The sequence below is a fragment of the Chiloscyllium plagiosum genome, unplaced genomic scaffold (assembly GCF_037043375.1).
Source record: "Chiloscyllium plagiosum isolate Xiang-an unplaced genomic scaffold, Cpla_swu_hap1 HiC_scaffold_40, whole genome shotgun sequence".
Classification (NCBI taxonomy): Eukaryota; Metazoa; Chordata; class Chondrichthyes; order Orectolobiformes; family Hemiscylliidae; genus Chiloscyllium; species Chiloscyllium plagiosum.
The window spans coordinates 20,323,515-20,467,693 of record NW_028270178.1 but is presented as its reverse complement, the minus strand read 5'-3'; the positions used below and the strand labels follow the sequence as shown (position 1 = coordinate 20,467,693).

The 144,179-nt window shown below is 46.9% G+C and overlaps 2 protein-coding genes and 2 pseudogenes across 5 annotated transcripts; 2 read left to right on the top strand and 2 right to left on the bottom strand.

Annotated features, from left to right (window-relative positions):
- Nucleotides 1-48,084: 48,084 nt before the first annotated feature.
- LOC148138385 (stefin-C-like) lies at nt 48,085-52,428 on the bottom strand. Its single transcript, XM_087981740.1, has 3 exons — nt 52,296-52,428; nt 50,358-50,459; nt 48,085-48,707 (listed from the first exon to the last, which is right to left on the bottom strand). Exons 1-3 carry the CDS (start codon nt 52,368-52,370, stop codon nt 48,576-48,578), a joined length of 309 nt encoding a protein of 102 aa, XP_087837866.1. The 5' UTR covers nt 52,371-52,428; the 3' UTR covers nt 48,085-48,575.
- An 8-nt stretch (nt 52,429-52,436) lies between these two features.
- LOC122548298 (up-regulator of cell proliferation-like) lies at nt 52,437-114,727 on the bottom strand. 4 transcript variants are annotated; one of them, XR_015753997.1, is made up of 3 exons: nt 106,510-106,647; nt 86,892-92,731; nt 52,437-52,549 (listed from the first exon to the last, which is right to left on the bottom strand). XR_015753997.1 is itself a non-coding variant. In XM_087981738.1 (3 exons), the coding sequence occupies exons 1-2, from the start codon at nt 106,515-106,517 to the stop codon at nt 87,805-87,807; spliced, it is 4,935 nt and encodes a 1,644-aa protein (XP_087837864.1). In that variant the 5' UTR covers nt 106,518-106,647; the 3' UTR covers nt 84,782-86,350; nt 87,791-87,804. The 4 variants fall into 4 exon arrangements, 3 of the variants coding, with proteins under 3 accessions (XP_087837864.1, XP_087837865.1, XP_087837863.1); XM_087981738.1 differs by lacking the exon at nt 52,437-52,549 and adding an exon at nt 84,782-86,350 and having other exon boundaries at nt 87,791-92,731; XM_087981739.1 differs by lacking the exons at nt 52,437-52,549; nt 106,510-106,647 and adding an exon at nt 114,644-114,727 and having other exon boundaries at nt 86,649-92,731.
- Nucleotides 114,728-136,986: 22,259 nt separating this feature from the next.
- On the top strand, nt 136,987-140,136 carry LOC148138384 (uncharacterized; annotated as a pseudogene).
- A 712-nt stretch (nt 140,137-140,848) lies between these two features.
- LOC148138383 (uncharacterized) overlaps nt 140,849-144,179 on the top strand; it is a 5,636-nt pseudogene continuing 2,305 nt past the window's right edge.

Here is a 144,179-nt window from a genome sequence, read left to right as displayed (position 1 = left end):
CACGAAGGTTGGTGGAGTTGTGGATAGTGACGAAGGATGTTGTAGGTTACAGAGAGACATAGATAAGCTGCAGAGCTGGGCTGAGAGGTGGCAAATGGAGTTTAATGCGAACAAGTGTGAGGTGATTCACTTTGCTTGGAGTAACCGGAATGCAAAGTACTGGGCTAATGGTAAGATTCTTGGTAGCGCAGATGAGCAGAGAGATCTCGGTTTCCTGGTACACGGATCCTTGAAAGTTGCCACCCAGGATGACAGGATGTTAAGATGGCATTCTGTGTTATAGCTTTTATTATTAGAGGGATTGAGTTCCGGAACCATGAGGTTATGCTACAGCTGTACAAAACTCTGGTGCGGCCGCACTTGGAGTATTGTGTACAGTTCTGGTCACCGCATTATAGATGATGTGGAAGGATGTGGAAGCTTTGGAAAGGGTGCAGAGGAGATTTACTAAGATGTTGACTGGTATGGAGGGAAAGTCTTATGAGGAAAGGCTGAGGGACTTGAGGCTGTTTTCGTTAGAAGAAGGTTGAGAGGTGACATAGTAGAGACATATAAGATAATCAGAAGGTTAGATAGGGTGGACAGGGAGAGACCTTTTCCAAGTATGGTGACGGCGAGCACGAGGTGCATAGCTTTAAATTGAGGGGTGATAGATATAGGAGAGATATCAGTGGTAGATTCTTTACTCAGAGAGTAGTAAGGGCATGGAATGCTTTGCCTGCAATGGTAGTAGATTCGCCAGCTTTAAGTACATCTAAGTCATAATTGGGCAAATACATGGACATACATGGAATAGTGTAGATTAGATTGGGTTAAAATTGGTATGACAGGTCGGCACAACATCGCGGGCCGAAGGGCCTGGATTGCGCTTTAATGTTCTATGTTCTATGTTCCATGTTTACCTTGAGAGAGAAAGGTAGAAAGACAGGTTGCGAGATGGATACAGGCATTTGCGGAGAGATATTGATCAGTAAAATGAGTGGGCAAATAGTAGCAAATGGAGTATAAAGTGGGAACATGTAAAGGCCATTTTGGAAGAGAAAATAAAAGAAAACTACTACTTAAATGGAGGAAAACGTCAGAAAGACAGCACAACTGGCCCTGGGAGAAACTGTGCACGAAGCACAGAAAGCCATCATATAGTGGTAGCAAATAATCGGGAAGGGGGTTAATGGAATGTTCGTCCTTATTTCAACGCGGGTTGGAGTATAAAAGGAGGGAAGTTTTACTGTTGCTGGGGAGACTACGTCTAGAGACTAGCTCTGTGATGTGTTTTGATCACTTATTCAATGAAAGATGTGACTTAATTGTAGGCAGTTCAGGGAAGGTTCATGAGAATGATCTCTGATATGGAGGAATTGTTTTACGAGCAATGGTTAAATAGGTTGGGACTCTACTTGCTGAAGTTTAGAAGAATGCAAGGTGTCTCCTTGGAATATATCGGATTCTGAAGGGGCTTGATGGTAAATGCTGAAAGGGTGTTTCCCCTTAGGGAGACAATAGACAATAGACAATAGGTGCAGGAGTAGGCCATTCAGCCCTTCGAGCCTGCACCGCCATTCAATATAATCATGGCTGATCATTTCTAATCAGTATCCTGTTCCTACCTTATCTCCATAACCCTTGATTCCACTATCTTTGAGAGCTCTATCCAACTCCTTCTTAAATGAATCCAGAGAGTGGGCCTCCACTGCCCCCTGTGGCAGAGCATTCCACACAGCCACCACTCTCTGGGTGAAGAAGTTTCTCCTGAGCTCTGTCCTAAATGGTCTACCCCGTATTTTTAAGCTGTGTCCTCTGGTTCGGCACTCACCCATCAGTGGAAATATGTTTCCTACTGCCAGAGTGTCAAATCCTTTCATAATCTTATACGTCTCAATCAGATCCACTCTCAATCTTCGAAACTCAAGGGTATACAAGCCCAGTTGCTTCAGCCTTTCAGTGTAAGGTAATCCTGCCATTCCAGGAATTGACCTCGTGAACCTACGCTGCACTCCCTCAATAGCCAGAATGTCTTTTCTCAAATTTGGAGACCAGAACTGCACACAGTACTCCAGGTGTGGTCTCACCAGGGCCCTGTACAGCTGCAGAAGCACCTTTTGCTTCTATACTCAATTCCTCTTGTTATGAAGGCCAGCATGCTGTTAGCCTTCTTCACTACCTGCTGTACCTGCATGCTGGCCTTCATTGACTGGTGTACAAGAACACCCAGATCTCTCTGTACTGCCCCTTTACATAAATTGATTCCATTTAGGTAGTAATCTACCTTCCTGTTCTTGCTACCAAAGTGGATAACCATACATTTATCCACATTAAACTGCATCTGCCATGCATCTGCCCACTCACCTAACTTGTCCAGTTCACCCTGTAATCTCTTAACATCCTCATCACTTTTCACCCTGCCACCCAGTTTTGTATCATCAGCAAATTTGCTAATGTTATTGCTGATACCATCTTCTATATCATTAACATATATTGTAAAAAGCTGTGTCCCAGCACGGATCCCTCCGGTACCCCACTGGTCACTGCCTGCCATTCCGAAATGGAGCCATTTATCACTACCCTTTGTTTCCTATTAGCCAACCAATTTTCAATCCAATCTAGTACTTTGCCCCCAATACCATGCACCCTAATTTTACTCACTAACCTCCTGTGTGGGACTTTATCAAAAGCTTTCTGAAAGTCCAGGTACACTACATCTACTGGATTTCCCTCGTCCAACTTCATAGTGACATCCTCAAAACATTCAAGAAGATTAGTCAAGCATGATTTCCCCTTCATAAATCCATGCTGATTCTGTCCTATCCTGTTACTACTATCCAGATGTGCAGTAATTTCATCCTTTATAATAGACTCCAGCATCTTTCCCACCAGAGTCTGGGAGCAGACGGCACACTCTGGTCATTAATGTAAGACTGAGATGGGGAGGGGTTTCTTCTCCCAGAGGGATGTGAGCCTTTGAAACTCCTACTCACAGAGCGATAGGGTGGGGTAGAGTCCTTGTGTATATTGAAGGCTGAGACAGATAGATTACTGATCAGTCGGGGAATCAAGGGTATCGAGGAAAGAATGTGGACATGAGGATTATCGGATCAGCTATGATCCTACTGAGTGATGGAGCAAGGTGGAGGGGACGAGTGGCCCATACCTGTTCCTATTTCTTATCGTTTGTTATGTGCTTCCATCCAAATGGAAAATTAGCTGAATATGATAAAAAATATACACATTCCAGTCGGAGCTGTGAGGATGTCTGCCCTCACTCGATAATGGCAGATCAAGTTGAGGCAGTGGGTTTTCCTGAATGGATGTTGCTCACTGCCCTGAGCTGTAGTGAGTCCATCAGCAAGTTTTCCTGGATCTTGGCACGTGTCAGTCTGTGACTCTCGCTCAAAGGATGACTCGTTCCCGTGGGAGACCAGTCGGTTTCTGTCAGTACTGCAGCATCTCTCACTGAATCGATGAAGTTCCCGTTCACACAATGGGGAACAGGCATGGAGTATAGAGTCTTGTGACACTGAGCTGTTACATTCGAACCTCGAGAAAAATCATCCCTTCTCTCTCCAAACCTTCATTTTGTAAAAAGCAAATACACCCCTATAAATACACTTACACCTATATACACACACACACAGACACTCCAGTATACAGACGCGCGCACACACTTGTACACGCACACGTGCACACACGCACAAACCTCTGTAAACACACATACTCTTGAACACGCACACCCTGTATGGACTAACACATCCCTATACACACACACACACACGCATGTGCTTGTACACGCATACATGCTCCAGTACATACAGACATACACTCGTGTACACACGCACATGCCCCTGTGCACACATTTGTACACCCCTGTACAGACACACACATACACATACACGCACACACACCATGAACACATACCGCATTGCTCTGTGCTCCAAGTCTGAGTGTCTCACTGCTTCATTACGGAGGGCAGTAAAAGGTTAACGCCCTTGACCTCCTTCCATCTATCGCATTTTCAACGCCCCTCCCCCAAGTCCCTCCTCCCTACCTTTTATCTTAGCCTGCTGGGCACACTTTCCTCATTCCTGAAGAAGGGCTTATGCCCGAAACGTCGATTCTCCTGTTCCTTGGATGCTGCCTGACCTGCTGCGCTTTTCCAGCAACACATTTTCAGCTCTGATCTCCAGCATCTGCAGTCCTCACTTTCTCCAGTAAAAGGTTAACTGCATGGTTTGGTCAGGATTAAAGACACATGAGGATGAAATATTAGTCAAAACATTAACTTCACCGCAGTCGCCATCCCTGTTCCGCTTGAAAGTGGGATCCATTGTGTGTACTGAAGAAGTCAGTTCAATCTGTCCCTGGTTCGCCATCATCAACAGAAACTGGGCGATATGGAAGATGACGCATTTGGATTCAGTCGGTCTCTTGCTCCATTCTTTCTATCTCGCCCCAGACTCACAACGATCCCTTCTGAGTCACTCACCATCCTGACTTGGAAATACATCACTGTTCCTTCACTGTCACTGGGTCAAAATCCTGGAACTTCCGGTCGAATAGCATTGTGGGTCTACCAACAGCACATGGTCAGCAGTGATTGAAGAAGACAGCTCACCCACACCTTCTCAAAGAGGAGCAATTCGGGACTGGCAGTAAATCCTAGGCCCAGCCAATGACGGCTGTGTGCTATGAGTGAATAAAAAGTGACAGCCTTCCAGAGTTGGTACTGTGGTCAACAATCCTGCTGCACTGTAAACACTGCGCCCACTACCACTGCAATCCTATGTTATTCCCATTTCTTCCTCTAATCTTGAGTCACAATGCAAGAAAATCCAGGAATATTTCAACCAATGTGGCAGAGAAGATCAGTGATATTTTGGCCCAACGTGCTTTAATCAAACAGGAAAGATTCTGGAATCTGGGTTTTTCAAGTGTTAAACAATTATTTGTTTATTTATTTTAATTTTCAAAGAGGAACAGCAATGAGGAACGCACAAAATGACGAGGTAATGTGTCTTAGGCAGCTGGGTAGTCCTGCTGTGTAATCAGTATTAAGGGATGTGCTCATTGTACTCAAAGAGGAAGCAGGAGCAAACGGTTTGCTGTTCCATGTTGTAAGGAAAGGGTGGCAACAGTGATAGATGACAGGTATTAAACAACTAGCACCAGGTTTTAATGCAGTTTGGATGCTGAACGATTGTAGTGGAGAACAATTCTACAGATTGGCTCAGGGTGCAACTCTACACCAGCTGACAGCTACAGTCTGTCTTCTGAACGTCACTGGCCCACAGGAGCCAGTTGACTTTTTCTTCGTACTACGGAGGGTAATGGATAGCGTTGCTATTTTTCATCCCAACATTCTTCAGCAGGCACGACCACATGTGGGAGAACGTGTCAAATCTGAACTTCCCGTCGTCAGCCCCGATCCCACTGCAACCTGCGAAGGTTCAAGAAGAGACGAATTCAGCTCGCCCTAACCTCACGTGACATTAACCTCTGCCGTCGCGATCGAGGCAGAACTGTCCTGTCGGAACTCTCGGTACGAAGGAAGTGCTGTGCTGTCGGAGGGTCAACACTGAGGGAGAGCCGCACTGTTGGAGGGTCCGTTGCTGCCCATTCTGCAAACTGTCCTGGGTTGATGATTCTTTCCCTATCCAGCCTCCTGATTTCAGCATCTGCCTTTATGCGGAAGGAAAATGGCGCTGACGGCCCTTGCAGATTCGGGTAATTTCCTCCCAGTCAACATGCGAGGTGACCTTGGCGCATTTGGTAATGCCTAGACCTTCCTGAAAAACATCCGGGTAATTAATTCAGACTTCATTCAGGCGACCATTTACTGATTGTAAAGTATTGAGCCAAACAAGCTGAATCTTTTTGACCCAGTATCACACCATTAAGCTTGGGCCCATTTGATGATGACTGAATCCGCCGGGTCTCATATGAGACCAGAATCGAAGTTGTCCCCTTAGTGTGTAGAGGGTTCCCTGGAATAGGTTCTCAGCCTGGCCTAGGTCTTCTGCCAACTTAAGGATTGGAGACATTAGCAAATGTTTCGATAGACTGGTTCCACAATCACCGATAGAGTAGCCCCCAGCATTGACCTCATTTGGTGTAAACTCGGTTGCAAACACAACTATTGCTCCCTCAATGTCAACGAAAGGAAGGAGCTAGTCATTGTCTTCAGGAAGCGGAGTGGAGAACACACTTCCGTCTGCGTCAATTGTGCACAGGTGGAGATAATCGAGAGCGTCAGCTTCCTCGGAATTAACATCACCAACCATCTGGCCTGGTCCACCGACACCAAAAATGCAGTCAAGAAAACACAATAACTCTTATAAGTATCTAAAGATGCACCATAGAAAGCATCGTAACTGCATGCATCACAGCGCAGTGTGGCAACTGCTCTGGCCACGAATGCAAGAAATTCCAAGGAGTTGTGAGTGCAGCCCAGTCCATCATGAAAACCAACCTTCCATCCATTGACTCCGTCTGTACTTCTCACTGTCTTTGAAAAGCGGCCAACATTATCAAAGACCCCTCCCACCCACTCCTCTTCCATTTTCTTCGCTTGGGAAAAAGATAGAAAACTTTGAAAACACGCACTAAAAGATTCAAGAACAGCGTATTCCCTGTTGTTGTCAAACTTGAGATGGGCAGCATGGAAACGGACCTTCCATTTCAATTTCAATTCAAACATGCCAACCAGATATTCCAAGTTAATCTTATCCCATTTGCCAGTACTTGGCCCGTATACCTCTAAATCCTTCCTATTCATTTACCCATCCAGATGACTTTTAAACATTGTCATTCTACCAGCTTCCACATCTTCCTCTGGCAGCTCATTTCATGCACACACCAACCTCTGTGTGAGAATGCTGTTGTTTCGGCACCTTTCAAACGTTTTCCCTCTCACCCTAAACCTATGCCCGCTACTTCTGGACTACATGACACTTGGGAAAAGGTCTTTGGCTATTCACACTATCCACGCCCCCTCGCAATTTTATAAACTTCTATAATGTCACGCAACAGTCTCTGGCTCCAGGGAAAGCAGCCCAAGCCTGTTCAACTTCTCTCAATGGGTCAAAACTCCAACCCGAGCAATGTTCTCGCAAATCTTTTCTGAACTCTTTCACGTTTAACAACTTCCTTCCTAAAGCAAATTGACGCAGTATTCCAAATTTTGCCACGCCTGCACAGCTGCAATATGACATTTCAACTCCGATATTCAATGCCTTGAATAATAAAGGCAAACATATCAAATGCCTTCTTCATTATCCTATCTGGCTGCGCCTCCATTTGTAAGGAACTATGAACCTGCAATCCAATGTCTCTTTATTCAGCAACACTCGCATGGAGCATAGCATTATGTGTATATGTCCTGCCCTGATATTGTATCGTGTGGCTGCACACTTACTGAGCTCCTGCACCAACATGGTCATTTATGCAGCAACCTAGAGAATGTTCTGGCAGCATCTGCTCCTTGTTTTGATCAAGTACCGTTTTAATCTGATCGAAAATTGTATTGAATGTGTAAAACAGCAGAACTGAAGGGCAGACTGTTCCCCTCAGTGCCACAATGCAGATGGAAACCAAACTTCGAGGGAACTTGTGACACATTGATAGTGTCCCTAACTCTAAACCAGGAGTCTCAGGTACATGCCACAGTGACTTCTGAGTTGTATGTTAGCATCTTTTAACAGTTATCAGAATGTCTCTCCAAATTAAAATAAGCAAAAACTTTCTGCAAATAACAATTTATATCGTTCCTTCCAATTCCTTCCAAATTAAACTTCGAAATCTCAGATTCCTTCAGCAGGATGTAATTCCCATTTCTGCCTGTGTAGGTGACCATACAGGCAGTGGAGAGGAGCACTCATTATAAACAGCCAATACAATAGATCACATTGAATGAAGTGCAGGTAAATCACTGCTTCACCTGGAAATAGTGTGCCTGGAGCCTTGGATAATGAGCAGTGAGTAAGTAAATGGGTGGGTGTTACAGCTTGTGCAGTTGCAAGGTAAGGTCACATGGGGTTGCAGGGAGCTGTTGGGAATGTGGGAGTGGTCCAGGGTATACCAGAGAGAATGGTCCCTGTGGAAAGGTGAATGTGGGAGGGAGGGGAAAACATGTATGGTGGTGGCAGGAAGTGATGGAAATAGCCGCTAATGATTCCACAGATGTGGAGGATAGTGGGACAGGAAGTGAGAACCGAGGGACCTATCCTTGTTGTGGGAGAGAATTAAAGGGGTGAGGAGGGGTGGTAGATTGAATAGTGAGATGTGCCTATCACTTTATCGAAAAACTATAACATAGAAAATATATACATGCATTTTTATTTTGTTCTGAATAGTCAACTGCACCGACATAACTCTCGCTTCATAAACTGTGTACTGAGACCACTTTGTACTTCAGCTCGCTGCGCAGCAATTAATACTCCCTGCTTGCACAATCTACGCCTGTTGATTAGCTTCCACACACAGTTCGTTTGATTTATTTGAGTGACTACTCTATGTTCATTGCAGGATCTCCTAATCTGAACCTGACTGATTTGGCTTTCTACATATTGAAGTTTTGAACTGGATTGTAATTTTTGATGTGAGAATAATTCTGTTGAGAGAACCTCCCCTACCACCATATTCCTGACTTGGCACACAGTAAAATAAAGCACCCTGTTCTCTAAGAACTGCCCATCTGAACTCCGTAGAATGGGAAATGCTGCTTTGAGACAAGATAAAAATACCCTGTCACACGGATGTTCGAGTTTGGAACTTTCTGCCTCAGCCGATGGTCAAGGCAAGTCAGTGAATGATGCTGATAGTGGTGGGAGGTAAATTCCAATTTTATAAGGCATCCCAGGGTAATCAGGTACAGACAGAACATAAACATATCAACCATGATTTTATTGAATAATAAAGCATGACATATTTCTCCTTCTAAATTGGATTCTCAACAACAGTCAGTTCCTTCCTTCCTTTCCAAAATATATTCCCCAAATGTATTCTCCTGAAAACTCTATATTGCCCATTTACTCTTTTGTTCAATAATGCCTGTAGATATAGAATATTGAACATATAAAAGTACAGCACAGAACAGGTCTTTTGGCCCACGATATTGTGCCGAGATTTAATCCAAATGTAAAATATAGTAACTCAACCTACGCACCCCTCTATTCACTGCTATCCATATGCATTTCCAGCAGTCGCTTAAATGTCCCAGGGACTCTGCTTCCACCACCACAGCTGGCAAAGCATTCCATGCATTCATAACTCTCTGTAAAAAGAACCTACCTCTGACGTCTCCTCTATACCTTCCTCCTAATATTTTCAAACTATGACTTACCATACTGGTCAAACCTGTCCTGGGAAATGTTTCTGGCTATTGACTCTATCTATTCCTCTCATTATTTTTACACCTCGGTCAGGTCTCCTCCCTTCCTCCTTCTCTCCAGCGAGACAAGTCCAAGCATATTCAATCTTTCTTCTTAAGGCAAGCCCTCCCATCCAGGCAGCATCCTGGTAAACCGTCTTTGCACCCTCTCCAAAGCCTCTGTATCTTTCCTATAATAGGGCGAACAGAACTGAACACTATATTCCAAATGTGGTCTTACCAGGGACTGGTAGAGCTGCAGCAAAACCTCACAGCTCTTAAACTCGATCCCCTTGTTAATGAAAGCCAAACCACCATATGCCTTCTTAACAACCCTACCCGCTTGGGTGACAACTTTGAGGGATCTATGTAATTGCAAAACTAGATACCTCTGTTCCTCCACATTGCCAAAAATTCTGTTTTTAATCTTATCTTCAGCATTCAAGTTCGACATTCCAAAATGCATCACTTTGCATTTATCCAGGTTGAACTCCATCTGCCATTGCTCAGCCCAGCTCTGCATCCTGTCTATGTCGAACTGCAACCTGCAGTAGCCCTCTATACTATCGACGACACCTCCAGCCTTTGTGTCATTGGCAAATGTACTAACCCACGCATCAACCTTCTCATCCAAGCCATTTCTATAAACTACAGAGAACAGAGGCCCTAGAACAGAACCCTGCGGGACTACACTCAACACTGTCCACCAAGCAGAATACATTCCATCTACAACCACTCGCTGCCTTCTGTCAGCCAGCCAATTCTGAATCCAGATAGCCAAATCTCACTGTACCCCATACTTCCTGACTTTATGAATGAACCTACCATGGGGAACCCTATCAAATGCCTTGCTGAAGTCCACAGACACCACATCTGCTGCCCGACCCCGTCGTCGACCTGTCTTGACACCTCCTCAAAGAACTCAATAAGATTTGTGAGTCATGACCTGCCCCTCACAAAGCCATGCTGACGGCCTTTAATCACACTATGCTTTCCCAAATAGTCATAAATCATATCCCTCATAATTCTTTCCAAAAATTAGCTGACCACAGACGTAAGATGACTGGTCTATAATTGCCAGAAATTTCCCTATTACCCTTCTTGCAAACTGTTGTTTTATTTCCAGTGGTATGTTTCTCTTGTACTCAAGTTGCCCTTCCTTATACATAATTTTGTCTTTGTAATTATTGCTATTCTTCCATTATTCCCACTCTTGTATTTTCATTTTTCCTATTTCTTTACTCAATGCTTCACTTCCTCAGGTCACTTAAGTGCATTATTACCTTATGGCCACTTATTTGCATTAAAATGCACTTCTGCTAAGCATGCCGAAATATCTTCTTCAATGTCAGACACTGCCTCTACTAACTTGACACATTATCTGATTTCCAAATTCTCTTTGATCTTATGTCCTCGCAATCGCCTCAATAAATCACCATCTTTAGACCTAACCAACTCTCCATCAGATCCGATGTGAGACCTAGTTATGATCACTTTTACCTAAAGCTGCCACCTGGATGGCAACTTTGAAAGTCGTCATCCAGGTAAATAGTGCGGTGAAGAAGGCGTATGGCGTATTGGCTTTTATTGGTAGAGGAATTGAGTTCCGGAGTCCTGAGATCATGTTGCAGTTGTATAAGACTCTGGTGCGGCCGCATCTGGAGTATTGTGTTCAGTTTTGGTCGCCATACTATAGGAAGGATGTGGAGGCACTGGAACGGGTGCAGAGGAGGTTCACCAGGATGTTGCCTGGCATGGTAGGAAGATCGTATGAGGAAAGGCTGAGGCACTTGGGGTTGTTTTCATTGGAGAAAAGACGGTTTAGGGGTGACTTGATAGAGGTGTACAAGATGATTATGGGTTTAGATAGGGTTGACCATGAGAACCATTTTCCACGTATGTAGTCAGCTATTACGAGGGGGCATAGATTTAAATTAAAGGGTGGTAGGTATAGGACAGATGTTAGGGGTAGGTTATTTACTCAGCGAGTCGTGAGTTCATGGAATGCCCTGCCAGTAGCAGTGGTGGACTCTCCCTCTTTATGGGCATTTAAGCGGGCATTGGATAGGCATATGGAGGATAGTGGGCTAGTGTAGGTTAGGTGGGCTTGGATCGGCGCAACATCGAGGGCCAAAGGGCCTGTACTGCGCTGTATTCTTCTATGTTCTATGTTCTATGTTCTGCCTTCAAGACGATGTCATGAACGATCTGTGTCTTTGTGTAATTCCAGGTCCGGTATTGCTTGCTCTCTTGTTGTACCTAGAATATGGAACTCCTTGAAAATGTCCCGAAAGCACGCCACAAACTATCATCTAAACTATATCAAAATACAATAATAAAATCTAATGAGGAAGGAAGAAATGTTGATGGTGGAGATACAAAGAACAAAGAAAGTTTAGAGCCGTGGAACAGGCCCTTCGCCACTCTCAGCCTGACCCAATCCAAACCTATTACTATGCACTTCCGAATAAAAGAAGGAAGTCTGGATGCTGGAGATCTGAAACAAATAAAATACAGGAATAATTAGAGAAATTAAGCAACGTCTGATGAGAGAAATTAGAAATAATGCTTTGAGTTCAGTGACGTTTGTTAAAACTGGGCAAAATATTTCTCACTTCTGACAGATGCTGCCAAACCTTCCAAATTCTAGAGAAAACAGACCTTAGTTTTAGTTAGAACAATACAGCACAGAAACAAGCCCTTCAGACGGTCAGATCTGTCCTAAATATGATGCTATTCTAAACTAATCCCAGCTGCCTGTTCGTTGTCCATATCCCTCTGTTCCGACCTGTTCATGTGTCTGTCTAAATGCCTCTTTAATGTTTCTATTGTGCCTGTTTCTGCCAATACCCCTGGCATCAAGCACCCTCTGTCGCAATAAACTTGCCTACCACATCCCCTTTAAGTTAGCCAATGAGTTATCTAATCCTCCATGCATGCTACACACTGCTGTAATGACACAGGCTCTTATCGGTCGAACGTGCAGTACCTGATCAAACACCATTTGGCAATCCAAATATTTTGGATTCACTGAATCCCTGTGTCTCCCTTCCTTGTTCTCTCCTCAATATATGCAAGTGCATTTGTCAGGGAGAATTTCTCCTTCATCCGTAATGCTGAGTCCATTTGATTTTCATATATTTCTACATGCTCTGGTGTCAAATCGTTTATAATAGGCTTGAATGATTTTACTTTTCCGAAAGAAGTGTTCCATTGATAGTTTTAGAATGCTCCAGGCTGTTTCTAGAATTCGAAGGAAACTGGAGAGAATACCGTGAGGGTTTCCATTATCTCTGTCCCAACTCATTTTAACATGTCAGGGGGAAATTCATCGGGTCCAGGAGATGTTCAGACTTTAATACCATTAATTCTTCCTGTACGCTTTCTTTCTTTAATGATATTTATTGGATTTATTTCTACTGGTCCTCCTTCTTAATTATTCTTTTAATGATCCTCAATGAAGACTGAAAAAAGTATATATTCAAAAATACCTCCCCATTCTCAAATCGCCAACACCATTCCCAAAGGAGTCAATCATCTCTTCGCTGAATGATTGTATTTTTATCCTTCACAAAACGCTCTTGCTGTCCGTCTTGATGTTACTAACTGGCACTCAGTTATCATGTGGAATGACAGAACAGACCCGTCGGGGTGAATGGCCCACTCCTGTTCCGATAGAGTCACAGCATATTAATATATCCTCCAGTCCAGACATTCCAATCTGACCGTGTCTCACTTGCCAGTGTTTGGCCTATATGCCTCTAACGCCTTAATGTTCATATACCCATCCAAATGCTGTCAAACACTGCAATGTGATGCGGTTCCTAACTTCCACAGTTCGTCTGAACCTTTGCAACAGTGTTTGTTCATCGCTGGGAGTTAATGTACCGTTATGTGCCTGCCATTGTTCCTCAACTTTGTTTTTTGCGCTAAAATCCTTTCCAGATCCACTCGTTTGTTCCTTTGTATTTATACTTGATGATTTTCAGCATATTTGTTTCTAAACCCCATTCCCCACTCTGAGACTGAACGCTAAGCTTGAACGATGTCACAAACACTGAATTATGGGCTATTTTTCACTCCATCATTTGTGAAATGTATCTTTTGCACAATATTAGATCATGTGTAGCCTGATCCCTCGATCCGAACCATGTAAGTAATTTTCTCTGTGCTGTCGTTTGTATTGGAAATTGAGGAGATGATTGAAATGTTGCCATTGACATTAATAATGTACTTCTGTTACACATAAGGAATGCTTTCATTTTGTGTTTTATTGAGTTGTATAAGATTTAGATGTTGTGCACAAATTAAGAGCTGAATTGTCTTTGAGTGATTCGAATACATACAGAGAAAATATTCTGAAAGGAAAGCGTACAAATATAAAGTACTGAATAACTTCTCAACTTCCAGAAAAATAAAACTCTTTTACTGACTACGGCATCTATTTAAAGAAACACAACATTCAGCAAAGAATATTTTTCTAAAATATAACAGGATGAGTATGCTCGAATCGTAAGGAAAAAGTAGTAGCTGGACTTACTGTTCACAAATGCTTCTGTAAAGGATTGAAACGAGAAAATTATAATAAATTGTAAAGTAGATTCATGGGTGCAGTAATTAATTTTTAATAAATATATATGCACAACATAAATAGTCTGCAATTCACTTACTTTAAGATGTTTCTTCACTTAACAATCAGAGAATGAATGCAGGAAAAGAAAAACATCTGAACGGCAGTCAATTTCGCATGTTTGCACTACATAAGCACTTTTTCAACATTCCATATATTACAAATAGAACGCGCAGTCTGATGGGGAAGAAATAAAATACAATCATGGGAGCCACAATGCAGACTGATGCTGCCTGACCCTATTGGCTGATGCCACATAGGTACAGCAAAGGTTGCCTTTTGTAGAGGGATATTCTCTTCCTTTTGAATGTGGGAATTCAGGGAGAGTTTCCATGTTACTGATGATTGTGTCTACAGGAAGTGTCTTTGTTGCAAATCCTAACAGATTGCATGGATTGGTTGGAGCAGCAGTTAGAGGCAATGAGGAAATTACAGGACCTAAAGGCGATGATGGATGGCAGTTATAGGAAGGGAGAAAAACCACAGATGCAGTTAAGTAAGTGGGTTACCTCCAGGAAGCATAGGAGAGGGAGGCAGGTAGTACAAGAGTCTCCTGCAGGTCCTGCGGCACGGTGGCACAGTGGTTAGCACTGCTGCCTCACAGCGCCTGAAACCCGGGTTCAATTCCCGCCTCAGGCGACTGACTGTGTGGAGTTTGCACGTTCTCCCCGTGTCTGCGTGGGTTTCCTCCGGGTGCTCCGGTTTCCTCCCACAGTCCAAAGATGTGCAGGTCAGGTGAATTGGCCATGCTAAATTTCCCGTAGTGTTAGGTAAGGGGTAAATGTAGGGGTATGGGTGGGCCGCGCTTCGGCGGGTCGGTGTGGACTTGTTGGGCCGAAGGGCCTGTTTCCACACTGTAATGTAATCTAATCTAATCTATCCCCATCTCAAACAAGTATGCTGTTTTGGAAACGTAGGGTATGATGGACTCTCAGGGGAATGTAGCACGAACAACCAACGTTTTGGTACTGAGACTGACTCTAGTGTAACAAGGGGTACACCAGGTTCCACGCGATTGCTTGTGATAAAGGAATCCCTGCTCAGAGGCACAGACAGGCGTCTCTGCAGCCAGCAGTGAGAAATCAGAATGCTGCATTGCCTCCGTGCTGCCAGGATCAAAGAGGGTGCAGAATGGTCTCAAAGGGGACAGGGACCAGCAAGAGGTCATTGTATACATTGGAACTAATGATGTAGGAAGGGAAAAGGATGCGTTTCTGAAGAGAGTAGAAAGAAAGTTAGGCAGGAATTTATATAGGAAGTCCCCAAGGGTGATAAGATCTTGATAACTCATGGTGGTGCAAGCTAGTGAGGATAGGAATGGGAGGATGGAACAGATGAATGCATGGCTGAGGAGCTGGGGCAGTAGAGAAGGGTTCACATTTTTGTATCAATTGATTCTCTTGTGTGGTATAATTGGCCTGTACAAGCCGGGTGAATTGTACCTGATTTGGAAGAGGACTAATAAACCAGCAGGGAGATTTGCTCGAGCTGCTAAGCTGGTTTTGAGCAATAAGATGGGGGAGGGGGGACCCAGAGAGATAGTGAAGAAACTGATCAGTCTGAGACTGGTACAGTTGAGAAAAGGAGACAGTCACGCAGTCAGGGCAGGCAGAAACAGAGCAGAGAACAAGGTAGGACTGATAAATTCAACTGCATTTTCTTCAATGCAAGAGATCGAACAGGGAAGGCAGAGGAACTCAGGGTGTGCTTAAGAACATGGGACTGGGATATCAAAGCAATCACAGAGATGTGGCTCAAAGATGGACATGACTGGTAGCATAATGTTCCAAGATATAAATGGTTGATGAATAATACAAACGGGGCCAAGAGAGGAGAGAGTTTGGCGTCTGTGATAAGGTATACCATTATGGCTGTACTGACGGAGGATATTACTGGCAACACATCCTGGGAAGTCATTTGGTGGAACTGAGAAATAAGAAAGGAATGATCACTTTATTGGGATTGTAATAAGAACCACTGCCACCGCTGCCCCTACTCAGCGGGAAATTGAGAAACAAATTTGTAAGGCGATCTCAGGTTTCTGTGCGAATAATAGGGGTGTTATGATAAGGGATGCTAACTTTCCAAACATAGACTGGGTTTGTCATAGTGTTAAACACTTAAATGGAGAGGAATTTGATTCGTGCATACAAGAAAATTTTCTGAGTAAGTATGTGGATGTACCTACTCTTGACAAATAAAAGGGGTGATGGAGGTGTCAGTGTGAGAGCACTTTGGGGCCAGCAACCAGAATTCTATTAATTTTAAAATAGTGATGGGAAACGATAGGCCGGATCAAAAAGTTGAAGTTCTAGATTGGAGTAAGACCATTTTTTATGGTTAAATGCAAGGACTTTCCAAAGCTGATTGGGGGCAGATTTTCGCAGGTAGTGGGACGTCTGGCAAATGGGAAGACTTCAAAAATGAGATAACGAGAGTCCAGAGACAGTATATTCCTGTTAGGGTGAAAGGAAAGGCTGGTAGGCATACGGAATGCTGGATGATTAGAGCAATTGAGATTTTTGGTTAAGAAAAAGAAGGAAACATACGTCAGGTATAAACAGCAGACAAGTGTATCCTGAGAATAGAAAAAAAGGCAGTAGGAGCGTACTTAAGGGGGAAATCAGGAAGTAAAATGGAGACATGAGATAACATTGAGACATAGTGCTAAGGCGAATCCAAAGGGTTTTTACAAACACATTAAGCGCAAAAGGGTAACTATGGAGAGAATAGTGTCCCTGAAAGAACAACAAGGCCACCGACGTGTGGAACCGCAGGAGATGAAGGAGATACTAAGTGAGCATTTTGCATCAATGTTGACTGTGGAACTAGACCCCCGACAATGAGGCACTCTGACCCCTTATACTGAGAGACTGCCTCAGAACGGACCCTCTGACAATGAGGCACTGCCTCAGTCCTGAACAACTGCTAATGAGGGCATTCTCACAAAACTGACCCTCTGACAGCGCAGCACTATCGCAGAACCGACCTTTTGAACGAGTGGCGCTCCCTCAGTTCTGACCCCGTCATAGAAATACGCTGCGTCAGTATTGACCCTCTACCAATGGCACATCCTCAAAGACCTGACCCTGTGACAGAGCTGCAATACCTCTTGACTCACCTTCTAATCATGTACTTCTCCCTCAGTTCTGACCGCATTACATCGAGGTACTGCCTTAGAACAAATCCTCTAACAAAGTGAAACACATGTAGGAGGGAACTTCTGACAATAAGGCACTGCCACAATGTTGGCCCTTTGATAATGATGCCCACCCTCAGAACTGACCATCAACAATGATAACTTGGAGGTGCGGGTTTTGGACTGGGGTGGACAAAGTTAAGAATCACACAACACCACGTTATCGCCCAACAGGTTGGTTTGGAAGCAGCCAGTTTCGAAGAGCTGCATCTTCATGGGCTGGTTGTGGACAACCACCTGATGAAGGAGCTGTGCTTTGGAAGCTTGTGCTTCTGCGCAAACCTGTTGACGATAAACAAGTGTGTGAGTTTTAACCTCTGCCAATGAGGCAGCCCTTCAGTAACGAACCTCTGATTGAGCCACAATACCCCAGTTCTGATCATCTAATTGGGAGGCACACCCTCAACTCTGATCCCCTGAAATGAGGCACTCTGTTACGCCTGACCCTGTAACAATGAGGCTCTCCATCAGGACTGACTCGCTGACAATAGGGCCTTGCCTCAGGACTTAGATTCTCTCTCTCTCAGCTGCTACTTTAATTGACTCTGCAATACCTCAGTAGCGATCCTTTAATCGTGCAGCATTCCCTCATTTCTGACCCCATTACAATCAGGCACTGCCTCAGAATAGATTCTCTGACAATGAGTCACACACTTAGGAATGAACCACTGAAATTACTCTACTCCCTCAATATTGACCGGGTGGACTCCCGCAGTAGTGGCTCTCTCACTGTGCTGCACTGTCTGTACTGAACCTTTGAAAGCCTGATCCATCCTCATTTCTGATCGCCATGCAATGAGGCACTGCCTCAGAATTGAACGTCTGACAATGAGCAATGCCCTCAGAACTGACGCTATGATAGAGTATCTCAGTACTGGCCCACTAACCATGTGGCACTCTCTCAACTCAGACTCCTGGATGATGAGACGCAGCCTCAGGACTGGTGCTTTGACAATAATGCATTCCCGTAATTCTGACCCTCTGACAAGGAAGTACACCTCAGTGTTCAAGCTCTCACAGTGCTTCAGTCCCTTAGTACTGGCCCTCTGATAGACCTACGATATCTCAGCACTGACCCTCTAATCGTGTGGCATTCTCTCAATTCTGACCCTGATGCAATGAGGCATTGCCTCAGTATTGACCCATTCAACAATTTTCCCATGAGCTGAGATACTGATGCACTGTCAGATGGTGAAAACTGTGGGAATAATTATTGTGAGATGGCCAATACTGAGGCAGTACTTTATTATAAGCGGTTTAGAACTGTGGGAGTGTCACATGATTTTGGTTTGGGTCCATAGTATTGCAGCACTAAATGGGAGAATTGGTGCAGTGCAGCACTAAGTAGGAGAATTGGGGCAGGACAGTACTGAATGGGAGAATTAGAGTATGGCACCCCTCAATGAGAGAATCAGTAAATGGGGCAATTGGTGTATGGCAACACTTAGTGCAGAATGTGCTCAGGACATCAGCAAATAGGGAAGTTGGTGTCGGGAAACACTGAATTGGAGAATTGGTGCAGGGCATAAGTAAATTAGAGGGTTTGTACAAGATACCAGTAACTCTCATATCAAAGTCTCATATCAAAGAAGCACTGTGAAGCCTCGTGTCCATGTTGCTGTACTACTCCTATCAAAATATCTATGTTCGATCTTGTGTCACTGTATAATCATTACCAGAGAATCGCAACTAGATATCTGTAGCTGGGCATGAGTACCAAACCAGCACATCTTTCTCCAGTGTATCCGTAGGGCACGAGCATTAATGAGCTAATATTGCTACATCTCATGTAAATGAGATCCTCCTCCTCATATCCAAGCAGTACAAACACATCTACTGGTAGGTTAGGATGTTATGAGTACTAGAGAATGGTCACCTTCATTATTTGTGTAGCACTAGTAGAATGGGATTAGCATGGTCAAATGTGATTTCTACCAGCAGCGGGACAAGAGCAGCACGGTTAAATATATCATGGGTTCAAGTGTCACTTGAGAGTGGAGAGATAAGCTGACGCCTGTTACAAATCTAAGTTACTGAGAGGTGGACATGGTCACTCAAGTTTAAGTGGAGCATATCATTAATCAGAGGATCTCAGTCATTATTTGTATTGTGGGATCGGGTTAGTTACACGCATGGTAGGATTTACATCACTGTCTGGTCTGAAACTGTGTCCTCACTTGGAATGTGGGGGTTCCCGGACTGTGAGGATGCGGAAGAGAACTGGAAAAGTCCCAGGTTTTAATTTTCCAGATCTGCTCTTTTCAAAGTCTCTGAAAAATTCTCAAGTCATTTCAAACACCGAATGATAACTTTTCTTTTTCTAAAATATCAACAGTGCGTCAAAATCGTAAGAGTCTTACTGTTTCCAGCACTTGGTATTACCACATAAGATGTGGCGGGATTAGCTTTTCAAGTTACCATTCAGCTCCTCAGTTGCAAAGAGGCGTGTTGGAGAAGTTGAGAAAGTTTCACATCCAAATCTCGTTGAATAGTGGTCTCGTCTTTCACTATTTATAAACTTTGTTCAATCTGCGAAATAGTCACTTCAACTCCACTTACAAAATTAATCTGAGCACCTTTCATCCTTGGGTTACTTTGTACTTTGGCCTAGAGATACTTGTAGAGAGTTTTACCCCTTCAGAGCTGTTAGGCCATAAGACCATAGGAACGGAAATTAGGCTATTCGGTCCATCAAGTCAACTCCACTATTCAACCGTCACTGATAGGTTTTTCAACTCAATTTTTTATGTTTTTTCCCCGTGACCCTCGATCTCTGTCTTAAATACATTCAAGGACCCGGCCTCCATAGCCCTCAGTGGCAATAATTTCTACATACTCACCACTCTCTAGTTAAAGATGTTTGTCCTTATATCCATTCTAATGGGTCTTCCATCTACTCTAAGGCACTTCCCAGTAGCATCTAATTCAGCCATACTTCCAACCGGCCAATGGAGACAATTACAAATATCAAGTTAATATACGAAAGCACCATCCATAACTTGGAAACCCTGAGACAAACATTTGGTTAATTATGATGTTGATTTATGTTTTAAAAAAAAAACATTTCATTGCTTTCATGATCTGCTGTCTAAATTTGGATTGTGTCGCCCCATAAATAAATGCATTTGTACAGCAACTTAAATTCACCAGCATAATTCCGACTTGTCCAAATGTGAATAAAGAATGGTCACCATCTGTGGAATCAGTTCCAGGAATAATGTTATAAATGAAATCAATCACATATACGGACCACAGAATTACAAAGCTGCCAGAAATGGTAAAGAGTAAAATTATAGACCTCCTTCGACTCTCCATCTCTGGGTCACTGCGATTCTCTCCCTTGCTCTGTCCCCTCAGTCTCTTGCGGACTCGACTGGCCACTATAATGTGTCTGACTGTCAGAGCGTTGAGCAGCAGAATTAGAACAAATGGCAGTAATGGATAAAAAACTGTGAGGAACCATTTAAAACCCACCCAAATCGAATCGCTGTAGTAGCTCGGCTTTGAAACACAGAGCCATGGGAGATTGTACAGTATTGTATAAGGTCTAAATCTAAAGTAGAAAGGAAGATGTATTAAACAGATCAGGGTGCAGGTTGTTGACAGAATTACAACTGCATTTCTCTTTGTGCAATATTTAAGTTTTAGTCTCTGGCAGCAGATAATGACAAATCGATCAAAGCTGAAAGTGACCGTGAACCAAACAGAGCAGGAGGTGGCTGCTGTTGATAAGACATAGATTATACTGCACAATGGAGTCAAATCTAAGAAGGATAATGGGAAGTAATAACCATTGATGTTCCTCAGTACAACCTCTGTAATAAGAACCATCAGATCCGATGCTGCCATGGCCACCAGGTAGCAAGTGGTGCAGGAGGACAGGCCACACCTTCCCTGAGACAAGATCAAGAGCGCCACTAAATTAACTGTAAGGGAGAGAAAAATATGTTTGAATCAAACATACTGTCTAGATTCACTTTAGAACCAAAAAATGGCTTTTAATTGTTTTAGCATCTCATTTATGATTTTCGTTCATTTCACACATGCCTATTCCCAGATCTAACAAGCCGAGAGTTTATTGGTTAAGCCTTATTTCACTTCCTGTTCATATCTTAGTAAGATTCTATGATAATCCCAACCTCGAATTTAATTAGTCACACGCCACATCTCATAGTCCAACAGGTTTCTTTGAAATCATGAGGTTTCTGAATACTGCCCCTTCGTCACTTCACCTGATGAACGAACAACCCTGGCCAATTTAAGACTGAGATGGGGAGGAAATTCTTCTCTCGGGGGGTGGGGGGGGGCGAATCTTTGGAACTCCTTGCTGCAGAGAGCTGTGGGGGCAGAGTCCTTGTGTATATTGAAGCCTGACATAGATAGCAACTTGCTGAAAAATGTGTTGCTGGAAAAGCGCAGCAGGTCAGGCAGCATCCAAGGAACAGGAGAATCGACGTTTCGGGCATAAGCCCTTCTTCAAGAACGTCGATTCTCCTGCTCCTTGGATGCTGCCTGACCTACTGTGCTTTTCCAACAACACATTTTTCAGCTCTGATCTCCAGCATCTGCAGTCCTCACTTTCTCCTAACAGATAGCAACTTGATCAGCGAGGTTATGGGACGGGAAAGTGAGGAATGTCAGATCATGCATGATCCCATTGAAAGACACAGCAGGCTTGAGGGGCCGAATGGCCTACTCCTGTTCTTATTTCCTTTGATATTAAGACATGGATCTTCCAGTCAGAAATTCCACCTCACCGATGCCTCAGAAAAACTTGCCACTGACAAATCGTTCTAGATTAAATTGGGATACCTGATCAGCATGGAGGAAATGGACTGAAGGGTCTGTTTCTCCGCTGCACATCTCTATGACTGTGACCTCGAGCAATTTAGTTGTAAATCTTCGACAATAAAAGAAAATGCTCAAAGAGTTAGGAATGCGATTTTACAAAAAAAAACTACATATAAATGAAAGGAAACTCACAACTGGTCAGTTCGCACCAGTAAGGAGAGAGCATGAAGCTGTCTCTTTGATAACATTTGTATCTTACCTGGTTCACATCAGCAATGCTGACAGAGTGAGAGAGGCTGTTTGAAAAGGAGACATTCACAATTCTGTGAATAATTCTACAGACAGATGAATGAGGTGGAAGAGTGAGAACACGGATTAGTGGAAATGTAAGTGCTTTCATGATGAACATAGAGTTTCTCGTTCGGTCAATGCTCTGAGTCGCTTTCGATTGGAGCAGGAAAGCCACAGGGACCCCAGGGCTATGGGGAGGCCATTAGCCAAATATCAAAGTGGGATCTGCAACTCCAAAGGAAAACTCCATCTCCTTCATTCCCTGTCAAAGCCAGACGGTAAAACATGCCGGTACTTTTCTGAACCTTGGTAAGGTAATCATTCCAACAGCATTCCAAGGCAAGAGCAGATGGGGACAGAGTCACGACAGCTCTTGTCAGAGAGCGAGAAAGGGAGAGGGAAAGAGAGAGAGATACAGAGAGAGAGTGAGAGGAAGAGAGAGAATGAGAGGCACAGGGAGAGTGTGTGTGTGTGAGAGTGAGAGAGAGAGAGGACATTTAAGGTCACCCGAATCGATTGGATGAAGCTTTCACCAAAGCTGTGACTAAATACAAAGTTGGAGGTTGCAAATAACCATATCCTGTGCAGGGAGTTCCGTCAGTGAAGGGTATAGACATCTGGATGTGCTATTTGGGTGTGGATAGAGAGGTGGCAGAATGAGAGGGGACGATGAAGAGAGTGAAAACAAATCCAGCGTCGCATCACCCCTCCATACCTGCCCCGACTGGCCCCCCAACCACACTAAATCCTTTGGGGGGTGCTGCGGGAGGAGGAATAACAAGCCAGAGCCAATAGGATTGGGAGGCAAACATTGGGTGTGAAGTCATAATGAGGATGTTAAATGAGCAGAGAGAGGAAGGCAGTCTCAAGGAGGGACACCAGAATTACATTCCAGTCTTTCACTAAAAGACAGGGTAGTAGGATTATGGAAATAACGAGAGAACATGAACTTGTGCAGGTGGGTTTCCTGATTGAAACTCATCTCAGCTTTAAAGAGTCATCCCTCCTCTCTGAGGCTGGACCCTCGGGTCCTAGTCTCTGCTACTGGTGAAAACATCTTCTCCACTTCCACTCTATCCAGGCCTCTCAGTATTCTGTAAATCTCAATCAGACATCCCATGCCCTCCCCCAATCCTTCTAAACTCCATTGGTGTCCTCATATCCCCAGAATGGGATACACTTCCCGCTCAGCCTTCTCTGCTCCAAACAAAACAACCCGAGCTTATCCAGCCCCTCTCCATTTCTGAATCGCTCCATCCCCAGGAGGGGTGGGGGGGGGGGGGAACATCCTGATGAATCGTCTCTGCGCCCACCCCCGTACAATCCCATGCTTCCTATATTGTGGGGGCCAGAACTGCAAACTGTATTCCAGCTGTGCCCTCATCAAGGTCCTGTACAGTTCCAGCATCGCCCACTTTTATAATCTCTTAAAATATCACCAAGATATGCGGATGCTGAAGACATGAACCAAAAACAGAAATTGCTGGAGAAACTCAGCAGGTATGGCAGTACTCGCGTAGAGAGAAAGCAGAGTTAATGTTGAATGGATTGAGTTCTGAACAAAGCATGAGAGACATTGGCTCTGCGTCTCTCTCCGCCTTTGCTGCCAGATCTACAGAGTTTCTTCAGCAATTTCTGTTTCCGTTAATAGGAGAGCTATCTGTGCTGTAAATACTTTGATTCAGGCTGATGAGGCATCAATGGTTCCAGACGAGACATTATTTGTACTAATCACAATCATGCAAACTACAATCAGAGTGGATAGAATGGGGAGGTGGACAGAAGCATTGCAGGTCAAGCAGCATTAGAGGAGCAGGAGGGTTGAAATCAGCGTCCAGCCTGAAACATCAACCCTCCTGCTCGTCTAATGCTGCCTGACCTGTTGTGCTTTATCCAACTACACAGTTTACCGAAACTGACTTTTCAATATCTGTAGCGCTTACTATCGCCAAACAACAATCCGAAACCTACTTGTATATGAGGCAATAAATCAAAACATTGAAATTAATTCAGTCAGATTGACGCTTTGAAAATTAAATGATAAAAATGATGCAGTCTCTGCATAACGGTTTGTACACACTATCAGTCCCACTGCAAAAACAGGGGCAGTATATTTGCAAAGTTTCTGTGTAAACTCACTTACCCGGAACACCAATGAGAGCCAGCATCACATAATATATTTTGTTGGCAATCAGAATTATTTCGTGCATTTTCCTAATGCACTACTCAGCCTCGATGAACAATCCACCTGAATTCAGCTTCAGAGTTAACGAAGTCCATTACCTATACTCTCTGGAAATCTCCACGGGGACATGCGTGGAAATGATTTGATGTTTTGTTTTATTGCCTCATGTGCAAGTGGGTTTCGGATTGTCGTTTGGAGATAGTAAGCGCTGCAGATGCTGAAAAAGTCAGTTTTGGTGAAGTGTGGAGCTGGACAGGTCACAATTGGTCAGACAGCATCGGAAGAGCAGGAGGGTCAATGTTTCAGGCAGGACCCGGACGTTAACCTTCCTGTTCCTCTGATGCCACATTTTCAATGTGATCTTTTTTACAATTTGGGAGAAAAATAAGTCTGTGTCAGAACATGATTGTGATAGATTATGTTTCAATGGTGGCACTGACTTTTTAAATAAAATTGCATAATTTACGAGAATCAGCAATTACTTTTGTTGGAAAATTAAACAGTATGTAATAAAATAAATGTGCAATAAAGAGCTTTAGAGTCATTTCAAATCAAACATAACAGATAAAGTAGAGTTACCATAGCCCTGTTCTCTCATTAGATAGAGTTTTCTGGTGCTGGTTTAACCTGAGGGACACCACACCTGAGGCAAGGGGAGAGAGTGAGGAGAGTGAGAGAGCCAGGTTGGGATTTAAACCTCTACAACTAGCAGTGTTCTGCACTACAAGCCAGCTCTCCAGACAACTGAGCTAAACCAATGGCTATGTTCGGCACCTAATGCAAAAAACATATCAAAATGTCGACTTGAGTATTTTCACTTTCATGATGGAAGCAAACACGCTGGAGCCAAATTTGCAGCTGACACAGAAATAAATCATGAGACATAGGAGCAGAAATTAAGCCACTCAGCCCATCGAGTCAGCTCGCCAATTATTCATGGCTGACGGGATTTTCAACCCCATTCTTCTTTCTCCCCAAAATGATCAATCCCCTTGATACTCAAGAACCCATCTATCGCGATTTTGAATACATTCAATCACGTGGCCTCCACAGCTTTCTCTGGCAATGAGTTCCATAGATTCCCCACCCTCTGGCTGGAGAGGTTCCTCCTTATCTCCGTCCTAAAAGGTCTTCTCTTTGCTCTAAGGCTGTGCCCTCGGGTCCTAGTCTCTCCTACCAATGGAAACATCTTCTCTAACTTTACTCTGTTCCGGCCAGTCAGTATTGTTAATGTTTCGATTAGATGCCCCCATATCCTTCTAAACTCATCCTGCTTATACCCAGAATCGTCAAACATTCCTCATATGTTAAGCCTTTTCATTCCTGGGACTATTCTCGTGAACCTCCGCTGAACGCGCTCTGGGGCCAGGACATCACTCCTTAAAAAGTGGGCCCAAAACTGCAAACGATAAACCCAATGTGGTCTGACGAAAGCCCTCTTGAGCCTCAGAAGTTTATCCATGTTTTTGTATCCAAGCCCTCTCAAAATAAATTTCATCGTTGCATTTGCCTTCCTAACTACTGACCCAACCTGCAGGCTTACCTTGAGAGAGAAAGGTAGCGAGGCAGATTGTGAGGGGTGTATAGGCATTTACGGAGCGATATCGATCAGTTAACTGAGTGGGCAGATAGTAGACAAATGGAATAAAAAGTGGGAAAATGTCACTTTGGAAGGGAAACCAAAAGAAAAGTATTACTTAAATGAAGAAAAACATCAGAAAGATAACACAAAGGGTCCAGGGCAAACCTGCGCGTGAAACACAGAAAGCCAACACACAGCGGTAGCAGGTAATCAGGAACCGGGCTAGTGGAATGTTGGTCCTTATTTCAACGTGGGTTGGGGTGAAAGAGTAGGGAAGTCTTACTGCTGCTGGGGAGACTGCATCTGGAGCTCTGCGAGCAGTTTTGGTCACTTACTTAAGAAAAGAAATAATTTATTTGTAGGCAGTTCAGGGAAGGTTCATGAGAATGATCCCTGATGTGGAGGGATTGTTTTACGAGCAAAGGTTACACAGGTTGGGACTCTACTTGCTGGAGTTTAGAAGAATGAGGGGTGTCGCGTTTGAAATATATCTGATTCTGAAGGAACTTGATGGTAAATGCTGAGACGGTGCTTCCCCTTAGGGAGAGTTGGAGCAGAAGGCACATTCTGGCCAGCAATATACGACTGAGACGGAGAGGGGGTTTCTTTTTTGTCCCAGAAAAGTGTGAGTCTTTGGACGATGTGGGGGCAGAGTCCTTGTGTACATTGAAGGCTGAGACAGATAGATTCTTGATCAGGAATCGAGGGTAACGGGGAAAGAATGTGGTCATGAGGATTGTCAGATCAGCCGCGGTCCTACTGAGTGATGGAGCAGGCTGGAGGGGCCGAGTGACTGACATCTGTTCCTATTTCTTATGGTCTGTTATGTTCTTCCATCCAAGTAGAGCATTAGCTGAGTACGCTAATAGGTATATACATTCTAGTTGGAGCTGTGAGGGTGCTCGAAGGCACCAGCACTCACTCCATAATAGCAGATCCAGTTGAGGCAGTGGGTTTTCCTGAATGGACATTGCTCACTTCCCCGAGCTTTAGTGAGTCGTTCGGCACGTTTTCTTGGATCTTAGACAACAGACAATAGACAATAGGTGCAGGAGTACGCCATTCAGCCCTTTGAGCCTGCGCCGCCATTCAATATAATCATGGCTGATCATTCCTAATCAGTATCCTGCTCCTGCCTTATCTCCATAACCCTTGATTCCAGGAACAGCAATGAGGAACAAAAGAAACGACAAGGTAATGTGTCTTAAGGCAGAGTGCAGCTGTATAGTCCTGCTGTGCAATCAGTATCAAGGGATGTGCTCATTGTACGCAAAGAGGAAGCAGGAGCAAACGGTTTGCTGTTCCATGTTGTAAGTGATAGGTGACAGGTATTAAACAAATAGCAGCGCGCTTTAATGCAGTAAGGAAGCTGACCGACTCCATCCCAACATTCTTCAGCAGGCACGCCTGCTGTGGGAGAACGTGTCAAAGCTGAACTTCCCGTAGACAGCACCGATCCCACTGCAACCAGCTAAACATTCAATAAGAGACCAATTCAACTCGCCCAAACATCACAGCGTAGTGTTCCAGACCAAGCCGTTGCAATCGAGGCAGCAATGTGCTGGCGGAGCTCTCAGTACTGAGGGAGTGCCGCACTGTCAGAGGGTCAGTACTGAGGGAGTGCCACACTGTCAGAGGGTCAGTACTGAGGGATTGCCGCACTGTCAGAGGGTCAGTACTGAGGGAGTGCTGCACTGTCAGAGGGTCAGTACTGAGGGAGTGCCGCACTGTCAGAGGGTCAGTACTGAGGGAGTGCCGCACTGTCAGAGGGTCAGTACTGTGGGAGTGCTGCACTGTCAGAGGGTCAGTACTGAGGGAGTGCTGCACTGTCAGAGGGTCAGTACTGAGGGAGTGCTGCACTGTCAGAGGGTCAGTACTGAGGGAGTGCCGCACTGTCAGAGGGTCAGTACTGAGGGAGTGCCGCACTGTCAGAGGGTCAGTACTGAGGGAGTGCCGCACTGTCAGAGGGTCAGTACTGAGGGAGTGCTGCACTGTCAGAGGGTCAGTACTGAGGGAGTGCCGCACTGTCAGAGGGTCAGTACTGAGGGAGTGCCGCACTGTCAGAGGGTCAGTACTGAGGGAGTGCTGCACTGTCAGAGGGTCAGTACTGAGGGAGTGCTGCACTGTCAGAGGGTCAGTACTGAGGGAGTGCCGCACTGTCAGAGGGTCAGTACTGAGGGAGTGCCGCACTGTCAGAGGGTCAGTACTGAGGGAGTGCCGCACTGTCAGAGGGTCAGTACTGAGGGAGTGCTGCACTGTCAGAGGGTCAGTACTGAGGGAGTGCTGCACTGTCAGAGGGTCAGTACTGAGGGAGTGCCGCACTGTCAGAGGGTCAGTACTGAGGGAGTGCTGCACTTTCAGAGGGTCAATACGGAGGGAGTGCCGCACTGTCAGAGGGTCAGTACTGAGGGAGTGCCGCACTGTCAGAGGGTCAGTACTGAGGAAGTGCCGCACTGTCAGAGGTTCATAACTGAGGAAGTGCCACACTGTCAAATGGTCAGTACGGAGGGGGTGCCGCATGGTCAGAGGGTCAGTACTGAGGGAGTGCCGCACTGTCAGAGGGTCAGTACTGAGGGAGTGCCACACTGTCAAATGGTCAGTACTGAGGGAGTGCCGCACTGTCAGAGCGTCAGTACTGAGGGAGTGCCGCACTGTCAGAGGGTCAGTACAGAGGGAGTGCCGCACTGTCAGAGCGTCAGTACTGAGGGAGTGCTGCACTGTCAGAGGGTCAGTATAGATGCAGTGCAGCACTGTCAGAGGGTCAGTACTGGGGGAGTGCAGCACTGTCAGAGGGTCAGTACAGAGGCAGTGCAGCACTGTGGGTGGGTCAGTACTGAGGGAGTGCCGCACTGTCAGAGGGTCATTACTGAGGGAGTGCAGCACTGTCAGAGGGTCAGTATAGAGGCAGTGCAGCACTGTCAGAGGGTCAGTACTGAGGGAGTGCAGCACTATCAGAGGGTCAGTACTGAAGGAGTGCCACACTGTCAGAGGGTCAGTACTGAGGGAGTGCCACACTGTCAGAGGGTCAGTACTGAGGGAGTGCCACACTGTCAGAGGGTCAGTACTGAGGGAGTGCTGCACTGTCAGAGGGTCAGTACTGAGGGAGTGCTGCACTGTCAGAGGGTCAGTATAGAGGTAGTGCAGCACTGTCAGAGGGTCAGTACAGAGGGAGTGCAGCACTGTCAGAGGGTCAGTACTGAGGGAGTGCCACACTGTCAGAGGGTCAGTACTGAGGGAGTGCCACACTGTCAGAGGGTAAGTACTGAGGGAGTGCCACACTGTCAGAGGGTCAGTACTGAGGGAGTGCCACACTGTCAGAGGGTCAGTACTGAGGGATTGCCACACTGTCAGAGGGTCAGTACTGAGGGAGTGCCACACTGTCAGAGGGTCAGTACTGAGGGAGTGCCACACTGTCAGAGGGTAAGTACTGAGGGAGTGCCACACTGTCAGAGGGTCAGTACTGAGGGAGTGCTGCACTGTCAGAGGGTCCGTGCTGAGGGAGTGCCACACTGTCAGAGGGTCAGTACTGAGGGATTGCCACACTGTCAGAGGGTCAGTACTGAGGGAGTGCCACACTGTCAGAGGGTCAGTACTGAGGGAGTGCTGCACTGTCAGAGGGTCAGTACTGTGGGATTGCCACACTGTCAGAGGGTCAGTAGTGTGGGAGTGCCTTTACATTGCATTTCTCGTGGTGGATGTTCCCAAGGTCCTGTAACCAACTAAAGTCTTTTTTGTTTTGATTATCAGATTGCTGTTTGGTACTTTTTTGGAGAAATAAACTGAAGGATAGATATCCCATACCCAAGACATCTATCCTGGGTGTGTCTGTAAACTCAGCTGTGCATGACTTCAAATAAACAGAGGTTTCGGATAAGTTGGGAATAACGCACATTGAGTCTGAGCTGAAGGCCACGTTATTGGGACAACTGGGAAAACAGCAAAACATATTTGCAGGGTAAGTCTGGCTTGCCAAAACGGCCTCCCAACCTTAGTGAAGAGCATATTATAGCGATCACACTATACATCGATAAGAGCGATTTGTCTACTGTCCTGAATGAAGAAATTCAATGTTTTGGAAACATTGACAAGCACAACACCGAATTTCGATTCAAGAGTTTACACTATCTGCTGACAGTGGGTCTGAAGGCACTGATTCCCCCTGACCAACCACCAACCCCTGTTTACCGAGGCTGTAACGAGGTCTTCTCTCGGTGTGACAACTGCTTGATGAGCTTTGAGAGACTTGCCTCATTGTCCACCGACAGAAAAGTGGCTGAGGGCTTTGGAAAGGTGATTTTCGAAGTTCACAACTCGAAGTGCATTGCCCAGATTTTAGTGACTATTCCTTCAGCAAAAGTCAAATGGAGATCATAATTCCACCATACGAGATGTTTCAGATCACAAAGTCTAATCTGAGTGATGGATACCATAACTTCACTCTTCAATCAGTCGGTCACTATGGGGTGACAGTGAAACTTGTCGAGAGTGAGACAGGTTTGAGAGTCGAGCTCCTGCAAATTAACTTTGCCTTGTGGGGCCCTTACCCGATGATCATTTTAACCATATCTTCTCAAGCGTTAATCTACTACTGTGTGTGCAAATATTGGCAGATTGGAGATTCTAGAACGAAAGGTCATCATCAGCACAGCAGAGATGATCGCAGGCGCTCTCTTCCACAAATCACAAAGGTTACTGGATCAGTCGCACTTTATAACGCTGACAACTATAGCATGGTTATTAAACAGTACAATCTAGCGATGCAGCACAACGGCAGGTATATGAAGATCCGCCACACGTCAGCCACGGTTTCATTAAATGGTGAAGTAGGTTTGAGGGACCGAAAGCTGAAAATGTGTTGCTGGAAAAGCGCAGCAGGTCAGGCAGCATCCAAGGAGCAGGAAGAAGGGCTCATGCCCGAAACGTCGATTCTCCTGCTCCTTGGATGCTGCCTGACCTGCTGCGCTTTTCCAGCAACACGTTTTTCAGCTCCGATCTGCAGCATACTGCAGTCCTCACTTTCTCCTTGAGGGACTGAAAGGTCCGCTCCTTTTCCCATAAAGCACACCTCCGAAACAAAAGCACCGACAATAGCTTCATCTCACCGTTATTCAACCCTCAGGTTTTCAAACTTTCATCAAACCATTCCCGTTCATCTTGTGTAACAGCCTCAAAGAAGTTGAAGGCCTCTCCCTGTTCCTGTGGGACAGGCTGGGGAAGGGGCTGAATGGCCTGCCCCTGTTCCTGTGGGACAGGTTGTGGAAGAGGCCATCACCTGACAAATCGGAGCTCATCCACTATTGGACCGCAGTTGTGCGATGGCACGTAGTGGCTCAGGAAATAAAACAAACTTTTTTTTACAGTTTAAACAAATAAGGTGAAGTTTTTTTTTTACAGACTCAGAGAGATAACACAATCTGCGCCATGTTCACACATATATGTGTGTGTGTGGGACAGGCTGGGTAAGGGGCTGAATAGCCTCCTCCTGTCCCTGTGGGACAGGTTGGAGAGGGAGTTGAATGGCCCTCCTCCTGTTTACATAGAACATAGAACATAGAACATAGAAGAATACAGCGCAGTACAGGCCCTTCGGCCCTCGATGTTGCGCCGATCCAAGCCCACCTAACCTACACTAGCCCACTATCCTCCATATGCCTATCCAATGCCCGCTTAAATGCCCATAATGAGGGAGAGTCCACCACTGCTACTGGCAGGGCATTCCATGAACTCACGACTCGCTGAGTAAAGAACCTACCCCTAACGTCTGTCCTATACCTACCCCCCCTTAATTTAAAGCTATGCCCCCTTGTAATAGCTGACTCCATACGTGGAAAAAGATTCTCACTGTCGACCCTATCTAAACCCCTAATCATCTTATACACCTCTATCAAGTCACCCCTAAACCTTCTTTTCTCCAATGAAAACAACCCCAAGTGCCTCAGCCTTTCCTCATACGATCTTTCTACCATACCAGGCAACATCCTGGTAAACCTCCTCTGCACCCGTTCCAGTTTCTCCCCCAGCTCACTTTGGGGAATAAGATTTTCCTCAAATCCCCTCTAAACCTCCTGACTTTCATTTTAAAACTTTGTTCTCTTGTTACTGACCCATCAACTAAGCAGGACGCTGTTTTCTATCCAAATGTCTGTGCCCCTCATAATCTGATACACCACCACCGGGTCCTCCTTCAGCATTCCCTGCTCCGAGAGCAACAACTGAAGCTTATCCAACCTGTCTGCATCACTGAAATGCTCCATCCCAGGCATTATCCTCTGCACCCTTCCTCCAGTGCACTTATATTAGGGGCCAGAACCATACACAGTCCTGAAAGAGAAAGGAAGAAGAAAGAGAGAAAGAAAGAATGAAAGAGAGAACGGGAGAAAGAGGGAAAAATAACAAAAAAGAGAGAAAGTGAAAGAAATAGAGACAAAGAAAGAGAGAAAGAAAGAGAGAGAAGACGAAGAGAGAAAGAGAGAGAAAGACAGTGCAAGAAAGACAGACAGAAACGTGGATGGAGAGAAACAGACAAACAGTTACAGGCAAAGACAGACAGGCTCAGGAAGCGAGGTACTGAAACAGAGGCAGACACAGAAGGAAAGAGAGGGAAGGGGAGAAGTGAGGTAGAGACAAAGGTGAGGCAATGAGAGACATGGAGAGGGTGACGAGACCATGCTCAATATGCCAGGTCCTCCCAGCTCCCTCTCCCCATGGTGTCTCTCTCTCTCTCACACGCACACACACACACACACTCGGTCTCTCTCTCTTGCTCTCTCTCTCTCTCTCTCTCTCGCTCTCTCTGTCCCATTAGAGACAGAGCATGCTCCAGGATCCCCACAGGGACACAACCTGCTTTGGGGTAATTTAAAGAATCAAACCTTGTATTGAGATTCAACCACACACCACTTATACACAGACAGACTGAGAGACAGTGACTCACCAATACTCACCCCTGGGCAATCCACATGGAAAGAGACTAATGGCTGCCTGAGAGAGATTTTAAAACCCCCAGGTCTGTCACTCAAACACCATCTCCTCCCAAATCCCAGTTCATTCAGTATTGGAGGTCAGACACGTAGTGGCTCAGGAAATACAGCAACTGGTTTTTTAAACTGTTTAAACAAATAAGGTTACGTTTCAAACAGACTCAGAGAGATAAAATAATCAATGCCATGCTCAAACATATATGTGTATACATATGTGTATATGCATTTCTATTTCTATTCGTTAATTTCTGGATTTTTGGGAGTGTCTACAATTTAGAAATGATGCAATGAACAGCAGAGAGGAGCAATTTATCCAAGAAATACATTGCTGCAGTGGCGTGGGAAGGCCACCAGAGGGTGCCAATGTATCATATTAAACAGCAGGGCAACATCTTTCCAGGCCACTCTGGCCCTAATTCCCAGACTATCCTCCCTCATTCTAGAATTGACACACTAAGAATTTGAGAGAAAAAAAGCTTTAATAATTTGCAGTAGTTTTGAGTTCAGGCACAAACATGTGTATTTATATAGCCACAATAATGCTAATTGGCTCACATTGTTGCCTTCCAGCTGATGTTCTGGGAGGTAGCGTCTGCAAATGTTCACACACATTGAGTCTCTCAGTGTTTTGATCCCGAACAGTCCTGATATTGTCACCACACACCAACCTAAACACTTTTCAAAACTTATAAATATCCATTGTGAACTGTTTTCCTTCTTTTACTCATATACCAACACTAAATTCCAAGATGGAGGATGGGAAAGATTTCTGGCTGTAAGAGCTGCTCCTTTTTTGAGGTATTTTAGGTGTTGGAGGTGATTTCCTCGAATTCCAGGAGCAGCAATTGTTGTTTTAAGTCTGTCCAAGAGAAAGCCTGTAGTAGTGAGTACAGTGGGTTCTTTCTTAATTATATGTTTTTGGAGATAAGTCTCTTGATTAAACTTAAAATATAAGCCATAGTTATCAATTTAACCTGTGGCAGTGTTTGTAGAGGAATAAGACGGTGTTATTTTCTGGGTCTGTAGATTGTGAAGGAGCAAAAATGGCTTTTGCAGTGACATGTACTTCTTGTCAAATGTGGGAGTTTAAAGGATTATATCTGCAATAAATGCTGTTGGCTGCAAATTTTATCAGATCAAGTGGATCGGTTGGAGAGACAGATAGCAGCGATGAGGAACTTGCAACAGCAACAGTATGTGATGGATGGTAGTTATAGGAAGGGGGGCAAGTCTCAGATACAGTCACATAGTTGGGTTAACTCCAGGAAGGGTGAGAGAGGTAGGCAGCTAGAGCAGGAGTCTTTTTTGGATATACCCATTTCAAACAGGTATGCTGTTTTGGAAAATGTAGGGGGTGATGGATTCTCAGGGGAACGTAGCACAAACAGCCAAGTTTCTGGTATTGAGACTGGCTCTAATGCAACGAGGGGTACCTCGGCTTCCAAGAGATCAATTGTGTGAGTGGATTCTGTAGTCAGAGGTACAGACAGACGTTTCTGTGGCCAGCAGAGAAAAATCAGAATGGTGTGTTGTTTCCCTGGTACCAGGATCAAGGATGTCTCAGAGAGGGTGCAGAATGTTCTCACGCGGGAGAGGGGCCAGTAGGAGGTCATTGTCCACATTGGAACCAACGATATAGGAAGGGAAAAGGTTGAGACTCTGAAGGGAGATTATAGAGAGTTAGGCAGAAATTTAAAAAGGAGGTCCTCAAGGGTAGTAATATCTGGATTATACACTGTGCTAAGAGTGAGTGAGGGCAGAAACAGGAGGATAGAGCAGATGAATGCAGGGCTGAGGAGCAGGTGTATGGGAGAAGGATTCACATTTTTGGATCATTGGAATCTCTTTTGGAGTAGAAGTGACCTGTACAAGAAGGACGGATTGCACCTAAATTGGAAGGGGACTAATATACTGGCAGGGAAATTTGTGAGAGCTACTAGGGAGGATTTAAACTAGTAAAGTGGGGGGGAGGGGGGTGGGACCCAGGGAGATAGTGAGGAAAGAGATTGGTATGGGTATATCAACAAACACATCGACCTGGACCCAATATACCAACTACTACAGCGGACAGCTGAAACTGACAACCGGAAGCGGCAAGGACAGACCACTATAACAACAGAGGAAACATCAAAGAAGCGCTTCGCAAGAGGCTCCCAAGCACTGATGATGTCGCCTAGCCAGGGGATGAAACGTTTGCAACAAAAACTTCCAGCTCGACGAACAGAACCACAACAACGATCCTCTGTATGTTTTCACAAGGAATTGACACAGCCAAACTTTGTGGCAGACTGTGTTTCTGATTATTTCCAATCCATTAAGGATTTGTTATGCTCTTCGCAATAGTGTCCAAGCTTTTCTTTAATGTATTCATGACCCTCTGCAAGGTTTTCAGAAAGTTTGTAAACATATATCACACTTAGTTTTTTTTTCTAACTTCTTGTGATCCTTTGCAATACCTGACAATGCTTGCAAGAATCTATAACATTATATAACTATTCATTATCTTTTAAAACTCTTTGTAGTACTTTTCCCACATAGTCCAAATGAAGGGAGGAGCAGGCTGGAGGGACAATCAGCCTACTCCTTTTCCTATTTCTTGTCGTCTTACGGAGCTTGGTTGATTTTGTCATGTTATGCACTCGATTAATAATCTCACAACCATTCAAAGACTATATGTTGTTATGTAATCCTTTTTAGTAATCTGTAAACCATTTAGTCCAATGTAAACCTTCATAACCATTAATACTTCACATCAACATCTAATCCATTATAACACTTCAAATTTGTCTATAACAATTTGCTGTACATTATAATCTTCCCATACTTGTAAAATCCCTGTGACATTGTTTCCAATCCCAGTCATCATCTATCATTATATATTTTTTTAATTCAGTCACATGATGAAGGCTAAGCCAGCATTTATTGCTCATCCCCAATTGCCCAGAGGGCAGATTAGAGTCAACCGTACAGTCATAGAGATGTACAAAACATCCATGCCGACCCAATATCCCAAACTAATCTTGTCCCATTTGCCAGCACTTAGGCCATGCTTTATTATAATATATAATCATTTATCACACATCATTGCATTGGAGCATAATTTACATGCATTTATAACACTTTAATCCACTGAATCATATATGATTCAAAACTCCTATTTTCTCCCACCTATGTTTTGTTTACAATCAGTAGTTTTAATTGCCTTTTCTTTCATGTTCCTAGTGACTTGGAACACATTAAGAGTCCTGATGATGCTTTCTGAGTTATCACCATTTGAAACCCTGTCAAACACCCTCGTGATCAATTCCCAGAGCTACGCCCTAAATCTTCATTAACATTTACTGTTGGGAAAATCCTGGAGAGTTCACTTGTCCTCCACTATCCGGGATCTTGTTGATTGCTTGGAAACTCTGTCCATATCCTGTGGGAACGTGTACTACAGCACAGGGAGATGACGTGGATTTGTTTAGTTGGAATGGAGATCCAGTTGGATTTACCAACTGTCAGACAGAACTAGCTCATTAAAACCAGTCCAGGGAAGGCTGTGCTGATTGGTCAATGAGTTCCCATGGGAATTGAGGCAGTAAATGTGAGTGCCCATGACAATTTCTCCGTGAAAAACGTACAAAACATGCACAGACCCCCACAACTGGCACAGCCCTGGGTCTGCCGGTACCTCTGGAGGAGTTGGTTAGCTCAGTTGGTTGGGTGGTTGCATTGCAATGCAGGGAAATGCCACCAGTGCCAGTTCAATCCCTGCACTGGCAGAGGTCGCCATGAAAGTCTTTGTTTCCACCTGAAACATGGTGCCCCTCAGGTTAAACCACCATCAGTTGTACCTCCCTCTCTTTCTAAAAAGTAGGATTACAGCAACGTCACTTTTATATGCAGCATTTTCCATATAGCCAAGTGACAAAGCAAGCACCTTTCTCATTCAGAGTAAATTGGTCTTTCCCTTCAAAGCCCACTTTCTTGCACCCCAGAACTGTGAACGATCAGTGAAAACTTTGGAAGTTCCTGCTCCTTTTCAGTAATTTATAACATCTGGTACTCCAAGCGCATTCCATAGACCAATAGACATGATACAGAAGAGAAAGGTCTTATTTGGCCCATCTTGCCCACGCTGACCCAAAGGCACCCAGATGCCCTTTCAAATCCCATCTTCCTGCCCCATCACCCTGCAGCTTACAACACTTAAGCTGCGGATCCAGGTACTATTTAAAAGAGTTTCGGGTCTCTGCCTCCACCATTAACTCAGGCAGTGAATTCCAGACACCGACCGCACTCTGTGGAAAAAAACTTTCCTCATGTGCTCTCTGTTCATTAGTTTAGATTACTTACAGTGTGGAAACAGGCCCTTCGGCACCTACCCACCGAAGAGCAACCCACCCAGACCCATTCCCCTACATTTACCCCTTCAACTAACACTACGGGCACTGAAGGACATCTGGAATGTTCATTCGGTTCTGGAAATTGGGAAGCGGACAGGGTGATCAATTCGAAAGTGACACAAGTTGAGGGAGAAATGCAAACAAAGAGGTTGCTGGAGAAACTGGGAACCTGTTCCGAAGAAAGGTCAGTTGGACTCGTGATGGTAACTCTGATTTCTCTCCACAGATGCTGCCAGACCTGCCGAGTTTCTCCAGCAGTTTCTGTTTCTTTGCATCAGGTTTCTAGCATCCACGGTTCCTTGTTTAATTGAAGATAAAATGCATCTTGTTTTAGGAGATCGACCCAGCATTCTAAATAACCAGAAACCTGGGTCAGGGCTGGAAATCGGCTGGAAGCTGATGAAAACGGGAAATGCATTGATCCCCATTGAGGCACGGGGATTGGTAAATGGGAAATGAAGCTAACATAATTGACATGTTTTGATGATTGTGTAACTGACAGAAAGCACCCTTGAGTAATAAAGAATCTTGACTTGCCTATCTCCAAAATATGTTAGCTCTGCCTGTTTGTTGGCATCATATGTAGACCTGACCAGCTAAAGACAGCAGACTTCCTTCCCTGAAGCACATTGGTGAATGAGATGTCCTTTTTGTCCCCACTAACAGCAAGGGAGCTATGGTCATTAATCAACAATGAGGAGATATCAAGTTGAGGTTTTCAAGATGATAAAAGGCGCGGACAAAATAGATATGGAGCAGGTGCTTCCTCCTGTGGGAATTTTGGGATGAGAGGTCACAGGGTCAGGAGAGGGGGCAGCAAATTTAAAACTGACTTGAGGCGAAACTGCGTCTCCAAAAGGGGGTGTAAATCGGTGGGTTTTGCAGTGGATGCTGGGATAGTGAGTGCATTTTAATTGGTAATGGGTTGGAGGGTTATGGGGAGAAGGCCGTAAAATGGGAGGGAGGAGCATATCAGCCTTGATCAAATGGCAAAGCAGGCTCAATGGGCCAAGTGGTCAAATCCCACACTTATATCTTATGAACTGATTCCAGGTATTTACTACTTTCTGACTTGACCATTTGCCATTGGCAGGATTTGACCCCGGGTCTCCAGGACATCAACTGGGTCTCTGAATTAGCAATAACACTCCGAGCCTATCATTTACTCACTCGTATCAACATGGTTCCTTACATCTTCCTCACCTTGTACACTGAAGGAGCAGTCCTCAACAATACCATACCGTGCTGTGCAATTGTAATTGTCATGCCATGTCTCGATTTGACATCCCCTTGAGCCCATTAGTGACTGCAGCTCACCATTCCCTGTTTGTGTCTGGATATGCAGCACATCCCTCACAACAATGTTCCATGGGAAAGATACCGCTCCAGCAAATTTGCACATTTTGCAACATCAGTTGGCCGACTGAGAAGGAGAAACCAGTAAAACATAGAACATAGAACATAGAGGAATACAGCGCAGTACAGGCCCTTCGGCCCTCGATGTTGCGCCGATCCAAGCCCACCTAACCTACACTAGCCCACTATCCTCCATATGCCTATCCAATGCCCGTTTAAATGCCCATAAAGAGGGAGAGTCCACCACTGCTACTGGCAGGGCATTCCATGAACCTGTGAATGTCACATGCTGCTGCGACTTTATTTACACACCTCAGAAACTGTGCTCCAGTACGACCTCTCTGTTCATTTCCAAGTTCAACAAACCTTTTATTAACTGGCATCATGGACAAGATGTGCCGGATGATCACATATTCTGGATAATCGAGAAATCCCTGAAAATTGGGAAAATATCAACACACTTCCTAAAGACATACAGTACGGAATAGAAATGAAACGCAGGGTTATATGCACATCGCTGTTATACTTTAGTTTCACCATGAATGCTCCGACATTGTCGTAGATCAAAGTATTAAGGTATAGATATTGGCTGGTTTATCAGGAGCTGGATTAGTGGTGCTGGAAGAGCACAGCAGTTCAGGCAGCACCCGAGGAGCAGCGTGCTGGTTGATGAAGGTGCTGGTAAAAAGTTAAATCATTGTGTTTTCACTTGATTTCCCCTATGGAACGGCAGCCGGGATTCAGATCGCTGCTTTCGTGACTTCCTCATCTTAAGAGGTAATCCTGGAGCTGCTGTGCTGTTGGGGAAGTGTTACAAAGAGGGCGTTGGTACCCCAGTCCCCGAGAATTCATACCTAATCACCAAAGGGGAGGGCCTCACGCTATTATCGCTTCAAAAGTGTGTGTGGACGGATATAAACCTTTTTTTTTTCAGAATCTTCTCTTGTTTAAGGAAAAGAAATCCCTGACACTCACTTTACAACCAAAGGTAACAATTTATTTGTCAACTTTAACGGTGAGCACATTAACTAAACTATTACCAGACTGAACAATTCCCCTCTAACTGCTAACTATTCCTGGATAACGCACGATTCTAATAGCATGCTGTTCCAATAAATACAAATCCCACTTCTTTCCCAAAACAATAGAATTTAGTCTCTCAATATTACAAGCAGCTTATGTCTTCCAGAACTTTCAGTGTCTTCTCCATTGATCCTTCTATCAGGAATGTTTTCTCTGTAGATTCTTCTGTCAGGAATTTAGATGGAGTGCTGGGATACTGTGGTAAACTGATGGTGCTCTCTCTAAAAACTGAGAGCTGTTATCTCTAAGCAGATGGCAGTTCGCTCTGGTGATTTTTCAACTGCCTCCTTGAGACCATTAGACCATAGGAGAAAACATTAGGCTATTCAGCCCATCGAGTCTGCTCCACCATTCAATCAAGGGGTTGTGATATGTTTCTCAACCCCATTCTCCTCCTTTCTCCCCTTGACAATCAGGAATGGATCTATCTCCATCTTAAATATACTCAATGACCTGGCCTCAACAGCCCTTGGGAGCAGTGAATTCCATACATTCACCACACTCTGTTAGAAGATATTTCTTCACTTATCTCTATTTGATAAGGTCATCCCTTCACTCTAAGGCTGTGCCCTCGGGTCTGAGTCTGTCCTACCAATAGATACATCTTCCCTGCGTCCCTTCTATCCAGGCCATTCAGTATACTGTACATTGCAATCAGATCCAATCTTACCCTTCTAACCTCTATCGAGGATAAACCCAGAGCCCTAAAACATTCCTCATGTGTTAAGCTTTTCATTCCTGGGTCCAATCTGGTGAAACTCCTCTCAACACGCTCCAGAGCCAACACACCCTCCCTGAGACAGTGGACCCAAAACTGCCAGGTCAGCATATATTGTCCAACCCTAATTATCCAGAGGGCAGTTAATTGTCATTCACATGCTGTGGCTCTGCATTCAAAGATGGGTTTTCCGAGAATTGGCAATGGATTCATGGTCATCGTCAGAGTTTTTATTCCAGATTTTTAAAAATTGAATTCCAATTCCATTCTGGGAGGATTTGAACCCGGAATCTAGGAACATTACCTGGGATTAACAATCCAGCCACATCTCATCATTTCAAAGTTTCAGTTCAGATATTATCGTTTCAAACGCTCGAATATTTCATTTCAAACGACTTGAATGAATCTCGGTGCAGCACATTGACAGGTGTTGTATTTCAGACACTAACCACTCAAAGCGGAAAATGAGATTGTCATCATTTCGTTGTTGTTTCTCTCTTCAACTACCTTCAAGCTGGGTCCTCTGGTGTTTGATCACTCCACCAATGGGAGCAGTATCTCCACTCCTCCAGTCTCATACCTCTTATCAATTTCAATATCTATATCAAATTTCCTCTCGAAACTCACTCCACCCAGAGAATTAAAAGTACCTTCTCCAGTCCATCTCTGTAAATAATGTCCTTCCTTCACGCCCACTTACCTGCCCGTTCCCTGTAGGTGTAGTTGACATCGAGATGACCATGAGGTCACACAGGTCCACCTGGTCAGCATCATGTGACAAGTGAGGCGGTCACTTCACAGCAGCTGGATGGTCAGCTTCCGGGTCAGCTCATGTCCCACATTCATTTCAATGCAAGCTAGAATGCCACTGGGACTTTCAATCAATTGGAGATTAACTTTGAAGTTTGGATTAAATTCAACACTAGGGTAAGAGTTTGAAATTTTGATCAAGTTTATGCCATAGTGTGAGTTGTGTTAGGATGAGGATCACGGCCTTTCGTCAGGCTTAGATTTCCATTTCAGTTTATTTTTAAAGTTAAGATTATAGTTGGCCTTTGGGTTATTTTAAGGCTGTGTTTAGGACTAGAATTCGCATTTGATTGCCATTTCAACTTGGACATTTAGCATCAGGGCTAGTGCCAGGTTTAGTTATACATTTTGGCTTAATGTTAGGGTACTGTTCCAAATTAAATGAACTTAATAAATACAGAGAGATTTAGAGTTTAGATTAGGATTAGGAACATATTCAGGTTTAGGGTTTGTGTAAATGCTTATTTTTCTCACTGTAGGGTGAAGGTTAATTATGTAATAGTGGGAGGAGTAAGGTTCAGTGGGATTGGTGAGATTTGAATTAGATTTAGCTGTCAGAATTTGCCCATAGCATTTAATGTTGAAGTTTTATTCATCGTTAGGAAGAGATATCAGATTTTGAACTCAGTTAAGAAAGAAACCCTGAGAAAGACACAAAGACAGTGTGATGGAAACTGCGGCAGAACTAGCAACAACAGTTTTAATTTTTATTTTCCACATCGAATCAACTGAAAGCAATTTGCAGGAGCATTGTGAAACAATATTGAACTCCAAACCATGAAACAGACAGAAGGGAACAGGGACACAGTTTGAGAAAATCGCAACACATTCAAAGGTTGTCCAGACCACAGAGAGAGAGACAGAGAGACAAACAGAGACAGAGAGAGCTCGGGAGACTGAAAGACAGAAAGAAAGAAAGAGACAAAGAGAGGGAGACAGTGAGAGAGAGACAGAGAGAGAGAGAGAGACTGAGAGGGAGAGTCAGAGATGAAGTGAGAGAGACAGAAAGAAACAGATAGAGAGAGTGAGACAGAGAGAAAGAGAGGCAAGGAAAGAGAGGGAAAGAGAGACAGATGAAGGGAAAGACAGACGGAGAGAAACAGAGAGGGACAGAGAATGTGAGACACCGTGAGAGGCAGAGAGAGAAAGAGACAGAGAAACAGACTTAAGAGAGACAAAGATGAAGGGAGGGAGAGACAGCAAGCAACAGAGTGTGACAGACAAAGAGGGATAGACAGAGAGACAGAGAGAGAAAAAGGACAGAGAGATAAAAAAGAAAAATGAAAGAGAAAGGGATACAGAGAGAGAGCGAGTGAGACAGAGGGGGACAGAGGGGAAACAGATTGAGAGACCACATCAGGAGGAGCAGGATGTAAATTTCAATAGCTCTAACCAAGCGAATGTTTAATCATAGTGTCCTCGTTGCTGTACCAGGCCACAGACCCTTGTCTGGGATACGTTTTGCCCAAATAAGAACCACATGGGCCTTGTCCAGAGAGGAACACACACCAGACGTGTTAAAGTATGCCTGGGACACAGAGAGTGAGGGTAGTTCAGGCAGCAGCCCAGAGGAATATTGTGTGCTGTTTTGATCTGAGGATGTTCCTGCCATCGAAGGTGTGCAGGAAAGGATTACCAAACTAATCCCTGCTATAGCAGGAGGTGAGGTCGAGTCAGTTAGGAGTGCATTCACTGGAGTTTAGGAGAGTAAGGAGAGTAAGGAGGTAATCACACAACACAAAATTCAAACAGAGCAAAATGGCTTTGATGCAGGAAAGATGTTACTGATGGTGGGGGAATCCAGAACCAGGGGTCATAGCTTAAGGATAAGGAGGAAATCCTTTAGGACTGAGATGAGGAGACACATCTTCACCCAGAGAGTAGTTGTCCGGTGGAGTTCATTCCCAGAGAAAATGATTAAGGCCAAACATTTCTTATGTCAGGAATGCAGTTAGATATAGCTCATGTGGCTAAGGGGATGGGGGTATGGGGGAATGACAGGATTATGGAATTGAGTTCAATGATCAGCCATCAGTATGCAGAATGGCAGAATAGGACTGAGGGGCCGAATGGCAAACTCCTACACTTCTATTTTACTCTGGTTCTTCAAAGGGAGAACTCACCACGAGCAGAGATGAGAAGGCGAGAATGGAACTGGGTGAATGGAAGATTGTGGCTGCTGTTTCCCCTCTGGTCCTCAGCTCTCTGTCTCTGCCCCATCACCATTAGCGCCATCCTTCGGCCATCTTGCCTATTCTGTGTAATCCAAGATGGAGGACGGGAAAATCCTGAGGGACAGGATGTACATGTATGTGGAAAGGCAAGGACTGATTAGGGTGAATCAACATGGCTGCTCCTTTATTTGAGGTATTTTAGGTGTTGGAGGTGATTTCCTCGAATTCCAGGAGCAGCAATTACTGTGTTATATGCTGTTGCATTGTTTAGGAACTTTGGGGGGAACAAAAGGCAAAACAACAGCAGTTTAAAAGGGAGAAGAGCAGACAAAGGGAGCACATGGTGAGGACAGTGCAGGAGAGAGAGAGGGGGAACCTGCACAGTTACTGCCTTTGCTGTTTGATTTCGTGTATCGCTGGACATCGGAGTGCATCTGGGAAAATTAACAAACAGTGAAATTCACAACTAATCTTGGGGGAACTGTTGGGCGAAGTTCACAGCACAGAATCAGAGAAGTTAATTGTTGTTTTAAGTCTGTCCAGGAGAAAGGCTGCAGTAGTGAGTGGACTGGGTTCTTTCTTGATGATGTGTTTTTTTTTGGAGATAAGTCTCTTGATTAAGCTTAAAATACAAACCATAACTGTTAATTTATCCTGGGGCAGTGTTTGTAGAGAAATAAGACGGTATTATTTTCTGGATCTGTCGATTGTGAAGGAGCAAAAATGGCCTTTGCAGTGATATGTACTTCTTGTCAGATGTGGGAATTTAAAGAGAGTTTAAGGGTTACTGCGGATTATATCTGCAATAAATGCTGTTGGCTGTGAATCTTATCAGATCGAGTGGATCGGTTGGAGAGACAGATAGCAGCGATGAGGAATTTGCAACAGTATGTGATGGGTGGCAGTTATAGGAAGGGGGGCAAGTATCCAATACAGGGATGGGCAGGACTGGCAGCTTAATGTTCCAGGATACAAATGCTAAAGGAAGGATAGAAAGGGAGGAAAGAGAGGAGGGGTGTGGCATTTTTGATAAGGGATAGCATTACAGCTGTGCTGAGGGAGGATATTCCCGTAAGTACATCCAGGGAAGTTATTTGCGTGGAACTGAGAAATACGAAAGGGATGATAAGCTTATTGTTTTGTATTGTAGACCCCCTAATCGTCAGAGGGAAATTGAGAAGTAAACTTGCCAGGGAACTATAGACCAGTGAGCCTGACGTTGGTGGTGGGCAAGCTGTTGGAGGAAATCCTGAGGGACAGGACGTACATGTATTTGGAAAGGCAAGGACTGATTAGGGTGAATCAACATGGCTTTGTGCGTGGGAAATCATGTCTCACAAACTTGATTGAGTGTTTTGAAGAAGTAACAAAGAGGATTGATGAGGGCTGATCCATATGGATTTCAGTAAGGCATTCGGTAAGGTTCCCCATGGGAGACTGGTGAGCAAGATTAGATCTCATGGAATACAGTGAGAACTAGCCATTTGGATACAGAACTGGCTCAAAGGTAGAAGAGAGAGGGTGGTGGTGGAGGTTAATTTTTTAGACTGGAGGCCTGTGACCAGTGGAGTGCCACAAGGATTGGTGCTGTGATGTCTACTTTTTGTCATTTACATAAATGATTTGGATGCGAACATAAGAGGTACAGTTAGTAAGTTTGCAGAAGACACCAAAATTGGAGGGGTAGTGGACAGCGAAGAGGGTTACCTCATATTACAACAGGATCTGGACCAGATGGGCCAATGGGCTGAGAAGTGGCAGATGGAGTTTAATTCAGATAAATGCGAGGTGCTGCATTTTTGGAAAGCAATTCTTAGCCGGACTTATACACTTAATGGTAAGGTCCTAGGGAGTGTTGCTGAACAAAGAGACTTTGGAGTGCAGTTTCATAGCTTCTTGAAAGTGGAGTCACAGGTAGAATGGATAGTGAAGAAGGCGTTTGGTATGCTTTCCTTTATTGGTCAGAGTACTGAGTACAGGAGTTGGGAGGTCATGTTGCAACTGTACAGGACATTGGTTAGGCCACTGTTGGAATATTACATGTAATTCTTGTCTCGGAAAGATGTTGTGAAACTTGAAAGGTTTCAGAAAAGATTTACACTGATTTGCAAGTGGAACAACCTCAGTACTGACCCTCTGACAGTACGGCACTCCCTCATTACTGACCGTCCAACACTGTGGCACTCCCTCAGTACTGACTCTTCGACAGTGTGGCACTCCCTTAGTATTGACCCTCTGACATGCGGCACTCCCTCAGTACTAACCCTCTGACAGTGCGGCAGTCCCTCAGTACTGACCCCCTGACAGTGCAGCACTCCGTCAGTACTGACTCTCTGCTGGTGTGGCACTCCCCAAGTACAGACCCTCTGTCAGTGTGGCACTCCCTCAGTCCTGTCCCTCTGACAGTGCAGCATTCCCTCAGTCCTGACCCTCTGACAGTGCAGCACTCCCTCAGTACTGACCCTCCAACAGTGCGGCACTCCCTCAGTACTGACCCTCTGACAGTGTGGCATTCCCTCAGTACTGACCCTCTGACAGTGCGACACTCCCTCAGTTCTGACCATCTTGACAGTGCACCACTCCCTCAGTACTGACCCTCCGACAGTGCGGCACTCCCTCAGTACTGACCCTCCGACAGTGCGGCACTCCCTCAGTACTGACCCTCTGACAGTGTGGCATTCCCTCAGTACTGACCCTCTGACAGTGCGACACTCCCTCAGTTCTGACCATCTTGACAGTGCACCACTCCCTCAGTACTGACCCTCCGACAGTGCGGCACTCCCTCAGTACTGACCCTCTGACAGTGCGACACTCCCTCAGTTCTGACCATCTTGACAGTGCAGCACTCCCTCAGTACTGACCCTCTGACATTGCGGCACTCCCTCAGTACTGACTCTTCGACAGTGTGGCACTCCCTTAGTATTGACCCTCTGACTGTGCAGTACTCCATTAGTACTGACCCTCTGACAGTCCAACACTCCTTCATTACTGACCCTCTGACAGTGCAGCACTCCCTCAGTACTGACCCTCTGACAGTGCAGCACTCCCTCAGTACTGACCCTCTGACAGTGCAGAACTCCCTCAGTACTGACCCTCTGACAGTGCAGCACTCCCTCAGTACTGACCCTCTGAGAGTGCGGCACTTCCTTAGTACTGACCATCTTGACAGTGCAGCACTCCCTCAGTACTGACCTCTGACAGTGCAGCACTCCCTCAGTACTGACCCTCTGACAGTCCAGCACTCCATCAGTATTGACCCTGCGATATTGCGGCACTCCCTCAGTACTGACCCTCTGACATTGCGGCACTCCCTCAGTACTGACCCTCTGATAGTGCAGCACTCCCTCAGTACTGACCCTCTGACATTGCGGCACTCCCTCAGTACTGACCCTCTGACAGTGCGGCACTCCCTCAGTACTCTTCCTCTGACAGTACAACACTAACATTTTATTCTACCAGTAATGTGCTGTTGATACACTTAGTGCTGTCCAGCTCTGTGTCATCTACACAAGGTTGTTTCAGGGTACTAACGCCCTTACACAACAGGTTAATCTGAACAGAAAGATGAAAATAAACTTTCACATTTTTCTCAGGAATATCTTTTACAGATATTTATTCTCAAGAAGTGCCAAGCTATCTGATTTTTTTTCCTCTGAAATTTTTATTTATTGCAAATGTATACTTTCTTCTTGAAAATATATCTTAATGTACATGTACATTTCATGAAGCCATTCAGATCTATGCTCTCTTTACTTACAGAGCACAAGTTAAGCCCTGACGTGCATCATTCTCTATATTTGCATACAACCACTTGGCATTTAGCTGAGACATCAGCAAGGCCCAACAGAGTTTTATTGAAAATTATACTCATCTGACATGAATAAATCGTCATGGATCTCTAAAGGTAATGAAGCCATTCAGATGTATACTCTCTATACTTACAGCATCACTCTCCCTTCGCATTAATTTCTAACTTAAATGATTGTTTCAGTTATAGCTTTGTGATACTTTTGTGAGACTGATCACCCAAACCTCTTTTCCGTTCTGACAGTTTGAGAAAAGTCGACACAAACTCTCATGGTGTAGAGACTTCCTGCATATGAGCAGACTTCTCTTCTGCTGGGCCTGACCCTGTCTTTCTGCCCTGAATACATGGTGGTTCAGAACTGTATTCAACCTGTTTGTGGGTCTTGGTCTTTTTCCCTGTATGTCATCAAACTGTAACCTTTACTACATCTGTTATCACCATAGATACCTGACATGACGAAAGTCATGGGACTAGTTGGAAATGATACCTTTAGTTCATCGTTCCAGATGACTTTCTGACCATTAAAAAACATCCTTTCCCAGAACTGCAATCCACACCTCTATTTCAGCTCTACTACAAAATCCAACTGACAAATGATCATCTGTCAGACACCACCTTCCTTGCGTTCAGACAGAAGCTGGTATCCCTCAGGGCACTCAGCAACTGATTCTCGAATCCATCTGATCTCACCTCCAAAATCGAAAGAATCAATGGCCACAAGTAAATGCTTGAGTTTGCTTTTATTGAATGCTTTGCGATGTGGTTACAGCTGGAGAGTCGAGTCACTCTGGGTTAGGGGATTCCAAGGGCAGCCTGCCCTATCATGGGTGCTGGTCAGATCTTCTGATGTCCTTTAGCGAGTCAGATTGCTCTGGGGATAAACAGCAAGATCCCATGAGCACGGCATTAAGGCTTTTCTTGCTGGAGGTGTTTTGTGTGAAGGGTGAACTGGGTTTTTGTGTTGGAATCATTAATCCCGTGGAGCATTAGTAATAAACACCGAGCTAACATTTGTTGCCCTGTTACTAATTGGTCTGGAGAAGATGATGGTAAGCTGCCTTCTTGAACCACTCCAGTGTATTTGGGGGAGGGACAGCTGTGAGGCAGGGAGAGTCCAGTGGTCAGGAGGGAAAGGGAGGCAAAAAGCAGGGAGTTTGCTTATAAATGGTATTTGAGCGTGAGGGGAGGGAGACGCAAACAATGCGCTGGGTCTCTCCTAGAAGTACTCAATCTCATCAAGCTGCCTCTTGTCTGTTTGGATGCTGACCAGTGACACAGTCTCGCCAGTATGGGGCAGTGGCTGGAACACCCTGATGTGTATGCAATCATCAAGATCCCCAACCGCAACCTTCAAAATAAAAAGACAGCAATAAGTTGATGAAGGAGATTTCTGACAGAAACTCTGAGAACACACCCCCTCAGTGACACCCTCGAGACAGTACAGCACTCACTCAGTACTGACTCTCTGACAGTGAAGGGCTTCCTCAGTACTGCAGCACCAGCTCTGACAAATCTATCTTTTTCACTTACTATGTCTATTCCTGACATCCCTCCGTATCTCTGTATCCTCTTCCAGCCCCAGGAATACTCCCTATCTCTGTAACCCCCTCCAGCCCCTACACCACTCCCTGTCTCCGTAACCCCCTCCAGCCCCCACACTCCCTCCCTATCTCGGTAGCCCCCTCCAGCCCCTACACCCCCTCCCTATCTCGGTAGCCCCCTCCAGCCCCCACACCCCCTCCCTATCTCGGTAACCCCCTCCAGCCCCCACACCCCCTCCCTATCTCTGTAACCCCCTCCAGCCCCCACACCCCCTCCCTATCTCGGTAGCCCCTTCCAGCCCCTACACCCCCTCCCTATCTCGGTAGCCCCCTCCAGCCCCCACACCCCCTCCCTATCTCGGTAACCCCCTCCAGCCCCCACACCCCCTCCCTATCTCTGTAACCCCCTCCAGCCCCCACACCCCCTCCCTATCTCTGTAACCCCCTCCAGCCCCCACACTCCCTCCCTATTTCTGTAACCCCCTCCAGCCCCCACACTCCCTCCCTATCTCTGTAATCCCCTCCAGCCCCTACACCCCCTCCCTATCTCTGTAACCCCCCTCCAGCCCCCACACCCCCTCCCTATCTCTGTAGTCCCGTCCAGCCCCTACACCCCCTCCCTATATCCGTAACCTCCTCCAGCCCCCACACTCCTTCCCTATCTCTGTAATCCCCTCCAGCCCCCACACCCCCTCCCTATCTCTGTAACCCCTCTCCAGCCCCCACACCCCCTCCCTATCTTTGTAACCCCCTCCAGTCCCTCCCGAGTTGCCCATGAGCTCATACATTTCCACCCATCTCTCTCATCATTTATGGCTGGGGGGGGGAGTATTACAGAAATCTGTGATCAAATATACCCCAACTAATGTATCCCAGTGAGTTGAGACATTGGTTTATTGAAGTAACAGAGAAACCGAATGAAACAGAGTGCAAACTTCAAACACTGAACAGAGTGAGTTTTCCCAATGAAGTGAACTCAATATTCATTGAAGGAGGGAACAATAAGACTATGAAATAGTGAACAGTGAAGTACGGTTGGATTTAGATGTGAAGGGGGAACACGAGGCAAGATTGTGGTCAGGATGTCAGTGGATTGGATAGTGGCAGAGAAGGCATCACGGAGAGCAGCAGGAAGTGGGGTTGTCTGATAGAGAGTTGGAAAATGCGAGTGCGAAGGTTGATGTGTAAGGATGAGGTGAGAGAGAAATGACTGTGACAGACTGTGACAGCAGATCACAAGGGCAGGAATAGCGATAAGCAGGAAGGACAGCATCCTGGTGGGTCAGTACATCGAGGCACTCTAGACACAATCAGATCCTGAGTGAATGACACAGCAGGCTCCAGGGGCTGAATACTCACAGCACTTTGTAATTTATCAAGTTTTTAGACAGAGCTTTTGGATGGATTCTGTGAGGATAAAACTGTCAGAGGAAAACAGGGTGTATGTATTTACAAACCTTAATGAAGTAATTTGTTCCAGCAACCACTTGTGAGCGATATGAGATTGCATGATAAACATTCAGAGATCGATTCAACTTTTGCTCAACTGCAGACTTCAACTGGGGACAGACACAATGGAGAAAAACAGAAAATGTCAGCATTAGTGAAGAACACACTCATGGTCAGAGGGTCAGTACTGAGATATTGCCGCAGTGTAAGAGGGACAGTACTGAGGGAGTGCTGCACTGTCAGAGGGTGAGTACTGGGGGAGTGCCACACTGTCAGAGGGTGAGTACTGGGGGACTGCCACATTGTCAGAGGGTCAGTACTTAAGGAGTGCCGCACTGTCAGAGGTTCAGTACTGAGTGAGTGCTGTGCTGTCAGAGGGTCAGTACTGAGGGAGTGCCACACTGTCAGAGGGTCAGTACTGAGGGAGTGCTGCACTGTCAGAGGGTCAGTACTGAGGGAGTGCTGCACTGTCAGAGGGTCAGTACTGAGGGAGTGCTGCACTGGCAGAGGGTCAGTAGTGAAGGAGTGCCGCACTGTCAGAGGTCAGTACTGAGGGAGTGCCGCACTGTGAGAGGGTCAGTACTGAGTGAGTGCTGTGCTGTCAGAGGGTCAGTACTGAGGGAGTGCCGCACTGTCAGAGGGTCAGTACTGAGGGAGTGCTGCACTGTCAGAGGTTCAGTACTGAGGGAGTGCTGCACTGTCAGAGGGTCAGTACTGAGGGAGTGCTGCACTGGCAGAGGGTCAGTAGTGAAGGAGTGCCGCACTGTCAGAGGGTCAGTACTGAGGGAGTGCCGCACTGTGAGAGGGTCAGTAGTGAGGGAGTGCTGTGCTGTCGGAGGGTCAGTACTGAGGGAGTGCTGCACTGTCAGAGGGTCAGTACTGAGAGAGTGCTGCACTGGCAGAGGGTCAGTAGTGAAGGAGTGCCGCACTGTCAGAGGGTCAGTACTGAGGGAGTGTCACACTGTCAGAGGGTCAGTACTGAGGGAGTGCTGCACTGTCAGAGAGTCAGTACTGAGGGAGTGTCACACTGTCAGAGGGTCAGTACTGAGGGAGTGCTGCACTGTCAGAGGGTCAGTAGTGAGGGAATGCTGCACTGTCAGAGGGTTAGTGCCAATGGAGCGCTGCACTGTCTCAGGGTCAGTACTGACTACCTGCTGCACTGTGTGATAATGATTTACAAGGATATTGTCAGGGTTGGAGGATTTGAGCTACAGGGAGAGGCTGAACAGACTGGGGCTGTTTTCCCAGGAGCATCGGAGGTTGAGGGGTGACCTTTCGAGGTTTTTAAAATTATGAGGGGCATGGATAGGATAAATAGGCAAAGTCTTTTCCCTGGGGTCGGGGAGTCCAGAACTAGAGGGCATAGGTTTAGGGTGAGAGGGGAAAGATATAAAAGAGACCTAAGGGGCAACATTTTCACACAGAGAGTGGTATGGGTATGGAATGAGCTGCCAGAGGATGTGGTGGAGGCTGGTACAATTGCAACATTTAAGAGGCATTTCGATGGGTATATGAATAAGAAGGATTTGGAGGGAGAAGGGCTGGGTGCTGGCAGGTGGGACTAGATTGGGTTAGGATATCTGGGACAGCATGGACGGGGTTGTACAGAAGGGTCTGTTTCCGCGCTGTAACATCTCTCTGACTGTATGACTAAACCAACCGACAGGCAGCGTTGTAAGTTGAGCTGTTGCCAATGTCTTGAAGGAGGAACATTTTTCTCTCAGTCACATTGTTCCAAGGTTTCACCAATTCATTCTAACGTTACTCCATTCCGGAAGCATGCCCTACATAAATGTCATGTGAAATCTGCAACTCACGGCATTATCTTGAAAACGAGCACCCCTGTTTTCTCAAAGACTCAGTGGTATCCCGGTCTGGTGAAATGTGGAGTGGATCGGTCTGGTTTGTTCCACAGGGTAAGGTGGATACGGAGAAAGGTTACTTACTGACTGGACAATAGCCTGAATCTCAGCAGTGACGGCTGCAACATCAGTTAAACCACCCGTTTTCATTGATGCCATTCTTGTTGTCTCTGTCCCACTCTCTCGCTGCCTCTCCCTCTGTTTCTCCAATTCTGTATTTATACAGTCTGCTCCCTCCTTCAGCACCTCCCCTCTGTGAGGAGGCCACTCGACAGGGAAATCACTCCCACTCTCTGAGCTCCACCCTCAGTCTTTCAGCGTTTGTTCAGTTCTCCAACCTGCAAAGGAAGGGACAGTGCTGATTCCTGTGTGTGAGAGATTGCCTCACCCCCTCCTTCCTTCCCTCTCAGACAGGGAAAATTCCCTCCTTACATTTCCTACCACCTTCTGCTTTTAATTTCCTGTAATTTTAATGATGAGGATTGGAGCGAGAAATGGACTAAACCGTTTTAGATTAGATTTGGTGCCCCATGAGGATCAGTGTCTGGTTCCTGGTTGGGAACAGACAAAGTGTTGTCAACTCTGACTAAGTGTACTCCACTCCCAAGGAGCCACGATGGGCTGAATGGCCATCTTGCACCTTCCATCAGGGAGAGAATGATCGGTTGTCCCTGATCAGTCATTGGTTCACAGTGTCCCTTATTTCCGAGATATGAATAAACTGGGCTTCAAAATGGATACAAGAGATTTAATGCATGGTGAGAGACAACATCGTAGAACAGCTCCACAATTGTGCTCTGCCCTCAATAATGGGCCTCTGACAGTGCGGCACTCCCTCAGTACTGACCCTCTGACAGTGCAGCACTCCCTCAGTACTGACCCTCCGACAGTGCAGCACTTCCTCAGTACTGACCCTCTGACAGTGCAGCACTTCCTCAGTACTGACCTTCTGACAGTGCAGCACTCCCTCAGTACTGACCCTCCGACAGTGCGGCACTCCCTCAGTACTGACCCTCCGACAGTGCGGCACTCCCTCAGTACTGACCCTCTGACAGTGCAGCAATCCCTCAGTACTGACCCTCTGACAGTGCGGCAATCCCTCAGTACTGACCCTCTGACGGTGCAGCAATCCCTCAGTACTGACCCTCCGACAGTGCGGCACTCCCTCAGTACTGACCCTCTGACAGTGCGGCAATCCCTCAGTACTGACCCTCCGACAGTGCGGCACTCCCTCAGTACTGACCCTCTGACAGTGCGGCAATCCCTCAGTACTGACCCTCTGACAGTGCGGCAATCCCTCAGTACTGACCCTCTGACAGTGCGGCAATCCCTCAGTACTGACCCTCTGACGGTGCAGCAATCCCTCAGTACTGACCCTCCGACAGTGCGGCACTCCCTCAGTACTGACCCTCTGACAGTGCGGCACTCCCTCAGTACTGACCCTCTGACAGTGCCGCACTCCCTCAGTACTGACCCTCTGACAGTGTGGCACTCCCTCAGTACTGACCCGCTGACAGTGTGGCACTCCCTCAGTACTGACCCTCTGACAGTGTGGCACTCCCTCAGTATTGACCCTCCGATAGTGCGGCAGTCCCTCAGTACTGACCCTCTGACAGTGCCGCACTCCCTCAGTACTGACCCTCTGACATTGCCGCACTCCCTCAGTACTGACCCTCTGACAGTGCGGCACTCCCTGAGTACTGACCCTCTGACGGTGCAGCAATCCCTCAGTACTGACCCTCTAACAGTGCGGCAATCCCTCAGTACTGACCCTCTGACGGTGCAGCACTCCCTCAGTCCTGACCCTCTGACAGTGTGGCACTCCCTCAGTACTGACCCTCCGACAGTGCGGCTCTCCCTCAGTACTGACCCTCTGACAGTGCGGCAATCCCTCAGTACTGACCCTCCGACAGTGCGGCAATCCCTCAGTACTGACCCTCTGACAGTGCAGCAATCCCTCAGTACTGACCCTCTGACAGTGCGGCACTCCCTCAGTACTGACCCTCTGACAGTGCGGCAATCCCTCAGTACTGACCCTCTGACAGTGCAGCATTCCCTCAGTACTGACCCTCTGACAGTGCAGCACTCCCTCAGTACTGACCCTCTGACAGTGCAGCATTCCCTCAGTACTGACCCTCTGACAGTGCAGCACTCCCTCAGTACTGACCCTCTGACAATCCCTGCTTTTTGATATACCTGCTTTACAGTTGCATCTTTCTGCTGTCATTCAGCTCATTTCTTGGCACTAATTGTATCCACTTTGCCCCCATCCTAACCTGGTTTTGTTTCAATCACTTTATCAAACGTCGTCTCTGATCATTGAATGTCAACTTCTGCATCGTTTATTCTTGATTTCGCCTCTTGCTTCAACCTGTGACTTTGTGTCCTGCTAACCGCGCAGTCAGGAAAACCCCCGGGATATACCTCCTGTCACATTGTCTGAATTTCCACTGGCTTTTCGACCACAGTCGGCATCACTCCCATCTCCGTTCCTGTTCTATCATTACGTTATTTCTTGGATCCCTGCTTTTCTCACCATGAATTCCACACATTACCACATCGCCTGGCAACATTCCTTCTGAATTACATGTGTCTTCATCTCTCATCATCAAAGACGGATTTGCTCCTGGATCGCTGAAAATATTCATTTCTTGACCTGCTCCTCCTCGCACACGTGAGTAAACCTTCCCCTCGCAATTAAAATCTTTAAAGAGATCTGGCACATTCTTCTGAACCACCCCGTGACCAGGTTTGACCTGCGTTTGCAGTCTTACATCTTCCACTCTACTTTCCTTTACCTCTTCCACCAAATCCACTGGCTTATCCTGTTTTCCCATGTCCATCTTCCTGGTGCTTTTTCTAACCCACCAACACTGTGACATCATGCGGCCTACCATATTACAGTGAAAACTCCTGAGCTGTTTAAATTCTCTTCCCCCCCTCGTGGGTTTTCCTGTTTTCCCCTGTGGTAAACTGCCTTTTGGATCTTCAGTGGGATTTTCATTTCCGTTACCACCTGAGGATTCCTCTTTTCCTCAACGCCTATCCTGAACTTTTTGCAATTAATGTCAGAAGCCAAACTTTGATTTCACCCAGCCAATTCATAATCATCAGTCATTCCGGCTGTTATTCCTGCAGTTTTAACTCTCTGCTCTTTCGCATGAGTTTTCCCTCCCTCAGGAAGCGAATTTTTGAACTCTCCCAAAGAATTTGTCTCTCTTAGAGCGACATAAGCTTGATCTTTTCCCTTATCCGTCTGTCAAAACTATTTTTGATCCTTTCAAACTCTGTGCACATTTAATCAGATTTCCTCCGTCGATTCCAAAAGCTGGACCATCAACTTCTTGACCCAGACCACTTTCAGTGAAGATGGACACCAGCACTTCCTTCATGATAATTGCCCTGTACACTCATGGCTGGGTGGCCAAATTTCACCCGAATTCCATCTGCGGTTCGCTAACGACATCACAGTTGCAGGCCGGATATCAAACAATGATGAAACAGAATACAGGGAAGAGATAAAGTGCTTGGTAGAATGGTGCAAAGATGACAATCTCTCCCTCAGTGTCAGATAAACTGCAGAGCTGATCATCAACTTCAGGGAGTAAGGAGGACAGCACCCCCACCCCCCAATTTACATCGATGGAGCTGTGGAGAGGGCCGAGAGCATCTGGTTTCTCGGAGTGACGCTCACCAACAGTCTGCCCTGGCCCTCCCACGTTGAAGCGACCGTCAAGTAGGCACAACGCCGCCTCTTCGTCCTCAGGGGGCTAAGGGAATGCAGCATATCCATCTGGCTCCGCACGAACTTTTACAGATGTCCCATTGAAAGCATTCTGTCCGGGTGTGTCATGGTTTGGTAGGGTAACCGCTCTGCCCAGGACTGTAAGAAACTACAGAGGGTTGTGAACACAGCCCAGTCCATCACACCTTCCACCCACTGACTCCATCTGCACTTCCTGCTGCCTCAGAAAGATAGCTGGCATCATCATAGACCCCCCCCCCACCCTCGTCCATCAGGCAGAAGATACCAAACACGTGGACCAACACATTCAAGAACAATGCCTTCCCCACTGTTACTAGACTCTGGAATGGACCTCTCAAATCTCAAATCTAATGTTAACCTTGCTTTTCATGCAGCTCCTTGTATTGCCAAGTCTGTTTAATCACTCGATGATCTTTGTATGTTATGATCTCCCTGTACTGAATGCAAGACACAAGTTTTCACTGTACTCAGGTACGTGTGCCAATAATAAGTCAAATTAAAACAAATGAAATCAAACGTTGCCTGTAGGCTTGTGGCATTAGCTCATATCCACTTCAGATATCTGTTTTCACCTGGTCAGCCTCCCCAGATAGCTCCGCTGACAGCGATGCAAATACCTCACTAGTTCTATCTACCGACTGTGTTCAGACCAACAATACCAACACGGTGAGCGGGGATTTCATTTGTTTATCCACTTTCTCAAAGGAAATGAAAAAGGCTTCTACAGGCCTCTCATCCAACTGAGGCAATGTTTGGACATATTAAAACAGATCCTTGTCAAAGGCAAAGTCAGTGAAATAGATTGTCTCATACACATTTCTAGCAGCAGGAAGAGAGCCCAAGCTTTCAGCTATTGTAAAGACAGAGAGAGAAAGAGTGAGACAGGATGCAGCAACTTGCACAGCTTCAACAGTGACTGAAAGCTGAAATAAAACTCCTGGTTCTGGGGAAACTTGAACCCACCCATTCAGGATGCTTCTATTGTTCTAACTTGAAAACAAACCCAAGGCCTCACGAACTCTTTACTTTGTTGGCCTTGAGCACACTGCTCAGAATCACTCTCTTAATAATCAAAACCAGGAAAAAAATACACCCCTTAAAACCTGATATCTTCAAGCAGATACTCCCAAGTATTCTGTCAATTTTCAGCAGACCTCGGCCCTCTCTTAGACACTCAATGAAATCCAGAGCCAATTGCTCCCCCAGGATTGGCAATTCCCAGGATTAGACCCTGACCTGGCCCCATGACCTCCTCTGTATCAGATCCTCTCATTCTCGTCTTTGATTGGGATCCCCTCCTGATCAGTTCCAACTTACTTAAGGATAAGAGGACTCTTCCTGAATTAGAAATAATCTTCATGGGCGCTGAAGATATTTAATGCAGAGTAACTGAGAGTGAGTGAGGGATGTGCAGAGAAAAAGTGGATGCTCTGCCGCGCAGGAGATGTGATAGGAAATTGGGTGTGACCACCCTGTCATCTTCATATCAATAGAGGACACCGACCCTCCAAGTAAGGGACCCCCATCACCTCCTTTCTGAGTCCCCACCCTCCATTACCCACAAAGCGTATCAATGAAACGGGAACAATGGTTATAATTTAATTTTGAGTGTTATGTGTTTGAAGGTATGTACTGTACCTTTAGCAGTGAGTGAATGCTATTCAGAACTGAGAGCTTAAAGAGCAGTCTCAGATTGTACTCAAAAATTGAAAATATGCAACATTTGGCTGTGAGTTGGCAGCTGTTTTCACAACAATTCAAATTTAACCAATCATTTTAACTGAGGCCTCAGCATACTAAAATCCAATCGAATTTGTATTTATTGTTTTACCAACATCAAACCAACGAGATGATCCGATGTTTAGGATATTTAAAAAGCAGGTGGTGTGAAAATCAGAGAGAGCAACCGCCATTGAGAAAGAACCAAGACATTGAAACGCTCCCTATTAAAGGTAGCTTTTCATATGTAATGCATTCACAATAAAAAGAAAGAAGATGACCCAGGGAGATATTCACCCGGAAGAAGAAAAACTCTGAAGTTGACGTGTGGTTTTGAAATTAAATAAGATTCCCGACAGCATGGAAACAGGCCCTTCAGCCCAACAAGTCCACACCAACTCACCCATACTGATGCACCTAACACTGTGGCCAATTCACCTGACCTGTGGGAGGAAACCAGAGCACACCCACAGGGAGGATGTGCAACTCCACACAGCCAGTTGCCCAAGGCTGGAATCAAACTTATAATCCCAGTGCTATCAGGCAGCAGAGCTAACCACTGAGCCACCATGCCACCCTAAGTTGATGCCATTTTAACAAGTGTTTTATTGGAACACTATATTGTCAGAGTTGGAGGCAGGTAATAAGGATTTAAGAGAAAGGGAGGCTTAGAGTTGTGGATAGTTGTCATTAAAGTTCACTTTTAGGCTTAAGAACAATTTGATATTATATGATTTAAATAGCCGAATGTGGGAGCTCTTTGTCACTCACATTACAACAGATTACAAGGTGAGGTGAGCTTTTCTGGGGTTTTAGTTTAATTAACACTGGGGTTCACCGGCATGTCATAACACTAGCAAGATCTCATAGTGCCTCTGAAAGTCACCAAAATGCTGAATTGGAAAATACAGGGCTTTGTTCAGGATGGAGAAACCCATGGAGCAGAGCGAGGACAGAGAGCTGAGAGAGGGGAGTTGAATACAGCGTTGTAGTGACCAGTGGTTGGAAGCTGAGGGTCACATGTATAGACCGCACAGAGCAGCTCAGCCAATCCACCACCCGATTCGCATATTCTCCCCAGTCAATGTTCAGGAGAGGCCCCACAGGAACCATTACAGTCACTCAGTGGAAGGAGCTCAAGCTCATTGCTGTTTCACCTGAACAGCTCATGGCTGGAAAGGAAGGAGTTAAAGGAAGGAGTTGAGCTCCTAAATCAACACAGCCAGATGGAGCTGATTCTGGCTCCAACTGAGGGTTTCAGAATCGGTTGTAGAACAGGTGGGGAGGGGAATTTATTTAAATTTTTTCATGGGATGTAGCCTTCGCTGGCTGGGCCAGCATTGATTCCCCATCCCTAGTATCCCAGAGGGCAGGTTAAGAGTCAACTGCTTTGTCGTTGAGTCACGTACAGGTCAGAACAGATAATGGAGGCAATTGTTTTCCCTGATGGACATTACTGAAACAGGTGGGATTTTTGTTTTGCAAGAATTAACATTGATTTCATGCTCACTTTTGGACTGGGTACTTATTTGAAAAAAGGAAGGTTCCAGGTATTTATTGAGTTCAAATGTTGCCCATCTGCTCTGGTGGAATTCGGACCTGTGTCCCTAGAACATTACCCTGGGGTAATGCGTTTCTAGCACAGTCGCATTACCGTGATACCATCACACTTAGCAGGAACTGCAGTCAATGGAGCTAAATGTGTCTGAGATATTCCAAGGGTGAAGCTGGGGAGGGACCAGGGGCCCTTCTTGCGTTTCCAACAGGAATTGACGGTAACGTGGTTGATGGCAAAGAGCCTGCTTAACCACAGGCCCCTGGGCTGAAGAGGGACAGAGACATTTCTAAAACAGGGGTATGGGAACAAGCGAAAGGGGATCACTTAGTATCCAAGTGGAGATACTGGGAGAATGGAAGTGTTTTTCCAAGCGAGAAGCATCATCAACAGAGCTCAGAGAGATTATAGCAAACATGGCAGGATCATAAATGATAAAGGATGAAGGTGTCACTGGCTAGTTTGGTATTTATTGCCCATCTCCAATTACCCAGGGGGCAGTTAAGTGCCAACCAGATTGCCATGGGTCTGGAGTCACATGTAGACCAGACGAGGGAAGGATTGCAGTTTCCGTCCCTGAAGGACATGACTGAACAGATGGGTTTGTCCAACAAGCAGCAGATGTTTCATGGACATAAAAGAATCTGAATCCCAGATTGCAAATTCCACCATCTCCCATGGCAGGATTGGAACCCAGGTCCCGAGAACATGACCTGGGTCTCTGGATTATCAGTCTCCGCTTTGGATCACATATTACTTCAGTCCATCACGAGTGGCTGCTCAGTCATTATATTCCAGATATTCCGGATTCTCTCACACAGCTGTTCCTCTGTCAGCTTTGATGCATTTAGACCATAAGACCGTAAGAAATAGGAACAGAGTAGGCCATTCGGTCCCCCCCCAGTCTGATACCCCCTTCTATCAGACCATGGCTGATCAGGTATTCCCCACATCCACTTGCCTTCCCCACAGCCCTTAATTCCTCCTATTGATCAAGAACCTAGCTATCGCAGCCTTGAGCATCCACAAGCGCTCTGCCCCCACAGCTCTCTGTGACAGAACGTTCCAAAGACTCAGAACTTGTGTCATTAATTGTGGAGATTAACTCTGTCATTAAACCTGATTGTTCTGACTATACATTGCAGGTTATAATGAATTCAGACTCTGAAAACAGTTCTGCAATTCAGTGACACATCTCCTCCAAGTGCCACAGAAACCTCCACACGGAACACCTTCTAGTGTTTAGTGCATTTGCCGAAGTGCCATTGAGAATATAGCATTTGGCTTCCTTCTCAAATCGCTGCAGTCAATAAGACAGTAAGACCATAAGATACAGAAGCAGAATTAAGCCATTCGGCCCATTGAGTCTGCTCCGCCATTCAATCTTGGCTGATATGTTTCTCAACCTCATTCTCCTGCCCTTCCCCCTGCAACCCTTGCTTGCCTAACTAACCAAGAACCAATCTATCTCTGTCTTAAATACACTCAATGACTTGGTCTCCATGGCCTTTCACAGCATTAAGCCCCTTACACTCACCACCCTCTGAATGAAGAATTTCCTCCTCATCTCAACCGGATTCTCCTGCCTTCTCCCTGTAACCGTTGCTCCCTGAACTAACCAAAGAAGCTATCTATTTCTGTCTTAACTGCACTCCATGAGTTGGCCTTCACATCCCTCTGTGACAATCAGTCCCACAGGCGCCCCACCTCATTCCTCCTCATCACAGTTCTGAAGGGTTATCCCTTCACTCTCAGGCTGTTTCTTCAGGCCCTACTCTCTCCTCCTGGTGGAAACATCTTCTCCATGTCCCCTCGATCCGGACCACTCGGTATTCTATACGTTTCGCCCTCATCCTCCCAAACTCCATTGAGTACAGACCCAGAGTCCTCAACCTCTCCTCGTATGACAGGGACCTTCATCCCCGGGACCACTCTTGTCAACCTCCTCTGGGTCCCCTCCAACGCCAGCACATCATTCCGGAGATACAGGGCCCCAAATTGCTGACAAAATCCAAATACGGTCTGACCAGAGCCTTATGCAGCCTCAGAGATACTTCTATATTGTAGCTGTCGAGAATCAAATGCTAACATTGCAATTGCCTTCATAACTGCCAACTGAGCATTCAGATTTCCGAAGCCTTTCCCCATTTAGTATCAGTCTGCACCTCGACCCTTCCTAGCACCGTGCATAACCTCCCACTCCCCTACATTGTTTTCCATCTGCCATTTCTTTGCTCACTCAGCTAGCCAGTCCAGGTCCTTCTGCAGCCTCCCTGCTTCCTCAACACTACCTGCCCATCCACCTATCTCTGAGTAATCTACAACCTTAGCAATACTCAATGGAGTCGAGAGCCATACCAGCCATGATCAAAAGGTAGAGCAGACTTGATGGGCCGAATGGCCTAATTCTACTCCTATACCTTACAGTCTTTTGGAAATGTATCGTAGACCAGGAGATAGAAAAGGCCCAGTGAGTCACCCCATCACTTACTGACTCAGCAGGAAACAGGAAGCCAGGGAAAAGGGTTGGACACTGCTCAGCGCAAGTTTCCAATCGGAGATGATTCCTTTCAACACAGTGTCGAACATATTGGATTGGGAATTATATCAGCACTGTTTGAGCAATACTTTATGCAGGGAAGACTCGTCCAACAAATTTGAATAAGGTTTTCAAGGAGGTCGCTAGGTGTGTAGTTGATATGGATTTCAGCAAGGCATTTGACAAGGACCAACATGGGAAACTGATACATAGAACATAGAACAATACAGCGCAGCACAGGCCCTTCGGCCCTCAATGTTGCGCCGACCCGTGAACTATTCTCAGCTCGTCCCCCTACAATGTCCCAAAATCATCCATGTGTTTATCTATACAGAAGGTAAAAACTCCTAGCATCGAGGGTGACTTAACAAGATAGATCTAGCATTGACTTTGTGACAGGAGATAGGATTGGCCGAACAGGAAAGGTGGGAGAAAATGCATTGATCCTTCAGAGACCCACACCAACACGATGGGCTGAATGGCCATTTTTTACATATCATTCTATGTTACACAACTTCAGCTTTTAGAACAATTTCTTGTGTAAAATAATCATTTCCTCTAATCGATGGCTGTAAAATGTTGATAGCAAACTCCCCAAAGACAGAACTCATTCCAACTTGAAGTGGAACTCATCCGTTTTGAGACTATGCAATTTCCGTTCGTGATAATGCTCAAGGTGAGGGAAAACATGTTACATCTGTTCTCTCAATGAAGTCTTACACAGGCCCAGCTTCTGTCTCTCACTTTCCCCCTCTCTCGGATGGAAGTATATTGTCAGAACAAACATGATTATTCACTCAGTACTTACCCTGCGACAGCACAGCAGTCCCTCAGTACTGACCCTCTGACAGTGCAGCACTCCCTCAATACTGAGCCTCTGACAGTGCGGCACTCCCTCAGTCCTGCCCCTCTAACAGTGCAGCACTCGCTCAGTACTGACCCACTGACAGTGCAGCACTCCCTCAGTACTGATCCTCCGACAGTGCGGCACTCCCTCAGTACTGATCCCCTGACAGTGCGGCACTCCCTCAGTACTGACCCACTGACAGCGCGGCACTCCCTCAGTACTCACCCTCTGACAGTGCGGCACTCCATCAGTACTCACCCTCTGACAGTGCGGCACTCCATCAGTACTGACCCTCAGACAGTGCGGCACTCCCTCACTACTGACCCTCTGACAGTGCAGCACTCGCCCAGTACTGACCCTCTGACAGTGCGGCACTCTCTCAGTACTGACCCTCTGACAGTTCAGCTGTCCCTCCGTACTGACCCACTGACAGTGCGACACTCCCTCAGTACTGACCCTCCGACAGTGCGGCACTCCCGCAGTACTGACCCTCTGACAGTGCAGCACTCCCTCAGTACTGACCCTCTGACAGTGCAGCACTGCCTCATTACTGACCTTCTGACAGTGCAGCACTCCCTCAGTACTGACCCTCTGACAGTGCAGCACTTCCTCTGTACTGACCTTCTGACAATGTGGCACTGCCTCATTACTGACCTTCTGACAGTGCAGCACTCCCTCAGTACTGACCCACTGACAGTGCGGCACTCCCTCAGTACTGACCCTCTGACAGTGCGGCACTCCCTCAGTATGGACCCTCTGACAGTGCGGCACTCCCTCAGTACTGACCCTCTGATAGTGCGGCACTCCCTCAGTACTGACCCTCTGACAATGCGGCACTCCCTCAGTATGGACCCTCTGACAGTGCGGCACTCCCTCAGTACTGACCCTCTGACAGTGCAGCACTCCCTCAGTACTGACCCTCTGAGAGTTCAGCTGTCTCTCCGTACTGACCCACTGACAGTGCGGCACTCCCTCAGTACTGACCCTCTGACAGTGCATCAAACCCTCAGTACTGACCCTCTGACATTATTGCACTCCCTCAGTCCTGACTCTCTGACAGTGCGGCACTCCCTCAGTACTGACCCTCTGACAGTGCAGCACTCCCTCAGTACTGACCCTCTGAGAGTTCAGCTGTCTCTCCGTACTGACCCACTGACAGTGCGGCACTCCCTCAGTACTGACCCTCCGACAGTGCATCACTCCCTCAGTACTTACCCTCTGACAGTGCAGCACTCCCTCAGTACTGACCCTCTGACAGTGCAGCACTCCCTCAGTACTGACCCTCCGACAGTGCAGCACTCCCTCAGTACTGACCCTCTGACATTATTGCACTCCCTCAGTGCTGACCCTCTGACAGTGCATCACTCCCTCAGTACTGACCCTCTGACATTATTGCACTCCCTCAGTACTGACCCTCTGACAGTGCGGCACTCCCTCAGTACTGACCCTCTGACATTATTGCACTCCCTCAGTACTGACCCTCTGACAGTGCAGCACTCCCTCAGTCCTGACTCTCTGACAGTGCAGCACTCCCTCAGTTCTGACCCTCTGACTGTGCCGCATTCCCTCAGTATTGACCCTCCGACAGTGCATCACTCCCTCAGTACTGACCCTCTGACATTATTGCACTCCCTCAGTACTGACCCTCTGACAGTGCAGCACTCCCTCAGTACTGACCCTCCGACAGTGCAGCACTCGCTCTGACACTCCAGCATTCCTTTACGAGTGACCCTTTAAATCCCCAGCAGGTTTGACGTCACTGGCTCAATCTCTCTTGGTGCATGACCACGAAGAGTGGATGGTCTCTTTTTTTACTAGGATTGACAGAGGCTGTAGGATGCGAGCAGAGCACCGAGATTACCATTTGATTGATTCAGTTCGGTAATTCGGGAGTGTTGGTCAGTGGGATTGGATGCGGATTTGGTTGGGATTGATAGAGCATTCTGTCCAGTTGTTGGGATGGTAGAGGGAGCCGGCAATGTGAGAATTTACGTTGAGAGGGTGACAATACAAGAGTAAGGATGTACTGCTGAGGCTGGATAAGGCTGTGGTCAGTCTGCATTTGGAGTATTGCGAATATTTTTGGGCCCCATTTCTAAGGAGAGATGTACTTCACCCGGGGGCTGGGGGGGGGTGAGGGTGCAGAGAGCAGGTTCATACAAATGGTGCCAAGGATGAAGGCCCTATCATGTGAGGAGCGATTGAGGACTATGGAACTGTACTCAATGGAGTTGGGAAGGTTATCGGGAGGAATCTGACTGAAATGTACACATTACTGAGAGAGAATGGATGTGGAGAAGATGTTTTCACCAGTAGGAGAGACTAGAACCCGAGGGCACAGCCATGAGGCAGGAAAATCGTGAAAGGCTTTTGCCCGAAACGTCGATTTTCCTGCTCCTCGGATCCTGCCTGACCTGCTGCGCTTTTCCAGCACCACTCTGATGTAGACCGGTCAGAAATGAGTTAAGGAGGAATTTCTTCAGCCAATGGGTGGGGAATCTGAGGGGCTCAATGCCGCAGACTGCTGTGGAGGCCCAGTCAGAGAGTGTATTTAATACAGAGATCGGTTGTTGGGTTGTTAGGGGATCCAGTGCAACCAGGAGAATGCACGAGAGTAGAGTTGAGAATCATTATCATGTGAGAGGCAGGACGGTGTTTTTAAAGTAAAAGAAATTTTCATCCAGAGGGATCTGGGGGTTGGGAATGGGCTGCCTGAGAGGGTAAGTGAGGTGGGACACCTCACTATATTTCAAAAGTACTTCGATGAGCACTTGAAGTGTCAGGACATTCAAGGCTATGGGCCTAGGGCGGGAATGTGGGGTGGGTAGGACAGATAGGGACAGTCTAGGCTGGATGGGTTGAAGGGTCTGTTCTGTGTTCTATGTCCCTTTGAAAGTGAACACGGGGATGGGCAAAGTGAACTTTTCTGCATTAGCAAAGCTCTGGGGAACCACAGAGCTCACATAGCTCTTTCTTCAGATATTTACATGAGAGAAAGAACAGAAAAGTGGGATGATATGGATTATTCCTTCAGAGACCCACGCCAAAACGATGGGCTGAATGACCATCTTTTGCATTCTATCATTCTATGTTCCACAACTTCAGTTATTGGAAGCATTTCCTGTGTAAAGTAATCATTTCCCCCAATCACTGGCTGTAACATTCTGATAATGTATTCCCCACCTTCTGCTTGACCGCTGATAGGGGAGGGAGAATTCCAGGACAATCCCCACATTTATAGGCAGTAACACTTTACAGACTTAGAATCATATCGTCATAGAGATGAACAGCATGGAAACAGACACTTTGGTCCAACCCATCCATGCCAACCAGATATCCCAACCCAATCCAGTCCCATCTCCCAGCAGCCTGGCCATCTCCCTCCAAACCCTTCCTAATCATATACCCATCGAAATGCCTCTTAAATGTTGCAATTGTACCAGCTTCCACCACTTCCTCTGGCAGCTCATTCCATACATGCACCACACTCTGAGTGAAAATGTTGCCCCTTAGGTCTCTTTTATATCTTTCCCCTCTCACCCTAAACCTATGCCCTCTAGTTCTGGACTCCCCGACCCGAAGGAAAAGACTTTGTCTATTTATCCTATCCATGCCCCTCATGATTTTATAAACCTCTATAAGGTCACCCCCTCAGCCTCCGACACTCCAGGGAAAACAGCCCCAGCCTGTTCATTCTCTCCCTATAGCTCAAATCCTCCAATCCTGGCAACACCCTTGTAAATCCTTTCTGAACCCTTTCAAGTTTCACAACATCTTTCCGATAGGAAGGAGACCAGAATTGCATGCAATATTTCAACAGTGGCCGAACCAATGTCCTGTACAGCCACAACATGACCTCCCAACCCCTGTACTCAATACTCTGACCAATAAAGGAAAGCATACCAAACGCTTTCTGCACTATCCTATCTACCTGCGACTCCACTTTCAAGGAACTATGAACCTGCACTCCAAGGTCTCTTTGTTCAGCAACACTCCTTAGGACCTTACCATTAAGTGTATTAGTCCTGCTAAGATTTCTCAAAATGCAGCACCTCGCATTTATCTGAATTAAACTCCATCTGCCATTTCTCAGCCCATTGGCCCATCTAGTCCAGATCCTGTTGTAGTCTGAGGTAACTCTCTTCACTGTCCACTGCACCTCCAATTTTGGTATCATCTGCAAACTTACTAACTATACCTCTTATGCTTGCATCCAAATCATTTATGTAAATGACAAAAAGTAGAGGGTCGAGCACCAATCCTTGTGGCACTCCACTGATCACAGGCCTGCAGTCTGAAAAACTACCCTCCACCATCACCCTCTGTCTTCTACCTTTGAGCCAGTTCTGTATCCAAATGGGTAGTTCTCCCTGTATTCCATGAGATCGAACCTTGCTAATCAGTCTCCCATGGGGAACCTTGTCGAATGCCTTACTGAAGTCCATATCGATCACATCTACCACTCTGCCCTCATCAATCTTCTTTGTTACTTCTTCAAAAACTCAATCAAGTTTGTGAGACATGATTTCCCACACACAAAGCCATGTTGACTATCCCTAATCAGACCTTGCTTTTCCAAATACATGTCCATCCTGTCCCTCAGGATTCCCTCCAACAACTTGCCCACCACCGAGGTCAGGCTCACCGGTCTATAGTTCTCTGGCTTGTCTTAATCGTACTTCTTAAACAGTGGCACCACGTTTGCCAAACTCCAGTCTTTCGGCACCTCACCTGTGACTATCGATGATACAAATATCTCAGCAAGAGGCCCAGCAATCACTTCTCTAGCTTCGCACAGAGTTCTCAGGTACACCTGATCAGGTCCTGGGGATTTTATCCACCTTTAACCATTTCAAGACAACCAGTACTTCATCTTCTGTAATCTGGACATCTTTCAAGATGTCACCATCAATTTCCCTACAGTCTATATCGTCCAAATCCTTTTCCACAGTAAATACTGAGGCAAAATATTCATTTAGTATCTCCCCCATTTTCTGTGGCTCCACACAAAGGCCGCCTTGCTGATCTTTGAGGGGCCTTATTCTCTCCCTAGTTACCCTTTTGTCCTTAATATATTTGTAAAACCATTTGGATTCTCCTTAATTCTATTTGCCAAAGCTATCTCATGTCCCCGTTTTGCCCTCCTGATTTCCCTCTTAAGTATACTCCTACTTCCTTTATACTCTTCTCAGGATTCACTCGATCTATCCTGTCTATAACCTGACATACGCTTCCTTCTTTTTCTTAACCAAACCCTCAATTTCTTTAGCCGTCCAGCATTCCCTATACCTACCAGCCTTCCCTTTCACCCTAACAGTAATATACTTTCTCTGGACTCTCGTTATCTCATTTCTGAAGGCTTCCCATTTTCCAGCCGTCCCTTTACCTGCGAACATCTGCCTCCAATCAGCTTTCGAAAGTTCTTGCCTAATACCGTCAAAATTGGCCTTTCTCCAATTAAGAACTTCAACTTTTAGATCTGGTCTATCCTTTTCTATCACTGTTTTAAATCTAATAGAATTATGGACACTGGTCCCAAAGTGCTCCCCCACTGACACCTCAGTCACCTGCCCTGCCTTATTTCCCAAGTAAGTCAGGTTTTGCAACTTCTCTAGTAGGTACATCCACATACTGAATCAGAAAATTGTCTTGTACACACTTCAGAAATTCCTCTCCATCTAAACCTTTAACCCTGTGGCAGTCCCAGTCTATGTTTGGAAAGTTGAAATCCCCGACCATAACTACACTATTATTCTTACAGATAGCTGAGATCTCCTTACAAGTTTGTTTCTCTATTTCCCTCTGACTATTGGGGGGTCTATAATACAATCCCAATAAGGTGATCATCTTATTCCTCAGTTCCACCTGAATAACTTCCCTGGATATATTTCCGGGAATATCCTCCCTCAGCACAGCTGTAATGCTATCTTTTGTCAAAAATGCCACTCCCCCCTCCTCTCCTGCCTCCCATTCTATCCTTCCTGTAGCATTTGTATCCTGGAACATTAAGCTGCCAGTCCTGCCCATCCCTGAGCCATGTTTCTGTAATTGCTATGATATCCCAGTCCCATGTTCCTAACCATGCCCTGAGTTCATCTGCCTTCCCTGTTAGGCCGCTTGCATTGAAATAAATGCAGTTTAATTTATTAGTCCTATATTGTCCCTGCCTGCCCTGACTGTTTGACTCACTTCTGTTCTCAGCTGTACCCATCTCAGATCAATCTCTTTCCTCACTACCTCCCTGGGTCTCCCCCACCCCCACCTTACTAGTTTAAATCCTCCCAATTAGCAAATTTCCCTGCCAGTATATTCGTCCCCTTCCAATTTAGGTGCAATCCATCCTTCTTGTACAGGTCACTTCTACCCCAAAAGAGATTCCAATGATCCAAAAATGTGAATCCTTCTCCCATACACCAGCTCCTCAGCCCTGCATTCATCTGCTCCACCCTCCTATTCCTGCCCTCACTAGCTCGTAGCACTGGGAGTAATCCAGATATTACTACCCTTGAGGACCTCCTTTTTAAATTTCTGCCTAACTCTCTGTAATCTCCCTTCAGAATCTCAACCTTTTCCCTTCCAATGTCGTTGGTTCCAATGTGGACAATGACCTCCTGTGTCCCCTCTCCCGCGTGAGAACATTCTGCACCCTCTCTGAGACATCCTTGATCCTGGTACCAGGGAAACAACACACCATTCTGCTTTTTCTCTGCTGGCCACAGAAACGTCTGTCTGTCCCTCGGACTACAGAATCCCCTGACACAATTGATCTCTTGGAAGCCGACGTACCCCTCATTGCATTAGAGCCAGTCTCAATACCACAAACTTGGCTGTTTGTGCTACGTTCCCCTGAGAATCCATCACCCCCTACATTTTCCAAAACAGCATACCTGTTTGAAATGGGTATATCCACAAAAGACTCCTGCTCTAGCTGCGTACCTCTCTCACCCTTCCTGGAGTTAACCCATCTATGTGACTGTATCTGAGACTTCCTCCCTTCCAATAACTGCCACCCATCACATACTGTTGCTGTGGCAAATTCCTCATCACTTCTAACTGTCTCTCCAATCGATGCACTTGATCTGATAAGATTCACAGCCAACAGCATTTATGGCAGATATAATCCGCAGTAACCCTTAAACTCTCTTTAAACTCCCACATTTGACAAGAAGTACATATCACTGCAAAAGCCATTTTTGCTCCTTCACAATGTACAGACCCAGAAAATAACAACGTCTTATTCCTCTCCAAACACTGCCCCAGGTTAAATTAATAGCTATGGCTTATACTTTAAGTTTAATCAAGAGACTTATCTCCAAAAACATATAATCAAGAAAGAACCCACTGTACTCACTACTGCAGCCCTTCTCTTGGACAGACTTAAAACAACAATTAACTTATCTGATTCTGTGCTGTGAACTTCGCCCAACAGTTCCTCCAAGATTAGTTGTGAATTTCACTGTTTGTTAATTTTCCCAGATGCTCTCCGATGTCCAGCGATACACGAAATCAAACAGCAAAGGCAGTAACTGTGCAGGTTCCCCCTCTCTCTCTCCTGCACTGTCCTCACCATGTGCTCCCTTTGTCTGCTCTTGTCCCTTTTAAAACTGCTGTCATTTTGATTTTTTTCCCCAAAGTTCCTAAACAATGCAACAGCGTATAACACAGTAATTGCTGCTCCTGGAATTCGAGGAAATCACCTCCAACAAGTAAAATACCTCAAATAAAGGCGCAGCTCTTACAGACAGAAATCTTTGCTGTCCTCCATCTTGGATTAACCAGAATCCTCTTCCACGTTGACATGGAGCTCATCAGTTTTGTGGCCGTGCGATCTACGTCCATGATACTGATTAATGTGAGGGAATATGTGACACAATCTCACTTCTTTTCCCTCAGGAGGATGTCGAACAGCTTCGGGAAGGTGACTTTCAGTCCCATTCCATCTGTCTCTGCCTTCAAATGAAGGACAAGGTCAGAACAAATTAGACTATTCCCAGTACTGACCCTATGACAGTGCGGCACTCCCTCAGTACTGACCCTGTGACAGTACAACATTTCCTCAGTACTGACCCTCTGACAGTACAGCCCTCACACAGTACTGTCACTCTGACAGTGCGGCACTCCCTCAGTGCTGACCCTCCGACAGTGTGGTACTCTCTCAGTACTGGCCATCTGACAGTGCGGCACACACTAAGAACTGACCCTCTGACAGTGCAGCACTCTCTCAGTACAAACCATCTGACAGTGCGGCACTCCCTCAGTACTGACCTTCTGACAGTGCGGCACTCCCTCAGTGCTGACCTTCTGACAGTGCAGCACTCCCTCAGCACGGACCCTCTGAAAGTGCGTCACACCCTAGGTACTGACCCTCCGACAGTGCAGCACTCCCTCAGTACTGACCGTCTGACAGTGCAGCACTCCCTCAGTACGGACTCTCTGACAGTGCGGCATTCCTCCAATACTGACCCTCTGACAGTGCAGCACTCCCTCAGTACTGACCCTCTGACAGTGCGGCACTCCCTCAGTACTGACCCTCTGACAGTGCAGCACTCCCTCAGTACTGCCCTCTGACAGTGCGGCACTCCCTCAGTACGGACTCTCTGACAGTGCGGCACTCCCTCAGTACGGACTCTCTGACAGTGCGGCATTCCTCCAATCCTGACCCTCTGACAGTGCAGCACTCCCTCAGTACTGACCCTCTGACAGTGCGGCACTCCCTCAGTACTGACCCTCTGACAGTGCGGCACTCCCTCAGTACTGAACCTCTGACAGTGTGGCACTCCTTCAGTACAGACCCTCTGACAGTGCGGCACTCCCTCAGTACTGACCTTCTCACAGTGCAGCACTCCCTCAGCACGGACCCTCTGAAAGTGCGTCACACCCTAGGTACTGACCCTCCGACAGTGCAGCACATGCTCATTATTGACCCTCTGACAGTGCGGCACTCCCTCAGTACTGACCCTCTGACAGTGCAGCACTCCCTCAGTACTGTTCCTGCGTCAGTACAGCACTGCCTCAGTACTGACCCTCTGACTGTGCAGCACTCCCTCAGTACTGACCCTCTGACAGTACAGCACTCCCTCACTACTGACCCTCTGACAGTGTGGCATTCCCTCAGTACTGACCCTCTGAGAGCACAGCACTCCCTCAGTATTTACCCTCTGAAAGTGCGGAAAACCCTCAGTACTGAACCCGTGACAGTGCGGCACTCCCTCGGTACTGACCCTCTGACAGTGCAGCACTCCCTCAGTACTGACCCTCTGACAGTGCCGCACTCCCTCAGTACTGACCCTCTGACAATGCAGCGTTCCCTCATTACTCACCCTCCCACAGTGCGGCACTCCCTCAGTACTGACCCTCCGACAGTGCAGCAATCCCTCAGTACTCACTTTCTGACAGTGCGGCAATCCCTCAGTACTGACCCTCTGACAGTGCAGCACTCCCTCAGTACTGTTCGTGCGTCAGTACAGCACTCCTTCAGTACTGACCCTCTGACTGTGCAGCACTCCCTCAGTACTGACCCTCTGACAGTGCGGCCCTCCCTTACTACTGACTCTCTGACAGTGTGGCACTCCCTCAGTACTGATCATCCGACAGTGCGGCACTCCCTCAGTACTGACCCTCTGACAGTGCAGCACTCCCTCAGTACTGACCCTCTGACAGTGCCGCACTCCCTCAGTACTGACCCTCTGACAATGCAGCGTTCCCTCATTACTCACCCTCCCACAGTGCGGCACTCCCTCAGTACTGACCCTCTGACAGTGCAGCACTCCCTCAGTACTGTTCCTGCGTCAGTACAGCACTGCCTCAGTACTGACCCTCTGACTGTGCAGCACTCCCTCAGTACTGACCCTCTGACAGTACAGCACTCCCTCACTACTGACCCTCTGACAGTGTGGCATTCCCTCAGTACTGACCCTCTGACAATGCAGCGTTCCCTCATTACTCACCCTCCCACAGTGCGGCACTCCCTCAGTACTGACCCTCCGACAGTGCAGCAATCCCTCAGTACTCACTTTCTGACAGTGCGGCAATCCCTCAGTACTGACCCTCTGACAGTGCAGCACTCCCTCAGTACTGTTCGTGCGTCAGTACAGCACTCCTTCAGTACTGACCCTCTGACTGTGCAGCACTCCCTCAGTACTGACCCTCTGACAGTGCGGCCCTCCCTTACTACTGACTCTCTGACATGTGCGGCACTCCATCAGTACTGACCCTCTGAAAATGCGGCACTCCCTCAGTACTGACACTCTGACTGTGCAGCACTCCCTCAGTACTGACCCTCCAACAGTGTGGCACTCCCTCTGTACTGACCATCCGACAGTGCAGCACTCCCTCAGTACTGACCCTCTGACAGTGCGGCATTGCCTCAGTACTGACCCTCTGACAGTGCGGCACTCCCTCAGTACTGACCTTCCGACAGTGCGGCACTCCCTCAGTACTGACCCTCTGACAGTGCGGCACTCCTTCAGTACAGACCCTCTGACAGTGCGGCCCTCCCTCAGTACTGACCCTCTGACAGTGCGACACTCCCTCAGTACTGACAATCTGACAGTGGAGCACTACCTCAATACTGACCCTCTGACAGTGTGGCACTCCCTCAGTATTGACCCTCTGACAGTGCGGCACTCCCTCAGTACTGAACCTCTGACAGTGCGGCACTCCCTCAGTACTGACCCTCTGACTGTGCAGCATTCCCTCAGTACTGACCCTCTGACAGTGCGGCACTCTCTCAGTACTGACACTCTAACAGTCCAGCACTCCCTCAGTACTGACCCTCTGACAGTGCGGCACTCCCTCAGTACTGACCATCCGACCGTGCAGCACTCCCTCAGTACTGACCCTCTGACAATGCAGCACTCCCTCACTACTGACCATCTCACAGTGTGGCACTCCCTCTGTACTGACCCTCCGATAGAACGGAATTCCCTCAATACTGACCCTCCGACAGTGCGGCACTCCCTCAGTACTGACCCTCTGACAGTGCAACGCTCCCTCAGTACTGACCTCTGACAGTATGGCACTCCCTCAGTACTGACCCTCTGACAGTGCGGCACTCCCTCAGTACTGACCCACTGACAGTGCTGCACTCCCTCAGTACTGACCCTCTGACAGTGTGGTGCTCGCTCTAACGATCAGTATTATTCAATACTCCCTATCTCTGCATTTCATTCTCCATCACCTTTTTCCCTCTTCTCTGTCCCTCTCTCTCGCTTTTCCCTTTTCGTTCCTCCTTTCTCTTTGTCACCCTTTCTCTTCTCCGTCAACCTATCATCCTTTTGCTTTTGTCTTTTCTTTCTCCCCATTTATTGCTCTCTTTGTCCACTCTGTCTACTTTTCATCACCTCTCTCTCTGTTCCACCCTCCCTCTCTTTCTGTTCTCTCTATAGCTGTCTCACTCTGTCATCCACTTGTTCCCTCTCCCTATCATCATCTCTCTCTGTCCCCTCTCCTTCTCTAACCTTTCTAACTTCCTCTCCGTCTTTATCCTGTCTCTCTCTCTCTCTCTCCTCCCACTCTCACGCTTTCTTCCTCTGCCTCTTTGCCCTCTCTCTCCCGGTCTCTCTTTCTCTTTCTATCTTTTCCCTCTTCCCCCTCCTTTTCTCTTCCTTCTGTGTCCCTCTTTTTCTTCTCACTCTCTCTCTCATCCCTTTTCCCTATTTTCTCTCTCTCACCCTTTCTCCCTCTCTACTCAACACTTTCTCCCCCATTCCCCCCTCACCCTTGTCACCATTTTTGCTTTCTTCTCCCCTCTATCTAACAGTCTCTCGTTCTTGCTCTCTCTCTCTCACTTATCCCTTCACTCTGCACTTTCTCCACCCTCTCCCCCATTCCCGGGTGTCTCTCTCTCACCCTTGTCTCCCTCTTGGTTTCTCTCTCCTCTCTATCTACCCCTCTCTCCCTCTCGCACTCTCTCTCTCTCTCCACCCCTTTACTCTATACTTTCTCCCCCCTCTCCCCCATCCACCATCTCGCTCTCTCTCACCCTTGCCTCCCTCTTACTTTATCTCTCCCCTCTATCCAACCCTCTCTCCCTCTTGCACTCTCTCTCCCCCACACACTTTGCTCTGCACTCTCTCTAGTCGTGTGCTCAGACTCTTCTGCGCCCCTCCTCCAATCCTATTCACCCGAAGGAGATTGATCCTCATGAACTGCTGAAGACACAACTTGCTTCGTTAATATTCAGCCTGTAGTCCCCCTGAACTCCCTGAGCAGGTACCAGGCACATGCCAGTCACCACCTCTGAGCTGCCTATAACCAATTATCTGCTGGCGTTCCTTTTTTGGTCCTCATTCTGGGAAATCAATGGTGCCCTCAGAAGGATATCCCACCCTCAGCCCCTTTGCTCCTCAAGTGGTTACATCGTTTCTTTAGAGTTTTAGACTTGGCCCGTGCCAATCTCACTGTTGCCTCCTGTGAAGGGATATTTTTGTCCCGTCGCGCGATCGATATTTTAAAGATTGTTATCAAATCTGATTGCAACTTTAAGGGATCTTTACCTGGTGTAACATTTGCAGCTGTGAACAACAGTACATGTGGTTGGAGCACTGGAGCTGCAGGAGGCCATTCTGCCCCTCAAACCTGTACCACCATTCAACAGGATCTCGGCTGTTGAACTCCAAACACATGCCTTTGTCCTGAATAACTTTGCTTTAACAGGAATTTGTCCATCTCAGATTTCAATGGTGCTCTTCCTTTTCCTTTTATATCTCATTTGTTTTTGTGTCAAAGAGCGCGACAGCACGGGTAAAGGCCCATCGACCCTTCGGGTCCATGCTGGTCAAAAACCATGTCCCAGATTATTCCGATACCATTTCCCAGAGCTTGCCCAGAGCCCTCCATGCCTTGACATCTCAAGTCCACATCTAAATCCTTCTTCTTCCTGGTCAGGGTTTCTGTCTCACCCACCCTGCCAGGCAGGGAGTGCCAGATTACCCACCATCCTCTGGGTGAAGTGGTTTCCCCTCACACCCCTCCCCCTTCTACAACCCCATGCTCACCTTCAAATCCCCTGCTCACTGATCCCTCTACAAGGGCAAAGGCTTCTGCCTCTTGATGCCTCACATGTGGGTGGCACGGTGGCACAGTGGTTAGCACTGCTGCCTCACAGCGCCAGAGACCCGGGTTCAATTCACGCCTCAGGCAACTGTCTGTGTGGAGTTTGCACATTCTCCCCGTGTCTGCTTGGGTTTCCTCCGGGTGCTCCGGTTTCCTCCCACAGTCCAAAAATGTGCAGGTCAGGTGAATTGGCCTAGCTAAATTGCCTGTAGTGCTAGATGTAGGGGAATGGGTCTGTGGACTTGTTGGGCCGAAGGGCCTGTTTCCACACTGTAAGTAATCTAATCTAATAGCTTTACACATCCTCATCATACCCACTCTTAATCTCCTCTGCTGTGAAGGAAAACAATCCCAGCCTGTCTCATCTCTCTTCCTAGCTGTAAATGTGTTGCTGGAAAAGCGCAGCAGGTCAGGCAGCATCCAAGGAGCAGGAGAATCAACGTTTCGGGCATGAGCCCTTCTTCAGGAATGAGGAAAGTGTGTCAAGCAGGCTAAGATAAAAGGTAGGGAGGAGGGACTTGGGGGAGGGGCGTTGGAAATGCGATAGGTGGAAGGAGGTTAAGGTGAGGGTGATAGGCCGGAGTGGGGGTGTGGGCGGAGAGGTCAGGAAGAAGATTGCAGGTTAGGAAGGTGGTCCTGAGTTCGAGGGTTGGGACTGAGATAAGGTGGGGGGGAGGGGAAATGAGGAAGCTGGAGAAATCTGAGTTCATCCCTTGTGGTTGGAGGGTTCCGAGGCGGAAGATGAGGTGCTCTTCCTCCAGCCGTCGTGTTGCTATGGTCTGGCGAGGGAGGAGTCCAAGGACCTGCATGTCCTTGGTGGAGTGGGAGGGGGAGTTGAAGTGTTGAGCCACGGGGTGGTTGGGTTGGTTGGTCCTGGTGTCCCAGAGGTGCTCCCTGAAATGCTCCGCAAGTAGGTGGCCTGTCTCCCCAATATAGAGGAGGCCACATCGGGTGCAGCGGATGCAGTAAATGATGTGTGAAGGTGCAGGTGAATTTGTGGCAGATATGGAAGTATCCCTTGGGGCCTTGGAGGGAAGTGAGGGGGGAGGTGTGGGCGCAAGTTTTGCATTTCTTGCGGTTGCAGGGGAAGGTGTCGGGAGTGGAGGTTGGGTTGGTGGGGGGTGTGGACCTGACGAGGGAGTCACGGAGGGAGTGGTCTTTTTGGAATGCTGATAGGGGAGGGGAAGGAAATATATCCTTGATGGTGGGGTCTGTTTGGAGGTGGCGGAAATGACGACGGATGATACGATGTATATGGAGGTTGGTGGGATGGTAGGTGAGGACTAGTGGGGTTCTGTCCTGGTGGCGGTTGGAGGGACGGGACTCAAGGGCAGAGGAGCAGGAAATGGAGGAGATGCGGTGGAGGGCATTGTCGATCACGTCTGGGGGGAAATTGCGGTCTTTAAAGAAGGAGGCCATCTGGGTTGTACGGTATTGGAACTGGTCCTCCTGGGAGCAGATGCGGCAGAGACGAAGGAATTGGGAATATGGAATAGCGTTTTTACATGGGGCAGGATGGGAGGAGGTGTAGTCTAGGTAGCTGTGGGAGTCGGTCGGTTTATAGTAAATGTCCGTGTTGATTCGGTTGCCCGAGATAGAAATGGAGAGGTCTAGGAAGGGGAGGGAGGAGTCTGAGATGGTCCAGGTAAATATGAGGTCGGGGTGGAAGGTGTTAGTAAAGTGGATGAACTGTTCAACCTCCTCGTGGGAGCACGAGGCAGCGCCGATACAGTCATCGATGTAGCGGGGGAAAAGGTGGGGGGGTGGTGCCAGTGTAGCTGCAGAAGATGTACTGTTCCACATATCCTACGAAGAGGCAGGCATAGCTGGGGCCCATGCGGGTGCCCATGGCTACTCCTTTGGTTTGGAGGAAGTGGGAGGATTGGAAAGAGAAGTTGTTCAGAGTGAGGACCAGTTCAGTCAGTCGAAGGAGGGTGTCAGTGGAAAGGTACTGGTTGGTACATCGGGAAAGGAAGAAGCGGAGGGCTTTGAGTCCTTCGTGATGGGGGATGGAAGTATATTGGGACTGGATGTCCATGGTGAATATAAGGCATTGGGTGCCAGGGAAGCGAAAATCATGGAGGAGGTGGATGGTGTGGGTGGTGTCCTGAACGTAGGTGGGGAGTTCTTGGACTAAGGGAGTCGAGGTATGCAGAGATGAGTTCGGTGGGGAGGAGCAGGCTGAGGCAATGGGTCGGCCGGGGCAGTCAGGTTTGTGGATTTTGGGCAGGAGGTAGGAACGGGCGGTGCGGGGTTGTGGGACTATGAGGTTGGAGGCGATGGATGGGAGATCCCCTGAGGTGATGAGGTTATGGATGGTCTGAGAGATGATGGTTTAGTGGTGGGAGGTGGGGTCATGGTCTAGGGGAGAGTAGAAGGAGGTGTCTGTGAGCTGGCGTTTATCCTCAGCGGTGTAAAGGTGGGTACGCCAAACTACCACCGCGCCTCGCTTGTCTGCCGGTTTGATAGGGATGTTGGGGTTGGAACGGAGGGAGTGGAGGGCTGCATGTTCCAAGGGTGAGAGGTTGGAGTGGGTGAGAGGGGTGGAGAAGTTGAGGCGGTTAATGTCACGGCGGCAGTTGGCTATGAAGATATCGAGGGCAGGTAAGAGGCCACCCCGGTGTGTTCAGGTGGATGGGGTGTGTTAGAGGGATGTCCAGGTGGATGGGGTGTCCAGGTGGATGGGGTGTGTTGGAGGGATGTCCAGGTGGATGGGGTGTCCAGGTGGATGGAGTGTGTTGGAGGGGTGTCCAGGTGGATGGGGTGTCCAGGTGTATGTGGGGTCTTGGAGGGATGTCTAGGTGGATGGGGTGTCCAGGTGGATGGGGTGTCCAGGTGGATGGGGTGTCCAGATGGATGGGGTGTGTTGGAGGGATGTCCAGGTGGATGGGGTGTCCAGGTGGATGGGGTGTGTTGGAGGGATGTCCAGGTGGATGGGGTGTCCAGGTGTATGTGGGGTCTTGGAGGGATGTCTAGGTGGATGGGGTGTCCAGGTGGATGGGGTGTGTTAGAGGGATGTCCAGGTGGATGGGGTGTCCAGGTGGATGGGGTGTGTTGGAGGGATGTCCAGGTGGATGGGGTGTCCAGGTGGATGGGGTGTGTTGGAGGGATGTCCAGGTGGATGGGGTGTCCACGTGTATGTGGGGTCTTGGAGGGATGTCTAGGTGGATGGGGTGTCCAGGTGGATGGGGTGTCCAGGTGGATGGGGTGTCCAGATGGATGGGGTGTGTTAGAGGGATGTCCAGGTGGATGGGGTGTCCAGGTGGATGGGGTGTGTTGGAGGGATGTCCAGGTGGATGGGGTGTCCAGGTGGATGGGGTGTGTTGGAGGGATGTCCAGGTGGATGGGGTGTCCAGGTGTATGTGGGGTCTTGGAGGGATGTCTAGGTGGATGGGGTGTCCAGGTGGATGGGGTGTCCAGGTGGATGGGGTGTGTTGGACGGGTGTCCAGGTGGATGGGGTGTCCTGGTGGATGTGGGGTGTTGGAGGGGTGTCCAGGTGGATGGGGTGTTCAGGTGGATGGGGTGTCCAGGTGGATGGGGTGACCTGGTGGATGGAGTGTGTTGGAGGGGTGTCCAGGTGGATGGGGGGTCCAGGTGGATGGGGTGTGTTGGAGGGATGTCCAGGTGGGTGGGGTGTCCAGGTGGATGGGGTGTGTTGGAGGGATGTCCAGGTGGGTGGGGTGTCCAGGTGGATGGGGTGTGTTGGAGGGATGTCCAGGTGGATGGGGTGTCCAGGTGGATGGGGTGTGTTGGAGGGGTGTCCAGGTGGACGGGGTGTCCCGGTGGGTGGGGGGTGTTGGAGGGGTGTCCAGGTGGGTGGGGTGTCCAGGTGGACGGGGTGTCCAAGTGGGTGGGGGGTGTTGGAGGCGGGAGAAGGGCGCGGGAGTCCTGGTTGGGGAAGTAGGCGCGGAGGCGAAGGGGGCGGGAGAATTGTTCGATGTCCCGCCGCGTGTTGAACTCATTAGTCCGGGAGCGTAGGGGGGTGAGGGTGAGGCCTATGCTGAGGGGGCCAGGTCTGGAGGGATGGTGACATCACCGCAGGGTGGGAGCTTGGACCTGGGGTGGGGCTGGAGCTGGGAGTGGGGGCGGGGTTAGGCCTGGGGGCGTGGTTAGGTGGACGGGGCGGGGTTAGGTGTGGGGGTAGATTTAGACGTGGGGGTGGGGTTATGCATGATGACTGAGCTTGGTGTGGGGGCGGGGTTAGGCGTGGGGGTGGGGTTAGGTGTGGGGGCGGGGTTAGGCAAGGGGGCAGGGTTAGGCGTGGGGGTGGGGTTAGGTGTGGGGGCGGGGTTAGGCGTGGTGACAGTCTTGGGGTGGGGGCGGGGTTAGGCAAGGGGGCAGGGTTTGGCGTGGGGGCGCGGTTAGGCGTGGGGGCGGAGGTCAGTGACTGATGAAGGAGCGTCGCTCCGAAAGCTAGTGCTTCCAAATAAACCTGTTGGACTATAACCTGGTGTTGTGTGATTTTTAACTTTGTACACCCCAGTCCAACACCAGCATCTCCAAATCCTGACTTTGCCAACATGGTGAGACTTGGTTTTGTGTTCTCGGATCTGCTTGCGATCTTTGTCTAGCTTTATCCTGGTCATCACTTTCTTGCCATCACTGCGTGGTACCACTCACTTATTTCTTGCTGCACAGCCTCAGTATAGACCCCTCACTTCTTCCTGTGCATTTGGACAGCTGTCCTCTGAGATCCTGAACCTCATCGTCCTTCTGGAGGTCATTGAGCGAATATTGCGTTTCTGCATCAACCCCTTGGAGAATGGAGCGTAGAGAGTAATTGTCTTGTTTTATTAACATCTTTTGCAACCCTGTCACTCTCTACGTCCCGGTCACCGTCTCAAAGCTTCAATCTCTCACTGTGACTCTGCTTGTCTGTTATCGTGTATCATGTTGGCCTTTTAGTGATTTGCATCCAAGTGGTTCTCAAACTCAGCCCCCTCTCCCTCCTGGATAATCATGTTGAATAACTTAACAAATCCAAGAAGAATGAAATAATAGAGTCCTTGGTCTCTCTCACACACCCACACGGATACACACACCTTCATATACAAACACACTTCATATACAAACGCAGCTTCATATACAAACACACCTTCATATACAAACGCAGCTTCATATACAAACACACCTTCATATACAAACGCACCTTCATATACAAATGCACACAACCACGCAGACACATGCAAAACAGACACACACATTCGCACACAGGAACACAGGCAAAAACAGTCACATGTAAATAGACAGACACAAACACCCAGACACACACTCACATCACCGTCGTGCACACAAACACACAGACACACACATATACACAGACACACACAAATACACACACATACCCAGACAAATACATACTAACCCATGCACTTGTTCATAATCACAAACACACTCTTACACACACAATCACACATAGACACACACTCACACATAGACTCACACATAGACACACACACAGACACAAAATTAATGAGTGACATGGAATCACAAAACGAATATTGGGATTTCCTGATATTAAAGTTTCATTAAAGAATCCCTGGGTGTCAGATGAACACAGGACATTGACACACGTGGGTCAGGCTCAAGACTCACCGCCCTCTGACCCTGCGAGACTCCTGTCTCACACTCCGGATTGGAGTCAGACGCTGTGTTTGGGAGCAGGACATGGCCCATAGGATTAGGACGACTGTCCACATGGATGATTAAAGAAAAAAGAATCAAGCAGAGAATCACGAAAAATTGAGAGTGTCAATTTATTTGAGTGTATGTCCGTGTTTCTGCAGAAGGGTGTGTGTGTGTCTATGCAAGGGTTTGTGTGTGTGTCTACACAAGATGGTGTGTGCGTGTGTGTCTATGTGAGGGTTTGTGTGTGTGTGTGTCTACACAAGATGGTGTGTGCGTGTGTGTCTATGTGAGGGTTTGTGTGTGTGTGTCTACACAAGATGGTGTATGTGTGTGTGTCTATGCAAGGGTTTGTGTGTGTGTCTACACAAGATGGTGTGTGCGTGTGTGTCTATGTGAGGGTTTGTGTGTGTGTGTGTCTACACAAGATGGTGTGTGCGTGTGTGTCTATGCGAGGGTTTGTGTGCGTGTGTGTCTATACAAGGGTTTGTGTGTGTGTGTGTGTGTCTATGCGAGGGTTTGTGTGTGTGTCTACACAAGATGGTGTATGTGTGTGTGTCTATGCGAGGGTTTGTGTGTGTATCTGCACAAGATGGTGTATGTGTGTGTGTCTATGCGAGGGTTTGTGTGTGTGTCTACACAAGATGGTGTATGTGTGTGTGTCTATGCGAGGGTTTGTGTGTGTGTCTACACAAGATGGTGTATGTGTGTGTGTCTATGCGAGGGTTTGTGTGTGTGTCTACACAAGATGGTGTATGTGTGTGTGTCTATGCAAGGGTTTGTGTGTGTGTCTGCACAAGATGGTGTATGTGTGTGTGTCTATGCGAGGGTTTGTGTGTGTGTCTGCACAAGATGGTGTATGTGTGTGTGTCTATGCGAGGGTTTGTGTGTGTGTGTCTACACAAGATGGTGCATGTGTGTGTGTCTATGCAAGGGTTTGTGTGTGTGTGTGTCTATACAAGGGTTTGTGTGTGTGTGTGTGTCTGTGCAAGGGTTTGTGTGCGTGTGTGTCTATACAAGGGTTTGTGTGTGTGTGTGTCTGTGCAAGGGTTTGTGTGTGTGTGTGTCTATGCGAGGGTTTGTGTGTGTGTGTGTGTCTATGCGAGGGTTTGTGTGTGTTTACTGTGTGCCTATAGAAGTGTATGTGTGTCTACACAAGAGTGTGTGCATGTGTGTGTCTATAGAAGTGTGTGTGTCTGTCTATAGAAGTGTGTGTGTCTACAGAAGTGTGTGTGTCTGTCTATAGAAGTCTGTGTGTGTGTCTATGCAAGGGTGTGTGTGTGTCTATGCCAGGGTGTGTGTGTGTCTATGCAAGGGGGTGTGTGTGTCTATGCCAGGGTGTGTGTGTGTCTATGCAAGGGGGTGTGTGTGTCCATAGAAGTGTGTGTGTGTATCCATAGAAGTGTATGTGTGTCTACACAAGTGTGTGTGTGTGTATTTGTGTTTATGCAAGTGTGTGTCTACACAAGGGGTGTGTTTCTAAGCGAGGATATATGTGTCTGAGTCCAGGATTTGTTGGAAATAGAAAGGTTTTGACTATGGGAATGAGTTCAGGAATTGTTGGAATGGTAGCTGATCAGGATGTGGGAATAAGGTCAGGAATAGTTGGGGTTGTGCAGTCTCAGTGTGTGGAAGACCCAGTCACGATTCTGTCTGCAGTTGGTAACTGCACAGTTAGATATTCTTGCTGCGTTTAACTCATCCAGGCAATTCTGGTTCACACTGGACCAGCAGTGAAGTCTTCATTCAGACCAGGTAAAGATTAGTTTATTGCAAGCTATTGTATAAGGTTCCATTAGGGCAAAGAGCTAATTATTCACTAAAGAAAAGGTACAGACATTACAATTGAAACAAACATGGATAAGGTCGCTTTGAGGATAATATGAAGTCCCAGTGCATCGTGTATACTCCTGGGATCCGCTGCTTGGGATAATATGATGGTCCCAGTGCCTCGTGTATACTCCTGGGGTCCGCTGCATGGGATAATATGATAGGCCCAGTGCTTCGTGTATACCCCGGGGGTCCGCTGCATGGGATCCTTCGGGCTGAAATAAAGAAGTGAACTCTCATCGTCATATTCATTGTGATGGCTTCTGCAGTTGAATAGTTGATGTTTTCTTGCAAAAGGTGTCTCAAACCTAGAGAGGTGGGTTAGCTCAGTTGGCTGGATGGTGTGTTTGCAATGAGAATAATGTGGGCTCATTTTCTCAACCTTTCCTCTCTCCTGAAGCACGGTGACGCTCAGGCTAAACCACCATCCGTTCTCTCTCTCTCTCTCCCTAATCCCGGAAGGAGACTAGATGGCTTTATCTTTGCCAAAACTGTACAGCAGGTTTTCAGTCAGAGATTTTGTCATTCTTCAATAGTTCGGAAGTTATAACAGTTGCAGATCCCCTGGATTCAGTTTTGTCCAACTGTAGTTGTGATTTTTCTCGAAAATAGTTCCATGGCTTCTTACTGATCAAACATAAGTAGCTGCTGTTGACTTTGAAAAAAATCATTGTCCCACAAAACACTGTTGACCCTATTGGAATTCCCTGGAGAGTTTCTCCCAGGCTTCTGCTTATCTTTGAAATTTTGAATGTTCACACTTTAAAAGAGCTTGCCCAAAGGTGTCATCTAATTCCAAGCAGTTCCCATTGAACAAATGGAGTAACTATCCATCACGACAAAATGACCTCCAAGCACTCGCAGACGCAGAATACACGGTCAGAGTAAGGGAAACTTGGTCAGAATGAGGTTGTGACAGAGTGAGTCAGTGCCAATTTGAGTCAATGTAGGAACTGGGGCCACAGGAGATAAGGGGGACTTTAATTAAGGTTTATAAAAGGAAATAAGTTCTCCAGAGTGAGAAGTGACTGGGAGATGACACATGCTGTGGAGTGAGAGGTTTGAGTCTACTGCGACCAACAGCAGGCTGTTGTCACAAGTGAGCTGACTGGTGAGAACGTTAGGCTTCCAGAGAAGATTAGATTCCTTACAGTATGGAAACAGGCCCTTCGGCCCAACAAGTCCACACTGACCCTTTGAAAAGTAACCCACTCAGACCCATTCCCCTACCTTATATATACCCCTGACTCATGCACCTAACACTACAGGCAATTGAGCAGGGCCAATTCACCTGAACCACACTTTCTTTGGGGGAATTGTGGGAGGTAACCCACTCAGACACGGGGAGAATGTGCAAACTCCACCTAGACAGTCGCCTGAGACTGGAATCATACCCATATCCCTGGCTCTGTGAGGCAGCAGTGCTAACCACTGGAGCCACTGTGCCACCCAAGGGTGAGGATTGTTGAATCATCCATGATCAGATTGAATGGTGGAGCAGGCTTGAGGGGCTGAATGGCCTTTCCCTGTTCCGATTTCCGACGGTCTCATGGAAGAGCAATTATTGGCAATCAGACAGGGGTTTACTGGCATGAAACATGACTCCAAGATGGCATGTTGCCCCCCCCCCCCCGCTCCCCCCGGTGCCAGGATCAAGGATGTAATGGAAGGGGAGAGGGAGGTGTCAGAGTTATTGTCCACACTGTGACCAATGACCCGGGGAAGGAGGACACAGTTTTAAGGATTCAGGAAGGAAATAGGAAAAAAGGAAATGTTCAGAGCCAGAATGACTCCCTGCCACATGCCAATGAGTATGAAATGGGAATGAATTGTTTTAATATGCGGCTGGAGGAAGGCTCCAGATTTCCAAGGCACTGGAACCAGTTCTGGGACTGGGGCTTCTATACTGGGCTGATGGGCTGCACCAAAATGGTGGCACGGTGACTCAGTGGTTAGCACTGCTGCCTCACAGCACCAGAGACCCTGGTCCGATTCCAGCATTTGGCGACTGACTGTGTGGAGTTTGCACGTTCTCCCCGTGTCTGCGTGGGTTTCCTCCGGGTGCTCCGGTTTCCTCCCACAGTCCAAAGATGTACAGGTCAGGTGAATTGGCCATGCTGAATTGCCCATAGTGTTAGCTGCATTAGTCGGGGTAAATATAAGGTAGGGGAATGGGCCAGGGTGGGTTACTCTTCGGAGGGTTGGTGTGGACTTGTTGGGCCGAATGGCCTGTTTACACACTGTCGGGAATCAAATCTAATCAAAACTGTTAAGGATAGGGAGGATAGAATATGAATGCAGTCTCGCCAAAAACATGAAAATGTACTGCAAAACCTTATTAAAACTAAATATGCGGCGCGAACAATTGTAGGCCCATTACAAACAGGAGAATTTATCACAGGGAAAAAAGGAAATGCAGATAAAGTAAATGATTACTTTGTGGCTTTCTTCACTGAGGAAGATGTAACCTCTCTCCCAGAACAAAGTTGCTCAGATGAATGAGGGGTTGAAGAAAATGACCATGAGTCGGATTGTACTGGAGAAATTAGTGGGATTGGAAGTTGATCAATCCCCAAAACCCGATGGTCCACATCACAAAAGATTGAAGGAGATGGCTATAGAGAGAATCTATGCATTGGTGACTACCTTCCCAAATTCTACAGATTCTGGAACAATTCCTGAAGATTGGAATGCCACCCCATTATTTAAGAAGGGAGGGAGATAAATAAAAGGGAACCACTAACCTGCTAACCAAACATCAGTAATAGAGACAATGCTGGAATCTGGAAGTTTGCTTGCTGAGCTGGAAGGTTCGTTTTCAGACGTTTCGTCACCATACCAGGTAACATCATCATTGAGCCTCCGGTGAAGCACTGGTGTTAGTGACCTGATTTCTATTTAGGTGTTTAGGTTTCCTTGAGTTGGTGATGTCATTTCCTGTGGTGAAATCCTTTCCTGTGTGAGGGATGTCGTTTCCCATTATTTTCTTCAGAAGGTGGTGGATGGATCTAAGTCGATATGTTTGTTGATAGAGTTCTGTTTGGAATGCTATGGCTAACATCCCAAGAACAGAGAGTTGGAATGTATAGGTCATTCTCACATCAGCAGGCTGGTACTAGTTAGGACCAATACTTGGGCCCCAGCTGTTCAGAATAGGTGTCAATGAGGCAGTGGTGGAGACCAAATGTCATATTTACAAACCTGTGGATTATACAAAATGAAGTGAGAATGTGCATCGTGAGAAAGATGTAAAATGGTTTCTGGGGGATTGGGATAGGTGTAGGCCATTCACCCCATTGAATCTAAGTGATATCTCTCTGGTTCTAGACTATGGACAACATCTCACCTGCATCTACCCTGCGAAACCCTTTAAATACATTCAGTAAAATTATCTCTTGAGAACACAGGCCTAGTTTGACGAACCACTCTCCAAAAGACAGTGCCTCTATCTGAGGGACAAGTCTGGGGTGAAACAACCTTGTACTCTCTTTATGGGAATCATATCCATCCTGAGATATGGAGACCAAAACTGCACACACTACTCCTGGTGCAGACTGACTGAGATCAGGGTATAGGCGATAGAAAATTATGAGTTTATCTGTATTGGGTTGAAGAAATACAGAATTGTTTTTCAATGGTAAGACACTGCAAAGTGCAGATGTACAAAAGGACCATGTTGATAAGACTCTAAAACCTAACCTTCAGATGCTATAACCTTTAAGAAGGCTAATTGAATATTAACCTTTTATGCAAGTGAATTGGAGTAGAGAAGTGTCAAGTTTTGGTCCAGGTTGTGTGCAATCTCAGTCAGTCTGCACCAGGAGTAGTGTGTGCAGTTTTGGTCTCCATATCTCAGGAAGGATATGATTCCCATAAAGGGAGTACAAGAGTGTTTCACCCCAGACTTGTCACTCAGATAGAGGCACTGTCGTTTGGAGAGCAGTTGGTCAAACTGGACCTGTGTTCTCAAGAGGTAATTTTACTGAATATAGTTAAGGGTTTCGCAGGGTAGATGCAGGTGAGATGTCATCCATAGCCGAGCGGTCCTGAACCAGAGAGATATCACATTAATGGGCCGAATCGCCTACTCCTGTTTATATGTGATTGGAGATGTGAGCTCTCTTTGACAAGCTGCAGGAAATCCCTGACATCACGATTCTGTGGATGAGGGGTTCCGGGAGGGGTGATGTGCAGGGAAAAGACAGGCAGAGGCTGTAGCTGATAAAGAGGAGCTTCCTCCTGGCGATGGGACAGTCAGGAGGAGATTTCCTTTGGTGCTGGATGTCTCCCTCTAGTTGTCCAGATCCAGGAGACTGGGATGGTCCAGGATTACTGCTGTGCACATATAACTTAACCAGCCACTCTCCCTCACTATCAATGAAGGAGATGTACATCACCTCGTCCAGATCACACAGTAATCACCAGCACACATGCAGATATCGTCCAAGGTGAACTGTGTTTCAATTGCAGCTGTTTATCAGAGACAATGATTTACATCGACATAATTTCAGTTTGAGAGACTTTTGTCAGTATTCGAGGACGGCATGAACCACCCCAGTGAATGACTAAGCTTCCCATCCAATTGCAGTACACATAATTACATCCGGCCTTCCGCAGGATCCCAATGTACAACATACTCACAACTTCAGATTTTGTTATCCTTGATAATATGAGGTTTGGATTATTCCAGTCTCCCCAACCTTCACACCATACACAGCTTCCAGTTCTGACACGATCTTCTCCCATGGAATATTCCAGTTGGAAATGTTTCTTGCAGGATTCACCTTGTATTTCTCTGCAAACTCCTTGTTATAGGTGTACAGGACCCATTTCCAATAAGATGGCACCCCAGCCTCCGGATTTAAAGGAATGTTCCAGGAACTGTATTCCTCACATTGCATTTCGATATAACACGCATTAAAAAGTAGCTCATCTATATTCCGGAAAAATCTTTGCCACCAACGTTCTTCATCTTTCTGGTACAAATAAATTGCGGTGGCTGTTGCTGTGCAGCTGTCAGTGACCAGCTCTTTGCTCCGTCTCCAGTGACAGCCCCCAATCCCCTGAGGCCAGTGATATGTTGCTGAGTGCTTCCCATGTGTATTATTGGTGAGATCACAGGGCACCCGGCAAAGTGGGCAGCGATTTCCACAACCAGCCAACAATTTGTAGAGCTCTTTGGAAGGGTCATTGGGAAGGTTCACCAGCGTCTGCTCAACATCCCATTTCTCAATGTCTTGGAGGAGGCGTGTTTTCAGCGCATTAATGAATTGAATCAGTTTAATCACAAAACTTGGAGCCTTTTTGAAAGCTCTTGTGTTTTCAAGCTTTTCTTTTGGTAACACAAGGTGTTCTTCAAGTCTTTGTTTGAATTCATTCAAAAATGATTGAATGTTATCAGCCGAGCTTTTTATACAGTCAACGGTTGTCTTTATTTTGTCGATTTTCTGCTGCAGCACCTCCTGAGCTATGCAATAAAACATGGATTTGTTGTTGTTCAGCCCTTTACAATGGTTCAGCACTTGCTCTTTTACCCAAGCTTGTTCAAACTTTCCGCTCTGTTCAAAGTACTGACAGTACTTGTCAAAGCTGTTGAGCTTTTTTAGATACAACATGATCCCCACTTGAAGGTTTCTGCGTGACTTCAGTTCTATCTTTTGCTCTTTTTTAAGGTGATCCACAATTGTTGAGCCCAGTTGCTGTTTGAGAGCTTCCAACAGAGCGGGCTTCAAGCAGGAATCACAGAATAATCTCGCACACGTCTCACTCTGGTCCTTTTCAGAGAATATGCTTTTAAACATTGTAAAGTAATAATGTCTCTCATTCGCTAGTCTCTTCAGGGGATTATGTTTGTCACAGAATCGATCATGCATCTCCTGAAATCTCTGAATGGCTTTGCCACACACATGGATTTTCACATCTGTACTTAATAGCTCATTGACTTTGAGTGTCTCCGCATCAAGTGTCTGTAGATTTCTGTCCACTTCTCTCAGAAGTTCATTACAAAGAAACAGGTTGTAACTCTCACCTCTCTTAACAATCTCTTCGACATAATCGTCACATTGTGATATCAATTGGAGAGTTTTCTTCTTCGCCTCCAGTAAACGTGCAGATTCCACCCATTGTGCCACATTCTCGTCTTCCAAGTTTTCTTTATTTTGATGGTAGGAACGTATCAGAGTATAAGCTGCGCGTATCTTTCCTTTAAACATATCAAGGAAAGATGTTTTGTTTGTTTCCAGATGTTGCTCAGTGATCTTCCATTCCACGTTGCTTAACTCAACAAGACTCTTCCCAGATGTGAGCTTTATTGTGAGTATTCTTCCTTGCTTCCTTGTATTTTCCCTCAAGCTCTTTTCCATGTCTCCCTCGATGTTGACTGCTATGGGCTGGAAATGTACTGATGCCATGACTTCTCTCCATATTGTTTCAAAGGTTTCACTCAGTTCACTGTCACCTTGATCTGTTGATTTAAGTTTCAAATTATCCAAGAGCAGATCAATCTTCTCTTGGATTCTCTCACTGAAACTACTTAAAATGCGATTTAATTCGTTAAGGTCTCTCCGCCTGTTCAATGCTTCCTCACATCTCATCTTTGTGCGTGTTTCAAGCTCCCGACTCAGTGAGTCAAAACTCGCTGCTGTCTCAGCTTTAAAATTCTCAATCAGATGTGCCTGGTTGGTGTCCTCCTTAAAATACTTCTCCATCTCATTCAGTATTTGACTTTTCTCTTCACTGATCATCCTTGGAACGTCAATATCCAAAGTTCCTCTGAGTTCCTGAAGGTCCCCTTCACAGTTGGCAATTCGATTGATTGCTTTCTGAAGCCAGGAATGGACCTCACTCCTCAGCTTCCACTCCAAATCCGAGTACTTCTCTGACAGTCGATTGTAGGCATCTGCCACCAAGCTGTTCCTGAAACTGAAGATGAAGTTCTCATGTTTCACTGCGTTCCATGTACTTTCCATCCAGCAAATGAACTCTGGGATGGTGGAAGGTCTCCTGTTGAGAAAATGCTGCAAAATCTTGTGTTTGAGTTCTGTCACCTTCTGACTGTATCCCATATTAACTAGCGCCATGGGGGGATTCCCACACCACAGCCCTGGGATGTACCAATTGTTTTTCTTGGAGTCATAATCCAAAATATCAGAGAACTTTGAGAATTTGTGATCTTGCCTCTCAGTTTTAGCTACAATCTTGGTCAGTGCGTCCAGCTCCTGGTGCAATGATTTGTGACTCCCCATATTCTTCTGATGTGCAGACACATCTCCAACCTTTTGGTGGACAAATTGACAATTGGGTCTTTTCCCGACCACTTTCATACGAATTAAGGCATGGACAACAATTTGCAGGATGTCCTTCATTTCTGAGGCAGTCTCTGTGGACATGGTTATGATGATCAAATCGCTTAAGCCAGCCACCAGAGTGGCCAGTTCATTGTCATGCTCATTTTGGCCATCCAGGCTGGACCGTTCCTGAGCCCGCAAGCCCTCAGTGTCCAGGATCAGGATGAAGTCGCAGGCTTTCTCCTTCATTGTTCCTGTTGTTCTAATGAGCTGCATGTAGACCCCAGAGGTGCATCTCCCACAGCCCACTGCAAACTGACAGCCAAACATTACATTCAACAGAGTGGACTTGCCTGTGCTTTGTAATCCCAACACTGAGAGGACAAAAATGCGGCAAGGCTTAACTTTCTTGTCAACTTCCATTAACACGCTAGTGACCCATTTCACGGGGATATTGGAAACATCTCCATCCATGAGCTCAATTGGGAAACCCTCCAACATCATATCAGCTGCCAGTGATGGAAACTGTTGGATATCTGAAGGAACACTTGGCTGGATATGAAACACCTCATAGATGAGTCCCATTTCCCGGAGGAAATGTTCCAATCCCAAGCTCTGGGATTTGTCCAGCAGGTTCTTATTGTGTTCAGTCAATTGTTCCTGAATACTTTGACTCTCCACTTGCTCCTCAGTCTCCAGGTTTAACATTATGTTACTATGAGACACTGTGACTGAGTTTGACTCCAATGCATTTCTTAGGCAATTTAGGAAAAGTTTCCTTTGGTTTCCCATTGTCTGGAGCCCAAGGATTATTTGCCTCATCAGATTCGACATCCCACGACATGCAAGTGCCCGACAAAGATCTTCTCTCTCTCTCTGCAGCCGACTGACATAATCTGAAACTTTAGCATCACTGAGACACTTTAACTGACACATTTCCTTATCGATGCCTGAAATCTTTTCCCAAGTATCTCCTTGGAAATACAACTCTCTCTCTCGGATCATTTTAATGCCTTCGCTCACAATTACTCGAAGAATTTCTTCGGATTTTCCCCAAGCCTCTGAAATCACGTTGTTGTCTTCATCGATCAGAAACTTACTGGCCCTCGCTGCTGGGAACATTGCTTGCAAACTCAGTGCCTCCTCTTTCACTTCTGCCCCCTTTCTCAGAATCTCTATTAATTTGGATCGAACAGTTCGTAGAAAGTCTTCTTCGTTTTTTCGGTGTTTTGTTAAAATATGATCTTTTGCTATTAATTTAGTTTCAATCAACCTTTCTAAGTGGAAATATATTTGTGCCACCTTGGAATTAAAAATTAAAAACAGTTTCTGTTGAATCTGAGGATTGGAAAACAGAAATGTTTCGGCTTGTTCGTTCAAATGCTCAATGAAAACAAACAGAGTGGTGGCAACTTTACTCAGGAACTGGACATGTTCCGGAAAGTTTTGGGCATCCCCTCGGAGATTCATGACTGCCACAGCCTCTGGAATGATGTCAATGTCCTTACTGCCAGATGGCAAATACCAGATCATTTCTATCATTCCGTCTGAAACCTTCCTGCTTATATCGCCACATCGCATATCATAATGGACAAAATAATTCAGACTGGGTTGTGAGTTGCTGAAAACTTGATTTAACAGTTTAGATTTTGATGATGAGCAGTTGCCAAATCGAACAAAAGCGAACGTTGGAAGACTAGATGTGGCCATACATTCCTCAATGTATCCCGCCCTGTCTCTCATTGACTGAGGTCGGTAACTCCTCACGAAGGAACGCATGGGATGCATAAGAAAAGTTGGTCTCCCTTCCGGACTCGGCATGACGATTGGAAATGCAAACTGGCACAAGGACATTCGGACAATCACTTCCTGCTGCAGAATAGTGTCTGCACACACAAAGATCGCAGAAATAATGTCCAGTGGATGGAAAGACATTGCAGTAGCATTCGGACTTTGAGAGTAATAATTAAAATCATCTTCCGATGTTTCATCTTCAGATGTGTCCTGTTTTCTGGCATTAGAATTTGTCTCCATTAGCAGCCTGAGGAAATGCCAAGGGATATCTGTTGTGCTGGTGGATTTCTTGTCCTCCACAGTCTCAATATTCATCTCCTTTACTTTATTCAGGGACAGCTTGTTGGGATAAAATTCCCACAGCCCAAGAGTTTTCAGAAGCTGCTGAAATGCATCCCAACAGTCGGTACTTGGTTCCCCACCTCGATTCTCCTCAGTACAGTCCTCATATTTATCAATACCCAAATTGTCCATTCCCCTCATGGATGGATTCTTCAATTTTCTAAAACAGTAAGAAAGCAAAACGACATTTTTATTGCACAGTTCCAACCTTCAGACCTACTGAAATCTTCACAGTTCAACAGTGGCAAACTTTTCCTGTTATATATGGTTATCTATACATTTAGAATCTGGTACATCATTAAATCCTATCACTTTTGAAATGTAATGGTGGAATGATCAGCTTGTGCAATCTAGATTTCCACAATTCCTGCAAAATACTTCTGGGAAATCTACTAGGTTACTGTAATATTCAATATTGTTTCGTAAAGATACAATTTGAAGTTTTCTCAATTGACAAATGGTTTTGACTTTTGAGTTTGAGGTAGAGGCAAAATAATGCTGGACAACTTAAATAAACAGACAATGCCAGAAATGCTCATAGCAGCTGTGGAGGTGGTGGCATCGTTATATTATCACTGAGCTGTTAATCCAGTGACCCAGGTAATATTCTGTGGACCCAGGTTTCAGTCCTGCCATGGCAGATGGTGGGATTTGAATTCAATGAAAATCTACAATTAAGATTCTAAAGATGACCACAAATCAATTGTCAGAAAATAAAGCCTACCTGATTCACTAATGTCCTTTAGGGAAGGAAACTGCCATCTTTACCTGGTTATGTCCATGTGACTCCAGATCTACAGCAATGTAGTTGACTCTTAACTGCCATCTGAGCAATTAGTGATGGGTAGCCTAGCCAGCGACACCAACACCCCTAAAATGTGGGATTTTTAAAATTCCAATTCAACGAATGAAAGAAGAGGAAGAGTTAACGTTCTGCTGTGCGTTTAAATCATCTTCAGAACTGCAAAAGAGCTTGTGATGCTTAGCTCCCAAAAAGAATTTCGAAATCGGGTGTTAATGCATTGTCTGAGATCAGGGATAAAATGCAACCATGAACCAGGAATGTTTTGAGATGTGTTAAGTGGGTTCTCCGAGAGAGAGACGGGAAGTTTGGGCACATTGTGGTCCATGACACTGTTTGGGGAAATCTGTCAGAGGAATTTAATGCATCTCAGACACGCATGTGGGTGTAGCAAGACCTCTGACAGCAAATTGGCCATGAATGCAAAAGGGTTTGAGTAGAGGAGCAGGATGCCTTACTGCAGCTGTCCAGGACCTTGGTGAGAGCATACCTGGAGGATTGCTTGCAATTGTATTATCCATCATTAAGAAGACGCAAAATTGCCTTAGTGCAGTGAAAAATCACCAGACTGATTCCCATTACAACATATGAGAAGGGTTTGGATTGACTGGGTCGGTATTTTCTAAACTGAGGCATAGAGTCAAAGAATCATAGAGATGTACAGCACAGAAACAGACCCTTCGGTCTGACCCAATCTAGTCCCACCTGCCAGCACCCGGCCCATATCCCTCTAAACCCTTCCTATTCATATACCCAACCAAATGCCTCTTAAATGTTGCAATTGTACCAGCCTCCACCACTCCCTCTGGCAGCTCATTCCATACACGCATCACCCTCTGTATGAAAACGTTGTCCCGAAGGTCTTTTTACCTATTTATCCGATCCATGCCCCTCATAATTTTGTGAACCTCTATAAGGTAACCCCTCAGCCTCCGATGCTCCAGGGATAACAGCCCCAGCCTGTTCAGCTTCAAGAGATCTATTCTTTATTGAGTACCTTGAGAGGCTCTTACCCCACAATCTTGTGTAATAGATGTTCACCACTCCTTGAGAGAAGAAATTTTGCCTCGTCACAGTGCAAAATGGACTACTGTGCACCCTAAGACTTAACCCCTTGTTCAGAATCCTTAAACCAGGGAAAAAAAATCATCCCTGTATCCAGTTGATCTCACGCTGGCAGAATTTCACATGTGGTGGAAGGTTGTTTTTGCGACTGGAGGCCTGTGACCAGTGGAGTGCCACAAGGATCGGCGCTCGACCCTCTACTTTTTGTCATTTGCATAAATGATTTGGATGCGAGCATAAGAGGTAGTTGGTAAGTTTGCAGATGACACCAAAATTGGGGGTGGAGTGGACAGCGAAGAGGGTTACCTCAGATTACAAGAGGATCTGGACCAGATGGGCCAATGGGCTGAGAAGTGGCAGATGGAGTTTAATTCAGATAAATGCGAGGTGCTGCATTTTGGGAAAGCAAATCTTAGCCGGACTTACACACTTAATTGCATGCAATTCTGGTCTCCTTCCTATCGGAAAGATGTTGTGAAACTTGAAAGGGTTCAGAAAAGATTTACAAGGATGTTGCCAGGGTTGGAGGATTTGAGCTATAGGGAGAGAATTAACAGGCTGGGGCTGTTTTCCCTGGAGTGTCGGAGGATGAGAGGTGACCTTAGAGAGGTTTATAAAATCGTGAGGGGCATAGATAAGATAAATAGACAAAGTCTTTTCCCTGGGGTCGGGGTGTCCAGAACTAGAGGGCATAGGTTTAGGGTGAGAGGGGAAAGATATAAAAGAGATTTAAGGGGCAAATTTTCATTCAGAGGGTGATACGTGTATGGAATGAGCTGCCAGAGGAAGTGGTGGAGGCTGGTACAATTGCAACATTGAACAGGCATTTGGATGGGTATATGATTAGGAAAGGTTTGGAGGGATATGGGCCGGGTGCTGGCATGTGGGACTAAATTGGGTTGGGATATCTGGTCGGCATGGACGGGTTGGACCAAAGGGTCTGTTTCCGTACTGTACATCACCAAGACTCTATGACAACAACCTATAAAGTGCTTGTTATGCTACAAGATTCAAAATATGAATGTCTATGGGGAAGAAGCTGCAACTGCTCAAATTGGAACGTTGTACCAAAAACCATTCAGTTAGCAGGCCCAAGCCGCATTTTTACCCAGAGAACAGTTTAAATTCAGCCAATTATCTCTGAGTGAGGCCACTCAGAGATAAAGGACCAATTAAATTTAAATCTGAAACCACTCATATGAGAAATTGATGTGTCATGGGGGGTATATAACAGAGGGGCAACTGGACAGAGAAGGGAGAGCAAACAGCGATCTGAGAAAGAAATACTGAGCTCTCACAAGCAAAACTCCACACTCTCAAAACGGCCTCATCTACCTATAAAAGTACAACTTTCTTGACACCAGAGGCGTTCAGAACAGATTAGTTACAGAGAAAGCAACCCTGAGGGCAGTATCAGTGGAGAGGAAGAGGAAGAGGAATGTTCTGGAAGATCCATTCTGTGTGAACTTTGGGGGACTATGTTTTAATGTATTGTTTTCTTATTAATTGGATTTATACAAGTGGGACCTATGTTGTTGGAACAGCCTACTCGTAAAATTCGGTTCAGTAAGGGAATAGGTAGGAGTTAGAAGAGATTTATTCTGTTTGTTAGTAATTAGGTTAATTTATTCACTGTTGGAGTTAAATAAATAAATTGCTCGTTGTTAATTATAAAGTGGGTGACAGGATTCCATTTCATTTAACCGCTCCTTTCTAACAGATTCGGTGGGAGATCGGTTATACCCCTTGTCACACTATATCAGATTGTGAGACGATCTTTTCTAAGTGCTTCATTTTTAATCCTCAGAAAAGTATCGACCTCCATGTCATCGCACTCTCCTGCAGCCGCTCCTAAAGCCTGCACATCCTTGCTGTAATGTGGCGAGCAGAACTGAACATAACACTCTGAATGTTGCCTCACCAAAGGCTTTTAAAGCTGCAACATGACATCTTGACTCTTGTACTCAATCCCCCAACCAGTAAAGGTAAGCATGCCATACACCTTCTTTACCACCCTATCGACTTGAGTGGCCACCTTCAGGGTGCTATAATATCCCTCTGTCAATCAATGTTGTTCAGGGTCCTGCCATTAACTGTAAAGTTTTCCTTCCTATTTGATCTCCCAAAGTGCAGCACCTCACATATACCCAGGTTAAACACTATCTGCCGTTTCTCCACCCATATCTGCAACAGATCTATATCCCACTGTATCCTTTGATAACACCATCCACAATTCCACCAATCTGTTTATCATTTACAAACTTACTAACCGAGATTTAGAATTTTTAGATTTTAGATTACATTACAGTGTGGAAACAGGCCCTTCGGCCCAACAAGTCCACACCGACACGCCGAAGCGAAACCCACCCATACTCCTACATTTACCCCTTACCTAACACTACGGGCAATTTTTTATGGCCAATTCACCTGACCCTGCACATCTTTGGACTGTGGGAGGAAACCGGAGCACCCGGAGTAAACCCACGCAGACACGGGGAGAACGTGCAAACTCCACACAGTCAGTCGCCTGAGGCGGGAATTGAACCCGGATCTCTAGCGCTGTGAGGCAGCAGTGCTAACTGCTGCGCCACCGTGCCGCCCACTATCCTAGCTAACCTAGCTATCTATATTTTCATTCGAGTCATTTATATATGTACAAGAAACAGCAGAGGTCCCAGTATGGACCCCTGCAGAACACCAATGGGCACAGACCTCCAGCCTGAAACACACTCTTCCACCACCATCCTCTGCCTTCTGTGGGTAAACCAATTCTGAATGCATGCAGCCAGGTCACTGTGATTCCAGTGCATTGTAAGCTTCTGGCTGAGCCTACCATGAGGTACCTTGCTGAAAGCCTTACTGAATAGCATACAGACAACATCCACTGCTCTACCCTCAATCAACTTTGTCATCTCCTTGAAAAATTCCAGTTAGTGAGATATGACCTGCCGTGCACAAAGCCACGCTGACTGTCCCTAATTAGGCCATGCTTTTGCAAATGTGCTTAAATTCTACCCTTAAGAATTCTCTCCAATAGCTCCCCAGCCACCATTGTGAGACTCACCACTCTACAGTGTCCTGGATGATCCCTATTTCCCTTCTTAAACAAAAGAACAACATTAGCTCCTCAGCAGTTTTCCGGAACCTCCCCAGTGGCTAGTGAGGATACAACGATCTTGGTCAAGGGCCCTGTAATCTCCTCTCTTGCCTCTCTCGGTAACCTGGGGTGGATACAATCGGGCCCTGGTCACTTATCTAACTGAATGCTCTTCAAGAGACCCAACACCACTTCTTTCTTGATCTCAAAATGCCCGAGCATATTAGCATGCTTCACACTAATCTCATTGTCATCCCTGTCTCAGTCCTGGGTGAGTACCTACACAGAGTACTCAGTTAGGAATTCACCCACATTCTCTGCCTCCAAGCACAAGCTCCCTCTTTTATCCTTGAGTGGTCCTACCTCTCCCTAGTTATTCTCCTGTTTCTAATGTGTGTACAGAAGGCCTTGGGATTCTCTTTATTCCTGTTAGGTTCTTTTCCCAAGGTGTCACACACGAGATGCAATTTGTGCACACCAACTTCTGCAAACAGTGAAAGTTTATTAAAAGTCTGTACATGCCCAATAGGCGTGTGAAGCCCCAAATAAAGGAAACACATCCCTGTAAAACAGTTTGCAATGCTCACAGATATACTGGTCACTCCCCCAGTCACGTGACACTCAACACAACTCCCCACAGACCCAGCCCCACCCGCACCAGTCACATGCCACTCAACACAACCCCCCCAGCCTCACCCTCACCCTCACCAGTTACATGGCACTCAACACAACCCCCCAGCCCCACCGCCACCAGTCACATGCCACTCAACACAACTCCCCAGCCCCTCCCCCATCAGTCACATGACATTAAACACAACCCCTAGCCCCTCCCCCACCAGTCACATGCCACTCAACATAACACCCAGTCCCGGCCGCACAAGTCACATGCCACTCAACACAACCCCTAGCCCGTCCACCACCAATCCCATGCCACAACACAACCCCAGCCCCTCCCCCACCAGTCACATGCCACTCAACACAACCGCACAGCCCCTCCCCCACCAGTCATATGCCACTCAACACAATCACCCAGCCCCTCCCCTACCAGTCCCATGCCACTCAACAAAATCACCCAGCCCCTCCCCATCAGTCACATGCAACTCATCACAACCCTCACGAATCATATGCCATTCAACACCCATCAGTCACATGACACTCAACACAACCTCCCAGCTCCTCCCCCATTAGTCATATGCCATACAACACATCCCCAGCCCCTCCCCCACCAGCCACATGCCACTCAACACAACCCCCAGCCCCTCCCCACCAGTCACATGCCACTCAACACAACCTCCATTCCCCTCCCCCACCAGTCACATGCCACTCAACACAACCCCCAGGCCCTCACCTACCAGTCACATGCCCCTCAACACAACCTCCCAGCTCCTCCCCCACCGCTCATATGCCATACAACACACCCCCAGCCCTTCCCCCACCAATCCCATGCCACTCAACACGACATCCCAGCCCCTCCCCCAACAGTCAGATGCCATTCAACACAACCTCCCAGCCCCTCCCCCACCGGTCATATGCCACTCAACACAACCCTCATGAATCATATGCCACTCAATACAACTACCCCCAGCCCGAGCCCTAGCCCCACCCACACCAGTCACATGATACTCAACACAACCTCCCACCTCCTCCTCCACCAGTCACATGCCACTCAACAAAACACCCAGTCCTGCCCGCACGAGTCACATGGCACTCAACACAACCCCCAGCCCTTCCCCCACCAGTCCCATGCCAATCAACACAACCTCCCAGCCCCAGCCCCACCCCCAGTCACATGACACTCAACACAACTCCCCCATCAGTCACATGACACTAAACACAACCCCTAGCCACTCCCCCACCAGTCACATGCCACTCAACATAACACCCACTCCCGCCCGCACAAGTCACATGCCACTCAACACAACCCCCAGCCCGTCCACCACCAATCCCATGCCACAACACAACCCTAGCCCCTCCCCACCAGTCACATGCCACTCAACACAACCACCCAGCCCCTCCCCCACCAGTCACATGCCATTCAACAAAATCACCCAGCCCCTCCCCTACCAGTCCCATGCCACTCAACAAAATCATCCAGGCCCTCCCCCATCAGTCACATGCAACTCATCACAACCCTCACGAATCATATGCCACTCAACACCCATCAGTCACATGACACTCAACACAACCTCCCAGCTCCTCCCCCATCAGTCATATGCCATACAACACATCCCCAGCCCCTCCCCCACCAGCCACATGCCACTCAACACAACCCCCAGCCCCTCCCCTACCAGTCCCATGCCACTCAACAAAATCACCTAGCCCCTCCCCCACCAGTCACATGCCACTCAACACAACCTCCCAGCCCCTCCCCCACCAGTCACATGCCATTCCACACAACCTCCCAGCCCCTCCCCCACCAGTCACATGCCATTCCACACAACCTCCCAGCCCCTCCCCCACCAGTCACATGCCACTCAACACAACCCCCAGCCCCTCCCCTACCAGTCACATGCCACTCAAAAAAACCCCCAGGCCCTCCCCTACCAGTCACATGCCACTCAACATAACCCACAGTCCCTCCCCCACCTGTCACATGCCACTCGACACATCCCCCAGCCCCTCCCCTACCAGTCACATGCCACTCAACACAACCCCCAGTCCCTCCCCCACCAGTCAGGTGCCACTCAACACAACCCTCACTAATCAGATGCCACTCAAAACAACTTCCCCCAGCTTCACCCACACCAGTCACATGATGCTCAACACAAACTCCCAGCTCCTCCCCCACCAGTCACATGCCACTCAACACCCCCAGCCCTTCCCACACCAGTCACATGCCACTCAACACAACCTCCCAGCCCCTCCCCCACCAGTCATATGCCACTCAACTCAACCCCCAGCCCATCTCCCACCGATCCCATGCCAATCTACACAACGCCGGCCGTCCCCCACCAGTCACATGCCACTCAACACAACCTCCCAGCCCCATATACACCAGTCACATGCCCCTCAACACAACCTCCCAGCCCCATTCACACCAGTCACATGCCTCTCAACACAACCTCCCAGCCCCATACACACCAGTCACATGCCCCTCAACACAACCTCCCAGCCCCATACACACCAGTCACATGCCCCTCAACACAACCTCCCAGCCCCATTCACACCAGTCACATGCCCCTCAACACAACCTCCCAGCCCATCCCCCACCAGTCAGATGCCAATCAACACAACCCTCACTAATCAAATGCCACTCAACACAGCTCCCCCCAGCCCCACCCACACCAGTCACATGATGCTCAACACAACTCCCCCAGCCCCAGCCACACCAGTCACATGCCACTCAACACAACGCCTACCCCCTCTTCAACAGTCCCATGCCACTCAACACAACCTCCCAGCCACTACCCCACCAGTCACATGCCACTCAACACAACGCCTAGCCCCTCCCCAAAAGTCCCATGCCACTCAACACAACCTCCCAGCCACTCCCCCACCAGTCAGATGCCCCTCAACACAACCCTCACTAATCAGATGCCACTCAACACAAATCCTAGCACTGCCCCCACCAATCCCATGCCACTCAACACAACCCCCAGCCCCTCCCCTACCAGTCACATGCCAGTCAACACAACCACTGGCCCCTCCCCCACCAGTCACATGCCACTCAACACAACCTCCCAGTCCCACCCACACCAGTCACATGCCACTCAACACAATCCCCAGCCCTTCCCCCACCAGTCACATGCCACTCAACACAACGCCTAGCCCCTCCCCAACAGTCCCATGCCATTCATCAGAACCTCCCAGCCCTTCCCCCACCAGTCCCATGCCACTCGACACAACCCCCAGCCCCTCCCCTACCAGTCACATGCCACTCAACACAACCCCCAGCCCTTCCCCCACCAGTCACATACCACTCAACACAACTCCTCCAGCCCCTCCCCCACCTGTCACATGGAACTCAACACAACCCTCAATCATATGCGACTCAACACAAACCCTAGCACTGCCCCGACCAGTCACATGCCACTCAACACAACTCTCCCAGCCCCTCCCCCACCTGTCACATGCCACTCAACACAACTCCTCCAGCCCCTCCCCCACCTGTCACATGCCACTCAACACAACTCCTCCAGCCCCTCCCCCACCAGTCACATGCCACTCAACACAACTCCTCCAGCCCCTCCCCCACATGTCACATGCCACTCAACACAACCCTCACTAATCATATGCCAGTCAACACAACCCCAGCCCATCTCCCACCAATCCCCCATGCCACTCAACATAAACACCAACCCCTCCCCTACCAGTCACATGCCAGTCAACACAGGCCCCAGCACATCTCCCACCAATCCTCCATGCCACTCAACACAACCCCCACCCCCTCCCCTACCAGTTAAATGCCACTCAACACAACCTCCCAGCCCAATACATGTCAATCAACACAATCCTCACCAATCCCATGCCACTCAGCCAAACCCCCAGCCCCTCCCCCACCAGTCACATGCCACTCAACACAACCTCCCAGCTCCTCCCGCACCAGTCACATGCCACACACAATCCCCCAGCCCCTCCCCACCAGTCACATGCCACTCATCACAACTCCCAGCCCCTCCCCCACCAATCCCATGCCACCCAACACAAACCTCAACCCCTCCCCTACAGTCACATGCTACTCAACACAACCCCCTGCCCAACCCTCACCAGTCACATGCCACTCAAAACTACCCCCCAACCCCACCCCACCAGTGACATGTCACTCAAAACAATCCCCCAGCCCCACCCACACTAGTGACACTCCACTCAACTCAACCTTTAACCCCTCCCCCACCAATCCCATGCCACTCAACACAACCCCCAGCCTCTCCCCAACCAATCACATGCCACTCAACACAACCTCCCAGCCCCTCCCCTACCAGTCACTTGCCAGTCAACACAAACCACGGCCCCTCCCCTACCAATCACATGCCACTCAACACAACCTCCCAGCCCCATACCCACCAGTCACATGCCACTCAACACAACCTGGTAAAAACAATGACTGCAGATGCTGGAAACCAGATCTGGATCAGTGGTGCTGGAAGAGCTCAGCAATTCAGGCAGCATCCGAGGACAGGCAAAATCGACGTTTCGGGCAAAAGCCCTTCATCAGGAATCCGAGGACAGGCAAAATCGACGTTTCGGGCAAAAGCCCTTCCTGATGAAGGGCTTTTGCCCGAAACGTCGATTTTGCCTGTCCTCGGATGCTGCCTGAATTGCTGAGCTCTTCCAGCACCACTGATCCAGACTCAACACAACCTCCCAGCCCTTCCCCCACCAGTCACATGCCACTTAACACAACCTCCCAGCTCCTCCCCACCAGTCACATGCCACTTAACACAACCTCCCAGCTCCTCCCCACCAGTCACATGCCACTCAACACAACCCTCACTAATCAGATGCCACTCAACACAGCTCCCCCCAGCCCCACCCACACCAGTCGCATGACTCTCAATACAATCTCCCAGCTCCTCCCCCACCAGTCACATGCCACTCAACACAACCACGAGTCCCTCCCCCACCAGTGACATGTCACTCAGCACAACCCCCAGTCCCTCCCCCACCAGTGACATGTCACTCAGCACAACTCCCAGCCCCTCCCCCACCAGTGACATGTCACTCAACACAACCCACAGCCCCACTCCCACAGTCACATGCCACTCAACACAACCCCCAGCCCCATCCCCACAGTCACAAGCCAGGTACACTGGCAGGATGAGGTCATGCCCAGAGATAATGCAAATGAAAATGCGCTAATCCTGGAGAATTGTCATGCGGACGATTCCCCAGGACAATGTAGGTGCGATGTGTCCTAGCTTCATGGGGTGGTCAGAAAGCATTTCTGAATGTATTACAGAATCCTTGGATGTCAAATGAACACAGGACGTTGACACACCTGGGTCAGGCCCGGGACCCACCGTCCCTAACCCCGTGCTGTCCCTGTCCTGGGAGTGTTTAATAGGAACAGTGCAGTGGGAAATTTACTCTGTACCTAACCCCGCGCTGTCCATGTCCTGGAGTGTTTAAAAGGAACAGTGCAGAGGGAGATTTACTCTATATCTAACCCCGCGCTGTCCCTGCCCTGGGAGTGTTTAATAGGAACAGGGCAGAGGGAGATTTACTCTGTATCTAACCCAGCGCTGTCCCTGTCCTGGGAGTGTTTAATAGGAACTGTGCAGAGCGAGATTTACTCTGTACCTAACCCCGCGCTGTCCATGTCCTGGAGTGTTTAATAGGAACAGTGCAGAGGGAGATTTACTCTGTATCTAACCCCGCGCAGTCCACGTCCTGGAGTGTTTAATAGGAACAGTGCAGAGGGAGATTTACTCTGTATCTAACCCCGCGCTGTCCATGTCCTGGCAGTGTTTAATAGGAACAGTGCAGAGGGAGTTTTACTCTGAACCTAACCCCGTGCTGTCCCTGTCCTGGGAGTGTTTAATAGGAACAGTGCAGAGGGAGATTTACTCTATATCTAACCCCATGCTGTCCCCGTCCTGGGAGTGTTTGATGTTGAACAATGTAGAGGGAGGTTTACTCTGTATCTTACCCCACGCTGTCCCTGTCCTGGGAGTGTTCGATGGGACAGTGTAGGGGGATCTTAGACCTCTATTTTAGCATGCGCTGTCGCTTTCCTGGGACTATCTGTTGGGTTTAGTGTCAAGAAATCTTTACTGTGTACCTAACCTTGTGCTGTCCCTGTCCTGGTGGTGTTTGATGGGACACTGTAGAGGCAGATTTACTCTGTATCTAGCCCCACACTGCCACTATACTGGGAGTGTTTGGTGGGACAGTAGAGAGGGAGAGTTACTCTGTAATTAATCCCCATGCTGACCCTGTCCTGGGAGTGTTTGATGGGACAGTGGAGAGGGAAATTTTCCTCGGATGGTGAAGGCTAACATGAGGGGACATAGCTTTAAATTGAGGGGTGATGGCTTTCGGACAGATATCGGGTTAGTTTCTTTACTCAGAGAGTAGTAAGGGTGTGGAATGGCCTGCCTGCAACAGTAGTAGACTCGCTGACACTAAGGGCATTGAAATGGGCATTAGACATACACATGGATAAGAACAGAATGGTGTCGGTTCGAGGGGATCAGATGAATTTCACAGGTCGGTGCAACATCGAGGGCCGAAGGGCCTGTACTGTACTGTAATGTTTCATGTTCCATGGAAGGCACTAAATGAGAGTTTAATTTGATAATAGTCAGGGATTAGTAGTAAATGGCTGTTGAAATGGGGTGGGAGTCGTCCGCATTCCTGACTGACTGTCGAACCCACCCACTTCCACAATGTTCACTCAGTGCAGTTCAACCCTTTAATATTACAATAATATCCAGACAGATATTCCCATTTAATTTTTTAACATTACGATCCCACTTGCCAAGATCATTTCATGTGCCATTCCTGCTCTCCTAATTCCCTGCATGAGTTTTTTCCTGCTTTCTTTATATCCCTCGCAGGCCCTGTTCGATTTTAGCTTCCTAAACCTTACATATGTTTCTTTTCTCCTTTTGACTAAATTCCCAACCTCCCTCAGCCTCCAAGAACCCTTTCCTTGTCACCCTTGTCCTTCCTCCTTACTAGAACATGCCGGTCTGGAATTCTGATCTGTAGATCTTTAAACAATTCCCACGCGTCAGACTGGGCTGGCCAGGTAACAGCTCCTCCCAGTTACCATTCCCTAACTCCTGCCTAATATTGACCTAATTTGCCCTCCCACAAAGGAGGTAGCCCTCTTCGCTGTCCACTACACCTCCAATTTTGGTGTCATCTGCAAACTTACTAACTGTATCTCTTATGCTTGCATCCAAATCATTTATGTAAATGACAAAAAGTAGAGGAACCAGCACCAATCCTTATGGCACTCCACTGGTCACAGGCCTCCAGTCTGAAAAACAACCCTCCACCACCACCCTCTGTCTTCTACCTTTGAGCCAGTTCTGTATCCAAATGGCTAGTTCTCTCTGTATTCCGTGAGATCTAACCTTGCTAATCAGTCTCTCATGGGGAACCTTGTCGAACCTTAATGAAGTCCATATAGATGACAGTTACCACTCTACCCTGATCAATCTTCTTTGTTACTGCTTCAAAAAATTCAATCAAGTTTGTGAGACATGATTTCCCACGAACAAAGACACGTTGACTATCCCTAATCAGTCCTTGCCTTTCCAAATACATGTACATCCTGTCCCTCAGGATTCCCTCCAACAACGTACCCACCACAGAGGTCAGGCTCACCAGTCTATAGTTCCCTGGCTTGTCCTTACCGCCCTTCTTAAACAGTGGCACCACGTTAGTCAACCTCCAGTCTCCCAGCACCTCACCTGTGACTATCGATGATACAAATATCTCAGCAAGAGGCCCAGCAATCACTTCTCTAGCTTCCCACAGAGTTCTCGGGTACACCTGATCAGGTCCTGGGGATTTATCCACCTTGATGCGTTTGAATGCGTCCGGTACCGTCTCCTCTGTAATATGGACACTTTGCAAGATGTCACTATTTATTTCTCTAACTTCCACCCCCTTCTCCATAGTGAACACTGATGCAAAATACTCAGTAGTGTTTTTTCTGCAGCTCAACACAGTCCTTGGTGATCTTTGAGGGGCCCTATTCTCTCCCCCGTCACCCTTTTGCCCTTAATGCAAAATCCCTATGGATTCTCCTTAACCCTATTTGCCAAAGCAATCTCCTGACTTCTTGCTGCCTTCCTGATTTCTCTCTCGAGTATCTCTTCTTTCTACTTTTGTCTGGGTCCCAGCTGTGTCTACCTGACAATATGCCTCCTTCGTTCTCTTGACCAGAGACTCATTTTCTCCAGCCGTCCAGCGCTCCTTACCCCTACCAGCCTTGCCCTTCACACAAACAGGAACATAATGGTCTTTGCACTCTCATCTCGCTTTGGAAAGGGTGCTCCACTTTCCAGTGTGTCCTTACCTGGACATTGTCTCTCCCAACTCACTTCTGAAAGTTCTGGCCTGTTACTGTTACCATTGGCCTTACTCCAATTTAGAAGCTTAACTTTCAGATCTTCTTCAAGTAAAAACAAATCTCTCGATTTCCTGACCCGGTCTGAAGCTGCAGCTCCTGAAAGTAACTCTGGAAAGTGACTGAACAGCACAACTGCGGCAGAACCAGAAAGTGCTGAAACCCGTCTTGAAACTTTGTCCAATCAGAATCTTCGACGTTTCTGTTGCCAGGCAGATGTTGTATGAGCAGTTTACCATGCCAGCGGTACTCTGTTCAGATCAAGAGATAGAGGGAGGGGAAATCACTCATAAAAGCAGCTCTGTCTGTGAGATTCCTTGCTTGAGTTGCAAACTATGACCTACTTTTTAACTTCTTTTCTAGTTCTATCCAGTGGGAACTTTTATTTTTTAAACTTATCTTGCTGCTGAGTATCACTTTGGAGCTGAATAATCCTCACCATTCTTTCAAAGGAAAGTACGTGCTGCGGTTTGAAGCGTTGTAACTAACGCTGATATCAGTCTGGTTTGGCATATTTTTATATTTAACTTAGATCTGAGCTGAGGGAATTCCTGTAGGAGAGAATAAACTTTTTCTTCCCACATTAAAAGTGAAATTTGCTGACACTGTGATGAGCTGGTGTAAAGATTATTCAGCATCGATTTGTCTGTAAAATAAGAACGACTTAGAAGTTTCTAATCAGCCTGTATAGGCGTGTCATGATACATTTAGGGTGCAGGTGGGACTTGGCCCAGAGGTGGGGACCCTACCACTGTGTCAAAAACCACAAGTAGGCATTGCAAATTATTGTCAAAACTTGAAGTTTCCCAGAATCGTAGAATCTGATGGGCGAACTCTTCGAGCAACTAGATGAATGCTTCACCACCACTTTGTCTCCAATTTCAGATCTACCACCAAGTCGACAGCACACCGATGGGGCTTTCCAATTTCAGGACTGAAAGCAGTGGTGCAGAGCCTTTAAAACACAGCCCTTCCACTGATCCAACTGAAACGGGATAGGATACACGGACAGCACATTTGTCATAATCATATGTACGAGACTGGAGGAAATACATTCCCTGACCAACAGTATAATCACAGGTATCAAGTTCAACAGGGAGGGAGAGCATAACAACCCATTCCAAGATGTCACAGTAGTAACGATGGACAACCAACGCCGACAGGTAACCCACCCACACGGACTACATCCTGAAACCAGCAACCAGCCCAACGTCAACAGCCTTGGATGCTGGCTGACAACCAAATAGGCCATCAGTAAGCACACAGACCCGGTGTCAAAACCACTGCAGATAAGACCCTCACCCTAACAGACCAGACCCACATACACACCAGGTAAAAACAAGGACTGCAGATGCTGGAAACCAGATTCTGGAGTAGGGTGGTGCTGGAAATGCACAGCAGGTCAGGCAGCGTCTGAGGAGCAGGAAAACCGACATTTCGGGCAAAAGCCCTCCATCAGGTATCAGGACACTATTGAAAAGAGCTGGGACACATCGCAACACACCAGAGCTGTGCAAGGAAGACCAAGAACACCTACACAATGTGCTCACTGACAACAGATATCCCATCAGCCTTGCCCACCTATCCTGCCTAACAGCTAACGCCAAGAACACAGTGTACCTCCCAATACACTGGCCACCCTTGTCGACGTGAAGAACATATCTGAGTTAACTACCAGACTGTTACGACCACGTGGTATTATGGTAGCCCGCCAACCAACAGACACATTCTGCCAACTACTTATTGGCAGTCAGCACCCCACCCAAAGCGCAACACTTACAACAAGCACTGAATCAGGCAAACCGGAAGGCTAGCCTCCTGACTTCACCACCAACACCTGGCAACAAGCTGACATGAACCACTCTCCCTCACATCCATACACACCGACCACGAGGGACATCCTTTCAGTTGTGATAAAGTTACTGTCCGAGGGCAAGACAACAAGGGACAAGCAAGGGAGGCCTTGGATGCTGGCTTACAACGAAATAGGCCATCAGTAAGCACACAGACCCGGTGTCAAAACCACTGCAGAGAAGACCCTCACCCTAACAGACCAGACCCACATACACACCAGGTAAAAACAAGGACTGCAGAGGCTGGAAACCAGATTCTGGGGTAGGGTGGTGCTGGAAATGCACAGTAGGTCAGGCAGCATCTGAGGAGCAGGAAAATCAATGTTTCAGGCAAAAGCCCTCCATCAGGTCTCCAGCATCTGCAGTCCTTGTTTTTACCGAGTTGATTTTAACCCTACTGCAACATTCCTAATTCTACAGGCCATTTCCTGTTCCCAAACACAGAGTCGAATTTTATTCTGGTTGGTGATACAGGAGCCTCTCAGTGTCAGGGGGGAAGGTAAAGCTCTCTCACATACAAACTCTCTCTCCCTCTGACTCATGCACAATCTCACTGTTTCTCTTTCTCTCATGTAAAATCTCACAATTTCTTTCTCCCTCCTATGTACAATCTCACTATCTCCCCCTCTATCAGCATCTGCCTCATATATAAGGACAGTATCTCTTCCTCTCTCATACACAATCTCACTCTCATACACACTCTCACAGGGACAATTCCACACTCTCCTGTCCACCACCTGGCTATCTCTCTCTTTCTATCATACACCATCTCACTATCTCTCCCTCTCAAACACAATCTCTCTCTCATACACAATCTCTCTCTCTCTCTCACATACATGATTTCTCTCTCACACATGATCTCTCTCATACTCAATCTATCTGTCTCACACACACGATCGATGTCTCTCATACACAATCTCTCAGACACAATCTCTCTCTCGCTCTCTCATACACAATCTTCCTCTCTCACACACATACACCATCTTTCTCTCTCTCACACACATACACGATCTATCTCTCTCTCTCATACATGATCTATCTATCTCTCTCTTTCATACACGATCTCTCTCTCTCATACATGATCTATCTCTCTCTCGTACATGATTTCTCTTTCTCATATATGATCTATCTCTCTCTCATACATTATCTATCTCTCTTTCTCTCTTTCATACACGATCTATCTCTCTCTCTCTTTCATAAAGATCTCTCTCTCTTTCATACACAATCTATCTCTCTCTCTCATACATGATCTTTCTCTCTCTCTCTCATACACGATCTATCTCTCTCTCATACATGATCTTTCTCTCATTCTCTCTCATATACACGATCTATCTCTTTCTCTCATACATGATCTTTCTCTATCTCTCTCATACACGATCTATCACTCTCTCTCATACATGATCTTTCTCTCTCTCTCTTTCATACATGATCTATCTCTCTCTCTCTCATACACGATCTTTCTCTCTCATATATTATCTATCTCTCTCTCTCTCATACACGATCTCTCTCTCTCATGCACAATCTATCTCTCTCTCTTTCATACACGATCTATCTCTCTCTCTTTCATACACGATATCTCTCTCGCATCCACAATATATCTCTCTCATACACGATCTCTCTCTCTCATACACGGTCTATCTCTTTCTCTCTCATACATGATCTATCTATCTCTCTCTCATACACGATCTATCTCTCTCTCTCTCTCATACATGATCTTTCTCTCTTTCTCTCTCATACACGATCTCTCTCTCTCTCTCTCATACATGATCTTTCTCTCTCTCTCTCTCTCATACACAATCTACCTCTCTCTCTCTCTCATACGTGATCTTTCTCTCTCTCTCTCTCTCATACACGATCTATCTCTCTCTCTCTCATACATGATCTTTCTCTCTCATACACGATCTCTCTCTCTCTATCTCTCATACATGATCTTTCTCTCTCTCTCTCTCTCATACGCGATCTACCTCTCTCTCTCTCATACGTGATCTTTCTCTCTCTCTCTCTCTCTCTCATACACGATCTATCTCTCTCTCTCTCTCATACACGATCTCTCTCTCTCTCTCTGATACACCATCTCGGTTTGGTTCTTGTGTCTAAGTGAACCGTGGTGACCTGAGGAGGAGGATGGGATGAGGGAATTGAGCTTGATTGTCAGTGTTGATCATATTCAATGACAGAGCATGCTCGAGGGGCCGAATGGCCTACTCCTGCTCCTATCTTCTATGTCTCTATGTAATATCTCCAGGGTCACTGACAAGACCCATGTTGGGTGGGAGAGAAAGCTGTGGGGACAACCAAAGAGACTGTGATCCGATATGGCCAGCTTCACTGAGTGGGCAAGTCATTGGCCGATGGTATGTAATGTGGAGAAATGTCCATATGCAGCACAGATTTCCAGACTAACTCAGTGACAGATTAAAATTCCCGTTCCCTGCACAGTCCACACTTCCAGACCCAGGGAGGTTATGTCTCTGAGGGAGGGCAGGTTTCTGACTGGATATTATCACATTGCAACATGAAGTTACTGAGTGTAACAGAGTTAAAAATCACACAACACCAGGTTATAGTCCAACAGGTTTAATTGGAAGCACACTAGCTTTCGGAGCGACGCTTCTTCATCAGGTGATAGTGGAGGGCTCGATCGTAACTGTTCCTAGTAAACATTCCCAGGACAGTGACAGCACGGGGTTAGGTACAGAGTAAATCTCCCACTGCACTGTTCCTATTAAACACTCCCAGGACAGGGACAGCGCGGGGTTAGATACAGAGTAAATCTCCCTCTGCACTGTTCCTATTAAACACTCTCAGGACAGGGACAGCATGTGCTTAGATACAGAGTAAATCTCCCACTGCACTGTTCCTATTAAACACTCCCAGGACAGGGACAGCACGGGGTTAGATACAGAGTAAATCTCCCTCTGCACTGTTCCTATTAAACATTCCCAGGACAGGGACAGCACGATGTTAGATACAGAGTAAATCTCCCACTGCACTGTTCCAATTAAACACTCCCAGGACAGGGACAGCACGGGGTGAAGGACAGAGTAAATATCCCTCTGCACTTTTCATATTAAACATTTCCAGGACAGATACAACACGGGGTTAGATACAGAATAAATCCCCACTGCACTGTACCAATTAAACACTCCCAGGACAGGGACAGCCCATGGTTAGATACAGAGTAAATTTCCAACTGCGCTGTTCATATTAAACACTGTTTCTAACCCCGTGCTGTCCCTGTCCTGGGAGTATTTAATAGGAACAGTGCAGAGGGAGATTTACTCTGTATCTAACCCCGTGCTGTCCCTGTCCTGGGAATGTTTAATAGGAACAGTGCAGTGGGAGATTTACTCAGTTGCTAACCCCGTGCTGTCCTTGTTATGGGAGTGTTTAAGAGGAACAGTGCAGAGCGAGATATACTCTGTATCTAAGTACATGCTGTCCCTGTCCTGGGAGTGTTTAATAGGAACAGTGCAGAGGGAGATTTACTCTGTATCTTACCCCATGCTGTCCCTGTCCTGCGAGTGTTTAATATGGACAGTGCAGAGGGAGATTTACTCTGCATCTAATCGCATGCTGTCTCTGTCCTGGGAGTGTTTAATAGGAACAGAGCAGAGGGAGATTTACTCTGTATCTTACCGCGTGCTGTCTCTGTCCTGGGAGTGTTTAATAGGAACAGTGCAGAAGGAGATTTACTCTGTATCTAACCCTGCGCTGTCCCTGTCCTGGGAGTGTTTAATAGGAACAGTGCAGAGGGAGATTTACTCTATATCTAACCCCATGCTGTCCCTGTCCTGGGAGTGTTTGATGTTGAACAATGTAGAGGGAGTTTTACTCTGTGTCTTACCCCACGCTGTCCCTGTCCTGGGAGTGTTCGATGGGACAGTGTAGGGGGATCTTAGACCTGTATTTCAGCATGTGCTGTCACTTTCCTGGGACTATCAGTTGGGTTTAGTGTCAAGAAATCTTTACTGTGTACCTAACCTTGTGCTGTCCCTGTCCTGGTGGTGTTTGATGGGACAGTGTAGAGGCAGATTTACTCTGTATCTAGCCCCACACTGCCACTATACTGGGAGTGTTTGGTGGGACAGTAGAGAGGGAGAGTTACTCTGTATTTAATCCCCATGCTGACCCTGTCCTGGGAGTGTTTGATGGGACAGTGGAGAGGGAAATTTTCCTCGGATGGTGAAGGCTAACATGAGGGGACATAGCTTTAAATTGAGGGGTGATGGCTTTCGGACAGATATCGGGTTAGTTTCTTTACTCAGAGAGTAGTAAGGGTGTGGAATGGCCTGCCTGCAACAGTAGTAGACTCACTGACACTAAGGGCATTGAAATGGGCATTAGACATACACATGGATAAGAACGGAATGGTGTCGGTTCGAGGGGATCAGATGAATTTCACAGGTCGGTGCAACATCGAGGGCCGAAGGGCCTGTACTGTACTGTAATGTTCCATGTTCCATGGAAGGCACTAAATGAGAGTTTAATTTGATAATAGTCAGGGATTAGTAGTAAATGGCTGTCGAAATGGGGTGGGAGTCGTCCGCATTCCTGACTGACTGTCGAACCCACCCACTTCCACAATGTTCACTCAGTGCAGTTCAACCCTTTAATATTACAATAATGTCCAGACAGATATTCCCATTTAATTTTTTAACATTACGATCCCACTTGCCAAGATCATTTCATGTGCCCTTCTTGCTCTCCTAATTCCCTGCATGAGTTTTTTCCTGCTTTCTTTATATCCCTCGCAGTCCCTGTTCGATTTTAGCTTCCTAAACCTTACATATGTTTCTTTTCTCCTTTTGACTAAATTCCCAACCTCCCTCAGCCTCCAAGAACCCTTTCCTTGTCACGTTTGTCCTTCCTCCTTACTAGAACATGCCGGTCCGGAATTCTGATCTGTAGATCTTTAAACAATTCCCACGTGTCAGACTGGACTGGCCAGGTAACAGCTCCTCCCAGTTACCATTCCCTAACTCCTGCCTAATATTGATCTAATTTGCCCTCCCACAAAGGAGGTAGCCCTCTTCGCTGTCCACTACCCCTCCAATTTTGGTGTCATCTGCAAACTTACTAACTGTACCTCTTATGCTTGCATCCAAATCATTTATATAAATGACAAAACATCGAGGAACCAGCACCGATCCTTGTGGCACTCCACTGGTCACAGGCCTCCAGTCTGAAAAACAACCCTCCACCACCACCTCTGTCTTCTACCTTTGAGCCAGTTCTGTATCCAAATGGCTAGTTCTCCCTGTATTCCATGAGATCTAACCTTGCTAATCAGTCGCCCATGGGGAACCTTGTCGAACCTTAATGAAGTCCATAGAGATGACAGTTACCACTCTACCCTCATCAATCTTCTTTGTTACTTCTTCAAAAAATTCAATCAAGTTTGTGAGACATGATTTCCCACGAACAAAGCCCTGTTGACTATCCCTAATCAGTCCTTGCCATTCCAAATACATGTACATCCTGTCCCTCAGGATTCCCTCCAACAACGTACCCACCACAAAGGTCAGGCTCACCAGTCTATAGTTCCCTGGCTTGTCTTTATCGCCCTTCTTAAACAGTGGCACCACGTTAGCCAACCTTCAGTCTTCCAGCACCTCACCTGTGACTATCGATGATACAAGTATCTCAGCAAGAGGCCCAGCAATCACTTCTCTCGCTTCCCACAGAGTTCTCGGGTACACCTGATCAGGTACTGGGGATTTATCCACCTTGATGCGTTTGAATGCGTCCGGTACCGTCTCCTCTGTAATGTGGACACTTTTCAAGATGTCACTATTTATTTCTCTAACTTCCACACCCTTCTCCATAGTGAACACTGATGCAAAATACTCAGTAGTGTTTTTTCTGCAGCACCACACAGTCCTTGCTGATCTTTGAGGGGCCCTATTCTCTCCCCGTCACCCTTTTGCCCTTAATGCAAAATCCCTATGGATTCTCCTTAACCCTATTTGCCAAAGCAATCTCCTGACTTCTTGCTGCCTTCCTGATTTCTCTCTCGAGTATCTCTTCTTTCTACTTTTGTCTGGGTCCCAGCTGTGTCTACCTGACAATATGCCTCCTTCGTTCTCTTGACCAGAGACTCATTTTCTCCAGCCGTCCAGCGCTCCTTACCCCTACCAGCCTTGCCCTTCACACAAACAGGAACATAACGGTCTTTGCACTCTCATCTCGCTTTGGAAAGGGTGCTCCACTTTCCAGTGTGTCCTTACCTGGAGATTGTCTCTCCCAACTCACTTCTGAAAGTTCTGGCCTGTTACTGTTACCATTGGCCTGACTCCAATTTAGAAGCTTAACTTTCAGATCTTCTTCAAGTAAAAACAAATCTCTCGATTTCCTGACCCGGTCTGAAGCTGCAGCTCCTGAAAGTAAGTCTGGAAAGTGACTGAACAGCACAACTGCGGCAGAACCAGAAAGTGCTGAAACCCGTCTTGAAACTTTGTCCAATCAGAACCTTCGACGTTTCTGTTGCCAGGCAGATGTTATATGAGCAGTTTACCATGCCAGCGGTACTCTGTTTAGATCAAGAGATAGAGGGAGGGGAAATCACTCATAAAAGCAGCTCTGTCTGTGAGATTCCTTGCTTGAGTTGCAAACTATGACCTACTTTTTAACTTCTTTTCTAGTTCTATCCAGTGGGAACTTTTGTTTTTTAAACTTATCTTGCTGCTGAGTATCACTTTGGAGCTGAATAATCCTCACCATTCTTTCAAAGGAAAGTACGTGCTGGGGTTTGAAGCGTTGTAACTAACGCTGATATCAGTCTGGTTTGGCATATTTTTATATTTAACTTAGATCTGAGCTGAGGGAATTCCTGTAGGAGAGAATAAACTTTTTCTTCCCACGTTAAAAGTGAAATTTGCTGACACTGTGATGAGCTGGTGTAAAGATTATTCAGCATCTATTTGTCTGTAAAATAAGAACTACTTAGAAGTTTCTAATCAGCCAGTATAGACGTGTCATGATACATTTAGGGTGCAGGTGGGACTTGGCCCAGAGGTGGGGACCTTACCACTGTGTCAAAAACCACAAGTAGGCATTGCAAATTATTGTCAAAACTTGAAGTTTCCCAGAATCGTAGAATCTGAGGGGCGAACTCTTCGAGCGACTAGATGAATGCTTCACCACCACTTTGTCTCCAATTTCAGATCTACCACCAAGTCGACAGCACACCGATTGGGCTTTCCAATTTCAGGACTGAAAGCAGTGGTGCAGAGACTTGAAAACACAGCCCTTCCCCTGATCCAACTGAAACGGGATAGGATACACGGACAGCACATTTGTCATAATCATATGTACGAGACTGGAGGAAATACATTCCCTGACCAACAGTCTAATCACAGGTATCAAGTTCAACAGGGAGGGAGAGCATAACAACCCATTCCAAGATGTCACAGTAGTAATGATGGACAACCAACGCCGACAGGTAACCCACCCACACGGACCACATCCTGAAACCAGCAACCAGCCCAATGTCAACAGCCTTGGATGCTGGCTGACAACCAAATAGGCCATCAGTAAGCACACAGACCCGGTGTCAAAACCACTGCAGATAAGACCCTCACCCTAACAGACCAGACCCACATACACACCAGGTGAAAACAAGGACTGCAGATGCTGGAAACCAGATACTGGGGTAGGGTGGTGCTGGAAACGCACAGCAGGTCAGGCAGCGTCTGAGGAGCAGGAAAACCGACATTTCGGACAAAAGCCCTCCATCAGGTATCAGGACACTATTGAAAAGAGCTGGGACACATCGCAACACACCAGAGCAGTGCAAGGAAGACCAAGAACACCTACACAAAGTGTTCACTGACAACAGATATCCCATCAGCCTTGCCCACCTATCCTGCCTAACAGCTAACGCCAAGAACACAGTGTACCTCCCAATACACTGGCCACCCTTGTCTACGTGAAGAACATATCAGAGTTAACTACCAGACTGTTACGACCACGTGGTATTATGGTAGCCCGCCAACCAACAGACACATTCTGCCAACTACTTATTGGCAGTCAGCACCCCACCCAAAGCGCAACACTTACAACAAGCACTGAATCAGGCAAACCGGAAGGCTAGCCTCCTGACTTCACCACCAACACCTGGCAACAAGCTGACATGAACCACTCTCCCTCACATCCATACACACCGACCACGAGGGACATCCTCTAAGTTGTGATAAATTTACTGTCCAAGGTCAAGACAACAAGGGACAAGCAAGGGAGGCCTTGGATGCTGGCTTACAACCAAATAGGCCATCAGTAAGCACACAGACCCGGTGTCAAAACCACTGCAGATAAGACCCTCACCCTAACAGACCAGACCCACATACACACCAGGTAAAAACAAGGACTGCAGATGCTGGAAACCAGATTCTGGAGTAGGGTGGTGCTGGAAATGCACAGCAGGTCAGGCAGCATCTGAGGAGCAGGAAAATCAATGTTTCAGGCAAAAGCCCTCCATCAGGTCTCCAGCATCTGCAGTCCTTGTTTTTACCGAGTTGATTTTAACCCTACTGCAACATTCCTAATTCTACAGGCCATTTCCTGTTCCCAAACACAGAGTCGAATTTTATTCTGGTTGGTGATACAGGAGCCTCTCAGTGTCAGGGGGGGAAGGTAAAGCTCTCTCACATACAAACTCTCTCTCCCTCTGACTCATGCACAATCTCACTGTTTCTCTTTCTCTCATGTAAAATCTCACAATTTATTTCTCCCTCCTATGTACAATCTCACTATCTCCCCCTCTATCAACATCTGCCTCATATATAAGGACAGTATCTCTTCCTCTCTCATACACAATCTCACTCTCATATACACTCTCACAGGGACAATTCCACACTCTCCTGTCCACCACTTGGCTATCTCTCTCTTTCTATCATACACCATCTCACTATCTCTCCCTCTCATACACAATATCTCTCTCATACACAATCTCTCTCTCTCTCATACATGATCTCTCTCATACTCAATCTATCTGTCTCACACACACGATCGATCTCTCTCATACACAATCTCTCTCATACACAATCTCTCTCTCGCGCTCTCAAACACAATCTTCCTCTCTCACACACATACACGATCTTTCTCTCTCTCTCACACATACACAATCTATCTCTCTCTCTCATACATGATCTATCTATCTCTCTCTTTCATACACGATCTCTCTCTCTCGTACATGATTTCTCTCTCTCATACATGATCTATCTCTCTCTCTCTCTCTTTCATACATGATCTCTCTCTCGCATCCACGATATATCTATCTCTCTTTCTCTCTTTCATACATGATCTATCTCTCTCTCTCTTTCAGAAAGATCTCTCTCTCTTTCATACACAATCTATCTCTTTCTCTCTCTCATACACGATCTATCTCTCTCTTTCATACATGATCTCTCTCTCTCTCATACACGATCTCTCTCTCTAATACACAATCTATCTCTCTCTCTCATACATGATCTTTCTCTCTCTCTCATACACGATCTATCTCTCTCTCTCATACATGAACTTGCTCTCTCTCTCTCTCTCATACACGACCTGTCTCGCTCTCGCATACATGATCTATCTCTCTCTCTCTCATATATGATCTATCTCTCTCTCTCTCATACACGATCTCTCTCTCTCATACACAATCTATCTCTCTCTTTCATACACGATCTATCTCTCTCTCTCTCATACACGATCTATCTCTTTCTCTCTTTCATAAACGATGTATCTCTCTCTCTTTCATACACGATCTCTCTCTCGCATCCACAATATATCTCTCTCATACATGATCTCTCTATCTCTCTCTCTCATACACGATCTATCTCTCTCTCTCTCTCATGCACGATCTCTATCTCTCTCATACACGATCTCTCTCTCTCATACACGGTCTATCTCTTTCTCTCTCATACACGATCTCTCTCTCTCTCACATGCACGATCGATCTCTCTCTTTCTCATACATGATCTTTCTCTCTCTCTCTCATACACGATCTCTCTCTCTTTCTCATACATGATCTCTCTCTCTCTCTCTCATACATGATCGTTCTCTCTCTCTCTCATACACGATCTCTCTCTCTCATACACGATCTCTCTCTCTCTCATATACACGATCTCTCTCTCTCTCTCTCTCATACACGATCTCTCTCTCTCTCTCATACACGATCTCTCTCTCTCTCTCATACACGATCTCTCTCTCTCTCATACACGATCTCTCTCTCTCACACATGATCTCTCTCTCTCTCTCTCATACACGATCTCTCTCTCTCTCTCTCATACACGATCTCTCTCTCTCATACACGATCTCTCTCTCTCTCTCATACACGATCTCTCTCTCTCTCATACACGATCTCTCTCTCTCTCTCTCATACACGATCTCTCTCTCTCTCTCATACACGATCTCTCTCTCTCATACATGATCTCTCTCTCTCTCTCTCATACACGATCTCTCTCTCTCTCTCATACACGATCTCTCTCTCTCTCTCTCATACACGATCTCTCTCTCTCTCTCTCTCATACACGATCTATCTCTCTCTCTCTCTCATACACGATCTCTCTCTCTCTCTCTCTGATACAGGATCTCGGGTTGGTTCTTGTGTCTAAGTGAACCGTGGTGACCTGAGGGGGAGGATGGGATGAGGGAATTGAGCTTGATTGTCAGTGTTGATCATATTCAATGGCAGAGCATGCTCCAGGGGCCGAATGGCCTATTCCTGCTCCTATCTTCTATGTCTCTATGTAATATCTCCAGGGTCACTGACAAGACCCATGTTGGGTGGGAGAGAAAGCTGTGGGGACAACCAAAGAGACTGTGATCCGATATGGCCAGCTTCACTGAGTGGGCAAGTCATTGCCCGATGGAATATAATGTGGAGAAACGTCCATGTGCAGCACAGATTTCCAAACTAACTCAGTGACAGATTAAAATTCCCGTTCCCTGCACAGTCCACACTTCCAGACCCAGGGAGGTTATGTCTCTGAGGGAGGGCAGGTTTCTGACTGGATATTATCACATTGCAACATGAAGTTACTGAGTGTAACAGAGTTAAAAATCACACAACACCAGGTTATAGTCCAACAGGTTTCATTGGAAGCACACTAGCTTTTGGAGCGACGCTCCTTCATCAGGTGATCGTGGAGGGCTCGATCGTAACACAGAATTTATAGCAAACCTTTACCGTGTGATGTAACATATATTATACATTGTGAAATTGATTGTCTGTTAAGCCCTTCATCTGTTAGAATACAGGGATAGTTTCACTTCTTTCATGTGTAAATCACAAAAACTTTTTTTTAAAATTTGCATTCTCGGGTTAGCTGTTAACAATGGTGATAGCTAGACAATATGTTGAAGGTGTTGGCCCCCTGTGTTCTCTGTCTATGCCATAATGTTTAGATTGATTCTAATCTAAAAAGTGAGATAACAGAGTTTTACATAAATTCATGCAGTATTTCAGCTCAGAGTTCTACATGAATGCATGCAGGTTTTGAGCAAAGTACAATGTAACTCTGCAAGTACAAATTCACCCCACAAAATATATGTGTGCACGTGGGTCTTTGTCTGTCTGTGTGTGTGTGTCTGTCTGGGGTGGGGGTTGTGAGTGTGAGAAAGTGTGTGTGTGTGTGTGTGTAGTGAGTGCAGAGTGTCTTAAGTCTGTGAGGGGCTGCATGTGGGAGTGTGTGTGTCTATAAGGGTGTGTGTGGGTGTCTGTGTGCGCATCTGTGTTTACCTGTGTGTGTGTGGGAATATCTGTGTGTGTGTGTGTGTGTGTGTAGTGCAATGGTGATTACCTGTAATGTGACATGAACCCAAGGTCCCGGTTGAGGCCCTCCCTATGGGTACAGAACTTAGCTATCAGCCTCTGCTCGGCTACTTTCCTCTGCTACCTGTCCCGAAGTCCACCTTGGAGGATGGTCACCCGAAGGTCCGAGGCTGAATGTTCTGGACCCACTGAAATCTTCCCCAACTGGGAGGGAACCCTCCTGTCTGTTGATTGTTGTGCGGTGCCCATTCATCCATTGTCGTAGCCTTTGCTCAGTTTCCCCAATGTACCATGCCTCCGGGCATCCTTGCCTGCAATGTATAAGATAGACAACGTTGACTGAGTCACATGAGTACCTGCCATGTACAAGGTGGGAGGTGTTCCCACGCGTAATTGTGGTATCTATGTCCACAATCTGACACGTCTTGCAGCGTCCACCGTGACAGGTTTGTATGGAGTTGTCCTGAGAGCCGGGCAGTTTGCTACGAACAATGATCTGTTTGAGGTTTGGCGGTTGTTTAAAGGCAATAGTGGAGGTGTGGGGAAGGTCTTGGTGAGGTGCTCATCCTCATTGATAATGTGTTGCAGGTCACGAAGAACATGGCGTAATCTTTGAGCTCCTGGGAAGTACTGAACAACGAAGGGTACCCTGTCAGTTGCAGTACATGTCTGTCTCCTGAGGAAGTCATTACGGTTCCTTGCTATGGCACGTCGGTATTGGTGGTCGATGAGTTGAGCATCGTACCCCGTTCTTGTGAGGGCATCCTTGAGTACTTCCAGGTGTACTTGCAGAGTTACATTGCACTTTACTCAAAAACTGCATGTATTTATGTAAAACTCCATTATCTCACTTTTTAGATTAGAATCAATCTAAACATCATGGCTTAGACAGAGAACACAGGGGGCCAACACCTTCAACATATTGTCTAGCTATCACCATTGTTAACAACAACCGAGAATGCAACTTTTAAAAAAAGTTTTGTGATTTACACATGAAAGAAGTGAAGCTATCACTGTATTCTAACAGATGAAGGGCTTAACAGACAATCAATTTCACAATGTGTAATTTCAGTTACATCACACTGTAAATTTTTGCTATAAATTCTGTGTTACGATCGAGCCCTCCACTATCACCTGATGAAGGAGCGTTGCTCCGAAAGCTAGTGTGCTTCCAATTAAACCTGTTGGACTATAACCTGGTGTTGTGTGATTTTTAACTTTGTACACCCCAGTCCAACACCGGCATCTCCAAATCATGAGTGTAACAGAGTTTGCTACATCCCATTATATGATCCGCTTTGCTGTCAGTGCTTTGTGAATTGTATTTAAATCATTGGCAAATGGAATAGAATCTATTGGCATGTGATTTGCAGGAAGATGAGAAAAAGTAGAATGTTTCTGTTAAAAATGGTGAAAAATTCTGAAACATTATTGTCTCGGGGGTTTGGCTGATCTTGTAGATAAACATCAGAAAGTTAACATGATGGTAGTGCCAAGATAGGAGGACAAGGTCTACATTGACTGTTCTTGCCAGGAGGTTTTGTTAGCTTAACTTGACAGGGAGTGTGTTACAGCCTGGAATCTGAACAAGGGGTTTGTGCTGGTTTATCTGCAGAATAACAGATACCCCGGAAAGAGTTACAGTCTGGAATCTAATCAAGAGGTTCAGAGAGGTTTATACACAGAATAACAGATACCCCGGAGTGATTATAGCCTGGAATCTAATCAATGGGTTCAGGGTGGTTTATATACAGAATAACAGATAGCCCAGAGTGATTACAGCCTGGAATCTAATTAATGGGTTCAGGGTGGTTTATATACAGAATAACAGATACCCCGAAGTGATTATAGCCTGGAATCTAATCAATGGGTTCAGGGTGGTTTATATACAGAATAACAGATACCCCGGAGTGATTATAGCCTGGAATCTAATCAATGGGTTCAGGGTGGTTTATACACAGAATAACATACCTGGGAGTGAGTTACAGCCTGGAATCTAATCGAGGGGTTCAGGGTGGTTTATATACAGAATAACAGATGCCCAGGAGTGAGTTACAGCCTGGAATCTAATCGAGGGGTTCAGGGTGGTTTATATGCAGAATAACAGATGCCCAGGAGTGAGTTACAGCCTGGAATCTAATTGAGGGGTTCAGGGTGGTTTATATACAGAATAACATACCTGGGAGTGAGTTACAGCCTGGAATCTAATTGAGGCGTTCAGGGTGGTTTATATACAGAATAACAGATGCCCAGGAGTGAGTTACAGCCTGGAATCTAATCGAGGGGTTCAGGGTGGTTTATATACAGAATAACAGATGCCCAGGAGTGAGTTGCCGACTGGAATCTAATCAAAGGTTTGAGGTGGTTAACGTACAGAGTCCCTTATAAATAGAAGTCAGTTACAGATTGGAATTTTATCGGGGGGATTGGAGTGCTTTTATATAGAATAATAGATACCCAGGAGTGAGTAATTGACTGAAATTGAATTGAGGGGATTGGGTGATTGATAGACAGAGCAACGGGATACGAGAGGGGGGAAAGCAGAGGACAGAGTACCCACCATTGTCCAACCCAGCAATGAGCTGATCCAGACAGGATTCACCGGCTGTATGTGGAGGTTTCCATGTGTTCTGAAAGATGGGAGAGAAACAGGCAGATACTCACACAGAGACCAACAGGCAGGGATGGACTGAGGGAGATTTGGATTTCCAAATGGCCTCAGATCTACGTCGTCTTTCACTGTAATAGAGACTGAGCAGGGAGAGGTGGGGAAGAGGCCAGTTCACAGGAAGGTAACCATTACCCAACATTTTGGAGGGTAAATAATCTGTTCCCCCAGATTTTACCCGGGATTGAAGTGGGATAGTGAGGAAATGGCATCGGAATATTGTAACTCTGCACTGAACAATTCACATTGACCTGCAAGCAATTCCTTTTGCTGAAAATAATTCCAAATCTTTTGTAACCTTTCCGTGTTACAGTCGTAAACTACACAACTTTACTGACTCCCCACGGTCCTAGTTTGAGGACAATCCTCCTCTGTTTTCCCCTTTCACTGAAGATATTAATATCCCTTTTATACTGCACTGCCATTCTGGTTACAGCGCTGCCTATCTCTCACTGTCTCATTTCTCTTCAATCCTGTTGAAAGACACTTAAACCAACAGACACACAAAGTCCTAGAGAGAGCTCTGTTTAATCGCAGGTCCATTATTTTCTTTTACTTGCAGACAACATACAGTTTGAACCCTCAGAAGGTCAGTGTGGGATTTGGGAAACCCTTGAATTTGGGATGAGGCCTAGCCAGGCAGGATTCTGATCCAACTCTGCAAATCTACAATTCAGTGGCTGAGCTCTTTCAGGTTTTGTATATTTGAGTCTTTGAGATATTTGGAGCTTGGAATGTAAGACAGACCTTGCCGGAATGTGACATTGTCTCTCCGCATTCACTGGAAACAGGCGCTGGAGTTTGCATTTTAACCTCCTTCAAAGAGCTGTCTCTATTTCCTACTTCTGCAAGGATCTCTGAATGGAAATGACTATTGACACATTCCCCCCTCCCCCTTGCTGAAAGCATTCCTGATCCAAATGAGTCAGGCATGCATCTTAGACTTGTCCACAGCCACAATTTAACATTAGCACAGCACTGGTATTGAAACAACCACTGAATGAAGGAGCGTCGCTCCGAAAGCTAGTGTTTCCAAATAAACCCGTTGGACTATAACCTGGTGTTGTGTGATTTTTAACTTTGTCCACCCCACTCCAACATTGGTGTCTCCAAATCATATTGACTTTATAAATAGGGAAAAGCAAGAGAAACTGTCAACATCAACACAGTTTGAAAATCCTGGCCATTGGTCCCACACTAACATCCAGGATTCTCTCGCCTTCAACCCCTGAAGCTCAGGTTCTGTTTCGGAATTTTCCTGCTCTCAGTGTGACTCCCAGTAACAAAACTCTGTCTAACTTGTATTTCAATGTTTCCATTGTGTGTGTGTGTGTGCGAGTCTGTGTGTGTGTATCTGTGTGTCTGTGTATGTGTGTGCCTGTGTGTGTTCATAAGGGTGGTATGGACAAGCCAGGGAACTATAGACCGTTGAGCCTGACCTCGGTGGTGGGCAAGTTGTTGGAGGGAATCCTGAGGGACAGGATGTACATGTATTTGGAAAGGCAAGGACTGATTCGGGATAGTCAACATGGCTTTGTGCGTGGGAAATCATGTCTCACAAAACTTGATTGAGTTTTTTGAGGAAGTAACAAAGAGGATTGATGAGGGCAGAGCAGTAGATGTGATCTATATGGACTTCAGTAAGGCGTTCGACAAGGTTCCCCATGGGAGACTGATTAGCAAGGTTAGATTTCACGGAATACAGGGAGAACTACCCATTTGGATATAGAACTGGCTCAAAGGTAGAAGACAGGGGGTGGTGATGGAGGGTTGTTTTTCAGACTGGAGACCTGTGACCAGTGGAGTGCCACAAAGATCAGTGCTGGGCCCTCTACTTTTTGTCATTTACATAAATGATTTGGATTCGAGCATAAGAGGTACAGTTAGTAAGTTTGCAGATGACACCAAAATTGGAGGTGTAGTGGATAGCGAAGAGGGTTACCACAGATTACAACAGGATCTTGACCAGATGGGCCAATGAGCTGAGAAGTGGCAGATGGAGTTTAATTCAGATAAATGCGAGGTGCTGCATTTTGGGAAAGCAATTCTTAGCAGAACTTATACACTTAATGGTAAGGTCCTAGGGAGTGTTGCTGAACAAAGAGACCTTGGAGTGCAGGTTCATAGCTCCTTGAAAGTGGAGTCGCAGGTAGATAGGATAGTGAAGAAGGCATTTGGTATGCTTTCCTTTATTGGTCAGAGTATTGAGTACAGGAGTTGGGAGGTCATGTTGTGACTGTACAGGACATTGGTTAGGCCACTGTTGGAATATTACATGCAATTCTGATCTCCTTCCTATCGGAAAGATGTTGTGAAACTTGAAAGGATTAAGAAAAGATTTACAAGGATGTTGCTAGGGTTGGAGAATCTGAGCTACAGGGAGAGGCTGAACAGGCTGGGGCTGTTTTCCCTGGAGGGTTGGAGGCTGAGGGTTGACCTTATAGTAGTTTAGAAAATTATGAGGGACATGGATAGGATAAATAGACAAAGTCTGGTGTCAGGGAGTCCAGAACTAGAGGGCATAGGTTTAGGGTGAGAGGGAAAAGATATAAAAGAGACCGAAGGGGCAACTTCTTCACGCAGAGGGTGGTACGTGTATGGAATGAGCTGCCAGAGGATGTGGTGGAAGCTGGTACAATTGTAACATTTAAGAGGCATTTGGATGGGTATATGAATAGGTAGGGTTTGGAGGGATATGGGACGGGAGCTGGCAGGGGGGACTAGATTGACTTGGGATATCTGGTCGGCATGGACGGGTTGGACCGAATGGTCTGTTTCCATGCTGTACATCTCTACAACTCCATGTGTGTGCATCTGTCTGTCTATGTCTGTGTATGTGTGTGTGTGTGTGTCCATGTGTATGTATCTGTGTGTCTGTGTCTGTGTATGTGTGTATGTGTGTCTGTGTGTACATGTGTGTGTATATCTGTGTGTCTGTGTCTGTATGTGTCTGTGTGTCTGTGTGTGTACATGTGTGTGTATCTGTGCGTCTGTGTAAATGTGTGTCTATGTGTATACATGTGTGTGTATCTGTGTGTCTGTGTCTGAGTGTGTGCGTGTGATTCTGACTGTGAGTGACCATATCTGTGTGAGTGAGAGATGATTCCATGATGGAACTCCTAACACTCTCATACACACACACACACACACACAGACACACACACACACACGGACACACACACACGGACACACACGCACATGCACACACACACAGACACACACAGACACAGACACACACACGCACACACACACAGACACAGACACACAGACAGACACACACACACACAGACAAACACACAAACAGACACACACGCAGAAACAGACACAGACACACACAGAAACACACACAGAGAAACAGACACACACAGAAACACACACACACACACATCTTCAAAGAGTTGCCTCCATTTCCTATCTCTGTAAGGGAGTTCACATTTTGATGATGCATTAATGCAGGACAGTAAACAGCTTCTGAGACATTCCCCATTGTGTCAGTAATTCAATCTAAAACTTGGAGGTATGTAACAGAACAGAAATGAACCAGCAGCTTTCTGTGTTCCTGCTCCCAATATAATATTTGACCGTTTAGATTCTCTTGTCTTCAGTCTAACATCCAACAAGGATCACTTCACATCTCACATTCTTTCCGTACTCCTGGAATTTCACCAAACTCCCCTTATTTAAACCATCCCATCGAAAACATCCAGGGCACGCAGAGGTGGGGTTAGACACAGAGTAAAGCTCCCTCTGCACTGCAGAATTTCAGGGACAGCACCTGTTGAATACAGAGTAAAGATTTTACAACATTGTAAATCTCCTTCTGCACTGTTCCTGTTAAACACTCCCAGGACAGATACAGCGTGAGGTTACATACAGAGTAAATCTCCCTCTGCACTGTTCCTATTAAACACTCCCAGGACAGGGACAGCGCGGGGTTAGGTACAGAGTAAATCTCCCTCTGCACTGTTCCTATTAAACCCTCCCAGGACAGGGAAAGCACGGGGTTAGATATTGAGTAATCTCCCTCTGCACTGTTCCTATTAAACACTCCCAGGACAGGGACAGCGCGGGTTTAGATACAGAGTCAATCTCCTTCTGCACTGTCCCTATTAAACACTCCCAGGACAGGGACAGCACGGGGTTAGATACAGAGTAAATCTCCCACTGCACTGTTCCTATTAAACACTCCCAGGACAGGGACAGCACGGGGTTAGATATTGAGTAATCTCCCTCTGCACTGTTCCTATTAAACACTCTGAGGACAGGGACAGCACGGGGTGAGATACAGAGTAAATCTCCTTCTGCACTGTTCCTATTAAACACTCCCAGGACAGGGACAGCATGGGGTTAGATACAGAGTAAATCTCCATCTGCACTGTTCCTATTAAACACTCCCAGGTCAGGGACCACACGCGGTTGGATACAGAGTAAATCTCCTTCTGCACTGTTCATGTTAAACACTCCCATAACAAGGACAGCACAATATAAGATACAGAGTAAATCGCCCACTGCATTCTTCCAATTAAACACTCCCAGGACAGGGACAGTGCAGGGTTAAGGACAGAGTAAATGTCCCTCTGCACTTTTCCTATTAAACAGTCCCAGGACAGAGACAGCACGGGGTTCGGTACAGTAAAATCTCTCTCTGCACTTGTCCTACTAAACACTCCCAGGACAGGGATAGCGCGGGGTTAGGTAAAGAGTATATCTCCCTCTGCACTGTTCCGATTAAACACTCCCAGGACAGGTACAGTGTGGGGCTAGTTACAGAGTAAATCTCCCTCTGCACTGTTCCTATTAAACACTCCCAGGACAGGGACAGCACGGGGTTAGATACAGAGTAAATCTCCCTCTGCACTGTTCCTATTAAACACTCCAAGGAACGGGACAGCATGGGGTTAGATGCAGAGTAAATCTCCCTCTGCACTGTACCCCATCAAACACTCCCAGGACAGGGAAAGCACGGGGTTAGATACAGAGTAAATCTCCCTCTGCACTGTTCCTATTAAACACTCCCAGGACAGGGACAGCACGGGGTTAGATACAGAGTAAATCTCCCTCTGCACTGTTCCTATTAAACACTCCCAGGACAGGTACAGTGTGGGGTTAGATACAGAGTAAATCTCCCTCTGCACTATTCCTGTTTAACACTCCCAAAACAGGGACATCACGGTGTTAGATTCAGAGTAAATCTCCCTCTGCACTGTTCGTGTCAAACACTCCAAGGACAGAGACAGCACTGGGCTAGATACAGAGTAAATCTCCCTCTGCACTGTACCCCATCAAACACTCCCAGGACAGGGACAGCACGGGGTTAGATACAGAGTAAATCTCCCTCTGCACTGTTCCTATTAAACATTACCAGGACAGGGACAGCACGGGGTGAGATACAGAGTAAATCTCCCTCTGCACTGTTCGTGTCAAACACTCCCAGGACAGAGACAGCACTGGGCTAGATACAGAGTAAATCTCCCACTGCACTGTTCCTATTAAACACTCCCAGGACAGGGACAGCACGGGGTTAGATACAGAGTAAATCTCCCTCTGCACTGTTCCTATTAAACATTACCAGGACAGGGACAGCACGGGGTGAGATACAGAGTAAATCTCGCTCTGCACTGTTCCTCTTAAACACTCCCATAACTAGGACAGCACGGGGTGAGATACAGAGTAAATCTCCTTCTGCACTGTTCCTATGAAAAACTCCCAGGGCAGGGACAGCTCGGGGTTAGATACAGAGTAAATCTCCCTCTGCACTATTCCTGTTTAACACTCCCAAAACAGGGACATCACGGTGTTAGATTCAGAGTAAATCTCCCTCTGCACTGTTCGTGTCAAACACTCCAAGGACAGAGACAGCACTGGGCTAGATACAGAGTAAATCTCCCACTGAACTGTTCCTATTAAACACTCCCAGGACAGGGACAGCACGGGGTTAGATACAGAGTAAATCTCCCTCTGCACTGTTCCTATTAAACATTACCAGGACAGGGACAGCACGGGGTGAGATACAGAGTAAATCTCCCTCTGCACTGTTCCTCTTAAACACTCCCATAACTAGGACAGCACGGGGTTAGACACAGAGTAAATCTCCTTCTGCACTGTTCCTATTAAAAACTCCCAGGGCAGGGACAGCTCGGGGTTAGATACAGAGTAAATCTCCCTCTGCACTATTCCTGTTTAACACTCCCAAAACAGGGACATCACGGCGTTAGATTCAGAGTAAATCTCCCTCTGCACTGTTCCTATTAAATACTCCCAGGACAGAGACAGCTCGGGGTTAGAAACAGAGTAAATCTCCTTCTGCACTCTTCATGTTAAACACTTCCAGGACAGAGACAGCACAGCGTTAGATACAGAGTAAATCTCCCTCTGCACTGTTCCTATTAAACACACCCAGGACAGGGACAGCATGGGGTTAGATACAGAGTAAATCTCCATCTGTACTGTTCCTTTTAAACACGCCCAGGTCAGGGACCACACGCGGTTGTATACAGAGTGAATCTCCTTCTGCACTGTTCATGTTAAACACTCCCATAACAAGGACAGCACAATGTTAGATACAGAGTAAATCTCCCACTGCACTGTTCCAATTAAACACTCCCAGGACAGGGACAGCGCAGGGTTAAGGACAGAGTAAATCTCCCTCTGCACTTTTCATATCAAACAATTCCAGGACAGATACAACACGGGGGTAAGTACAGAATAAATTCCCACTGCACTGTACCAATTAAACACTCCCAGGACAGGGACAGCCCGTGGTTAGACACAGATGAAATTTCCAAATGCACTGTTCATATGAAACACTCCCAGGACAGAGACAGCACGGTATTAGGTACAGAGTAAATGTCCCTCTGAAATGTTCCGATTAAACAGTCCCAGGACAGAGACAGCATGGGGTTCGGTACAGTAAAATCTCTCTCTGCGCTGTTCCTATTAAACACTCCCAGGACAGGTACAGTGTGGGGTTAGAAACAGAGTAAATCTCCCTCTGCACTGTTCCTATTAAACACTCCCAGGACAGGGACAGCACGGGGTTAGGTAAAGTGTAAATCTCCCTCTGCACTGTTCCTATTAAACACTCCCAGAACAGGGACAGCACGTGGTTATATACGGAGCAAATCTCCCTCTACACTGTAACCCATCAAACACTCCCAGGACACGGAAAGCACGGGGATAGAAACAGAGTAAATCTCCCTCTGCACTGTTCCTATTAAACATTCCCAGGACAGGGACAGCACGGAGTTAGATACAGAGCAAATCTCCCTCTGCAGTGTTCCGATTAAACACTCCCAGGACAGAGACTGCACGGGGTTAGATACAGAGTAAATCTGCTTCTGCTCTGTTCCTATTAAACACTCCCAGGACAGGGACAGGACGGGGTAACATACGGAGGAAATCTCCCTCTGCACTGTACCCCATCAAACACTCCCAGGACAGGGACAGCTCGGGATCAGTGATAGAGTCAATCTTGCTCCCGCACTGTTCCTATTTAAAAACTCCCAGGACAGGGACAGCGCGGGGTTAGGTATAGAGTAAATCTCCCTCTGCACTGTTCCTCTTCAACACTCCCAGGACAGGGACAGCACGGGGTTATATACGGAGCAAATCTCCCTCTACACTGTACCCCATCAAACACTCCCAGGACAGGGAAAGCACAGGGTGAGATACAGAGTAAATCTCCCTCTGCACTGTTCCTATTAATCATTCCCAGGACAGGGACAGCTCGGGGTTAGGTACAGAGTAAATCTCCCTCTGCACTGTTCCTATTAAACACTCCCAGGACAGGGATAGGGCAGGGTGAGATACAGAGTAAATCTCCCTCTGCACTGTTCCTATTAAACACTCCCAGGACAGGGACAGCACGGGGTTAGATACAGAGTAAATCTCCCTCTGCACTGTTCCTATTAAACACTCCAAGGAACGGGACAGCATGGGGTTAGATGCAGAGTAAATCTCCCTCTGCACTGTACCCCATCAAACACTCCCAGGACAGGGAAAGCACGGGGTTAGATACAGAGTAAATCTCCCTCTGCACTGTTCCTATTAAACACTCCCAGGACAGGGACAGCACGGGGTTAGATACAGAGTAAATCTCCCTCTGCACTGTTCCTATTAAACACTCCCAGGACAGGTACAGTGTGGGGTTAGATACAGAGTAAATCTCCCTCTGCACTATTCCTGTTTAACACTCCCAAAACAGGGACATCACGGTGTTAGATTCAGAGTAAATCTCCCTCTGCACTGTTCGTGTCAAACACTCTAAGGACAGAGACAGCACTGGGCTAGATACAGAGTAAATCTCCCTCTGCACTGTACCCCATCAAACACTCCCAGGACAGGGACAGCACGGGGTTAGATACAGAGTAAATCTCCCTCTGCACTGTTCCTATTAAACATTACCAGAACAGGGACAGCACGGGGTGAGATACAGAGTAAATCTCCCTCTGCACTGTTCGTGTCAAACACTCCCAGGACAGAAACAGCACTGGGCTAGATACAGAGTAAATCTCCCACTGCACTGTTCCTATTAAACACTCCCAGGACAGGGACAGCACGGGGTTAGATACAGAGTAAATCTCCCTCTGCACTGTTCCTATTAAACATTACCAGGACAGGGACAGCACGGGGTGAGATACAGAGTAAATCTCGCTCTGCACTGTTCCTCTTAAACACTCCCATAACTAGGACAGCACGGGGTTAGATACAGAGTAAATCTCCTTCTGCACTGTTCCTATGAAAAACTCCCAGGGCAGGGACAGCTCGGGGTTAGATACAGAGTAAATCTCCCTCTGCACTATTCCTGTTTAACACTCCCAAAACAGGGACATCACGGTGTTAGATTCAGAGTAAATCTCCCTCTGCACTGTTCGTGTCAAACACTCCAAGGACAGAGACAGCAGTGGGCTAGATACAGAGTAAATCTCCCACTGAACTGTTCCTATTAAACACTCCCAGGACAGGGACAGCACGGGGTTAGATACAGAGTAAATCTCCCTCTGCACTGTTCCTATTAAACATTACCAGGACAGGGACAGCACGGGGTGAGATACAGAGTAAATCTCGCTCTGCACTGTTCCTCTTAAACACTCCCATAACTAGGACAGCACGGGGTTAGACACAGAGTAAATCTCCTTCTGCACTGTTCCTATTAAAAACTCCCAGGGCAGGGACAGCTCGGGGTTAGATACAGAGTAAATCTCCCTCTGCACTATTCCTGTTTAACACTCCCAAAACAGGGACATCACGGCGTTAGATTCAGAGTAAATCTCCCTCTGCACTGTTCCTATTAAATACTCCCAGGACAGAGACAGCTCGGGGTTAGAAACAGAGTAAATCTCCTTCTGCACTCTTCATGTTAAACACTTCCAGGACAGAGACAGCACAGCGTTAGATACAGAGTAAATCTCCCTCTGCACTGTTCCTATTAAACACACCCAGGACAGGGACAGCATGGGGTTAGATACAGAGTAAATCTCCATCTGTACTGTTCCTTTTAAACACGCCCAGGTCAGGGACCACACGCGGTTGTATACAGAGTGAATCTCCTTCTGCACTGTTCATGTTAAACACTCCCATAACAAGGACAGCACAATGTTAGATACAGAGTAAATCTCCCACTGCACTGTTCCAATTAAACACTCCCAGGACAGGGACAGCGCAGGGTTAAGGACAGAGTAAATCTCCCTCTGCACTTTTCATATCAAACAATTCCAGGACAGATACAACACGGGGGTAAGTACAGAATAAATTCCCACTGCACTGTACCAATTAAACACTCCCAGGACAGGGACAGCCCGTGGTTAGACACAGATGAAATTTCCAAATGCACTGTTCATATTAAACACTCCCAGGACAGAGACAGCACGGTATTAGGTACAGAGTAAATGTCCCTCTGAAATGTTCCGATTAAACAGTCCCAGGACAGAGACAGCATGGGGTTCGGTACAGTAAAATCTCTCTCTGCGCTGTTCCTATTAAACACTCCCAGGACAGGTACAGTGGGGGGTTAGAAACAGAGTAAATCTCCCTCTGCACTGTTCCTATTAAACACTCCCAGGACAGGGACAGCACGGGGTTAGGTAAAGTGTAAATCTCCCTCTGCACTGTTCCTATTAAACACTCCCAGAACAGGGACAGCACGTGGTTATATACGGAGCAAATCTCCCTCTACACTGTAACCCATCAAACACTCCCAGGACACGGAAAGCACGGGGATAGAAACAGAGTAAATCTCCCTCTGCACTGTTCCTATTAAACATTCCCAGGACAGGGACAGCACGGAGTTAGATACAGAGCAAATCTCCCTCTGCAGTGTTCCGATTAAACACTCCCAGGACAGAGACTGCACGGGGTTAGATACAGAGTAAATCTGCTTCTGCTCTGTTCCTATTAAACACTCCCAGGACAGGGACAGGACGGGGTAACATACGGAGGAAATCTCCCTCTGCACTGTACCCCATCAAACACTCCCAGGACAGGGACAGCTCGGGATCAGTGATAGAGTCAATCTTGCTCCCGCACTGTTCCTATTTAAAAACTCCCAGGACAGGGACAGCGCGGGGTTAGGTATAGAGTAAATCTCCCTCTGCACTGTTCCTCTTCAACACTCCCAGGACAGGGACAGCACGGGGTTATATACGGAGCAAATCTCCCTCTACACTGTACCCCATCAAACACTCCCAGGACAGGGAAAGCACAGGGTGAGATACAGAGTAAATCTCCCTCTGCACTGTTCCTATTAATCATTCCCAGGACAGGGACAGCTCGGGGTTAGGTACAGAGTAAATCTCCCTCTGCACTGTTCCTATTAAACACTCCCAGGACAGGGATAGGGCAGGGTTAGATATAGAGAAAATCTCCCTCTGCACTGTTCCTATTAAACACTCCCAGGACAGGGACAGCACGGGGTTAGGTAAAGAGTAAATCTCCCTCTGCACTGTTCCTATTAAACACTCCCAGGACAGGTACAGTGTGGGTTTAGATACAGAGTAAATCTCCATCTGCACTGTTCCTATTAAACACTCCCAGGGCAGGGACAGCGTGGGGTTAGGTACAGAGTATATCTCCTTCTGCACTCTTCATGTTAAACACTTCCATGACAGAGACAGCACAGCGTTAGATTCAGAGTAAAATCTCCCTCTGCACTGTTCCTATTAAATATTCCCAGGACAGGGACAGCACAGGGTTAGATACAGAGTAAATCTCCCTCTGCACTGTTCGTGTCAAACACTCCCAGGACAGAGACAGCACTGGGCTAGATACAGAGTAAATCTCCCACTGCACTGTTCCTATTAAACACTCCCAGGACAGGGACAGCACGGGGTTAGATACAGAGTTAATCTCCCTCTGCACTGTTCCTATTAAACATTACCAGGACAGGGACAGCACGGGGTGAGATACAGAGTAAATCTCGCTCTGCACTGTTCCTCTTAAACACTCCCATAACTAGGACAGCACGGGGTTAGACACAGAGTAAATCTCCTTCTGCACTGTTCCTATTAAAAACTCCCAGGGCAGGGACAGCTCGGGGTTAGATACAGAGTAAATCTCCCTCTGCACTATTCCTGTTTAACACTCCCAAAACAGGGACATCACGGCGTTAGATTCAGAGTAAATCTCCCTCTGCACTGTTCCTATTAAATACTCCCAGGACAGAGACAGCTCGGGGTTAGAAACAGAGTAAATCTCCCTCTGCGCTGTTCCTGTTAAACACTTCCAGGACAGAGACAGCACAGCGTTAGATACAGAGTAAATCTCCCTCTGCACTGTTCCTATTAAACACACCCAGGACAGGGACAGCATGGGGTTAGATACAGAGTAAATCTCCATCTGTACTGTTCCTTTTCTACACGCCCAGGTCAGGGACCACACGCGGTTGTATACAGAGTGAATCTCCTTCTGCACTGTTCATGTTAAACACTCCCATAACAAGGACAGCACAATGTTAGATACAGAGTAAATCTCCCACTGCACTGTTCCAATTAAACACTCCCAGGACAGGGACAGCACGGGGTTAGATACAGAGTAAATCTCCCACTGCACTGTTCCAATTAAACACTCCCAGGACAGGGACAGCGCAGGGTTAAGGACAGAGTAAATCTCCCTCTGCACTTTTCATCTCAAACATTTCCAGGACAGATACAACACGGTGGTAAATACAGAATAAATTCCCACTGCACTGTACCAATTAAACACTCCCAGGACAGGGACAGCCCGTGGTGAGACACAGATGAAATTTCCAAATGCACTGTTCATATGAAACACTCCCAGGACAGAGACAGCACGGTATTAGGTACAGAGTAAATGTCCCTCTGAAATGTTCCGATTAAACAGTCCCAGGACAGAGACAGCATGGGGTTCGGTACAGTAAAATCTCTCTCTGCGCTGATCCTATTAAACATTCCCAGGACAGGTACAGTGTGGGGTTAGAAACAGAGTAAATCTCCCTCTGCACTGTTCCTATTAAACACTCCCAGGACAGGGGAAGCACGGGGTTAGATACAGAGTAAATCTCCTTCTGCACTGTTCCTATTAAACACTCCCAGGACAGGGACAGCACGGGGTTAGATACAGAGTAAATCTCCCTCTGCAAAGTTCCTATTAAACACTCCCAGGACAGGGACAGCACGGGGTTAGGAAAAGAGTAAATCTCCCTCTGCAAAGTTCCTATTAAACACTCCCAGGACAGGGACAGCACGGGGTTAGGTAAAGAGTAAATCTCCCTCTGCACTGTTCCTATTAAACACTCCCAGGACAGGTACAGTGTGGGTTTAGATACAGAGTAAATCTCCATCTGCACTGTTCCTATTAAACACTCCCAGGGCAGGGACAGCGTGGGGTTAGGTACAGAGTATATCTCCTTCTGCACTCTTCATGTTAAACACTTCCATGACAGAGACAGCACAGCGTTAGATTCAGAGTAAAATCTCCCTCTGCACTGTTCCTATTAAATATTCCCAGGACAGGGACAGCACAGGGTTAGATACAGAGTAAATCTCCCTCTGCACTGTTCGTGTCAAACACTCCCAGGACAGAGACAGCACTGGGCTAGATACAGAGTAAATCTCCCACTGCACTGTTCCTATTAAACACTCCCAGGACAGGGACAGCACGGGGTTAGATACAGAGTTAATCTCCCTCTGCACTGTTCCTATTAAACATTACCAGGACAGGGACAGCACGGGGTGAGATACAGAGTAAATCTCGCTCTGCACTGTTCCTCTTAAACACTCCCATAACTAGGACAGCACGGGGTTAGACACAGAGTAAATCTCCTTCTGCACTGTTCCTATTAAAAACTCCCAGGGCAGGGACAGCTCGGGGTTAGATACAGAGTAAATCTCCCTCTGCACTATTCCTGTTTAACACTCCCAAAACAGGGACATCACGGCGTTAGATTCAGAGTAAATCTCCCTCTGCACTGTTCCTATTAAATACTCCCAGGACAGAGACAGCTCGGGGTTAGAAACAGAGTAAATCTCCCTCTGCGCTGTTCCTGTTAAACACTTCCAGGACAGAGACAGCACAGCGTTAGATACAGAGTAAATCTCCCTCTGCACTGTTCCTATTAAACACACCCAGGACAGGGACAGCATGGGGTTAGATACAGAGTAAATCTCCATCTGTACTGTTCCTTTTCTACACGCCCAGGTCAGGGACCACACGCGGTTGTATACAGAGTGAATCTCCTTCTGCACTGTTCATGTTAAACACTCCCATAACAAGGACAGCACAATGTTAGATACAGAGTAAATCTCCCACTGCACTGTTCCAATTAAACACTCCCAGGACAGGGACAGCACGGGGTTAGATACAGAGTAAATCTCCCACTGCACTGTTCCAATTAAACACTCCCAGGACAGGGACAGCGCAGGGTTAAGGACAGAGTAAATCTCCCTCTGCACTTTTCATCTCAAACATTTCCAGGACAGATACAACACGGTGGTAAATACAGAATAAATTCCCACTGCACTGTACCAATTAAACACTCCCAGGACAGGGACAGCCCGTGGTGAGACACAGATGAAATTTCCAAATGCACTGTTCATATGAAACACTCCCAGGACAGAGACAGCACGGTATTAGGTACAGAGTAAATGTCCCTCTGAAATGTTCCGATTAAACAGTCCCAGGACAGAGACAGCATGGGGTTCGGTACAGTAAAATCTCTCTCTGCGCTGATCCTATTAAACATTCCCAGGACAGGTACAGTGTGGGGTTAGAAACAGAGTAAATCTCCCTCTGCACTGTTCCTATTAAACACTCCCAGGACAGGGGAAGCACGGGGTTAGATACAGAGTAAATCTCCTTCTGCACTGTTCCTATTAAACACTCCCAGGACAGGGACAGCACGGGGTTAGATACAGAGTAAATCTCCCTCTGCAAAGTTCCTATTAAACACTCCCAGGACAGGGACAGCACGGGGTTAGGAAAAGAGTAAATCTCCCTCTGCAAAGTTCCTATTAAACACTCCCAGGACAGGGACAGCACGGGGTTAGGAAAAGAGTAAATCTCCCTCTGCGCTGTTCCTATTAAACACTCCCAGGACAGGTACAGTGTGGGTTTAGATACAGAGTAAATCTCCATCTGCACTGTTCCTATTAAACACTCCCAGGGCAGGGACAGTGTGGGGTTAGGTACAGAGTATATCTCCTTCTGCACTCTTCATGTTAAACGCTTCCATGACAGAGACAGCACGGCGTTAGATACAGAGTAAATCTCCCTCTGCACTGTTCCTATTAAACATTCCCAGGACAGGGACAGCTTGGGGTTAGATACAGAGTAAATCTCCCTCTGCACTGTTCCTATTAAACACTCCCAGGACAGGGATAGGGCAGGGTTAGATATAGAGAAAATCTCCCTCTGCACTGTTCCTATTAAACACTCCCAGGACAGGGACAGCACGGGGTTAGGTAAAGAGTAAATCTCCCTCTGCACTGTTCCTATTAAACACTCCCAGGACAGGTACAGTGTGGGTTTAGATACAGAGTAAATCTCCTTCTGCACTGTTCCTATTAAACACTCCCAGGACAGGGACAGCACGGGGTTAGGTACAGAGTAAATCTCCCTCTGCACTGTTCCGATTAAATATTGCCAGGACAAGGACAGCACAGGGTTAGATACAGAGAAAATCTCCCTCTGCACTGTTCGTGTCAAACACTCCCAGGACAGAGACAGCACTGGGCTAGATACAGAGTAAATCTCCCACTGCACTGTTCCAATTAAACACTCCCAGGACAGGGACAGCACGGGGTTAGATACAGAGTAAATCTCCCACTGCACTGTTCCAATTAAACACTCCCAGGACAGGGACAGCGCAGGGTTAAGGACAGAGTAAATCTCCCACTGCACTTTTCATCTCAAACATTTCCAGGACAGATACAACACGGTGGTAAATACAGAATAAATTCCCACTGCACTGTACCAATTAAACACTCCCAGGACAGGGACAGCCCGTGGTGAGACACAGATGAAATTTCCAAATGCACTGTTCATATGAAACACTCCCAGGACAGAGACAGCACGGTATTAGGTACAGAGTAAATGTCCCTCTGAAATGTTCCGATTAAACAGTCCCAGGACAGAGACAGCATGGGGTTCGGTACAGTAAAATCTCTCTCTGCGCTGATCCTATTAAACATTCCCAGGACAGGTACAGTGTGGGGTTAGAAACAGAGTAAATCTCCCTCTGCACTGTTCCTATTAAACACTCCCAGGACAGGGACAGCACGGGGTTAGGTAAAGTGTAAATCTCCCTCTGCACTGTTCCTATTAAACACTACCAGGAAAGGGACAGCACGTGGTTAGATACAGAGTAAATCTCCTTCTGCTCTGTTCCTATTAAACACTCCCAGGACAGGGACAGGACGGGGTTACATACGGAGGAAATCTCCCTCTACACTGTACCCCATCAAACACTCCCAGGACAGGGACAGCTCGGGATCAGTGATAGAGTCAATCTTGCTCCCGCACTGTTCCTTTTAAACACTCCCAGGACAGGGACAGCGCGGGGTTAAGGACAGAGTAAATCTCCCTCTGCACTTTTCATATTAAACAGTCCCAGGACAGAGACAGAGCTGGGTTAGATACAGAATAAATCCCCTCTGCACTGTACCAATTAAACACTCCCAGGACAGGGACAGCCCGTGGTTAGATACAGAGTAAATTTCCAACTGCACTGTTCATATTAAACATTCCCAGGACAGAGACAGCATGGGGTTAGGTAAAGAGTAAATGTCCCTCTGCACTGTTCCTATTAAACACTCCCAGAACAGAGACTGCGCGGGGTTACATACGGAGTAAATCTCCCTCTGCACTGTTCCTATTAAACACTCCCAGGACAGGGGAAGCACGGGGTTAGATACAGAGTAAATCTCCTTCTGCACTGTTCCTATTAAACACTCCCAGGACAGGGACAGCACGGGGTTAGATACAGAGTAAATCTCCCTCTGCAAAGTTCCTATTAAACACTCCCAGGACAGGGACAGCACGGGGTTAGGAAAAGAGTAAATCTCCCTCTGCACTGTTCCTATTGAAAACTCCCAGGACAGGGACAGCGCGGGGTTAGGTACAGAGTAAATCTCCCTCTGCACTGTTCCTATTAAACATTCCCAGGACAGGGACAGCTTGGGGTTAGATACAGAGTAAATCTCCCTCTGCACTGTTCCTATTAAACACTCCCAGGACAGGGATAGGGCAGGGTTAGATATAGAGAAAATCTCCCTCTGCACTGTTCCTATTAAACACTCCCAGGACAGGGATAGGGCAGGGTTAGATATAGAGAAAATCTCCCTCTGCACTGTTCCTGTTAAACACTCCCAGGACAGGGACAGCACGGGGTTAGGTAAAGAGTAAATCTCCCTCTGCACTGTTCCTATTAAACACTCCCAGGACAGGACAGCATGGGGCAACATACGGAGTAAATCTCCCTCTACATTGTACCCCATCAAACACACCCAGGACAGGGACAGCGCGGGGTGAGATACAGAGTAAATCTCGCTCCGCACTGTTCCTATTAAACACTCCCAGGACAGAGACTGCACGGGGTTAGGTACAGAGTAAATCTGCCTCTACACTGTTAGTATTAAACACTCCCAGGACGGGGACAGCGCGGGGTGAGATACAGAGTAAATCTCCCTCTGCACTGTTCCTATTAAACATTCCCAGGACAGGGACAGCGCGGGGTGAGATACAGAGTAAATCTCCCTCTGCACTGTTCCTATTAAACACTCCCAGGACAGGGACAGCACGGGGTTAGGTACAGAGTAAATCTCCCTCTGCACTGTTCCTATTAAACACTCCCAGGACAGGGATAGGGCAGGGTTAGATATAGAGAAAATCTCCCTCTGCACTGTTCGTATTAAACACTCCCAGGACAGGGACAGCACGGGGTTAGGTAAAGAGTAAATCTCCCTCTGCACTGTTCCTATTAAACACTCCCAGGACAGGTACAGTGTGGGTTTAGATACAGAGTAAATCTCCTTCTGCACTGTTCCTATTAAACACTCCCAGGACAGGGACAGCACGGGGTTAGGTACAGAGTAAATCTCCCTCTGCACTGTTCCTATTAAACACTCCCAGGACAGGGATAGGGCAGGGTTAGATATAGAGAAAATCTCCCTCTGCACTGTTCGTATTAAACACTCCCAGGACAGGGACAGCACGGGGTTAGGTAAAGAGTAAATCTCCCTCTGCACTGTTCATATTAAACATTCCCAGGACAGGGACAGCTCGGGGTTAGATACAGAGTAAATCTCCCTCTGCACTGTTCCGATTAAATATTCCCAGGACAAGGACAGCACAGGGTTAGATACAGAGAAAATCTCCCTCTGCACTGTTCGTGTCAAACACTCCCAGGACAGAGACAGCACTGGGCTAGATACAGAGTAAATCTCCCACTGCACTGTTCCAATTAAACACTCCCAGGACAGGGACAGCACGGGGTTAGATACAGAGTAAATCTCCCACTGCACTGTTCCAATTAAACATTCCCAGGACAGAGACAGCATGGGGTTAGGTAAAGAGTAAATGTCCCTCTGCACTGTTCCTATTAAACACTCCCAGAACAGAGACTGCGCGGGGTTAGGTAAAGAGTAAATCTCCCTCTGCACTGTTCCTATTAAACACTCCCAGGACAGGGGAAGCACGGGGTTAGATACAGAGTAAATCTCCTTCTGCACTGTTCCTATTAAACACTCCCAGGACAGGGACAGCACGGGGTTAGATACAGAGTAAATCTCCCTCTGCAAAGTTCCTATTAAACACTCCCAGGACAGGGACAGCACGGGGTTAGGAAAAGAGTAAATCTACCTCTGCACTGTTCCTATTGAAAACTCCCAGGACAGGGACAGCGCGGGGTTAGGTACAGAGTAAATCTCCCTCTGCACTGTTCCTATTAAACACTCCCAGGACAGGGACAGCACGGGGTTAGGTAAAGAGTAAATCTCCCTCTGCACTGTTCCTATTAAACACTCCCAGGACAGGACAGCATGGGGCAACATACGGAGTAAATCTCCCTCTACATTGTACCCCATCAAACACACCCAGGACAGGGACAGCGCGGGGTGAGATACAGAGTAAATCTCGCTCCGCACTGTTCCTATTAAACACTCCCAGGACAGAGACTGCACGGGGTTAGGTACAGAGTAAATCTGCCTCTACACTGTTAGTATTAAACACTCCCAGGACAGGGACAGCGCGGGGTGAGATACAGAGTAAATCTCCCTCTGCACTGTTCCTATTAAACATTCCCAGGACAGGGACAGCTCGGGGTTAGATACAGAGTAAATCTCCTTCTGCACTGTTCCTATTAAACACTCCCAGGACAGGGACAGCACGGGGTTAGGTACAGAGTAAATCTCCCTCTGCACTGTTCCTATTAAACACTCCCAGGACAGGGATAGGGCAGGGTTAGATATAGAGAAAATCTCCCTCTGCACTGTTCGTATTAAACACTCCCAGGACAGGGACAGCACGGGGTTAGGTAAAGAGTAAATCTCCCTCTGCACTGTTCCTATTAAACACTCCCAGGACAGGTACAGTGTGGGTTTAGATACAGAGTAAATCTCCTTCTGCACTGTTCCTATTAAACACTCCCAGGACAGGGACAGCACGGGGTTAGGTACAGAGTAAATCTCCCTCTGCACTGTTCCTATTAAACACTCCCAGGACAGGGATAGGGCAGGGTTAGATATAGAGAAAATCTCCCTCTGCACTGTTCGTATTAAACACTCCCAGGACAGGGACAGCACGGGGTTAGGTAAAGAGTAAATCTCCCTCTGCACTGTTCATATTAAACATTCCCAGGACAGGGACAGCTCGGGGTTAGATACAGAGTAAATCTCCTTCTGCACTGTTCCTATTAAACACTCCCAGGACAGGGACAGCACGGGGTTAGGTACAGAGTAAATCTCCCTCTGCACTGTTCCTATTAAACACTCCCAGGACAGGGATAGGGCAGGGTTAGATATAGAGAAAATCTCCCTCTGCACTGTTCGTATTAAACACTCCCAGGACAGGGACAGCACGGGGTTAGGTAAAGAGTAAATCTCCCTCTGCACTGTTCCTATTTAACACTCCCAGGACAGGTACAGTGTGGGTTTAGATACAGAGTAAATCTCCATCTGCACTGTTCCTATTAAACACTCCCAGGGCAGGGACAGCGTGGGGTTAGGTACAGAGTATATCTCCTTCTGCACTCTTCATGTTAAACACTTCCATGACAGAGACAGCACGGCGTTAGATACACAGTAAATCTCCCTCTGCACTGTTCCTATTAAAGATTCCCGGAACAGGGACAGCACGGGGTGAGATACAGAGTAAATCTCCCTCTGCACTGTTCCTATTAAACATTCCCAGAACAGGGACAGCACGGGGTTAGATACAGAGTAAATCTCCCTCTGCACTGTTCCTATTAAATATTCCCAGGACAGGGACAGCACAGTGTTAGATACAGAGTAAATCTCCCTCTGCACTGTTCGTGTCAAACACTCCCAGGACAGAGTCAGCACTGGGCTAGATACAGAGTAAATCTCCCACTGCACTGTTCCTGTTAAACATTACCAGGACAGGGACAGCACGCGGTGAGATACAGAATAAATCTCGCTCTGCACTGTTCCTCTTAAACACTCCCATAACCAGGACAGCACGGGGTGAGATACAGAGTAAATCTCCTTCTGCACTGTTCCTATTAAAAACTCCCAGGGCAGGGACAGCTCGGGGTTAGATACAGAGTAAATTTCACACTGCACTGTTCCAATTGAACACTCCCAGGGCAGGGACAGGGCAGGGTTAGATACAGAGAAAATCTCCCTCTGCACTGTTCCTATTAAACACTCCCAGGACAGGACAGCATGGGGCAACATACGGAGTAAATCTCCCTCTACATTGTACCCCATCAAACAGACCCAGGACAGGGACAGCGCGGGGTGAGATACAGAGTAAATCTCGCTCTGCACTGTTCCTATTAAACACTCCCAGGACAGAGACTGCACGGGGTTAGGTACAGAGTAAATCTGCCTCTACACTGTTAGTATTAAACACTCCCAGGACAGGGACAGCGCGGGGTGAGATACAGAGTAAATCTCCCTCTGCACTGTTCCTATTAAACATTCCCAGGACAGGGACAGCTCGGGGTTAGATACAGAGTAAATCTCCTTCTGCACTGTTCCTATTAAACACTCCCAGGACAGGGACAGCACGGGGTTAGGTACAGAGTAAATCTGCCTCTACACTGTTAGTATTAAACACTCCCAGGACAGGGACAGCGCGGGGTGAGATACAGAGTAAATCTCCCTCTGCACTGTTCCTATTAAACATTCCCAGGACAGGGACAGCTCGGGGTTAGATACAGAGTAAATCTCCTTCTGCACTGTTCCTATTAAACACTCCCAGGACAGGGACAGCACGGGGTTAGGTACAGAGTAAATCTCCCTCTGTACTGTTCCGATTAAACACTCCCAGGACAGGGATAGGGCAGGGTTAGATATAGAGAAAATCTCCCTCTGCACTGTTCGTATTAAACACTCCCAGGACAGGGACAGCACGGGGTTAGGTAAAGAGTAAATCTCCCTCTGCACTGTTCCTATAAAACACTCCCAGGACAGGTACAGTGTGGGTTTAGATACAGAGAAAATCTCCTTCTGCACTGTTCCTATTAAACACTCCCAGGACAGGGACAGCACAGGGTTAAATATAGAGAAAATCTCCCTCTGCACTGTTCGTATTAAACACTCCCAGGACAGGGACAGCACGGGGTTAGGTAAAGAGTAAATCTCCCTCTGCACTGTTCCTATTAAACACTCCCAGGACAGGTACAGTGTGGGTTTAGATACAGAGT

Excerpts from the sequence above, each read along its gene's own strand:
- LOC148138385 (XM_087981740.1), bottom strand. The coding sequence starts at position 52,370 with ATGGCATCAATGAAAACGGGTGGTTTAACTGATGTTGCAGCCGTCACT. Across the intron at positions 50,460-52,295 it reads TTCAGGCTATTGTCCAGTCA|TTGAAGTCTGCAGTTGAGCA; the intron begins GTAAGTAACCTT and ends GTCTGTCCCCAG. Across the intron at positions 48,708-50,357 it reads GAACAAATTACTTCATTAAG|GTTGCGGTTGGGGATCTTGA; the intron begins GTTTGTAAATAC and ends TTTATTTTGAAG.